We start from the raw sequence: 144,179 nt of genomic DNA on the forward strand, positions 1-144,179 counted from the left end.
CAGGTGACACGAGTATGCTTCCAAGTCCATAAATGCCCAAAATACATCCAAACCTTTCACTAAATATTTCTCACACTTATCTTACCACAAATCCTTGATTCACACAGCCTCTTCTTCTCTTAAGCCCACACTGACCTGCCACATCACTCCCTCTTGTCCATGCACAACCTTCAATCTCAGCAGTGTGGCAGATAGTAATGTCCCTTTTCCTGAGGTGGTAGGATATGGTTCTGATGTGTATCAAGTGGGCATGTATTTTGACTGGTACACCCTGTGTCTGATACTCATTCTTTGTTATGTTAGATTTTTTCTTGTTGATTTTCACTGTCAGGGCTTTGATGCATAGGGTGAAAGTCAAGCATCATAAACAAGTTCTCTTCCTCCTCCAATTGAGGGGTTTGGCTATTCAGCTTTACTAGGGGATGTTTTGTTGATTCATGGCTGTCTGGAGTAGCCCAAAAAAATAATAATAATAAAATATAAATACATTCATATACCAAGGCTTTTTCCCCCTTACAAGGGAAGTAGCCAAAAAGGAAAAGGCATAAAATCATTTCCACCCATTCCATCCTTGAATACACTCCACACCCCTCCACCCTCCCTCTTACCTTAGCACCTCCTGGATGATGGGTCATCCCTGCACCTTGTCCACTGCCCTGGGTCAGAAGCAGTGTTGCAAGACACAGCACATCCACAGCAAGGCCGCTTCATTAAATCGGTGACCCCCCCCTCTCCATCACCCCATTGCATAAAAGGAGAAGACGGGGAGAAATCCCTTCGGGCTGCATCAAATTTTGCTCACACATACTACCTCACCCCCCATCACCCCGCCCATTCCACCTCATGCAATCACAACATCATCCATATACAACCATACTCCATTCACCTGTCTTCTGTCCTCTCCCGTCCTTCCTCAACAGACATTCCCCTCTTCCCCAAAGCCCCCTTCACCACATCCATCCACCTCATCCTAGGACGTCCCCTCATGTTCACTCTCCACATCTGCCTTCCATACCTCTTTTACTAGTCTTTCTTCACTCATTCTTTCCATTTGTCCAAACCATCCTGATATTCTTTCATCAACCCTATCTCCCAGCTCCTTTTCCAACCCTGTTCTCCTCCTCACCTCCTCATTTCTCACTCTATCTAACCTAGTAACCCCCATCATACTTCTCAGACACCTCATCTCAAACATTCAAACTCCTTCTCTCTTCCTCTCTTATGTTCCATGTTTCTGCCCCATACAGTGCTGTTGGCACAATCACTCCTTCATACAGTCTCCTCTTAGCATCCATTCCCAAATGTCTATTCCTCATTACACTCTTCAATCCAACAAGGCATTTATTTGCTTCTCTCAATCTACATTCTACCTCCACCTTTTCCTGCCACATTTGCACCCAAGTATCTAAAACTATCCACTTCCTCCAGTCGCTCTCCCTTAATGCTCACTTCCAGTCTACTGCCACTTTCACCCCTTGTACATCTCATCACCTTACTTTTACCCACATTTATCTTTAGCTTTCTTCTATCACATACTCTCCCAAACTCTGCCACCAACTTTCTCAATCCCTCCTCCGATCCTGCCACAAGCGCAGTGTCGTCCGCAAACAACAGCTGGCTCACCTCCCACTTTTCTCCATTTTCTTTAACCATCTCCAATCCCTGACCCACTACCCTTGCATTTACCTCTTGCACCACCCCATCCATGTATAAGTTGAACAGCCAGGGCGACATAACGCATCCTTGACGAAGTCCCACCTTTACCTCGAACCACTCACTCTCTCCATTTCATCCTGACACAAGCTCTACTACTCTCATAAAAACTCTTGACAGCTCCCAGAAGCTTTCCTCCTATTCCGTATAGCTGCATAAACTCCGACAGTACCTTTCTGACTACCCTATCATAAGCCTTTTCCAGATCCATAAAAGCCCAAAAAACATCCTTCCCCTTTCCTATAGCTTTCTCACATATCTGTCTTACCACAAAGATCTGATCCACACAACCTCTACCTGTCCTAAATCCACACTGTTCCTCACCAATTACTCCTGTTCCTCTCCTAATCCTCTCAATCAAGATCCTCCCATAAGCCTTCCCAACTACACTTAACAAGCTAATCCCTCTGAAACTACTACATTCACACTTGTCCCCTTTTCCCTTGTAAAGAGGAACTATACAGGCACTCTACCCTCTCTCCAGCAAACATTAAATAACCTCACCAGCCAGTCCACCATCACTGTACCTCCCTTTTTCAGACATTCTGCATAGCATCCATCCAGACCAGGTGCCTTACCTGCTTTCATCATCTTAACAACTACCTTCACTTCATCCTTCCTTATTTCTCCTCACTCATCACTCATTTTCTTCGCATTTCCCACTGCAGCTATCTTTCCTTCCCTATCCTCCTTCACATTTAGCAACTTCCTAAAATATTCTGCCCATCTTCCCCTTACTGCCTTCTCTTCCATTATCATCTCTCCATCTGCACTTTTTACCTTTTCTTCTCTACTTGATTTGCCTCCTCTTCCTCTCTTAATTTCTTTCCAAAACATCTTTTTATTACTTTCAAAATTTTCTGTCATACTCTTACCCCATTTCACATCTGCTCTCCTCTTTGCCTCCTTTACCTTTTGCTTTACTTCTCTTTTCTTTGTACCTCTCATATGACTCCCTCGTCCTATTTTGTAACCAATCTGTGAAAGCTCGCTTCTTCTCTTCTACAACCTTCTTTGTTTCCTCATACCACCATTCACTACCCTTTCTTCTATTTCTCCCTGTCCTTCTTGTTCCACACACCATCCTTGCACACTTTATGACTCCCTCCTTGAACCATAGATAAAAATAATGAATCTCACTACTGACAAGAATCAAACAAACATGCATTCAGTACACTATCCAGCATTAAAACAGTACCCACACAGAATATAATAGGCGTGGATGTAGCCACCACACTGGACATGAAACACTTTGTATGACATTACCCCACACTAACAATCACAAGAAAACAAAACTATCTTGCATGACTTATGGTCCTACCTGGAGGCTGTTGCCAGTTACCTGAAGGCTGCAGGTCTTCTTCAAGAGACCAGAAGCAATGGATTGATTAGGGTGATTAATGTTATATAATTTTTGAGGGAATGTTTCTGTTCTATTATTTCCAATACATTGCACTAGTCTGCCTTTCTAACTTGAGTGTTCTTTGCAGCTATTTTGTAGTACCTATGCTAGGTTATCATCAAGTTATCAGTGTAGGGAAAAAGGCTCAGGGAGGAGCCAAGATGAGAGAGAGGGGGAGTGGAGTGGGTGGGGATGAAAGGTGTGGGAATGGACTCATATCTTTTGACTTCGGCTACTTCCCCTGTAAGGGGGAAAAATCCCTTGGAGGTGCCATGATAGGAGGGTGGAGGGGAGTGGAATATATGGGAAATGAAATGGGTGGGAGTGATTTCTATGCCTTTTTCTTTTTTGGCTACCCCCCGTGTAAGGGGGAAAAAGCCTTTGGTACATGTATGTATTATTAGCTTTTGCCTTGCAACACGGGGGGGGGTAGCCAAAAAGAAAAGGCATAGAAACCGCTCCCACCCATTTAATTTCCCATATATTCCACTCCCCTCCACCCTCCTATCTTGGCACCTCCTGGATGACGGGTCATCCCTGCATTCTGTCCACTGCCCTGGGTCAGAAGCAGTGTCGCAAGACACAGCAAGGCCACTTCATAAATTCGGCGATCCCCCCCCTCTCTGTCCCCTCATGCAGGAAAGGAGAAGACGGGGAAAAATCCCTTCGGGCTGCATCAAATTTTTTTCTCATACATACTTCCTCACCCACTCCCCCTCATGCATCACAGCCTCATCTATACACAACCCTTCTCCATTCACCCCTATCTTCTGTCCTCTCCTGTCCTTCCTTTACAGACATTTCTCTCTTTTGTAAAGCCCCTTTCACCCCATCCATCCATCTCATCCTAGGACACCCCCTCATATTCACTCCTTCCACACTTCTTTTACTAATCTTTCTTCACTCATTCTTTCCATGTGTCCAAACCATCCTAATACTCTTTCATCAACCCTATCTCCCAGCTCCCTTTCCACCCCTGTTCTCCTCCTCATTTCTCACTCTATCTAGCCTAGTAACCCCCATCATACTTCTCAGACATTTCATCTCAAACACATTCAAACTCCTTCTCTCTTCCTCTCTCATGTTCCATGTTTCTGCCCCGTACATTGCTGTTGGCACAATCACTCCTTCATATAACCTCCTCTTAGCATCCATTCCCAGATGTCTATTTCTCATTACACTTTTTAATCCACCAAGGCATTTACTCGCTTCTCTCAATCTACATTCTACCTCCACTCCTCCCTTTCCTGTCACATTTGCACCCAAGTATCTGAAACTATCCACTTCCTCCAGTTTCTCACCCTTAATGCTCACTTCCAGCCTACTGTCACTCTCTCCCCTTGTACATCTCATCACCTTACTTTTGCCTACATTTTATTCTTCAGCTTCCTTCTTTCACACACCTTCTCAAACTCTGTCACTAACTTCCTCAATCCCTCCTCTGATCCTGCTACAAGAGCAGTGTCGTCAGCAAACAACAACTGGCTCACCTCCCACTTTTCTCCATTTTCTTTAATAATCTCCAACCCCTGACGCACTACCCTTGCATTCATCTCTTGCACCACCCCATCCATGTAAAGGTTGAACAGCCAAGGCGACATAATGTGTTGATAATACCACCCTGGTTGACTACGACTTGCACAGAGCTGGGCAATATAAACACAGGTGGGTTGGCTCTACTTTATTATATGGTTCACTGTTCGGAGTCTGACTACAGGGGATACGGAAACATGTGGCAAGTACTTACACTGAAGTGGCCTTACACTTGGCGTATGGACTGCTTTGTTATGAACTGGTACTGCGTCGTGACCGCTCCCATAGACCTATGGCGCAGGAATGAGCTGGAGTGCCTCGAGTGCCCGCTCTCAAGCACACCGCGTTCAGATGCCCAGCGGCCAGCTGCCATGCACCGTCCAATCACCTTTTAGGCCTGCCCTCACGTGATCTACGGTGAGGCAGAGTTAACCCGGAACAACAGCGTGGGGCATGAAAGATGCCAGACCAAGCCACGCTGCCCTTGGATACTATACACGCCAAAACCAATTTGGGCGCCAACTATCCTTGGTTACTATACGCGCCAAAACCAACTTGCCACATTCCTCCCCCCGCCAAAAAAAGTCAATGACTACCGAAAAAAAAAAAAAAAAAAAATTACTCTGGCGTGAGGGAAAAATTGATGCGTACACATCAGAAGGTAACACACCAAGCCATGCTGCCCATGCCCCATGGTATAATATGGATAATTTAGCGGCCGAAACAATGGCCATAGCAAATTCATGTTTTGACAGGTGCCAACAGTTCATCGAAGCTGCCACAGTTGAAAGGCACACCAAACGGCCGAGGACACAAAGCAGCTTGCCCTTGGTGACAGAGTTTATGTTACTGCCAAACCTAAACAAGGGGCGAGTAAAAAGCTCCAACCATTGTTCCAAGGCCCATATAGGATCACAAAAAAGGGTGAGTGATGTAATATACACCATAAAAAACATCAAGTCAGGACGTGAGTTCTGTGTCCATACAGATAGAATTAGGCAGGAAGGTAATCTGTGTGCGAGAATAAGAACATAAGGAGAGCGTTGCCCACACACGAGAAGGAACCCCTGGACCTCCAGGAGGATAATGGCGGCTCACATTAGCACGCCGATTCAAAGGTCATATAACTGCTCCGTGTGTCACATAACACGAAAGATGCCAGACCAAGCCAAGCTGCCCTTGGTTATTATACGTGCCAAAACCAATTTGCTCGCCAACTATCCTTGGTTACTATACGCACCAAAACAAACTTGCCACAATAACACATCCCTGACGAAGTCCCACCTTCACCTCAAACCACTCACTCTCTCCATTTCTAATCCTAACGCAAGCTCTACTACTCTCATAAAAACTCTTGACTGCTCTTAACAGCTTTCCTCCTATCCCATATATCTGCAGTACCTCCCATAGTGCCTTCCTGTCTACCCTGTCGTAAGCCTTTTCCAGATCCATAAAAGCCCAAAAAACATCCTTACCTTTTCCTATAGCTTTCTCACATATCTGTCTTACCACAAAAATCTGATCTACACATCCCCTACCTGTCCCAAAACCACACCGTTCCTCACCAATTACTCCCTCTGTTCCTCTCCTAATCCTCTCAATCAAGACCCTCCCATAAGCCTTCCCAACTACACTCAACAAGCTGATCCCTCTGTAACTACTACACTCACACTTGTCCCCCTTTCCTTTGTAAAGCAGAACTATACAGGCACTCCTCCAGTCCTCTGGCTACCCCCTGTGTAAGGGGGAAAAAGCCTTTGGTATATGTATGTATATATGTATGCCTTGCAACACTGCCTCTGACCCAGGGCAGTGGACAGGGTGCAGGGATGACCCATCATCCAGGAGGTGCTAAGATGGGAGGGAGGGTGGAGTGTATTTAGGGATGGAATGGGTAGGAATGATTTTATGCCTTTTTCTTTTTGGCTACCTCCCATGTAAGGGGGAAAAAGCCTTGGTGTATGTATGTATGTGCATGTATTTATCAGTGTAGATGAGTGTTTTGGTGTTACATTCTGGATATAGTGTTAGGAGTTGGATGGCTTGTGAAGAGTATACATCCTACAAACTATACAAAATTAAGTAATGAGAATTTTAGGATTAATCAAAACCACCCGATAGAACATATGCATGAACTAGACTCCTACCCGTAGAACATCACATGAAAAGGATTAGTACAATTGTACGCAAAATCCATTAACCCTATTCTCCCAGCTTATTACATCATGTGCACAACCAAATGGGAAGAAAAAAAACAAACAAAAAAAAAACAATATTAAATAATACATACATACATATAACAAGGATTTTTTCCCCTTACGAGGGAGGTAGCCAAAAAGGAAAAGGCATAAAATCTTTCCCACCCATTCCATCCCTGAATGCATTCCACACCCCTCCACCCTCCCTCTTATAATATATTAAATAGGTAAAATAATTAGCAGCATACTACTCAAAAATCTACAACCTACCACCTGCTCCACAAAGACATCCATACAAAAACACATTCAGTTTACTGCTGGCTAAGCAAGTTAGGGCATCATTACTTGCGGAGAAGGTCGATGGGGTGGCGGTTCGAACCCTGCCACCAGCGAAGTTGGACCAAGGGCATAGTTCATTTTATTCTACATTACAAAGTCCTCTGTAATGGAAAGAATGAGTGAAGAAAGACTAGTAAAAGAGGTATGGAAGGCAGATGTGGAGGGAGTGAACATGAGGGGACGTCCTAGGATGAGGTGGATGGATGGGGTGAAGGGGGCTTTGGGGAAGAGGGGAATGTCTGTTGAGGAAGGAAGGGAGAGGACGGAAGACAGAGGTGAGTGGAGAATGGTTGTATATGGATGATGTTGTGACTGCATGGGGAGAAATGGGCGGGGGGGGGTAGTGTGTGTGAGTGAGTTTTGACGCAGCCCGAAGAGATTTCTCCCCGTCCTCTCCTTATATGCAAGGGGGGACGGAGAGGGGGGGTCGCCGATTAAATGAAGTGGCCTTGCTGTGGATGTGCTGTGTCCTGCGACACTGCTTCTGACCCAGGGCGGTGGGCAGGGTGCAGGAATGACCCGTCATCCAGGAGGTGCTCAGATGAGAGGAAGGGTGGGAGGGGTGTGGAGTGTATTTAGGGATGAAATGGGTGGGAGTGTTTTTATGCCTTTCCCTTTTTGGCTACCTCCCTTGGAAGGGGGAAAAAGCCTTGGTATATGTATGTATGTACAAAGTCCTCTGTGAGGGGCACCGTCCCAGCCTTCCGATAGGGGGGAGTTTATGACATTAAACCATATCATCATCATCATATCACCACTGAACTCCCAAGCCCATCACCACCATCAGGGAAAAACCGCTACCAAAAGAAGCAAAAATCACATTTGCATAACTACATTCAGGTCACCACCTTACACTAAGATGATGACAAAAAAGGAATAATAGCACTGGCCATGGAAACAAACTGTCCCTAATTCAACCATCATTCATAACACTTTGAACACCTCAATTTACACCACTCCACCATAATACAATGAGGTGACCTCTGTTATGATTGCATCTGGGGCAGCTTGCTTATGTGGCCAGGCTTTTTCTGTGTTAGCAATGTTTTAAGGCTGGACAGTGGTCAGTGCACAATCATGTTAGTAGGATTCTAACTTGTCGTGGAAGGAATTTCTCTGTTGTGCTGATGTCGGGCATCATGATGAATTACGGAGTTCCCTGCATGCAAGAAAAAATTAGGGCAATTTCTCTATTGAATAAAATGTCAATTCTTTAATTTCAGTTTTATTTTGCAGTTTTAAAGCAACTATTAATCAATTCATTTCCTATATCAACTGTATATATATAATCCTATGGACTCATTTCTTGAATTTTGGGTTCAACCAATCAAAAACTCTTTCTTTTTCTTTTAATACAGACCAATTTGGTGAAGCTTCATTTTCATTTAACCATTTGAAATCCTCAATTTTATCCCAATAATTGACAGACTGATTAAGGCCACTCAAAGCGAAGTGCTCCGACAGCAAATCATAATTAAGCGTATATGGAGCAAACCGAACCTTACTACAATTTTCTATAATGGCAGCACCTGTGACATGAAGATAAAAATTGCTGTTTTTGGTATCATGAATGCGGACTTGTTGACATGCAAGTACAAAAGTGCAGTTGTGACATTCTTTGATAAATGCTGAACGAGAGGCCGGACCCAGGATAACTGTACAGTCCACCAAGGAGGCGATCTGAAGAGAGGCTGGGTTTCCTAATGCTTCCACACGACAATCGCGTAAATTAACCAGATTCAACTGTCGGTTGTTGACCTCCTCGGCAGACTTCGTCAGGTGCTTTCCAACTTCATTATTAAATCCAAAGAATTGGCGTTCCAAAATCTTATCAAGAGCACTCTTATTGCTGTCCTTACCATCGACTTCTTCTTTTGGCAACCGTTTCTTAATTTCCGCTGCCCCTTTCTCAGTGTTTTTCTTACTACGGAACCCAAATCGTTTCTTTGGCTGAATCTCTTCCATCTTACTCTGAACAATTTTGTTGAGATCTGTCACATCCTCTTGAGCTTTTTTGATTTTGAAGGCGGCCAAAAACATGGAGGACTCGTTCAGGAACCGTTGCACTGCATGGATATCTTTTATCAGATCGTCAAAGTAATCCCGTAGATTCTGCTTTTCTATCTCGTCAATTCTTTGGATCTTTTTTTCAACATGTTCCTTCATCTCTGAAAACGCACAATGAAAATACTCTGCATTCTCGTTCTCTGCCGCACTAATGTCCCGCTGTATCTTCCGCTCTTCAGCTTTGGCGGCCAGGTCTTCTGTTCTCTGCTTCATTCGCTCTAGCAACTGCGTCTTGTGCAAGTCTGTGTTGGAATCCATGTTGCCAAACTGATAAATGAACTACAAAATCAACTGTGCAATGAAAGTGAGAATAACCTTAACCTTAAGAATATTTACAAGAATCTGTACAAATATAATCTTCTTCAGTTTAACAAGAAATAGTAAGTGAGGTGCAGTTACTCGTTGCTGGCATCTTTTGAGGCTTCCTTCATTGCTTCTGCTGCTCTCCTCTTCTTTGCTTTTTCATTTTCTTTCTTGGCCGCTTCTACTGGGTCCTGGCCCTCTGACACACTCCGCAAAACATTCATGAACATTTGATTTCGTTCCAGTGCAGCCTTGTGATAGTTCCCTTCTGCACTCTCAGGAAGTTCCTGTGAGAGGAGGGGAGGGGAGAGGAAAGAGAATAAATATCTAGTAAACTTAAATACAAGCAACTTTTAAGGTCATGCAACACTGCAAACATAAGTGAGATACCTGCAAGTGAGGGTCCAAACAAGGGAGAATTGTCTCCCTGTCGCACCTCTTCAAAACCTTTACCTCCATGGGGAGATTCTGTCCACTCTAGATCCACAATCTATATCAACTTAGGAGAAATAACACAACCTGTGACTACTGTCCTCCTCCTCGTCCTACAAGTTGGTGACAAAATCATTCCCATATTACCACTACTACTACTATTAGTACTATTACTAATTGTTGCCTTGAATTTCAATAAGCAGAAAACTCACACCCCCACAACACCTGCCTATGGTCCTCAGGCTCTCCAACGTATTTCTCTCTTTGAAGAAACTTTGTACTGTTGTCTTGTATTGTAATAGTGTGGGGCTGTTTCTATGTCACTGGCTGACGGTGGTAGGAGGAAGCAATCAGTTGCTGCTTGTCAGCTCCCCATGTGTGAAAAGACGTTAGAAAGACAGTTAAAGTTTACAGAGATCTTGGACCCAGTCTGATAATCAAGTGTAAGTCCCTCAGAGCTGCATCTCCTGATGGAGGCGAGTGGGTTTAAAGGTTTTGAAAATGGGTAGCTCTGCTGTCTTTGCAGGATCACCACAAGCAGGTACCCATCACTGGTCCCTCCACTGACAAATAACCAAAACAATTGTTGACTTTACTTTTGATACTATATATCCCTTAGCCCACCCATCAAAAGCCTAACAATGAAAATTAACGTGAAAATAAACATACTAAGATCAGTAACAAGCAGACAATCATGAAAATGGACAGACACCCAACTAAATATACAAAATAAAACATCAAAAACAATAACATAAATACATACATACATATGTATGAGAAAGCTTTAAGAAAGGATAAGGATGTTTTTTTGGGCTTTTATGTATTTGGAAAAGGCTTATGATAGGGTAGACAGGAAGATACTGGGAGGTACTGCAGATATATGGGTTAAGAGGAAAGCTGTTAAGAGCAGTCATGAGTTTTTACGATAGTAGTAGAGCCTGTGTTAGAATTAGAAATGGAGAGAGTGAGTGGTTTGAGGTAAAGGCGGGACTTCACCAGAAAAACGGATACAACAGTGGAATAAAACGCTCTGGCTACAGTCAGAATAAAGGGTTACATAATCACTCGTTACAGAAGAGATAAGTACAATGTGTTGTTATGGTTGTCATTCCCTTGACTGTTTGTCTGAGCAGTCCCATCTCCCTGAGGAACACCCCAGATAGAACCGGATTTTCCCATAACACCCTTATAGTGTATATTGTGTTGCTGGTGTGCATGATTGTGTACAATGTAGTCTTCCATAATGTGTTTAAAACAGATTGGAGCATTGAGAGGTACCTGCTTATGGTGACCCTGCATAATGGATATCAGAAACTCATCCCCTCCCCCCTCATTATCTCCATCAGGAGAGCCCTAAGAACCTGAAACTCAGTCTCCAGACTGAGCCCAAGATCTCTCCCAACTGCAGCTGTATTTCTAACACCCTTTCACACATGGAAAACGGACAACCAGCTTCTGCTTCCTTTCCTGAGACAGGATTGCTCAGCCAGACAGCCTAGGGAATGTCATCATAGCAATCATTCCTTTTATTACTTTCAGCTGGTGACAGAAATAGTCTCACACCGAGACAAGTTGCTTCTCAAAGAGATCTGTGAGAGGGCCTGAGGACCATTGCTAGCCACTGTGGGGCTGCGGGTTTTCTACAACAAAACTCGAGGCATCAATTGTTATCATAACCAAATAAGTACCAAGTAAATTAATAAAACACTTTGGCAGGAGCCAAAATAAAAGAGTAAAGTACCTCCTCATAAGGAAAGAGGTCGACAGTGTGGGCTATTCTTCATTAATCCCTTATGAACCATGGTGCTTTTAATTTCAGTGTGCTGAGTGATTTTATTCATCTATGTGATATCTATGCTAAACAGTGACACTCATTTCATTCTAATTCCATAAAACTTTATTCAGTGTCCACTTGGTACCAAAGGGATCAACTCAGTCATGAACAACAAACAAACTATAAATCTAAAACCTTAAATTATCATCTTTAGACTATCTACTTGATGACTTTTGAATGCTAGATAATTAATGCATTGGAAGATTACTAGACCCTGGAGTCAACCTAGCCATGTAAACTTCCATCACATTAGTTTTCTGAAGTCTAGATATAAAATACTACTATCACCACTTAATATGGCCAAGTGGAAAAAACACTGGGGCTGGACAATTAATTAGCCAACCTTGCGGATAGATTCAGGGTCCCTCTCAACGAGCTTCATGAGAAAATAACCACCCAAGGAGAAGCCAGCGACATAGTACAGGGACTTGAGCACATCCATGGCTCGCAACCTAAGTCTGCAATTAAGCCATGGCAAGCACATCTAGATTAAGCAGAGTAGTTTATTAATGATTGAAAGAAATACAAAAATATGCAAATTAAATTTATTTACAAAGTTGCAAGTATTGCACTGAAGCACAAACAGGCCTGAATGTGCATTCTGAATGCAACAAATAATTATAATCAAAAGTCATGAATGCTTTCAAACACACTGTCCAGCCCCTTCATTTTGCAATAGCTTTGGTGCTGTGCAAAAAGCACAAAGTAATCAAAAGAATAGTTGGTGTGGCTGTGAGGAAATACAAATACAGTCGATGACTAACACTGCTATATAGATGTGATGTACTTACCTAAATTATGAGTATCTGTCCTACTTAGTCTTCCTTGCCACTGCAGCAGGGATACAAATTTGACCACACTGCTTCGTCCAGCTGACGAGTGTGGTCGTTGCGGTTGAAAAACTCCCCAGTTGTGTAAAAAGCTGCAGAGAGTTTGTTCAGTTTTATAAATTATTTTAGTATTAATAAATTCCATTTGTTTTAATTAGTAAGGTGCTTAAGAATATAATTTCTAATGATGACCAGTCCTCTTCATCAATGAGTTACAATATAGGAGCAACAAATGAATCCAATCACCCCTATGTTTTTCTGCCCCAGGTCCTCCACTTCTGATACAAATATGCCTGATAGGCATGAAGTGAGTGTGTCCTATGCTTTGGCTTGGCAAAATCCCTTAGAGCAGTGGTTCTCAATCTTTTCCACCTATCGGAACCCTTTCACATTTGTTGGTACTCGGCGGAACCCCAACGACCCTTCGGCGGAACCCCCAACAACCCTCTCACCAAATAAAGATGGACCCACCCCCATATAGATGGAACTCTCCCCAACACACACACACACACACACAAACACAAAATGGAAAATAAAAAAGAAGGAAGAATCAATGAACCAATGAAAAGAGGACTAGACGAATCCAGGAATGAGTCCCCGTTGGGGGTAATACGCAGGGAAAAAACATGACTGAATGACACTCCCAAAGCAACCAGCAGGTACATAAATGATGAATATTTCTCGGGATTTAGGAGGCAAGGGGAAACATTGGAGAAAACCTTGGACACTGAGAGAGATTTCAGGATTAGCAGAGCAATACGAAACAGAGAACGATTTAAGATTAGACTACAAAGCTTTGCAACTAGAAGTAACCAGCCTACGAACAACGAATGAGGTAATACTAAGGGAATTAAACAAACTAAAAGGTGAACTACGTGTGATAAAAAGAGAAAATGAAAGAAAGGAAAACAAAGTTAAGACTGCAAATGATGAACTGAAAAAAGAGGTAAAAGAACAATTGAAAGCAGTACCGGAAAAAATGGAAGAATCAAAGACTGACTTAAATGAAATAAAAAACCAGTGGGAAAAGGAATGCCAAAGTAAAAAACTACCATTCACAGAAATAGTATAGCAGCAGGTAGAAGAGAATGAAAGGAAACAGTGATCAAGGTGATTAAAGAGAAGGAAAATTGGGTGAGAGACACAGTAGACAAAAAGAAATGTATTGTGGTTTATGGTATAAATGAAAAACACAATGTACACAAATACCACAGGGAAAAGGAAGAGAAAGAAATTGCGAAGGAGATTCTAAAAGTGGTCCAAAAAGGATAAAGTTTAGATACAGAAATTGACAATGTACACAGAATGGGTACATACTCAAAAGAAAAGAATCACAGACCAATGAAAATCAAACTAAGAACACAAATGATGGCAGAAGTACAATACTATCAAAAGTGGCAAAATTAGCACAGTGAAAATACAAAAATATTTGGATAAAAAAAGGAAATGAATCCTGAGGAATTGGAGAAAGATAGGGAACTGAGAAGTGAGGCTAAGGAAAAAAATGAGAAAAGAAAGGAGACAAAAAAAAAAAAGTTTTTTTTTGGAGAGTGCTAGATCTGAGACTGAGAAAATAGTACATCAGAAAAATGGAAACTTAAAACAAAAAAGAGAAGAGAAAAAAATAATCAAAAATGGCATATACAAATATAGACAGTATGATATCAAGATTAAATGAATTGAATGACTAGAGAAACCTGACATAATGGGAATTGCAGAGACAAAACTGAAAGGTCCAATACAATCAAGTATGGTGGGACAAGGAATATACAACATTTGGTAAAATAATAGGACAGACAAAAAGGGGGGAGGAGTCATGATATTGACTAGAAAGAACCTAAATGTAATAAAGGCAACAGAAGGAAAAGATAATGTGGAATTAATCACAGTTAAGGTCAAAAACAGCAGTATGAAAAGTAGAAGGTTTATAGTAGTTTATGTGCCACCAAAAACTAAGACCTGGACTGACAGTGAACACTCAAAATTACCAGAAGATACAAAGAATGAATTAACCGAGACACTGAAATAAGGAGAAAATATAGTAATTATGGGTGACTTTAACGCAAAGGAAATAAATTGGGAAGAATTGACTATGGGAGGTGGAGACAAAGTCTGGGAAAATGTCCTACTGAATATGACCATAGATTACACATTGATGCAATGGGTTAAAGAAAATACTAGAGTTTGACAAAACTAAGACCCATCAAGACTAGATTTGATATTCACCTCTGAACCAGAAATAAAGGAAGAAATAAATTACAAAACACCTATTGGGAAGAGTGACCACATACTATCAGAGATCGAACTTAGGGAACAAAATGTGGTAAGAAGGAATGAGAAACATAGAGAAGGAAGACTGATGTACAACAAAACTGATTTTGTAAAACTTAGAAAAAAAATTCCAAAATGCCTGTTGGGAAAAGTTTGCAAATGATGAAACAAGACTGAAGAGAAATGGACAATTTTCAAAGAAATATATAAAGAGGGAACAGGCAAATATGTGCCTAAGCAGAAACAGAAAAGGGAATACATAAAGTGCTGGTATAATAAAAAGTGTAGCGATGCTAAAAACAGAAGAGACAAAGCTTGGAAAAGGGACAAAAAAGAGACTAAATGGCAAACATACATTAAACTGAGAAATGAATACATAAGAAGAGAGGAAAAAAGAAACTACGAAAAAGACATAATAGCAAAATGCAAAGATCAACCTAAACTGTTCTACAGATACGTAAACGACAAACTAAAAGACAAACACGAAATAATAAGACTGTGTGAAGGAAATCAAGAATACACATATGTAGAAATGGCAGAAGTGATGACCAGACGCTTTAAGTCTGTTTTTACAATTGAAAGCTCATAATTGAGGGATGAGTCACCAGGAAGGATCCCCCTAAAATGGAAGAAATAATGGTGACACAGAAAGAAATAAGAGACCAAATAAAGAAACTTGATGTCAGAAAGTCACATGGGCCAGAAGGAATAGCGAACTGGATATTAAAAGAATGCATACACAAACTCACAGACAAAATACACAAGATAATTGACTTCTCATTCAAAGAAGGAAAAGTACCACAAGACTGGAAGAATACTAATATTGTACCAATATAGAACATACATACATATACCAAGGTTTTTTTCCCCCTTACAAGGGAGGTAGCCAAAAAGGGAAAGGCATAAAATCATTCCCACCCATTCCATCCCTAAATACACTCCACTCCCCTCCACCCTCCCTCCCATCATAGCACCTCCTGGATGACGGGTCATCCCTGCACCTTGTCCACTGCCCTGGGTCAGAAGCAGTGTCGCAAGTCACAGCACATCCACAGCAAGGCTGCTTCATTAAATCGGCGAAGACATAAAGGAGAAGACAGGGAGAAATCCCTTCGGGCTGGGTCAAATTTTGCTCACACATACTACCTCACCCCCCATCCCCCCACCCATTCCACCTCATGTATCACAGCATCATCCATATACAGTAAACTCGCGCTTATCCGAACGCATTTTAACCGAATAATCGCACTAACCGAACATTTTCTCAATACGGTAGTCATCGCTTTAACCGAACGTATTTGGATCTCAACCGAACATTCAAACACCCTGCCTCCTCTTCCGCCACCCGCAAGCTTCACCAAGTGCTCACACGGTGGCACCACACTCCATGTTTACACCTGATCGGCTGTTTGGCGGTACATACATTCGTGAGCCCTCTCGGTGACGATACAGTATCATAAGCTCTCCTTAAACATTTTCTCTTTATACTCTATAGAATATGTTTATGAACTATTATAAGCATTTCCATGTGTATGTTAAGTTTACAGGTATGAATATTGCAGCTGACATTACCGCATAAAACTCTACGGGAACGAAACATACAAAGTTGGATTAACCGAACATTTCGGTTAATCAGACATTTCTAATCCCCCTTGGAGTTCAGATAAGTGGAAGTTTACTGTACAACCATTCTCCATTCACCTGTCTTCTGTCCTCTCCCGACCTTCCTCAACAGACATTCCCCTCTTCCCCTTCACCCCATCCATCCATCTTATCCTAGGACGTCCCCTCATATTCACTCCCTCCACATCTGCCTTCCATACCTCTTTTACCAGTCTTTCTTCACTCATTCTTTCCATGTGTCCAAACCATCCTAATACTCCTTCATCAACCCTACCTCCCAACTCCCTTTCCACCTGTTCTCCTCCTCACCTCCTCATTTCTCACTCTATCTAGCCTAGTATCCCCCATCATATTTCTCAGACACCTCATCTCAAACACATTCAAGCTCCTTCTCTCTTATGTTCCATGTTTCTGCTCCATACAGTGCTGTTGGTACAATCACTCCTTCATACAGTCTCCTCTTAGCATCCATTCCCAAATGTCTATTCCTCATTACACTCTTTAATCCACCAAGGCATTTACTCGCTTCTCTCAATCTACAATATAGAAGGGAGGAAATAAAGAAAATCCAACAAATTATAAACAAGTATCCCTTACAAGCACAATTGCAAAAACATGCTGAAGTTATTAAAAACAAATGGACTAAACACTTGGAAAAGAACAAAATATTAAACCCAAACCAATTTTGATTTTGAAGTGGAAGATCATGTACTACAAATTTAATATGCTTTTACTCAAGATTGCTACACATAACACAAGAAAGAGATGGATGGGCAGATTGTGCCTTCCTGGACCTACAAAAGGCTTTCAACAAAGTACCACACAAAAAACTACAAAGAAAAATTGAACTAATAGGTGGAATACAAGGAAAATTATTGGAATGGATGGGAGACTTCTTGAAAGGAAGAAAAATGAAAGTGATACTTAGAGAAAAGAACTCAAAATGGGTAGACATGATAAGTGGAGTGCCCCAAGGCTCTGTATTTGCTCCGATAATGTTTGCTATTTATATAAATGACATGGATGAAGGAATTAAATTCTACATAAATTTCTTTGCAGATGATGCAAAACTATTGAAGAGAGTAACGAAGACTGTAAATCTTTTCAGGGAGATCTAGACAAAGTCTGGAACTGGATTTAAAAGAATGAAGTGAATTTCAACATTAAAAAATGTAGTATAATGGAATTTGGAAAAAAGCAAAAATAGAATATCTGGTAAATATAAAATTGGAACAAAAGAAGTTACAAAAGTAAATTCAGAAAGAGACCTAGGAGTGATCATTTCAAGTGAAATGGCACCAGACAAACATGTAAACAATAGTTGGAGAAATCTACAACAATAAGATCAATGAAAGTGGCCTCTGACTACATGGACGAGGAGATGGTGAAGAAAATCCTAGTTACACTGATAACACCAAAATTAGAGTATGCAGCTGCACTATGGACACCCAGTACAAAAAAAAACATAAAGAAACTAGAAAGAATTCAAAGAGCACTAACAAAGATGGCACCAACACTCAGTATGCTGACATATGAACAAAGATTGGACAAACTAAAATTATTAACTCTGAAGCAAAGAAGAGAAAGAGGCGATTTGATATCCATATATAGAATTATGAAAGGGATGGAAATCCTTGACAGGGATGATCTACTTAAATGGGACAATAGAAATACAAGGGGACACAAGAAACTTAAGGACAGTTACAGAAGAGATCTGAAAAAGAATAGCTTTCCACATAGAGTGATAGATACATGGAATAAATTGAAAGAGAAAACAGTGAGTGCTAAAACTATACACAACTTTAAGAAAGAACTGGATGCGGAAAGATACAACTGCGGGTCCCTACAAGCATAGCTCTTCTCCCGCAAAATACAACTAGGTAAATACACACAGGACAATATAAAATTGAAACCAAGGAGGTAAAGAAAGAGAGATCCGAAAAAGATTTGGTTGTAATTATCTCAAACTTGTCCTATGATAAACTGATCAACAAAATTGTCGGAGAATCCTACAACTTGCTAAGGTCAATAAAAGTGGCATTTACATATTTGGACAAAGAAATTATTTAAATTTATTGGTCACACTGATAAGGCCTAGACTAGAATATGCGGTGACATTGTGGTCACCCAGTACCAAAAAAGAATATAAAGAAAATAGAAAGAATCCAGAGAGCAGCCACACAAATGGCACCTGCACTTGCAAACTTGTCATATAAGGAGAGATTGGCTAAACTGGAGTTACCAGTTCTGGAGCAAAGAAGAGAGGTGACCTACTGACCATCTACAGAATCATGAAGGGCACAGAAATACTCGATAGAGAGGACTTGTTAAACTGGGACAAGAGAAACACATGAGGATATGGAAAGAAAATAAAAAAAACATAGATACAGAAGAGATCTGAAGAAAAACAGTTTTCCACATAGAGTGGTGGACACTTGGAACAAACTGGATAATGAAATAGTATGCGCAAAAACCATTCATGAGTTTAAGAGCAAACTAGACACTGCGAGATACAAAGGCGGGACACCACGAGCGTAGCTCCCCTTCCCACAAAATACAACTAGGTAAATACACACACACAAGACTAAATAAAAGTGCAAAGTTTAGTACAGTACTCAGCATCACAATTCTGATCTATTCTAACAGATTTTTTTGACAGACTTAAAAAGATTTAAGACTAACTGTCACCAACACCCAAAGTATATAGTCATACACAGTCACTCTCTGTCTCTCTCCTAAAATGCAAAAGATTTCATCACTTTCATACTCTATCTTATTCATTCCTGTTCAAATAAATGAATAATTATAATTTTTTGCCACAGAACCCACTTTGAGAACCACTACCTTAGAGTAATACATGCACACACACATACACACACACTTCCCATTTCTGACTCCAGTATGGAACTGGAGTCAGAAATACGAAGTGGACTTTAATACTAAGATGTGTGGCATAATGGAGTTTGGAAAAAGCAAAAACAGAATATCAGGAAAATATACAATTGGAACCAAGGAGGTAAAGAAGGCAGGATCTGAAAAAGATTTGGGGGTAATTATCACAAACGACTTGTCCTATGATAAACAGATTAACAAAATTGTCTGGGAGGTTTACAACTTGCTAAGATCAATAAGTCATATTTGCATACTTGGACAAAGACATGATAAAAAAAATATTGGTTACAATGATAAGGCCTAGACTAGAATATGCGGCAACATTGTGGTCACCCAGTACCAAAAAGAATATAAAGAAAATAGAAAGAATCCAGAGAGCAGCAACAAAAATGGCACCTGCACTTGCAAACCTATCATATGAGGAGAGATTGGCTAAATTGGAGTTACCGACACTGGAGCAAAGAAGAGAGGTGACCTACTGACCATCTACAGAATCATGAAAGGCACAGAGATACTCGATAGAGAAGACTTACTAAACTGGGACAAGAGAAACACAAGAGGATATGGAAAGAAAATAAAAAAAACATAGCTACAGAAGAGAACTGAAGAAAAACAGTTTTCCACATAGAGTAGTGGACACTTAGAACAAACTGGATAATGAAATAGTATGTGCAAAAACCATTCATGAGTTTAAAAGCAAACTAGACACTGCGAGATACAAAGGCAGGACACCACGACCATAGCTCCCCTTCCTGCAAAATACAACTAGGTAAATACACACACACATGAATTGCTCCTATTGTGGTACCACAGTAGACTGCTTGCTTAACAGTCCAAAGTACGAGTCTCTACCCAATGGTGAAAAGCATTATAACACTGGAAGCTGGCACTCTAGGTCTGGTGGGCAAAGAGTTAGGTGTAAGTGTGTATGAATGGACATAAATTCACTAGAATCAGTACAGAGAAGAATGACCAAAATGACACATGGACTCGGAAATTTGCCTTATGAAAAAAGGCTTAGGCACCTAAACTTACACTCTCTGGAAAGACGCAGAGTGCAGGGTGATCTAATAGAAGTGTTCAAATGGATCAAAGGCTATAACAAGGGTGATGCAAACAAGGTCATCATAATAAAACAACAGGCAGGACTTGCAGTAATGGGTATAAACTGGACAAATTTAGATTTAAGAAGGAATTAGGCAAGAATTAGTTTACTAATAGGGTGGTCGATGAATGGAACAAACTTAGTAACCATGTAGTAAGCGCTGAAACTATCAGTTGTTTTAAAAAACGATGACAACTTTATGGATGGGGATGACAGGTGGTGATGGATACAGAGCTGCCTAGTGTAGGCCTTGTGGTCTCTTGCAGTCTCATTTGTTCTTATGTGCTTACGTGTAAGGTCACAGCATTATCTGTAGATTGGACTACATATGAGCCTTGAGCTCTCATCTGGGAAGGTAATAGCTGTCAATCACCAGTCCAGCATGTGATGCAAGACCACAATGAATGAATCACAATCACACACACTAATGCATATACCAAAAGACCTTTTCCCCTTTATAAGGGGAGAAGCCTAATCAAAGCATACACCCACCTTCCATCCATCCCACACATGAACAAACGTAAATGTCCATAATTATTAGATAATCCAGGCCACAGCCACGCCACCTACCACCCGCAACATGCAAAGTTATTTCAGTGGTAAAATAGTAGACAGCAAGAAGTGTCAAATTTCATTAACTTTTTCCCTTGCATGCAATAATTCCAGCTAATAGAACATACTGGATGACAGAAATCTGGATATGAGGCTTTCTATTGTAGAAGCTTTGTCATTCACAATAACAAACTTTCTACAACTGCTAATCAAACTTAAGATGCTATTTTTTATTCTAGATGATACAAGTTCAATTGATACATACATACACATACCAAGGCTTTTTCCCCATAACAAGGGAGATAGCCAAAAAGAATAAGGCATAAAACCATTCCCACCCATTCCATCCCAAAATACACTCCACCCTCCCTCATATCTTAGCACCTCCTGGATGACGAGTCATCCCTGCACCTTGTCCACCGCCCTGAGTCAGAGGCAGTGTCGCAAGACACAGCACATCCACAGCAAGGCCGCTTCATTAAATCGGCGATCCCCCCCCCCTCTCCATCCCCCCATACAGAAAAAGAGAAGACAGGGAGAAATCCCTTTGGGCTGCATCAAATTTTTCTCACACATACTACCTCACCCTCCATCCCCTCAACCATTCCACCTTATGTATCACAGCATCATCCATATACAACCATTCTCCATTCACCCCTGTCTTCTGTCCTCTCCTGTCCTTCCTCAACAGACATTCTCCTCTTCCCCAAAGCCCTCTTCACCCCATCCATCCACCTCATCCTAGGACGCCCCCTCATGTTCACTCCCTCCACATCTGCCTTCCATACCTCTTTTACTAGTCTTTCTTCACTCATTCTTTCCATGTGTCCAATCCATCCTAATACTCTTTCATCAACCCTACCTCCCAACTCCCTTTCCACCCCTGTTCTCCTCCTCACCTCCTCATTTCTCACTCTATCTAGCCTAGTAACCCCTATCATACTTCTCAGACATTTCATCTCAAACACATTCCAACTCCTCTCTTCCTCTCTTATGTTCCATGTTTCTGCCCCATACAGTGCTGTAGGCACAATCACTCCTTCATACAGTCTCCTCTTTAGCATCCATTCCCAAATGTCTAATCTTCATCACACTTTCCAATCCACCAAGGCACCCACTCTCCTCTCTCAATCAACATTCCACCTCCACCTCCACTCCACCCTTTCCTGCCACATTTGCACCCAAGTATCTGAAACTATCCACCTCCTCCAGTCGCTCTCCCCTATGTTCACTTCCAGCCCGCTGCCACTTTCACCCCTCGCACATCTCATCACCTTACTTTTACCCACATTTATCTTCAATTTTCTTCTTTCACACACTCTCCCAAACTCTGTCACCAACTTCCTCAAATTCAATTGATAGCCTCTCATAAAGAAAAGTATCAAGCTTTTTTTCATACTCTAGATATACCAAATCTAATATTCCCAAAAAAGCAAAAATAACAAGAAAAACTAATGCTACAAGAGAAGCAAATAAGGATTATGAGATTTACTTACACTCTAGAATATATGGAAACTTCGTGTGCATAAGATACCTAAAATCTGTAAAGAAGAATTTCAGTGATATGAATAACATTTGCAGTTTCTTTTATTCAAAAAGAACTATATTCCATATTAGCCTTTTATATAAAATGGTACTAGTTGTAATAGTAGTAGTAGTACAAAATGTTGACTTTGAGCAATTTTTTCCTTGTACCTACCCCTGTCAGTATTCATACGACGATAGACATAATAACATCCAGCAAATGCACCAACTTCTGCTGCAACCACTAGTGCAACTCCTTTACCAAATAGACTTTTCCATTGTGACTTTGGCACCTTCCGCATTATCTGTCACACAGTGAACCTGTGGAGAAACTTTAAGCTTACCCAATTTTTTTAATGCTTTCCCTAGATTTACTTTTTGTAAATAAATCATACTAAAAAAAATATATACCATCAGGAACTAACAATTCTATTGATTTTTAAATAAGTTCAGCACATCACTCATCTGAAGACACCATGTTTTTTGTAATAATTTTTACCAAATTGCTTTGCTTTTATTTTCCATTCTGATTTTATCGTTTTAAGGTCAAAGCACTGTCAAACATGCATTAATTTTCCATACGTAGAATTTCTTTTTTCCATGACCAAGAAGCTCACAATTAATGAAATGAGTATCTAATTTTTAAAAATTAATCAGAATTAAGTTGCTGGATTTTTCAACATTTTCGTAATGTACAGTAGATGTGTTTATGCTTAGTTGACCTGATATGATTGTAAAAATCCTTTTGTTTTAATGCTGTTAGGTTATATTCACAATATGCAGTGATTATGTCACAGTACATTTATGTTTGTTTACATTTTGATTCCTATTTATAAATCATGTTATTTCATTTAGGTTGCTATAAATCTAACAACCAAATTCTATAAGATCAACCATAAGTTTTTAGACGTGCATAGCTGTGATATAACAATAGAAAATTAAATAATAATTTTGTAAATTATAATACATCAACATAATACACATTATTCTTGGTGGAAATCAGTAACAAAAAAAGTTGCTAAAAGCTATACACAAACAACCAAAGCAGCTTCAGCTGCTTGTGACGCCATCTTTGTTTTGGCAGATAGAGGTCAAAGAAATTAAAGTATGTTAAATTCATCTATTTTAACCTAATCTAAGCTAGCTACCTACCTAACCTGCATTTAGTAATGTGGTACCTATAATTCTAGAGGTCATTAGGATTGTTGTCATCATCTTCAACCTCCAAATTTATCAAAACAAAGATGGCATCTAAAGGAATCAACATGACTACGTTCATTTGTGCATAGCTTTTAGCAATGTCTTATGTTATTGATTTGTCAAGAAAAATATTTATTACATTGATGTACCATATTTACAAAATTAATATTTTTCTAATGGTAAATCGCATTGATATGCACTTTAAAAAATACAAACTTTTAAGCTACTGGATGCTACTAAACACTACTGGACATTGTTAATTAGGACCTGTCATCAAGTGGCATCCCCATTTAAAGACAACACTTAGCAGTCAAGTTAGAACAAAAGTATCATTGATAGATTAAAGCTTACTAGTACATCATATACTAACAAACCTTATTATCATATTTATTTGCTACAGGACACTGTTTAGTCCAACCCTCATGCCTTGCTACAAGAAATAGATGACAGCTCCCACACCATCCTATAACAACACATTGCCCCACTACAACAAGCTCGTACATCATATGCCACTTCATTGGAGGCAACACAGCCAGGGAAGAAACATCGGCAGTTCGTATAGCTGAAGCGTATTCACTGGTATCTTCATAAAGTATTGTCAGGTTATGTGGATTTTGTCAATTAAGCCATTTGAAGTGAGGAAATAATGGTGATTCTATCATTTCAATTTAGTTACCATAATCTTTTATAAGCAACAAACAAATCAATATTTACATAAATATATAAATATTAAAATTCTTGCATAAGAAAGTTAAACAATTGTGGACCATGTTATGCTCCAGTTCAGGAAAAACTGAAAAACTACATGGTACTAGCCATAATAATAATTACATACTTAAAAGTATGTAACACTATGCTAATTTATCAAATTCCAGTAAAAACTGGATGATCATGATCACGCTAAAGCATAAGGATTGGAATGCAGGAGAAAAAAAAAACATGACTAACTACCAATGACTACTTCACAAAAAAATATGAGTTTTAAATTGCAACTTCTAAACAAAAAAATTACATATTCTTCTTGTTAAATCCTCAACATCTATATAGGGCAAGGTATCACCACCCTTTTACCTTTAAGTTTATATGTAACATGTAAGGTTGAATCACATTCCATTTGTACCTTCATTATCTAACAATCAATATAACAGTGCAAATCTAACGTTCGGTGTTATTACGCAAATTTGATAGTTTACCTTTTTATGTCCTGATTTCATGAATTCTGTAACATTCCTTTGCTGGCACCAACTGCGCTCTAACGCTCCAGCTCACATTGGTTGTCATGTAAACAAGTTTCGACTATCGGCCAACCTTCCAGAAAATTCCACGAAACTAAATAAACATGACATTCTTTTTAGAAAAATATATATAAAGGTTTATTTGATTATTTTCACTTGTTTCCACATTAGTCGAAATAAAAGGGGACCCACCCCATCTTTTCCTTTTTCTCTAATTGTCGCCAGACGATTTCATTTGGGAGGAAAATCGTGAACCATCTATCATACTCAATTTACCTGTTTTGAGTAGTGTCGTCTTTTACTTTTATTTTTGCTACCACTACCCACTTTCATTCAACTGAAGGGAATCTCATTTATACAATAATACAGGTCTACTCAAACTTGATGAAAGCCCGTAGGCCAGACTTTTTTATTCATTGGGTTACGAGCACCATGGATCCTTCTCCTTAGGTCGGAGGGCGAAAAAAAAAAGTCTAAAGTTTTTAGGTGGCCATGTTGTCAGGCCGAAGGAATAAAATAGTTTTGTTTCATTTATACTTTCTCAGAATTATGAAAGGGATGGAAGTTCTCGATAGAGATGACCTATTAAAATGGGACAAGAGAAAAACAAGAGGACACGAAAAGAAACTAAAGAAAGACAGTTACAGAAGAGACCTGGAAAAGAATAGTTTCCCATACAGAGTGATCGATGTCTGGAACAAACCGAACAGTGAATGCCAGAACTATACACGATTTCAAGAATAGACTGGACGTGGAGAGATACGAAAACGGGTCACAACGAGCATAGCTCCCGTCCCGTAAAATACAACTAGATAAATACTGGCCAGGGTGATGAGCACACAAGCTACAGTATGTTTTGTACAAACAGTAGATCCAGTAAGCAGTGCGGCGGAAATAAAACAAGGATGCATTTCACCTGTTTTTTTTCGGGTTTTCCAAAGACCGCGGGCCCGCAACACAATTATTCAATCATCTGGTCTTAAACGACTACAGCACTTGATTTTTTCAGCCACTTGCATTTCATTTAGCTTAATTCAGGTATGGTATCGACATGTATGAACCAAACATGTATTGGAAAATTTGTCGCATTTGGGCGACCACCACCAGCCACCTAGCGGTGACAGTCACAGGCAACGACAGCAAGGGCGGCGACCTGTATTCTTTAAACATACAAATCAATAGGAGAACAGTGCTTTTCTGTGGTCCTTGTAATTATTGGTAAAATTAGATAAACAAATAAAAAACAAATCATTGCAAAAATATTTTCTCAGAAGGTGCATTGCTTTATATTAGAATACCAACAGTTCACAATTGCTTCTATCCTTATGGGCATTATCATGCCAGTGCTGATAAACAGTTTTGGTTCATGTTAGCAAATTATCTAACATGGTGTGACTATAAAAGGGGGTATAGTACTCCTAAGCCATAGGAATGTTGATGGGTCAATCTGTTGCCCCTGGTCTCACTAACCTGCTTGCAGAAGACCCACAGTCTAAAGGAAACTGGCAACTCCTCTGGGCAGGTCCACAAGGAAGACATATTTTGTTGTTTTCTTGGGATTGTTAATATGGGGGTATTCTGTGTCTTCAATGCATCTAGAATAGTTTGAATCTGTGGCCAGGCTTATTCAGTGTTGGTACTGTTTCAGTGTGCTGGTGTGGTTCTTATTCAATGTGGGAGGGATTTTCTGTGAAGCTCATATCTGGTGGATGTTGGTGGAGTATTGGGGTTTATGATCTACCTTAGAGGGGGGGGGGCTTGTTTTGTGATCTGTGAATGTTTTTGTGTTGATGTTTTGTGTGGTGCAGGTGCTGCAACACCCAGCTGTCAAACAGCTGCACTAAGTGTCAAGACAGCTAAGAGATGGAGGCACTACCCTGAGAAGATGGAATACAATTATCCAAGCTCTGCTGGGGACACCAAATGGACACAACCCCACCATCCCCAGAAGACATGGACTGAGAGGCCAGCACCTGGTCTCTGGATTGGGTCAGAGTTCCTGTTAACAAGTCACACCAGATAGTGTGCATGATACGGAATTACCATAGTTAGAAAGAAGACCCATCTCTTGTGGAGAAGTCAAGAGAAAAGAGGGGTACTAGTGTTGACCCTCCTACTGTGAGGTACGAGTTAGGTACCTAACTGTAACATACAGGAAAGAAGCCGTTACTGTGGGATCCTGTATCTTACTCTTGTTGTGCATCAGGCAGCTGATGCTGTCCATGAGAATTTGACTCGTACTAAAGAGGTTAAAGCCTATCTAAGGTGATGCTGCCACAGAGGACACACAATCTACAAGCATTACCACAACACTTGCAACAACACCATGCACCAACCTCTTGCACTAAGTCCACATCACATTCCCAATCTCCACCTGGTGGTGTAGTCCAATTTCATATAAAGAGGTCTGTACTTTGGTACCTGCCCTTCCACACCTAGCCAGCAACATCAAAACCAACTTAGGTTCCAACACATGTCCAATATGCACAAAACCCACAAATGACACACACACATATCAATCCAATGCCACACATGTAACTCCTGGGTCCATCTTACATACACCATACTTAGAGACAACCAACCAATCACTCAATCAATCAATCCATTGCCCTTTGTCTCTCTTCCAGAAGACCCCCAGCCCCCAGGAAACTGGCAACAGCCCCCAAGAGTGACCTCAAGTCACAGGCATAAATCAGGACACAAGGAATTAGATTTGCAGCCAATACACATCTATACCTACATCCCAAAACACCCCAACATAAATTAAGTATACAAAGACACCATGCACAAAACAGAGCATTAAGAATTATTGCTGGATGTACTAAAACCATCCAAAGTACTTACATACAACAACTAAAATCCTCCCCATTGAACAGCACATGAAAATGATAGCCACACAGATCTATGCAAGAACTCTCAATATTATCATATAACACAAGCACAACCAACAATACAACAAAAATACATCATGGGCACAATACTACTCAAACATCTACAACTTAGCACATACAGCTCACAACACATCCATACAAAATTGTATACACAGATAAAAAACAACTCCAAAATTCATACTTCACCTAACTTCCCCCAGACATCAACCCAACAGTCCTTTCCCAAAAGCAAGAACTACACTGGCATGGTTGCATTCAGCTCTAAAACGGATTCAACAAAGAATAGGTCTGGTCACAGGTGATGCAGAGAACTGGGTTGGAGAGAGCCCAAAGGGTTTTTCCACAGGTTATACAGATGAATGGATGAGGAGGTAGAGTGGCTGTATTGTGAAGTAGTCAGGTGTAATCTAGCTCAAGTTGTTGTGTTCAACAATGGAGGAGTTATGTCTTGCTGCATTGTTTGATCCATGCAGTGTGGCAGGGTAACAGAGTGACTATTTATCCCTGAGGCGCTAATATGAGAAGGATGGATGAAATTGTTTTGGTATGACTCAGCCAGCCCCCTTGTACATACATATACCAAGGCCTTTCTCAACCCTCACAAGGGAGGTAGCTGAATTCAAAAGGAATAACTCCACTCCCATTCACCACCCTTCCTTCCCTCTCACTTTAGACCCCTTGTAAGAGGGAAAAAGCTCTATTGTGTATGTATGTATGTATGTATATATATATACATATATATATATATATTACACACACACACCAAAGGCTTCCCCCCCCCCCCTTATAAGTGAGGTAGGAAAAAAAGAAAGGCATAAAAACCACTCCCATCCATTCCATCCCCATCACACTCAGCTCCCCTCCCTCTGATCTTGGCACCTCCTAGGAGTTTTTCTATTGTGTATATACAATATGAAATGTAGATCTTTACACCACATGTATACCTTTGATTATATACTGAAATTGCATAATCTTTATTACATAACTGAAGGACAGCAAACCAAGGAGCATTCTTCATATCTTTATTCAAAATAACTAAAATCTTCTTTTATAAGTAACAATCTTACTTCAGAAATACAAAAAGTCATATTGATAATGCAAGTCAACTTAAAATTCTGAGCCATTTTTAACTGTCACATAACACAACAAACTGTAAAAATCAGTTTAAGGTAGTCTTTCTAAAAAGTACGGAGGAACAGTTTATTTTGCTTGCTCTGCGAGTTCCTTTTCGTTTGATCTTGAAGGCAGGTACACACTTGTACATTACTGCAGAAATGATTATGGACAATGGAATATATCAGGAAAGCTGACTATGAGATGTTCTGGCCCATAATAAAGCCAGTCTGGTGCAATGATACATTAATTACAATTTGTCAACATGTACAATTGAAAACAATGCACTTTGAACCCTGTCAACACATTCTAGCACCAAGCAATATGAATTTTTGCAAAAAGATAGTGAAGGGAGGATGGATTTCTCACCAAACAAACCAAGCCTCCTTTGTCAGGTGCGGCGATGGTCATGTCCAGCAAGGGGATTCCTGCAACAAAGCCTAATCCTACTCCTCTGCCTGCCACTATACTAAATCCTCCTTGAGTTACAAAGCCCATTATGAGTCTGGAAGCTCTTTGGAAAGGCTTCTCATTCTCATCAATCAACCAAAGGGATTCCATAAACTGTGAATATGACTGGAACTTGCTGACGACTTCCTGTAAAATCAGATATATTACATTTGAGACACATTTGAGTATATAAAATATGAAACCCAGCAATAATAGTATCTAAAAGTTGGATGGGTGAGGGGTGGGTGGAAGGTGGATGCATATTTTGGGTGGCTACCTTCTTTATAGGGGAAGAGACCATTTGGTATATAGGTATATACATGCACATACCAAGGGCTTTTTCCCCTTTACAAGGAAGGTAGCCAAACTTAAAAGGCATATAGATAGATGAAATTACCAAATCTGCTCTGAATAGCTTTACTAGTTATACATATCTATATAGTTTATGCATATGAATGAAAGTATTACAAGAATGGATAGAGTGAGAAATGTGGAGGTGAGACAGAGAATAGGATCAGAAAGAGAGCTATCAAATAGGGTCAATCAAGAGTATTGAGGTGGTTTGGCCATACAGAAAAAATGTAGAAGGAAAAACTTGTACATAAAGTGTGGAAAGCAGAAGCAGATGAAGTGAACTTCAGGCAGAACCATGTCAGCACTTTTTGACCTACCCTCATGAATAAGCTCCCTACCTACCTTTGCTTTCTACATCACTACTCCATCCCTCCTTGTGACTTTTTAAACACTTCATCTCAAATATATGTAAGCTATTCCTTTCTGCCTCCTTCAAATTCCAAATGTCTGTTCCTTACAGTGTCATGGGCACTTTCTGCCTCCTTCAAATTCCAAGTGTCTGTTCCTTATAGTGCCATGGGCACAATCAGTTCCTCATACAACCTTCTATTTGCATTCATCCCTGAATACCTATTTCTCATAACTTTCAGGTACTTGGGGATCAACATAGAGGAGTGATTGTGCCCATGGCATTGTATGTAGCAAAGACAGAATTTGTGGGAGGCAAAAAGGAAAAATCTAAACACATTTGAGAAGTGTAGTAGAGGTCATGAGGATACATGCGAAAAAAAAAAGAAAAAAAAAAAAAAAAAAAAAAAAAAAAAAAAAAAAAAAAAAAAAAAAAAAAAAAAAAAAAAAAAAAAAAAAAAAAAAGAAAATAGCTATATCTTGATAAGTACTCACTTTATTTTTTTCCTTGATATTCTTGTATGCTTCTTCCACTGTCAAAGGCTCTCCATTTTCTTCAGCATCCGAATCTTCTTTCCTTTTATTCACTTCCTTAATAGCTTTCTGACGCATCTTTTTTATCACATTCTAAAATAATATAAAATAAATAAAAATAAAAAAGACGCAAGAAAACCATCAAAGGCAATAATAAAGAACTGATTTTATCTCACTAGCCACTAATCACAAAACATGGTGGCTAGGCATTAATCATACACAAATTCTACAGACAGCTACAAGTGTTACAAGAATGGACAGAGTGAGAAATGAAGTGGGGCAGAAAACAGGGATGGACAGAAAGCTGTTGGGCAGAGCAGAACAGTGCTGAGATGGCCAACATGAAGAAAAAATGAACGAGGAGGGACTGATGATAGGTTGTTGTTGTTCCCTAGACTGTCTGGCCGAGCAGTCCCGTCTCCCTGAGGATGGGTACCTGCGAATGGTGGTCTTGACATTAGAGAGAATCATCTCCCTGCAACTTCAACACCCATAACACGTTCACCTTCACCGGCAGGAGCAGCCCTGAGGAGCACTCAGTGTCTGGACTAGACCCAAGATCTTTCTTTACCAATTTGAACTACATTTCCTCCTGCTTTTCACTCAAGGAAAGATGACAATTGGCGATGGCTCCTAGCTTACTAATATAATAAGCTATGGGCATAGATACCATACCACAATGATACATATATATCTGTCCCCACCCACCAGAAAGATCTATAGGAGGTCCAAGGATTGTTGTTGGCCAGTGTGGGGCTATGATTTTCCAGCCAGTAAAATTTGAGGTAATAACAATGAATGAGGAAAAACTATCACAGAGAATGTCAACCAACCAATCCCTTCCCACAGGTCACTCTTTCAGAAAACCTATAACTATCTCCCCTGCCCCCAGGTAATAGGCAACAGCCTACAGTTTAGTCCACAAGTCATTTCAGAAAGATATAGTGTGCTGCCGTCTGGATAGAGTGAAAACAGAGCAGTAAAGGATGAAGAGTTCAGTGTCCTCTGTGTGGCAACTGCATCAGGGTCAATTTGAATCTATGATCAGGCCCATAGCCAAGGGGGGGTAGGGTGTTTGTGTGCGTGTGTCAGCCTCCCCCCACCCCAATTAAATTTCATTAGTCCTCCCAAACTCTCAAGCTCATACATTTGTATTTTTCAGTCATTTTTCATGTAACTTGTCAGAATGAGACTGCAAGTTAATTTGCAGTTTGGTGCAAACTAATGGGTTTTGAGAATATTCTTTGCTGCAAACATATGTCCTTAATTTGTCATCTTGTAACTTGGCGCCATCTGCACACGCTTGGACTGGATGACCTGTACATGATGTCCATTGCAATATTGGCCCTGACTGAGATTATAGTCAGTTTGTGTTTGATGGAGGAGGGGTGGAGGGGTGTGGAGTGTATTCAGGGATGGAATGGGTGGGAATGATTTTATGCCTTTTCCTTTTTGGCTACCTCCCTTGTAAGGGGGAAAAAGCCTTGGTATATGTATATGTATGTATGTGTTTGATGGAATGGGTGGGAATGATTTTATGCCTTTTCCTTTTTGGCTACCTCCCTTGTAAGGGGGAAAAAGCCTTGGTACATGTATATGTATGTATGTGTTTGATGGTTCAGCAGAGGTGTCACAACACTGCTGTTTTTGTAAGTGCTATACAAGATTAGACATTTTTATTACACTCAGCTCCTCCAAATATGTAGGAAGCCCCCCAAAGTCATAAGTTCCGGTTACAGGCCTGTCTGTGGTCATGCCAATTCTGTGTCAGCACTGTTTCAGTGCTGGGTGGTAGCCTAAATGCAGTCATACTGTGAGTATAGAAAGACGAAGTAGATAAAATGAGCGTGTGAGCTGGCCCAAAGTCACATCCCAAGTTGAATTGAACATAAAAGAAGACATTCACCATGTGAAAGGAAAAAGACAACTTGAGAGTTATAGGTTAAAAATGGTCCACCAAAATTAATTGGTTCAGTGGCCGAAAAACAAGGTCACATGGACCTCTGAATCCTTTGATCATTAAGTTCCTGTTAGTGAGGCAAGGGATCAGTCACTGGGTGAGGAAAGGGGAGGGGGGAGAGGAGGAAATGTAAATGCAATTCAATTAAAAGTTCTTCCCATTCCACATCTTACTTTTATTTTCTTGTGCTCCCCCTTAGCACTTTTTCTTCTTTCCTCCTTCTTATCTTCAAAAGGCAATTCCACTGGTCCCATTTGTTTCAAACTGGGCTTCCTCCTCAGTAAATCACTTATTTCACTAGTATATTCCATGTCCTCTGGTTCTGGCACTTGCTTCAAGCAGGGCTTCTTCGGTAAGTCACTTCCTTCATCAGTGCATTTCTGTTTCTTTAGTTTTATAATTTCTTCCAAACTGGACTTCCTCTTCAGTGAGTCATTTGTGTATTTCCAATCCTCTGGCTTTGGTACACAAATCATGGCACATGGTTCCAATGTTCCTTTTCCCATTAATACAATCTTTACAGGTACAAGAATACTCATGGCTATTTCCTTTAACCGAAGGGATGGCTTTCCTTGAGATAAACAAATTTCTGGTTGACTTTCAACACCATCTTCCACAGGTATTCTATCCGATTCATCACCATTACCATCAACATCAGCTCCTTTGTTAGTTTCCTTGCCTGACTGGTCAGACTCATCCAATTTCCTTTTCACACTTCTGTTCGATAACACCTCTGTGTCATCTGGCTCCTTGTCCTTTCTGCTTTTCTTCAAAATCATGCAACTTTCCTTACCGCATTTCCTTGCAAAATAAGCTAACAATTCTGGATCCCGGACCACATAAAAGTCCTTTACTGCTAAATGCCAAGCCTCCATCAACTTTTGCCAGGGACAAAAGAAAGGATATTGAGCTCCAAGTTTCAGGAAATTAAGTCTGTTGGAGGGAGGTCTCGCAAAGTGGTACCGGCGTCTTTCTTCTGCCAGAAGCAGCGAGTGTCTCTCACCAGCTTGCGTGTCTGGGAACAGGTGGGACGGGTAAGGAGACATAACCTCCAAGTGTAAATTGTTTTCCTCCACTTCCCCACAGACAACAGCCCCTGAGTAAATAAGTGAAATCCACAGTGCCATACTCCATCCTGCAGGGAAGATAATGTCCCAGCCACTTCCTGAAACAGAGAGAAAAATGAAGTAAATAATAAACAAAATAAAGGGACACATCTAGGGGAAAAAAAAAAAAAGCATGAAAGATGCAATTAGATGGTATAACATTGAGGGGAAGACTAAAATGTGATGAATGGATGGTGTGAAAGGGGAGTTGGATGCATAACGAATGTCTGTTGAGCAGGGAAGGAGGAGGGCAAGAGATCAGTGTGAATGGAGAGTGATTGAGAATGGATGAGGAAATGACATGGCCCAGAGGGATTATTTCTTCTTCTTCTTTTTTATTTTATTTTTATTTATTTATTTATTTTATTTATTATTATTATTTTTTGTAATTTCTTGAGTGAATGAAGTGAGTGGGTTCTTGGGGCCTGTTTGGTTGTCTGTGAGGCTTGGACATGAGAGGAAGGTGAGGACACCATGAGGCACTGAGCTATGGCCAAAGCCATAACCTTTGCCCTATGTGCTTGCACAGTTAGGACAGGTAACAGTCACGGCTGGGAATCAGACAGAAATGCAGGATTCAAACTCACAACTAAGCAAATGCAAGATCAACATACTTCTGATTATGCCACAAGTGCACCACATGGGAGAGATTAATGTATATCAGTGGTTCCCAACCGGTGTGCCGCGGCACCAAAGAGTGCCGTGAGATCAACTGAGGGTGCCGCCAAAATTCAGGGCAAAAATAATTTTTGTATTACCGACTATCTCTCTTCAGTAACCATTTTTGTTCATTAAAGCAGCATCAGTGTAAAGATGAGTATTTTCATATTATCCAGGGACAAAATTTTGTTACAATGATGTTGAATCAACAAAATACTGAGAAACTAGAATTTAGATTTTCTAATAAGGGTGCCGGGGACTTCTGAAAGGCTTGGCAAGGGTGCCTCAGGCCAGAAAAGGTTGGGAACGATTGCTGTATATGTTTACTCATGTGTATGGAAGTCTGCAGTGTGGACATGTGTTGTTTATTGGGTTTTCTAACTTGACTTGGTATGTTATAAGTGATGTATGATGGCTGCAGCAATCTCTACTTAGGTGGACTCTTTTCTTTTTAACTTGTTTTCTGACCTGCATACTGGTAATGGCAGGCAGAAAAATACAAAGGATTACAAAGTCGGAGCATGCCGACAGGAGACCTTTTGATCCATATCTAGGTCGGATGAAAAAACAAAAACAAAAAAAAACATATATATATATATATATATACATATACACATATATATATATCATATTAATAATAAATTAAAACTATAATAATGTAAAAATAACAAATAAAATACATAAATAAATGCATAGGTATAGTTGAATAACAAACGAACAGGTAAATAGTAAATGATTATAAATTGACATATAACTAATAATAAATGAAAATCAGACAGACAAATTATAACAAAACAAAAACAAATAATATAACATAAATTATAATCATTACAGCATCTTACTTAGGTATTTATCTAAATGATTCTTAAAGCTTTGAACTGAACTACATTGCACTACCTGTGCAGTTAGTTTATTCCATTCATTAACTACACGGTTACATATACATACATATACATACATATACCAAGGCTTTTTCCCCCTTACAAAGGAGGTAGCCAAAAAGGAAAAGGCATAAAATCATTCCCACCCATTCCATCCCTGAATACACTCCACACCCCTCTACCCTCCCTCTTATCTTAGCACCACCCTAGATGACGGGTCATCCCTGCACCTTGTCCACTGCCCTGGGTCAGAAGCAGTGTTGCAAGACACAGCACATCCACAGCAAGGCCGCTTCATTAAATCGGCGACCCCCCCTCTCCGCTCCCCCCATGCATAAAAGGAGAAGACAGGGAGAAATCCCTTCAGGCTGCGTCAAATTTTGCTCACACATACTACCTCACCCCCCATCCCCCCGCCCATTCCACCTCATGCATCACAACATCATCCATATACAACCATTCTCCATTCACCCCTGTCTTCTGTCCTCTTCCGTCCTTCCTCAACAGACATTCCCCTCTTCCCCAAAGCCCCCTTCACCCCATCCATCAAAATGGTTGCAGAAATATCAATAAGAAAATTATGACAGATCTTACCTAAGCCTCGTGGATGCCCAGAACTTTTAGCTAAAAGTAAAACAGCAACCCGACACTCATCCGGTGACTCACTGATCGAACCTCCAGGTACTAGATTTTCAGACCTTTGTGCATTCAGTTCCTGGTCTGATTTCTTGGTAAGTGTCATGATGTCCCGCAACTTTGGGTTCCAAATAGGACTCTTGGTCTCCCAATCACATTTAGGTAAAAATTCTTCCATATCTGTAAATATATGTATGAATTAAACACTACAGTATGTCCAGCAGTTAGATGCAGACTTGTGTTAAAGAAAAAATAATATAAATCTCTCTATCTACATACCAGGAAGGTACATACATATACCAAGGGCTTTTCCCCCCTTACAAGGGAGGTAACCAAAGTCAAAGGCATAATCTACTTATACACTTATTTCATCTCCACATACTCCACTCCCATTCACCACCCCTCCCTCCCTCTTTTCTTAGCTCTTTCTGGATGGCGGATCATCCCTGCTTCTTGCCCATTGCCTTGGGTCAGAAGCCATGTAACAAGACACAGCACATCCACAGCATGGCCACTTCATTTAACTGGAGAGCCCCCCTCTCCATCCCCTCATGTAGAAAAAGAAAAGACAGGAAGAAATCCCTTCAGGCTGCATCAAAATATCATGAACTGCTTTGCAGATGACGCATATTAATTAAAGAGAATAAACACGGAAATAGACTGTGACTCATTGCAGAGGGATCTGAACAAAGTCTCAGAGTGGAGCAAGAGATGGGAGGTTGAATTCAACATCAAGAAGTGCAGTATAATTGAATTTGGAAAAAGCAGGGCGGTGGGCAAGGTGCAGGGATGACCCGTCATCCAGGAGGTGCTCAGATGAGAGGGAGGGTGGGAGGGGTGTGGAGTGTATTTAGGGATGAAATGGGTGGGAGTGTTTTTATGCCTTTCCCTTTTTGGCTACCTCCCTTGAAAGGGGGAAAAAGCCTTGGTATATGTATGTATGTATGTAAAAAATTGATGGAAAAGAAGTAAAGAAAGTAAATTCTGAAAGGGACCTAGGAGTAATCATCACCAAAGACATCGCCAGATAAACATATAAATAAAATAGTCAGAGAAACATACAATTTGTTGAGATCAATAAAGGTGGCTTTTAAATACCTGGATATGGAAATGATCAAGAAAACATTACAAACACTGATAAGGCCAAAATTTTAATATGCATCGCAGATATGGTCACCCAGTACAAAAAAGAATATAAGAAAGTTAGGAGGTGCCAAGATAGGAGGAAGGGAGGAGGGTGGTGGGGAGTGGAATATATTGGAAATGAAATGGGTGGGAGTATTTTCTATGACTTTTTCTTTTTGGCTACCCCCCGTGTAAGGGGGAAAAAGCTTTTGGTATATGTATGTATGTAGAAAGAATACAAAGAGCAACGACAAAGCTGGTCCCAACACTTGCAAACCTGACATATGAACAAAGGCTGGTTGAACTAGAATTGCCAACCCTGAAACAAAGAAGAGAATGAGGGGACCTACTAACCATCTACAGAATTATGAAAGGAAAACAATGCCTTGATAGAGAGGACTTATTAAAGTGGGACAGAGGAAAAACAAGAGGACATGCAATGAAACTCAAGAAGGATAACTACAGAAGCAACCTGAAAAAGAACAGCTTCCCACACAGAGTGATGGATATATGGAACAAATTGGATGAAGAAATAGTGTGTGCAAACACATTACAAGAATTTAAGAACAAACTTGATCTTGTGAGATACAAAAATGGGTCACCACAAGCATAGCTCCCCTTCCCGAATAATACAACTAGGTATATACATAGTCCCTTGCCCCCACCTATTCCACCTCATGCATCACAGCATCATCCATACACAACCACTCTCTCCTATCTCCTGTCTTCTCCCTTCCTTCCTCAACAGACATTCCCCTCTTTCCCAATGCCCCTTTTACTCCATCCATCCATCCATCTCATCCTTGGTTGCCCCTTCATGTTCACTCCCACCACCTGTCTTCCACACCTCTTTTACTAATCTTTCTTCACTCATTCTTTCTATGTGTCCAAACCATCCCAATACTCTTTCATCAACCCTATCTCCCAACTCACTTTTCAGCCCCACTCTCCTCCTCACCTCCTTGTTTCTTACTCTATCCAGCCTAGTAACCCCTACCATATTTCTCAGGCATTTCATCTCAAACACATTTAAACTCTTCCTCTCTTATGTTCCACGTTTCTGCCCCATATAGTGCTAGCCAAGTCAAAAGGCACATACTCACTCCCACCCATTCCTCCCTCTCATCTTAGCTCCTCATGGATGATGGGTCATCCCTGCATCCCGCCCACTGCCCTGGGTCAGAAGCAATGTAGCAAGGCACAGCACATCCTATTATATAATGTAATAATAATAATAATATAATAATCTCATAATACATATACCAAGAGCTTTTTACCCCTTACAAGGGAGGCAGCTAAAGTCAAAAAGCATAATTACACTCCTACCCATTTCATCCCCACCCATTCCACTCCCGTTCACCATCCCTCCCTCTTTTCTTGGCTTCTCCTGGATGATGGGTCATCCCTGTAACTTACTCATCATCCTGGGTCAGAAGCAATGCATTAAGACACAGCAAACACACACAATACTCCATTTGGGGTACTGGCTGCATGTTATTGTGAGGTAAATATCTGCTCAGCAGCATACAGCTGATACTTTAGGATCTATATGGGGTGCCCCTACAGACCAGATCTACACATAATTTTGTCTGTGTTAAAGGAAATATCTGCTCATAGAGAAATGATGCTACTTTGCTGTACTATGATTGTTCCTCCATTATGTTGTCCCTCCCTCCCACTCTTAATACTACCCTCTACAACTTCTCTGAATATTTATATATATTTCCATTTTCACCTATACCTGTGGCAAGGGAGAAAGAATACTGCCACAGTGTATTCCCACTTGGGTTGTAAAAGGCAACTATAATGGGACAGAGGATAGGTCCAGGCATCCTACTCTCTGTAGCCCTGAAGGGTCAATTCTTTAAAGAAGTCAAGTCAATCACATACATACATATACCAAAGACCTTTTTTCTGCATTACAAGGGAGGTAGCCAAAAAACAAAGGCATAAAAACCACTCTCACCCATTCCATCCCTATCACACTCCACTCCCCTCCACCCTCTTCCCTTCCTCTTATCTTAGCAGCTCCTAGATGACGGGTCATTCCTGCATCCTGTCCAATGCCCTGGGTCAGAAGCAGTGTCACAAGACATAGCACATCCACAGCAAGGCCACTTCATTAAATTGGCGACACCCCCCTCTCTGTCCCCTCAAACACATAATGAAAATTAATAAATAAAGAAATAAAATTAATAAATAGAATAAAAAAAATTGTGTGTGTGGGGGAGGAAGGCAAAAAGGTAAAGATTCCATCCACCCTGTACCCTTTCCAATACCCAATGATAATAATAAGCATAAGTCTGTTTCATATGTACCATAAGTTCCAGAAGTCTCCTTCAAAAGAGAACTAGGACAATGAATTCACTGACAGATTGGTTGATCCATGAGTGCTTATTTTACGACTACAAATTCCTATGGAAATAACCTCTTTTCACAAGAAAATAATACTTTTTAACTTTACATACTTGGAAGTGGTAAGTCTTGGGGAGGCCCCTTCTTCTTCGCCAAAGTAAGTCGTGGGTCCCTCAGCGTAAGGGGGAGGATAACTTTAGGAGGAGGTGGACAGGAAACAAACTTCTTCCATGCTGCCTCTTGGGATCTGTAAGCTTGACATGCATCTTCATGTGCATAATAATTTTGCCACCAGTTGTAAGGAACATCTTCCAGATCACCACCCTTCATAAATTCCAGAGTAGCTAGTCTAAATGCAGATGACATCACTGAGTAAGAACCAGGTCCTGTCAAGGAGAACCTGTTCAGGGTATCCTTCAGCAGACGGATTTTCACAATAGATTCCTTATCAGAATAACACCTGATTCTTTCACTGGGAATATCCTTCAAAGCTAATTTTATTCTTGTTAAATCTCCTTTGCCACTGTCCTTACTTACACTTGTCCCTGAGTTGCCTTCACTCTTTTCATGGCCTTCAAAGTCCTCAGTGACAGCTGCTGCTTCACAACTTTCTCTGACTTCTTTGGTTATATTTTCAGTCTCTTCTTCTTGCTCTGAGGAACTCCTCTCCATCTGGAAGAGTTCCATGAGGAAATTCTTGATGTCATTATAGGCAGAAGGGTGGGACCAAAGCCATAAGGTTCTTGCTCCATCTGCACAGACTGGAGCCCAAATGACATCCACACATCCTAATGCACCGTAGGGATGCCTGGAATAAGATCAAGAAGGAGAATATTTACTATATAAAATAAATATAATTTCTATGACAATGACTCCTCTTATCAAAAGAGGGAAAGGGCATTTTTGGTACATGTATAACAACCATAGCACAAATGTGAAGTACCTACTGTCCTACATTGTATAATGTTAATTTAACCCAATGCTTCCCAGATTTGACATCTGGACATATGAGAGCAGCAAGATCATGTGGCGATACAACTTTGGAAAAGTGCTCTACAAGAACACCCTCTGGACCCTCAACCTCTACACAACAGCTGTATGATATATCCTGAAATGTTAAAAAAGAAAGAAGAAGAGTGGAAGTGGAATTATGCATTTGACACTGGCTACCTCCCTTGTAAGGGGGGAAAAACCCTTGGTATACATATGTATTGGGAGGATTTTTGTTCCTGAATATAGATATCTTACTGATGTGGTTTTGGTGCATCCTGTATATATAAATGTTTTTATATAATATTCACTCTGAATGTTAAAACTAAAAAGAAATAAAAACAAAAGTTAAGAATTAACATCACAATTGTAGCACCAACCTGAAGAAGACATCGTTTGGTTGCTGCCCTGATTGCTGCCCTATGTCCTTTATTGGTCGATGACTGGGGAACTTTATATCCCCACTTCTCTTTTATATGGAATCGCTTGGCATGCCAGATATGGGTTTCCAACCAGACATGTTTATGTTGCCGTCTGTTATACTCTTGCAGCAGATTTGATGGCCGCCTTCTGTGTTTACGGCTGGGGCGTTTCCATTTCTTAATATTACTTCCAATCTATTGATACAAGAATAATCAATATAAAGATAAAATTATTTCTTTTGGTCTCATCTACCAATTTATATATCAATTGGCTTCTTCCCCCTACCTACTCCCATCCATTACCCATTTTCCTTTTATGTTAGTTCCTTGTGGATGAAGAGTCACTTTTGTCCCCTGCCCAGGTCAGAAGCAGTGGCAACAAGACACACCACATCCACAGTAGTGCCAGTCATTTAATTTACACAGCAGTTCTTCCTCCCCCATCCCCTCATCCGAAAAAAGGGGGGGGGGATGAGGAGGATAAATACACTTGGGTTGCATCAATTTATGTTCCATTCACAACCATTCTCCACTCACACCTATCTCTTGTCTTCTCCCTTCCCTGCTCAACAGACACTCCCCTTTTACTCAAAGCCCCCTTCACCCCATCCATCCATCTGATTTTTGGTTGTTCACTCAAGTTCACTCCATCCACCTCTGCTTTCCACACTCTTTTTGCTAATCTTTCTTCATTCATTCTGTCCATGTACCCTAACCATCCATAGTAAAAAACCAAAATATGCAATTGTATAAGGAGCTTATAATTTTATAAGAAAAATAGGGGCAGTTATCACCTTAAAACAGCTGGAAATGACTATCTGTTTAGTCTGCCTGATTGTAAACATAAAATTGGCCAAACATGAAGTAGTATTTGAGTATCATTATGAAGAAATCATGTGAGAGTTTACACTGATGCATCCTATAACAGAGATCTATACAATATTTTCATTGAAAAATGTAATTAAATGCCTACTATCATGTAATTGAAATCCAATTAAAAACAGACTAGTTATAGACTTGTTTAATTTAGTGAAATAATATCCTAGACGATGGCTGTGCAGTTACAATCAAGAGCTACTGAAACTTGCACAAGGAACCTTGCCCCCACTTTCTGTGACCTTGTATACATTTCCTTCCCTTTCCTCACCTCTCTTTTATGTTTCTCTCTTAAGTAAACTGGCAGTCGATTTGGATTGGAGGACACTGCTCTTCTCTGCATGTGTCGTGGAAGATTTTGATATGCTCGGGCACCATGCTCACATTCAGCTGCATACAAAGTAAGTTTTGATTAAAAACAAAGCACCACAAAATCCTTAATTTAGTACTCACAGTTACAAGAGGGTGAGCAGGTTACAGTAATCTCTTGTTCCAAGACCCTCACCTAAGAGCAACATGGAGACAGCTTGTGTTGTGAGACATTATATAATATGTGGGCCTCCAAGTACTGACGCTTCATCAAAAATAAATAAATAAATCTATATACCAAGAGTATTTTCCCCCTTGTAAGGGAGGTAGCTAAGTTAATGGCACGTACCTACTCCCACCCATTCCACCACCCTTCCCCCCCCTTCCCATCTTAGCTCCTCATGGATGACAGGTCATCCCTGCATCTTGCCCATTGCCCTGGGTCAGAAGCAATGTAGCAAGACAGTACATCCACAGCAAAGCCACTTCACTTAATTAGTGACCCCCCTCTCCATTCCATCATGAAGAATAAGAGAATATGGGGGGTGGGGTGGGGGGAATCCCTTTATGCTACATCAAAATATCATTCACACATATACACCCTCTACTCCCCCCAGCCTCCCCTTCCTTGCATTACAGTATCATCTATACACAGCCACTCTCCACTCATCTCTATCTCCTACCTTCTCACTTCCTTGCTCAACAGACATTCCCCACTTAACACCCACTTCAGCCCATCCATCCATCCATCCATCCCAAAAGTAAATGAATAAACAAATAAAATAGAATAAAATAAATCAACTTTTCAATACAAATGTTGGCAAACTGCAGCTAAGATGGTAAAAATGAAGGTGATTAAGAAGAAACGGTTCCAAATAACAAGAAAATACCTACATATGACTATGACTCTACGATGAATATAACAGAAAACATTCTATATTGATATCAAGAACTAACAAAAAACTAAAATCTTGATAATCCCCTTTAGAAAGAGGCTGAATAATAAATAACACAAACAAAAAAATTTAGGTAAATGATCACCCTGTTAAAAGTAAATGTAGCTCCCTAAATACTATAGGAATAAAGGTATCAACTAGTATATGAAAGATATGCTACATGAAAAAGAAAAAAAATATTACTCTGCATTACTAATTCATAAATTCTCTGATCAAAACTCACATAACCAGCCCTTTGACTGTCACTAAAGAAGTGTCTACCTTCATCAGAGAACGTACCTAGTTTTCTGGTAAGGGCCTGAATTTCTTGAATTCTTGCAGCACCAAAATTCAAGTAACTGCATTGCTGTGGGAGTTCATCTGCCACACTTGATACTCCACTCACTGCCATTCTTCAAAAAGAGCAAATTTCATTGAATTCTTATTTCTGTTACCTGAAATAAAGTTGACACCTGACAATATATATCATCTAGCTGGGAGAAATTTCCAATCCCAAAATCAAATTATTATGCTAATTATGAACATGACTTTACAACTTCAAAAAAACTATACATATTTTTTCAGATAAAGTTTCTAATGAAAATAATATACTTGAAGGAAAAAGAGGAAAACAACAGCAACAGATGAATAAATAAAAAGTCCTGAAATCAAATATTCAATGGTGCATGAATTTGATTATTCTAGAAATTCAAAAATACTATTACTATCCATTTCCAATTATCTATTACTAAAAAATAAATAAATACATAAATAAAAATGTGCTAATTACTATCAGATAACTTATAACTATCGGATAACTTATAACATCGAACCCACTCCCACCAACACAAACAAGGGTAGATAACGAGGACTCACTGACCCAAAAGGACACCACAACATCCCAACAACCACGGCACACCACACAACAACACATATCAACTGACCAAACCCCAAACCACCCCACAGGGACTAGGCCCAAGACTACAGAGAAAGGGCAAATAACTAGTAACTCTGATCACACCAACTCAGTTAAAGAGCCTCACCTCACAGGGACAATTCCCAAGGCTAAGGCCCTTGACCCCACAGACACAGTGGGGGTCGCCATTGAGACAGGGGAGACTCATAACCCTGTCCAAAACAAAGCAACGAAAGTACCTCACCCTACTGGGACAATTCCCAAGGCTAAGGTTTCGGATGCCAAGACAAAACAAGCCTCTGCCCCCACCCAAACCCACCTATAAGTCTAAGCCCAGCCAACCCCCCTCAGAACGGGGCTAGGCTCAAGGACCAGGGCAAGGAAACCCCCATCTGCAGGTACTATAAGAAGGGCCGATGCAGACATGGCAACTCGGGCAAGGAATGCAACTATAGACACCCCAAACCATGCCACAAGCTTTTGATGCATGGTACTTGGGATGATCGTGGTTGCAAATTAGGAAGGGATAAATGCCCTCAGTTCCACCCACTCATGTGTAAGAATTCTGTAAGGCACAGCATATGCAGAGTCAAGTCTTGCAAATTCATGCATGTCAAAAGACGTGGAAACCAAATGACGCCAAAACCCAGGTCGCACAATCAAACATCAACAACAACAAAAAACCTGGTAACCTAGGGAGCAAACCAGGAAATACCAGACACAAGGCAGCACCAGGGACACCCACAGGCTCCCCATCGAACACACACACAAACGTTAGCTCACCTTTTTTAGAGATAGTGACAGGTCTACAGACCACCATGAACACACTGACCAAAGCTGTGGAGTCCCAGGGCTTAATACTATCCTCCCTGATGCAAGGAAGTCACAGGAACTGGCCACCACTTCAGGTCCATCAGGCATTCCCCTGGGCACCCATTGTTCACATCAACTAGAGTCCATCCTAATGGGTAACATACAGGGCCTCTACCCTAAAAGCAACAGAAGCAAAGTCTCCTTCCATAAGGAACTAATGCTAGAAGAGGACCCAATGTTCATTGCCCTAACAGAGACTCACCTGGCTACCGACATAAAAGACTCTAAGATAGGAATAACCAACTACACCCCATTTAGAGCTGACAGAGAAGGAAGAAGCCATGGTGGTGCAATGGTCTACCTCAGGCATGATCTAGCCGCCCACACCAAGACACTATTATCCCACTCAAACGGGGTGATAGAACTCTTAGCCTTACACATCACTAACATAAATCTAATCACTGTAAACTGCTACCACCCACCTCAGTGTAATCTTGAAAGCTTCTCGAAAGCTTTGGAAAAACTGAATAAAGTGCTGGAGACCACCCCACATGCCATGACAGATATCATCATGTGTGGTGACTTCAACTTCCCCTTTATATACTGGCCCGATGGCAGAACCTGTGGGGGCACTCTAGAAGACCAAGCCCAAGCCAAACTCCTTCTAGAGACCGCTGACAAACTGTTCCTAAACCAGCATATAATGGAGCTGACTAAAAGGAACAACATACTGGACCTCTTTTTTTACCAATAATGAAGAGTCGGTTAGTAATTGCAGGTCAGAGAGAACAATCTTCTCTGACCACAATATAATCCATATCAACACAACTTACATCAAGAGTAAGACACCGCAGGAATCCCTGACTCCTCCGGACATGACATCCTTCGCTAGCTTCAACTTCTTCAGTCAAAAGGTAGGCTGGGAACAGTTACAACAGGACCTCAGGAAGATTGACTGGAAGCTGGCACTGCAGGAAACTGACCCCAACACCACTCTCAACACACTATTGAGGATTTTGCTGGAGGTGTGTACTGCCTATGTGCCATGAAAAAGCAACAAAAAGGATCACAGGTACTCCATCCAGCATGACAGGAAAATCCTCAAGCAAAAGCGTTCCAACCTCAACCTAAAACTCATTAAAAGTAGTGATGAGACCTAAAGGCTCTCAATCTACTCAAAAATAGAGGACATAGAGCAGAAAATCAAACACTCACACGAGGAGCAGAGAAGAACGGAGGAATACCAAGCTATAGAAAACATAAGGCATAATCCGAAATTCTTCTACAGCTACTGTAAGAAATTCCTCAAAACCAAGTCACAGACTGGGCTCCTAGTGACAGAACAAGGAACCATAACAGATGACCCACAGGAAACCTGCCAGATGCTGGCACACCAATACAACAGTGTGTTCAGCATACCAAAGACACAGATGGAAATCCTCAATCCCACAACCTCTTTCAACCAGGTGACTACGAACCTGAACCAGCTTACAGACATTCAAGTGACAGTAGGGGACATCAAAAAGGCAATAAAGGAGCTCAAGATTAACTCGGCCGTTGGACCAGACGGCGTTCTGGCAATCCTACTCCTAAAATGCAGCAAGGTCTTGGCAGTCCCAATCCATATGTTGTGGCTAGCCTCCCTAGACAAAGGAGAGATCCGGCACTACTAAAACAAGCCATCATAAGCCCAATATACAAAGGAGGAGATTGGACCTTGCCAAAGAACTATCGACCTGTTGCCCTCACGTCCCACATTGTCAATGTAATTGAGAAATGCGTAAGGGACAAGCTGTTCACACACCTTGAAGTGAATAAACTCATTAAAGAGAATCAACATGGCTACTACGGAACCTGCCGGAGGGGAGAAATGTTGACATAGTATTCCTAGACTTTGCCAAAGCCTTCGACAAGGTGGACCACGGTGTCCTCCTCCACAAGGCTAGGGATCTAGGAATCTCAGGGAAACTATGAGTCTGGCTTCACAACTTTCTGACAGACCGTACACAAACAGACGCAGTTGATGGTGTGAAGTCCATCGAATCCAAGGTAATAAGCAGAGTAGCACAAGGATCTGTACTCGGCCCCCTCCTATTCTTAATCCATATGACATAAATAGGAGTGTGGACTCAACCCTCCCGTCTTTTGCTGATGATAACCACATCAGCCGTGCAGTGCGGGAAAGTGGGGACGTGCAACATCTACAAGACGATCTCAACTCAGTTTATGCATGGACCAACAACAGCAACATGCAATTCAACAAAGAGAAGTTTGAGGTCTTGAGATATGGCACAAACCAAGGCATTAAAGAAAACACTGAACTGCACACTGAAAGAGGTATGAAAATCACACCCAAAGCCCATGTAAAAAGCCTGGGCATTTACTTAAGTGATGATGCCACTTTCCAGCACCACATCATGCAGTCAGTGAAAAGAGCACAAGGGATGGTCAGCTGGGTCCTAAGGACTTGCTCCTCAAGAGAGGTTCAAGTGATGCTTACCCTCTGGAAGGTGCTTATTCAACCGATCCTGGACTATTGTAGCCAACTCTGGTCGCCACACAAACGCGGAGACATCCAGATGCTTGAAGCTGTCCGAAGGAACAACACCGGGCATATCAAAGGGATGCAAGATCTCAACTATTGGGATCGCCTGGGAGCACTAGGTCTATACTCTCAACAAAGGAGGAGAGAAAGATACAGGGCCATTTACACATGGAAAATCCTAGAGGGACTTGTTCCAGACCCCACACCCTCAACAATCAAGCCATACCACAGTGTAAGGCATGGGGATAAGTGTGAGAGACAAACTCTCCCATCAAGAGCCTCGGAAAGGTTTAAGACCCTACTGGCAACCAGCCTAAGCCATGAGGGTCCAAAAATCTTCAACGCCCTCCCAAAAGAGGTGAGAGAGAAAACCAAATGCTCAGTGGACAGCTTCAAACATGCACTGGACAGGTTTCTGCGGAAGGTGCCAGACGAGCCTCCAGTGCCAGGCTACACCGCCATCAGTAGGTTTTCTCCAAACTCAATACCAGACCAACTGACCTTCACGGGGAGGGACAACAGGACTGGCAGCAGCGGTAGTCCACTATGGCTGTGAGGATCGACCTCAGAACTTCACTTAGTAAACTAAGTAAATATCCATCCCACTTTACACTACTCCTTGGCATATTAAACCAGGTTTAGTTAACTTTGGCTAAATTAACTTGGAGGTGAAGAAAATGAGGAGCCTACACCAGGAGGCACATAGCTGTGGCTGAAGCAGTTACCTTTGCCCTATGTGCTTGGACTGTTGGGAAAGGTAACAGTCACTGATTGGAATCTGAGAAAAATGCAGGATTCCAACCTAACCTAACTTAAATATGAGACCAGCATGCTTCCTATTACATCACCAGTATTGGTAATTAATGGGTTTTTTTGTTGTATTAGTGTGGGACAGTTTTCATGCCACTGAATGAAAGTAGTAGTAGTAGGAGGAGGAGGAGGGAAACAGCTTCTGGTTGTCATCTCTCCATATGTAAAATGTATAATTTCAGTTGAGATAACAAGCCCACTCTAAGAAATTGTCATTATTTCAGGACTGCATCTGTATGAAACTGGCTGTTGCCAACATGTCTATCAAGTTAAACACCATGGCATTTATTTTGGCAGGGCTGCATCTCTTGATGGAGATGAGGGGGGGGGGGGGATTGACATATTTTGAAAATTAACATCTCTTCTGTCCATCTTACAGGACCACCAACTAGGCATCCATCATTGGTCCTTGGGGAAGGAAGGGTACCCTAAGTTAACCTCACTATGATTGACTTATGAGTATGTGGTGAATTGGTTCTTTGTAGGAATGCTTTACTTAACCTACACTATTACTTGTTTTTTTAAATCATCCATCATGACATAGGCTCCTAACCCTTCTTCACCATCAAAGAGAGCTTGGTCATGTGGAGATGCTTCTTTTGAATGAAACAATTATATCTGAATATTCACTGTCACTCCATTTCAGTCAATCATTTTTGTAATTTGACATAAATCAAAGGCACATTTCCAATAATACATTAGAATAGCTATATTGCGTAGGTATGCACTTCTAATGATTTAACCCTATATATTTCATATGCATGAAAAACGTGAACGAAAGGAGAACCTACTAAATTTATCACTTTATTCTGTCAACTTGTTTAAGCCTATATATCTCCCTGGTCTTATGCTGACAGTGGTCACAGATGCAAGATATATTCAACTATGAATAGTTTTTTCATGCTATACCTTCATTTTATCTTAAGACAAATTATGAAAAAAATAAATACATACATGTACCAAAGGTTTTTTCCCCTTACACAGGGGGTAGCCAAAAAAGAAAAAGGCATAGAAATCACTCCCACCCATTTCATTTCCCATATATTCCACTCCCCTCCACCCTCCTTCCTATCTTAGCACCTCCTGGATGACGGGCCATCCCTGCATCCCGTCCACTGCCCTGGGTCAGAAGCAATGTCGCAAAAAATAAAAAATAAAAAATAAAAAATATGTTGATGCTAGTATGTATCTGAGAGTATACATTGGGCTGATGCTGTTATTGTTGTTGTTGTTGTCGTTCCCTAGACTGTCTGTCCGAGCAGTCCCGTCTCCCCAAGGAAGGCCACAGCCGAAACTGGGTTTTCCCACAAATCCTTTATAGAGTGTATGTTGTGTTGTTTGCTGATGCTGTAGGATGCAACAGTTAGACTGTGTACACAGTCTCCTCGTTAAGAGGATAAAGTATCATTTATAATGTTCCCCCTCAACAAATTAAAAGTTAATTAAATTATTAAGTAACCCCTTTCCCCCATGATTGGTTTGGTTTGTTAAGTTGATGGTATTATATTATGATTTTATCTTATTTTTTATCTATTTATTTATCTATTTTTTGTACAGGGTGAATCTCTAATAAAACATCAAATTAATGTAAATAAAAGACAATGGAGATCATTTGGTGGTGATTTCCATGCTATCCATTATGACCAAAATAGTGTCACCATGGAGTTACAATGTATGGATTGTCTAAAATCACAGTACAATGAAAATAACATCGTTTGTAGTAAAACGTGTAACTTCATATTGATATTGATGTTCACTTGCGTTGAAGGCAAAATCTTTGGTTTCCACTGGTGAATGGTGCCTCCACCCCAGATCATGTATTAAAAAATACAAAAAACCAAGAGCCACAATCTACATCGCTTAATGAACCAACACTAAAACATTAGATTTGGAAAGTAACGACTTGTTTCGTCTTGAATAATTACTGAAACCAATACATCTACAGGGTATATATTTATATTCATGCAACACCCCACAACACGGAATCTGCACATCAGCTGGCAATTGCACTGATAAAAAGTGCTTTAAACAATTATAAAACACTCACATCTGAACGACACATTGCAATTAATCTATCCCACCAAAGCCACTAAATTTCAACTATGTACCTACTTCTTACTTTAAGATTTATATATACATCCTTCGCACACAAATTCGAATGTTTAACACATGTGGCTTCCAATGTTTACATTCGTCAAGTCAAGAGCAATGGACAACATTACCGGGGAATTTGAAAACACGTATTTACGATCAAGTTACTTAAGTCTAAATGTTTGCATGTGAACCACTGTTAAGCGTACAATGTCATGGAAATGTTGTCGTCTAATATTGCACATCAATGCATCGGGGTGAAGTCATAAATGGATCTACATATCTGCAACTCTACCGTGATTTATCATGGCATCAGCACTGTAAACGGAGAATAAAAGTAAAATAGATTAGGGTTTAATTAATCATCTTGTTGTGGGCTAATGACCTTTCTCATCGGTATCGGCGAAGAACATTGTATTTACCCAATTATCCACGATAAGTGCAACGCTCGTAGGATCCCATTTCTCAATAAAGCTGATTTACCCGGCGGTTCTTTTGACGGTAGACACTAGCTTCTTAAATTTTGTCGCCAACTTATCGCCTTCCCAGAGCGAACTCCAAGATGATAACATGGCTCTTAAGACTATCCTTCAGAGAGAAAGCTGCATCACCTTGATCACACTGGAATTTGTATGGGTCCTCACATGCTTTTTGAGACGATCCTTCCTTGAGAAGGCTGCATCACATTGCTCACACTGGAAAGGCTTCTCCCCTGTGTGGATGCTCACATGCTTTTTGAGGTGATCTTTCCTTGAGAAAGCTACTGCATACATGTCACATTGAAATAGCTTCTTTCCTCTGTGAGTCATCACATGCTGTTTGGGACTACCCTTCTCTGTGAAAGCCGCACCATATAGACAGCAGCGGCGCCAGGAATTTTTAGTTGGGGAGGCTAAGGGGGGCTGAGCAATTTTTTTGGGGGGCTAATAGTAATATGATAATACACATATATTATCCTCATTTCAGAAGGGGAGGGGGTTAATGGTAGGGCTAGCACTGATGGCTGACAAATCTTTAGCCCTGGCAATTAAAAATTCCACTTAATAAAATTATTTCAATGAGTGTTTTAAATTTTAAATTTGCTCATTTCAGTTGGGGGGGCTAAAGCCTCCCCAAGCCCCCCCCCCCTGGCGCCGCCACTGCATATAGACCACACTGGAAAGGTTTCTCTCCTGTGTGGGACATTACATGATTTTAAAGACTATTCTGCACAACGAAAGCTGCATCACATTGGTCACACTGAGAAGGGTTCTCTCCTGTGTGGGTCATAGTGTCTTTGAAAATGCACTTTTTACATTCTCATCTTGACTTCTTCCCTGCCAACCTTGGTGCTGTAAGCGACGAGCATGGTGAACACTTCCACCAGCAGTCTCCATTATGGAAAGTAGACATCAAGGTAATTTTAATCCAAATGTGATGGGAGATTACTGTTGGTTCCTGCAGGAGAGTCCGTAAATATCGCCCCATAGTCTATTTAATTGAATCCCCATTCACCACAGATACACTTACAAGGGGTGACATTCTATTTCTGAAGTGAGGTATGCTATGCTTGGCGTAGTACATTTCCAAACCTCAGACTGTAAAGTTAGCTACGTGAGTGGCATAATAAAAATTAACCCACAGGATATGCAGTGTGGCCGCTAGCTGCCCACTGATGGTCTAGGGATATAATGTATTGAAGTGCAGTGATAAATATATATGTCCAAGTATCTAGTGTATATGTATTTCGTAAAGGAACGGACGACGGGTCGGCTGGAGAGATACCATACGTGCCTCTTCGAAGATATTTGTTTAACTTTGGCCAATTTACGCTACCCTTTCATTTTCTTAGTCAACTAAGGTTAACCAGGTTGATCTCGCAAGAATTATTGTAAGTCTAGAAGTGAATTATCTGTAACATCAACCTTGTATTTAGAAATAATTTATGTTCAAAAGTGTTTTGTGATTTGGTTCGGAGAAGCCAGGGAAATGAAACTCACAATAACACTAAGGCACTCGTTTTTTTTTTTCTTTTTAATGAACTCTTAGATCGTAGGGGAAAGGTCGTGATCTAAGAGTGAAGGGGAACTTGAAGCTTGGAGAGGAGTACTGCTTGGAGAGGTGTGTTGCTTGGAGAGGAGAGCTGCTTGGAGATGTCGTGTCCTGGAGTGAACGCGACTTGCAAGACCACCTGCTTGCGCGGGATCGTTTTTTTTTTTTTTTTTTTTGGGGGGGAGGGAAAGGTCTGTAGCAAAATGAAAAAAATAGTAGTGTATAAAAGAGGGCAATTGCCACCGGGCGATTAAGCGAGCGATTAGGGGCTGTCGGTGGTCGTGGCTCGGGAGAAGTGGACTGGGAACTCGGACGGCGGCGCCGACGCCGGGATTACAATCAGATTACAATCACCAAAAGTTCAGAAAATGGTAGGAGGCGTAGTAGTAAAGGTGAAAAAAATGAAAAATATTTAGTGGGAGGTAAACTGAAATGAGATGTAGTATAAGAGAAAGTTAGATAGGAAGCGAATTTTAGTCGAAGAGAAAGTAAGTGTAGGATGTTTGTGCGTGGGGCGTGGCTATGTTCGTGAGAGGTGCGTGTGTGTATATCTTACGGGAAGTGAGTAGAGTTCACTTCCCGCATGTAGAGCGCGTTCCTGTTTAGCCCCAGGTAAGGCATGAGCTCTCCTGCTTTTCCCCAGGTTGGGTTTGAGTTGTGTATATTGCCTGTCAATTAATGGACTACATGCAATATTATTATTACTATTATTATTATTATCATTATTATTATTATTATTATTGCTATCACCAGTCAAAGCTGGTGAAGGGGTGCATTATTGATAGGTACGTTTATGCACGTCTTATCATGTACACCGCACTTGGGACGGGCGCAGCTGACAGATAGTCTGTACGGTGTGGTCTAGGTGTAATGTGTTGTATCAGTTGTTTGTGTCTGTCATGCATTTTTTCTGGGTGTTTTGTGTGAAGTTTATGTTTGTGTTGGTTGAGTGGACGGATATTGGAAACTCGGTGTAGACCCAGTAGTTCTGAAGTCGCTCCATCGCGAACCAATGATGAACTTGGCAGCGACATTCTGAACCTTCTGATGCTCGTAGTTATTAGTGGGACATGTCAGCTGGCTTAGTCCCGGGGACTGGCACAGAATCGGTCTGACGAGGGCTAGGTACAATCGACGTTTGGTGGTCAGTATTGCAGTTTTGAAGCGTCTTAGCCTTCCCAGCACAGCCCTAGCCTTCGCTCCCTGTTTGCGGAAGTGTGGGATCCAGGTAAGGCCACTATCAAATGTGCTACCCAGCACACAGGTATGGTCTTTCACTGGGATGTTTGTGTTGTTTATTTTAAGAGTGTTTGTGATTGTTCTGTTGGTTCGCTTGCAGCAGAAGTATACAGCATTGCATTTCGACGCGTTGGTCTTAATGCGCCACTGTTGTTCCCACACGTGTGCCCCGTCTAGGATGTTTTGCATTACGTGTAACGCTCCCTGCAGCGTTTTGTGTCTGCTAATGTGGTTAGTGTCGTCCGCATACGAAAGAGTTAGAGCTTGGTTGCGTGGATAAGCTGGCTCTGGCAGGTCATTCGTATATAGATTGTACAGAGTGGGGGCAAGGACTGACCCTTGCGGTACTCCAGCCTTCGACACAAAAGGTTGGGACAGACAGCCCTGCCACTTTATTCTTATTGTCCTGTCGACACAATATCATCCATATACAGCCATTCTCCATTCATCCCTGTCTCCTGTCCTCTCCCATCCTTCCTCAACAGACATTCCCCTCTTCCCCAAAGCCCCTTTCACCCCATCCATCCATCTCATCCTATGTCGCCCCCTCATGTTCACTCCCTCCACATCTGCCTTCCATAACAACAACAACAACAACAATAATAATAATAATAAATCAGATTCTGAGGTTTTACTCTGCTCTTTTTCCACCCAATGACACCATGTTCTCATCATATTTATGTTCTAATCAAGGGGCACATATCAAGTCTGAACAGTCTCAAACAGCACATGAAGAGAACCCACACTGCCAAGCTCGTATAGTTTGAGAGGGTGAAGGCAGGTTCTTTTCGGGGGAAAGCTAGGCTTCGGCTTCCTCGGATTCATGTAGTTGCACTTCGTCAAGGTCGTGGGGAGTCTCTTAGCATCACGGCTACTGCCAGTGGTGTGACGGATTAACAGTAACTTCCGTTATCTTCCCCAATTAACGGAATAATATTGTATTGCATTGTATTATAATATAGGAAAAATAGAGTATCCAGCACTCATAAATACGGGTCCCACAGATAAAAAAAGTGTGAAGGAACAAGTCATATAGGGACTCATGATGCATTTAAGGTAATCACTCAACACAACGATAAGCCACGGTAACATACAAATACAGAAGATGCAGAACTCGGAATGCCCAAATTAGGTGTTTGAATAAATTATAAAATATAACGAAGGTCAGATAAACTAATCAGAAATAAAGTACCATAGATCATGTTATGATAAAGACAATGGTAACAAAGTAGAATGTAAAAAGTCAGTTAGGAAGTAGAAAGAATAGAACATACAGAACTAGGTAACTCAATGGGTCTACTTAATCGTCGGACAGACAGAAAGGGTCTGAGATAGAGTATGGGTGTACAGAAACTTACATATGACTAAATTATATTTCTACAAGAACCTGTCTCAGTATGGCTTACAATTGTGTTATATTGTATTTAATCCGAATTGTTTGAAAAACTTATGTTGGGAATATGAAGAAAAACTAACCCAAATATTTTGTCACGCTACCTTTCCAACAGTAACGATTAACAAACTTAACTTTTTGGTTAAAGGATTAACAATTAACAAAATTAACTTTTTGGTTAACTGTGCCAATCTCAGCTCGTATGTGATCATACTAGATTTCCTGCCTTCCTGCGTGACATGACTTAGGGTTGGACACCCTACTCTCGTTAGTGACTTCCGAGCTGACCAATATTACTGACCTTACTGTCACAACTCAAGGCAGGTTGATCACCACCACTTGGGCAGATATAGAAATGTCTTAAATATTTTCTCAGCTTTTCAAAATTGGCTCTTCTGAAGTTTGGTACTGGGATGTTATTCATACTATTCAATTTTTCCCATTAAACGTTAAACCTTATTTCTTGATTATCACTACAATCTAGTCTATCACCCACTTGTATGTTTATTAAATCATCATTGTTTGTTAAGAGTAATTCCAGGGTATTCTCTCCCCTTGTAAGATTGGTAATCAATTGTTTTAAGTTATTTAAAAAAAAAAAAAAAAAAAAAAAAAAAAATCCCCACCTAATAAATTTACCCAGTCGATGCTTCTATAGTCAGTCTCCCACAATCACATCTTTGTACTGTGACACCCTGCGAATTTGTTGAAACAGCAGTTCATTCAGTTCAATATTAAGGTTAGGTCTGTATATATCTTCTGGGTTGAGATCAAACCAGTCAACACAGAGAAAATATTTAACTTTGTGATTTATTACAAGACCAAGAAATCAAGCCACCACCTACTCAAGAACATCCCACACCAAGACATCAACTTCAGAGGTTACATGTCATCCAGATTCAACTGCACCCAAGGGAACTGTGAAGCCTTCCCCTCCACCTATATTGGCATGACAACAATAAGATTATCCCGCCGCCTGTTATACCACTTTCCATTAGGAGCAACTAAATACCATTTAAGAATTGAACACAGTATAGCCCTGACTAGATATATCCTAAAAGAAAACACAGAGGTTTTGAATATATGTACAGACAATAGAGACTTCCCAATCGTAGAGGGATTATATATTAAAGAGTTGAGCCCAAGCTTAAACATACAAGCATACGACCCCAAGGCCCTTGCAAGCAAGCATGCAACAAACTGCCATAAACTCATTGGGACAAAACTCCACAAACCCCAGTATGGGACAAAACCCTACAAAACCAAGCAAGCGATATTTCATCACGACCTGAAGGCGGAGCCTCTTCCAAGCATACAACAGCACGTCACTACCCTAGCTACCCAGTAACCTCTCCCAATTACCCAGTAACATTTCCCAGTTATCTTTAACCTCGCCCAGTGAAAAGCAAGTATGAATTTTAACATATAAAATATCATCACACCATTGATTGAAACATTCCTCCCTAACCCAGAGAAAGAATACCCCAAGCTACTGAAGATGAGTTTTGTACCCGATATCACTATCTGGCAATAGTGACTACCTACAGTGAAGTCATAAACCTCCTATCAAAGGAGAATAAGTCCAAAGTAAGGCATATGGAAAATACTATTAAGAAAATAATAAGCGTACTAGATATCGCTTTCAATGATGTGTGTAAATATATATATATATATATATAATATATATATATATACATATATATATATATGTATATATATATGACACGCAGGAAACCCGCAGTCGGAAAAAATAAACTTCGAATAAAGAAGAATCCTATATTTCGGCTATCAACTGTAGCCCTCTTCAGGAAAGTACATAAGACAGAGTACAGAGGGGACTTATAAGCTACAGAGAAGAGAAGGGATGCGGACAGATGACCTCACTCAGGCGCGGGGCAAACTAGGGTGGCGGAGGAGGGAGGGGGTGAGGAGAGGGGGGTTGTAAGATCCGTACCAGTTTGCTAACTGCTGCGCGTGAAATGATGTCAGGAGTCCACTGCCCTTTAGAAATATTAATATTAGGGCATTCCTCAATTAATGCTGATTCGACTATTTTCCTCCTGAAACCGCAGTGGGACTTGAACACTAATCTGGCCTTACCCCAGTCGAAAGAATGATTCTTATTTTTGACATGAAGAAATACAGCCGAATTTTCTTGCCCATACCTAATTGACCTTTTATGTTCTGCCAATCTAGTGTTCAAGTCTCTCCCGGTTTGACCCAAGTAAACCAAATCACAATCTTTGCAGGGCAAACAATAAACACCAGGTGACTCAACTTCCTTCGGTTTTTGTTGAACGTTCACAATTTGCTTACGCACGGTGTTAGGATAGTGATAGGCAATAGTGAGACGTTCATGAGGAAACAACTTAGTTGAAGAACTGATGGTATTATTGAATGGAATTTTTAAAATGTCCTTAAAGGAGCGGTGAAAGCTTGAGGGGACGGAAGTTTTAAAATGGTTGGCCCTAGCCTTACTGAGGGCTTGGTCCAGAAAACAAGGTGGATAAGCCAACTTCTCAAGTTGACATTTGATCCCCTCAATCTCATGGTCCAGAAATTGAGGACTGCAAATCCTGAAAGCCCTCAAGAAAAGGCCAGAGGCAACACTTTTCTTAACATTGTCAGGGTGATTGCTAAAAAAGTGAAGGTAACTCCCTGAGTGGGTGGGCTTACGGTACACTGTAAAGAATAAATTATCATCAGTTCTTCTTATCAAAATATCCAAGAAAGGGATTTGGTGTCCTTCTTCCCATTCAACTTTAAATTTAAGATTCGGGGTCAATTGGTTCAATTTATCATGGAACACTTCAAATGGGCCCCAAACCGTCATCCCACGCCGAAAAGATATCGTCTACGTACCTGAGCCAAATAATTTCGGGCGGTTTGATGCTGGGCAAAAGGGTACACTCAAAATACTCCATGTATATATTGGCCAAAACAGGAGACAAATTGGAACCCATACTGCAACCGAATTTTTGACGGAAAAATTGGTCTTGAAAGGAAAAAAAAAATTGAAGAAACACAAAGGCGAACTAAAGCAAGAATTTTGTTGACAGGGAGGGGGGAAATGTCTTGAAACTATTGCAGTTTGGTTTCCAAAATGTAAGTACATCATCAACATTAATATTCATAAATAACGAGGAAACATCAAGACTAAGGAGCCTTAAACCCTGTACTTTCATATTTTTTATCTCTGAAATAAAATCACATGAATTTGTGATATGGGAGTTAGAAAAATTCCCAACGTACGGGGATAAAAGATCCGCCAGCCATTTAGCCAGTTTGCTAGTGCAGGAGCCGCTGTTGGATATGATGGGCCTGAGGGGAATGTCTGTTTTATGAACTTAAGGGAGACCATAAAAATATGGGAGCTTAGGGTTGGTAACTTTCAATTCATTAATGCACTTATCAACTGTGATATTACGGACTTGTCTGTTAAACTCGGCGGCTGCGTTCTTGAGGGTATTTTTGGTGAGTTTTTCATAAGTGGCCGAATCATTAAGTAACTCATGGGCTTTCTTAACATATACAGACTGATCTAAAATAACAATATTGCCACCTTTATCCGCTCTTGTGATGATGATGTTGTCAAGCTTCTTTAGAACAGACAGGGCCTCCTTGTGTCTTTTTGGTAGGCCACTTTCATTTTTAAAACATTCGGAAATACCATTTAATAAAACCCCTTTAAGGCTGGCAAGGTCTTTGTCATAGTTGTTGTTAGCTAAATATTTGTCGAAACCTACCAAATAGTCCAGAACATGGTTTCTCTCTTGGCCTTAATTTCGCCCTCACACCCGACTGGGATAAGGCCAGATTAGTGTTCAAGTCCCACTGCGGTTTCAGGAGGAAAATAGTCGAATCAGCATTAATTGAGGAATGCCCTAATATTAATATTTCTAAAGGGCAGTGGACTCCTGACATCATTTCACGCGCAGCAGTTAGCAAACTGGTACGGATCTTACAACCCCCCTCTCCTCACCCCCTCCCTCCTTCGCCACCCGTTTCCCCGCGCTTGAGTGAGGTCATCTGTCCTCATCCCTTCTCTTCTCTGTAGCTTATAAGTCCCCTCTGTACTCTGTCTTATGTACTTTCCTGAAGAGGGCTACAGTTGATAGCCGAAATATAGGATTCTTTTTTATTCGAAGTTTATTTTCTCCGACTGTGGGTTTCCTGTGTGTCATTTACAAATGTGCTACTACATTTCTGTTTAGAAATATATATATATATAATGTTGTGATGCATGAGGTGAAATGGGCAGGGGGATGGGGGGTGAGATAGTATGTGTGAGCAAAATTTGATGCAGCCCGAAGGGCTTTCTCCCCGTCTTCTCCTTTTATGCATGGGAGGACGGAGAGGGGGGTCGCCGATTTAATGAAGCGGCCTCGCTGTGGATGTGCTGTGTCTTGCAACACTGCATCTGACCCAGGGCAGTGGGCAAGGTGCAAGGATGACCCGTCATCCAAGAGGTGCTAAGATAAGAGGGAGGGTGGAGGGGTGTGGAGTGTATTCAGGGAGGGAATGATTTTATGCCTTTTCCTTTTTGGCTACCTCCCTTGTAAGAGGGAAAAAGCCTTGGTATATGTATGTAGGTATATATATATATATATATATATATATATATATATATATATATATATATATATATATACACACACACACACACACACTTTCAACGAATGGACGGCTTGAAGAACGTTCTGAAGAAAAGTGCAGATTGTGGATCCCAACGCAAAGAGAAGTGCCTTTTTGTATTTGCAGGGTGGGGGGAAATTGCTCGTGGGGTAGTGGGAAAGTAAGGAAAGAGGAGAAGGGGAGGGATTGCTGGGAAAATGGAAGGTAATGAGGAAGTAGAGGACTTGGTCCAAACAGACCGCCGTAAAGTAAACAAACGACCACAAGACGAGCTGGAGGACGACGGAATGTCTAATAAGAATGTAAAGATTAGAAGTATAGATAGGAACAATACAGTAGAAAGTGATGAGAATATTTTCAAGGGATTTAAAGAGAGTGGGGGGGACACAAACCCCCCCCGACTGACAAGACTAGAGAAGAAGGTTGATAAGGTGATCGAGGACTTGGAGAGTAGGTTAGGTCATATGAACACCATTTTACAAAGGGTTGAAAGATTGGAAGAACTGGAAAAGGCGAATAAAAACTTAACTGATGAAATAGAAGACCTAAAAAGACAGTTAAGAGAGGTAAAGGTGGAGAATGAGGAATTGAAGAAGAATAGTAAAGAAAACAGAGAAACGATAGCTAAAGAAAGTAAAAATTGGAAGAAAACCCAAGAAGGAAATAAGGTTTCATTCACTGACATAGTCAAACAGCAATTGAAAGAACATACTGAAGACTCAGTTATTAAAGTGATGAGACAAAAGGAGAATATAGTAAGGGATTTAGCAGACAAGAAGAAATGTGTAATTATATTAGGAATGGAAGAGAAACACAACACAGATAGAACCACAAGAATCAAAGAGGAAAATGAAAAAGTAAGCCAATTACTAGAATCAGTTCAGGAAGATGAACCAGAAATTATGAAACAAATCGAAGAGAAATTTAGACTCGGAAAGTATAGCACAGACAAGACCAGACCAATTAAGATTAAATTCAAGTCACAAACAACGGCAGAGAATATCTTATCCAAAACAGGGAAACTAGCAACAAGTGAACAATACAAAAAGATATGGATAAAAAGAGAAATGAATAAAGAGGAAAGAGAGGAAGAAAAGCAGAAAAGACTGGAAGCTAAGGCAAAAAACGAGAACAGAACGGAGTCAGAGAAAGAGAGATTCTATTGGAGAGTAGTGAACATGAAACTAAGGAAGTTCGACATACAAAAGAAAAACATAAGGGAAACAGAGAACACAATGGAAGTGGCAGAAAACTAAGAGTGTCTTACACAAATATAGATGGATTAATAACAGGATTGAATGAACTGAATGATTATTTGAAAGAAAAAGAACCGGACATAATGGGAATTGTAGAAACAAAATTAAAAGGCCCACTACCACCCAACAGTGTAGGACATGATGCATACAATTATTGGATTAGAAACAGAGAGAAAAAGCAAGGGGGTGGAGTTATGTTCCTGACTAAGAAGGATATAAACGTGAAAGGTGTCATATATGGAAAGAATACAGTAGAGATGATTATGATAGAAGTGGAAGACAGAGATAAGAAGAGCAGAAAATTTGTGATCAATTATGTGCCTCCGAAAACAGCCTCATGGGAGGAGAGTGAATATAAAAGTATGTTAGAGGACACAAAGATAGCATTAACTAAAATAATGGAAGACGGAGGAAGAATAGTTATGATGGGCGACTTTAATTGCAAAGAAATCTGCTGGGAAGAAATGACAGTAAAGAGTGGTGATGACTCATGGGGAAATGCTCTACTTGAGATGATTACTGACCATTCAATGACACAATGGATACAAGAGAACACTAGGTATAGAAATGAAGAAGAACCATCGAGGCTAGACTTAATAATTACATCTGAACCTAGAATAGTGGACAAGATTGAATATAAAACACCAATAGGTAAAAGTGACCACATATTGATTGAACTGGAACTTAATGAAGAAAAATATATGAAAAGAAATGAACAATATAGAAAAGGAAGAATGATGTATGAAAAAACTTTGATAAAATAAGAGAATTCTTCCAACAAGAAAACTGGGAAGAAATATACAAAGAAGAAACATCAGTGGAAGAGAAATGGAATATTTTGACAAAAATTTACAAAAAAGGAGTGGAAAAGTATGTCCCAAGACAAAAACAAGAAAAAGAATATGTAAAATACTGGTACAACAAAAGTTGTAGGGAGTTAAAAGACAAAAGAGACAAAGCCTGGACCAGATGGAAAAAAGACAGAAGACCTGAAAATGGAAAATATATACTGGTTATAGAAATGAATATGTACAAAAGTGCAGAGAGGAAAAAAGAAAATATGAAAAAGATGTTATAGAAAAGTGTAAAGATCAACCAAAACTATTCTACAGATTTGTAAACAATAAACTGAAAAACAAACAAGACTTGGAGAAATTAAGACAAGGAGGAGTTGAATACACTGAGGAAATGGAAATGGCAGAAATTATGAACAAACATTTTAAATCAGTGTTTACAAGGGAAAATATACAACCTGAAGAGATTGAGTGGAAAGAAAAAGTCCCCCCTATGGAAGAAATAGAAGTAACAAAGAATGAAATATTGACACACTTGGGTAATTTTGATGTCAGAAAATCGCATGGGCCAGATGAAATAGCAAACTGGATTCTGAAAGAATGCAGGAATGAACTGGCAGACAAAATACATAGCATAATAAGCAGTTCCTTAAAAGAAGGAAAAGTTCCAGAAGATTGGAAAAAAGCAAATATAGTACCTATATATAAAGGAGGAAATAAAGAAGAACCTACCAACTATAGACCAGTCTCTCTAACAAGTACAATAGCAAAAATTTGTGAAAGAATTATCAAAAGTAGATGGGTAAAATACTTGGAAAAAAACAACGTACTAAATCCAAGGCAATTTGGATTCAGACAAGGACGATCATGCGTCACCAATTTAATATGTTTCTATTCAAGGCTAATAGATATAATACAAGAAAGAGATGGATGGGCTGATTGTGCATTTCTAGACCTAAAAAAAGCTTTTGACAAAGTACCACATAAGAAGTTGCTTAAGAAATTAGAATATGAAGGAGGAATACAAGGTAAATTGCTAAATTGGATGGAAGACTTTTTGCAAGAAAGAAAAATGAGAGTAGTGATAAGAGATCAGCACTCAAAATGGAATGAAGTAATAAGCGGTGTCCCGCAGGGAACAGTTCTGGCCCCAATAATGTTTGCTATATATATTAATGATATGGATGAAGGAATTGAAAGCTATATGAGCTTCTTTGCAGATGATGCAAAACTACTGAAAAGAGTGAAAACTGAAGAAGATTGTGAATCACTACAGAGAGATCTAAATAAAGTACAAGAATGGAGTAGGAAGTGGGAGATGGAGTTCAATACAAAAAAGTGTAGTATAATGGAATTTGGAAAAAGCAAAAACAGAATAACAGGATCATATAATTTGGGAGAAGAAGGAATAAAAAAAGTAGAAAATGAGAAGGACCTGGGAGTCATTGTTATGAATAATATGTCACCTGAGAAACATATAAATAAGATTTTTGGAGAAACTTATAATTTAATAAGAACAATCAAAGTGGCATTTACATACCTGGATGAAGAAATGGTGAGGAAAATCCTAATCACCCTGATAAGACCAAGATTGGAATATGCAGCAACGATATGGTCACCAAGTACAAAAAAAATGTATAAAAAAACTTGAAAGAATACAAAGAGCAATCACAAAACTGGCACCAACACTCTCAAAACTATCATATGAAGAGAGACTACAAAAACTTAAACTACAGACACTAGAGCAAAGAAGAGAGAGAGGAGATTTGATAGCTATTTACAGAATCATGAAAGGCATAGAAATTACTGATAGAGAGAATCTGATAAAATGGGATGACAGAAATACAAGAGGACACGGAAAGAAAATAAAAAAAGACAGCTATAGAAGAGATTTGAAAAAGAACAGCTTTCCTCACAGAGTAATAGACAGTTGGAACAAGTTAGATGAGAAAGTGGTGTGTGCAAAAACAATACATGAATTTAAAAATAGTTTAGATAAAATGAGATATGAAGACGGGACCCCACGAGCATAGCTCCCCTTCCCGTAAAATACAACTAGGTAAATACAACTAGGTAAATACACAATTTCGTCAGATGGACGGCGAGAATTGGAGTTCCGAAGAAAAAGGAAAATCTACGTGGATCTCAACGTCAAGGAAGTACCTTATTGTATTTATGGGGAAGGGGAAAGCTCGTGTAGTGGGAAAGTGATAAAAAAGAAGGGGAGGGATTATTGAGGGAAATGGAAGGAAATGAGGAAGAGGGGGACATGGTCCAGGAGGCCAGGCGTCTTGTAAACAAAAGACGGACCGATGATGACGATGATTTCGGTGATGACAGGATCAACAAAAATGTAAAGATTAGAAATATAGATAAGACACAGTGGAAGGTGATGATAATAGTTTCCAGGGATTTAAAGAGGGTGGTGGGGGATACCAACCTCCCCTGATTAGCAAGACTAGAGGTAAAACTTGATCAAATGACCGAGCATTGGGAAAATAGGTTCGGTAACGTAGCCAAGATTGCGCAGAGAGTTGAAAGATTGGAAGAACTAGAGAAGGCGAACAAAAACTTAACTTTAGAAACAGAAGAATTAAAAAGACAGTTAAAAGAAGTTAAAGAGAATGATGAATTAAAGAGGAATAATAGACAATAAAGAGGCCATAGCAAAGGAAGCACAGGGCTGGAAAAAATACAAGAAAACAGTAAAGTTACATTTACTGACAGAATTAAGCAACAAATGAAAGAACAAACTGAAGACTCAGTTATTAAAGTGGGTGGGAACAATGAAAATACATAGATTTTTTTTTGCCAAAAATCTAATCTAAAGATGGATTTTATTTCATATCAGTGGCACACACTGAACCATAATACTGTAAAATAAATAACAGAGTTCAGGTTCACTTATATATATACATATCTATAAACATATATGTATCCATGTATACTTTTTTGCTATGTAGGGATTTAACACAAGATAACTATCTCCTGAGAAATCTCCACATCACAGTTAACATTGGAAGGGCTTTTCTCATACATGTATCAATGACTGCCTAACTTTTATGCAATCAATATATTGGACATTTGAATGGCATTCCTACAGAAAAGTCACATGGTTTTTTCTTCTTTTTACTTAAATATAAATCTCACTCAACAATAAATGTTGATCACTTTCAGCTTCTTTACCACTTCTACGACTACAACTTCAGAATGATATTACACCCAAGGATATATGAGCTGGTTATGGCTGACAAAATACTCTCATGTATGTTTTGAGATATTCCTTTTGAGAAACACATCACATACATCACAACAGAAAGACTTACTTTATGTGTGTTTCATCATGTGTCTTTTGAGATCACATTTTTGTGAGAAAGCTGCAACACACAGCTCACATTGAAAAGGTTTCTCTTTTGTGTGGGTCATTATGTGCCTTTTGAGATTACCCTTCTCTGAGAAAGTTGCACCACATAGGTCACATTGGAAAGGCTTCTCTCCTGTGTGGGTCATAATGTGTCTTTTCAACGTACCCTTCTCAGGGAAGGTTCTTTCACATATATCACACTGGAAAGGTTTCTCTCCTGTGTGGGTCATCTCATGTTTTTTGAGATGGCCCTTCTGTGAGAATGCTGCATCACATAGGTCACATTGGAAAGGCTTCTCTCCTGTGTGGGTCATCATATGATTTATGAGAAGAAACTTCCTTGAAAAGGCTGCATCACATAGGTTACAATGGAAAGGCTTCTCTCCTGTGTGTATCATCACGTGCCTTTTCAGGCTATTCTTCTTTGAGAAAGCAGTTTTACATACATTACACTGAAAAGGCTTTTCCCCTGTGTGGGTCATCATATGTTCTTTGAGATGGCCCTTCTGTGAGAAAGCTGCATCACATAGATTACACAGGAAAGGCTTTTCCCCTGTGTGGTTCATCATATGTTCTTTGAGATGGCCCTTCTGTGAGAAAGCTGCATCACATAAACTACACAGGAAAGGCTTCTCTCCTGTGTGGGTCATAATGTGTCTTTTCAGTGTACGCTTCTCTGAGAAAGCTCTTTCACATATATCACACTGGAAAGGTTTCTCTCCTGTGTGGGTCATCTTATGTTTTTTGAGATGGCCCTTCTGTGAGAATGTTGCATCACATAGGTCACAATGGAAAGGCTTCTCTCCTGTGTGGGCCCTCACGTGCCTTGTGAGGTCACTCTTGTGTAAGAAGGCTGCATCACATATGCCACATTGGAAAGGCTTCTCTCCTGTGTGGGTCATCATATGCCCTTTGAGATGGCTCTTCCATGAGAATGCTGCATCACATAGGTCACAATGGAAAGGCTTCTCTCCTGTGTGGATCCTCATATGCCTTATGAGAAGAAACTTCCTTGAAAAGGCTGCATGACACAGGTCACAATGGAAAGGCTTCTCTCCTGTGTGGGTCCTCATATGCCTTTTGAGACTGTTCTTCTGTGAGAAAGCTGCATCACATAGGTCACATTGGAAAGGCTTCTCTCTTGTGTGGATCCTCATATGCCTTATGAGATCACACTTCCTTGAAAAGGCTGCATGACATAGGTCACAATGGAAGGGCTTCTCTCCTGTGTGGGTCATCACATGCATTTTCAGGCTACTCTTCTCAAAGAAAGCAGTTTCACATACATTACACTGAAAAGACTTCTCTCCTGTGTGGGTCAGAATGTGTTTTTTCAGCTTACCCTTCTCTGAGAAAGCTCTTTCACATATATCACACTGGAAAGGTTTCTCTCCTGTGTGGGTCATCATATGTCCTTTGAGATGGCTCTTCTGTGAGAATTCTGCATCACATAGGTCACAATGGAAAGGCTTCTCTCCTGTGTGGGTCCTCACATGCTTTATGAGGGTACTCCTCTGTGAGAAGGCTACATCACACAGGTCACATTGGAAAGGTTTCTCTCCTGTGTGGGTCCTCACATGGTCTTTGAGATTACTCTTGTGTGAGAAAGCTGCACCACATAGGTCACATTGTAAAGGCTTCTCTCCTGTGTGGGTCCTCACATGCCTTTTGAGATTGCTCTTGTCTGAGAAAGCTGCATCACATAGGTCACATTGGAAAGGCTTCTCTCCTGTGTGGATCCTCATATGCCTTATGCGAAAAAACTTCCTTGAAAAGGCTGCATCACATAGGTCACAATGGAAAGGCTTCTCTCCTGCATGTATCATCACATGACTTTTCAGGCTACTCTTCTCCGAGAAAGTAGTGTCACATACATTACACTGAAAAGGATTTTCTCCTCTGTGGGTCATCACATGTTGCTTGAAACTACCCTTCTATGAGAAACCTGCATCACATAGGCCACCTTGGAAAGGCTTCTCTTTTGTGTGAGCCATCACATGGCCTCTGAGCCTACCCTTTGATGAGAAAGCTATGTCATATAGGGCACACTGGAAAGGCTTCTCCATCTATGGGTCATCACTTACATTTTCAGATTACCTGTGTGAAAGTTGTACCACACAGGCCACACATATGGGTCATAAAATGATCTTTGAGATTTTTTTTAATGTGAGAAAGGTACACTGCATAAATCATGCTGGAAAGGCTTCTCTCTTGTGTGTGTCATTACTTAGTTTTTAAGACCATTCTGCACAGAGAAAACTGCATCACATTCATCACACTAAAAAGTATTCTCTCTTCTATTAGTCATTATATGGCTTTTCAGACTACACTTTACTGAGAAAACTGCATCACATTAAAAGGGCTTCTGAACTGTGTGGTTCCTCACATGCTTTTGGAAATCGTGCCTGTGTCAAAGTACAAACCTGAATAGCTGAAATGGATTGACATTGAATATTTAAATGCAACAGGGTATTCCTGAAGAAGCATCCCCATATAACAAAATTGTGACTTACCATCAGCATATTTGCGTAATTGGAAGAAGTATGGGTGAATCACTATCATATACACAAGTGCACCTGAGACACTAACCTAATCAATTAAAAATGTAGCAAATCTTCGAATACATAACCCACTTGTGAAATAAAGTGGAATATGGCGATAATGTGTAGCCCATGTACCACCAGAAGCATCACATATTTCTACAGAAACAGACAAACCCTATGCCACAGTATTTTTTCCTCCATTCTAATTATACTTAATTTTAAAGAATGGTATGTGTTCCCATGTATGATTTGCTACTTTTATAATTAAAAAATCAAACTGATCTTTAAAAGCAAACTGCCAAACAACTATGTCCTATTTTTTTTTTTTCCTAGCATTTTTTGTTTCATTCAAATTTCACACACAATTTTTGCTTCCCCACCCAAATACCCTGCTTTCCCATTGCCTCTCAATTTTTGTGTGGGTGATGTGATAAGGGCAAATCTATAAGACTGTGCATCTTGGAAAAATAACTTAGTTGTGCAATTCTTAAAATTTACCCAAACAAAAGATTATGGTAAATTTTTAGAACTGCAAACCTTTGCAATACAGTAATACAAAATTAAATAATCTTGTAAATTATACATCAATGTAAAACACATTATTCTTGGTGGAAATCAGTAGTAGAAACAGTTGCTAAAAGCTATTAACAAGCAAACATGGCTGCTTTGACTATTTGGAACGCCATGTTTGTTTTCATACAGGCGGAGGTAAAAAAAATTAAAGTATGCTAAATTTGTATATTATAACCCAACCTAACTTAACCAAATCTACCTACCTAACCTTATCGGTATTTAGCAATGTGGTACCTGTAATTTTAGAGGTCATCAGCCCATCGTTGTCATCTCCAAATTTATCTAAACAAAAATGACGTCTAAAGGAGTCTATGCAACTTTGTTCATAGCTTTTAGCAACTGTTTATTTATTTCTGCCAAGAATAAGACATATCATGATGTATTACAATTTACAAAAAATATTTAATTTTCTATCACTATATCACATAGATGTGCACTTAAAAAAAATATTGGGTTCATCCATGTCTAGAGAAAGGAAACAGTGGAACGTTGGTAAAATATATATAAATATATATATATATACATACACCAAAGGCTTTTTCCCCCTTACACGGGAGGTAGCCAAAAAGAAAAAGGGCATAGAAATCACTCCCACCCACTTCACCTCCCGTACATTCCACTCCCCTCCAATCTTGGCACCTCCTGGATAACGGGTCATCCCTGCATCCTCTCCACTGCCCTGGGTCAGAAGCAGCAAGTCCGCTTCATAAATTCAGCGACCTCCCCTCTCCGTCCCCTCATGCAGAAAAGAAGACGGGGAGAAATCCCTTCGGGCTGCGTCAAATTTTTTCATACATACTTCCTCACCCTCCCACTCCCCCTCATGCATCACAGCCTCATCCATACATAACCCTTCTCCATTCACCCCTATCTTCTGTCTTCTCCTGTCCTTCCTCCACAGACATTCCTCTCTTTTGTAAAGCCCCTTTCACCCCATCCATCTCATCCTAGGATGCCCCCTCATATTCACTCCTTCCACCTCCGCCTTCTACACTTCTTTTACTAATCTTTCTTCACTCATTCTTTCCATGTGTCCAAACCATCCTAATACTCTTTCATCAACCCTATCTCCCAGTTCCCTTTCCACCCCTGTTCTCCTCCTCACCTCATTTCTCACTCTATCTAGCCTAGTAACCCCTATCATACTTCTCAGACATTTCATCTCGAACACATTCAAACTCCTTCTCTCTTCCTCTCTCATGTTCCATGTTTTTGCCCTGTACATTGCTGTTGGCACAATCACTCCTTCATATAACCTCCTCTTAGCATCCATTCCCAGATGTCTATTTCTCATTACACTTTTTAATCCACCAAGGCATTTACTCGCTTCTCTCAATCTACATTCTACCTCCACCCCCACTCCTCCCTTTCCTGTCACATTCGCACCCAAGTATCTAAAACTATCCACTTCCTCCTTATATATATATATATGTATTGAGACATTGTGAAATGTTTGAGGAATCCCACACTCACGTCTCTGCCCACCAACCGTCCCTTGCCCAGTTGGTGGGATTGTGGTGTCGCAGTACTATGTATACTGTCAGTGTCATGCAGGATCAACGTTCCTCTGAGGAAGCTGTAAGCAAAACTGGTCAGGAATAAACTCGGCCTTAGACCCGTGTCTTTCTCTTCCTCCTTCCATATATATAAATATAAATATATATATATACTGTATATATATTTTACAATGTACAACTCACTATAACTTCATTTGGTAACCCCCTTCCCCCATGATTGGGTTTAAGTTGATCGTATTATGATTATTATTATTTTTTTTTTTGTACAGAAAGGATCTCTAATAAAACACCACTAAGTACATACATACATATACCAAGGCTACCTCTTACAAGGGAGGTAGCCAAAAAGGAAAAGGCATAAAATCATTCCCACCCATTCCATTCCTGAATACACTCCACACCCCTCCACCCTCCCTATTATCTTAGCACCTCCTGGATGACGGGTCATCCCTGCACCTTGTCCACTGCTCTGGGTCAGAAGCAGTGTCACAACACACATCACATCCTCAGCAAGGCCACTTCATTATATCAGCGACCCCCCTCTCTGTCCACCCATGCATAAAAGGAGAAGACGAGGAGAAATCCCTTTGGGCTGCGTCAAATTTTGCTCACACATACTACTTCAGACCCCATCCCCACCCATTCCATCTCATGCATTACAACATCATCCATATATACCGTAACCATTCTCTATTCTCCACTGTCTTCTGTCCTCTTCCGTCCTTCCTCAACAGACATTCCTCTCTTCCCCAAAGCCCTTTTCACCCCATCCATCCACCTCATCCTAGGACGTCCCCTCATGTTCACTCCCTCCACATCTGCCTTCCATACCTCTTTTACTAGTCTTTCTTCACTCATTCTTTCCATGTGTCCAAACCATCCTAATACTCTTTCATCAACCCTATCTCCCAACTCCCTTTCCACCCCTGTTCTCCTCCTCAACTCCTCATTTCTCACTCTATCTAGTTTAGTAACACCCATCATACTTCTCAGACACCTCATCTCAAACACATTCAAACGCCTTCTTTCTTCCTCTCTTATGTTCCATGTTTCTGCCCCATACAGTGCTCGGCACAATCACTCCTTCATGCGACTCGATGGTGCAGTTGGTAGAGCACTGGACTGGGAAGTACGGTAGTGCTTGCAGTACCCAGTTCGAATCCTGGCCAGAGCCGAAATTATTTCGGTATCGCTGTGCTTCGGATCGTTACTCTGACTCTCGTGGGCAGGGAGTTAGGGGTGGGTGGGTGTGAAAGGTCATAGCATTACCCATAGATCGGTCATATAAGCTCTGAGCTCTCTTCCGGGAGGGAAACAGCTGTCGATCACGAGTCCAACACGTGATCCAAAGACCAAGGTGAAGGTGAATACAGTCTCCTCTTAGCATCCATTCCCAAATGTCTATTCCTCATTACACTTTTTAATCCACCAAGGCATTTGCTTGCTTCTCTCAATCTACATTCTACCTCCACTTTCACCTTTTCCTGCCACATTTGCACCCAAGTATCTAAAACTATCCAATTCCTCCAGTCGTTCTCCCTTAATGCTCACTTCCAGTCTGCTGCCACTTTCACCCCTTGAACATCTCATCACCTTACTTTTACCCACATTTATCTTCAGCTTTCTTCTATCACACACTCTCCCAAATTCTGTCACTAACTTCCTCAGTCCCTCCTCTGATCCTGCCACAAGCGCAGTGTTGTCCGCAAACAACAGCTGGCTCACCCCCTACTTTTCTCCATTTTCTTTAACCATCTCCAATCCCTGACCCACCACCCCTGCATTTACCTCTCGCACTACCCCATCCATGTACAAGTTGAACAGCGAGGGCAACATAACGCATCCCTGACAAAGTCCCACCTTTACCTCAAACCACTCGCTCTCTCCATTTCTAATCCTGACACAAGCTCTACTACTCTCATAAAAACTCTTGACAGCTCCTAGAAGCTTTCCTCCTATCCTGTATATCTGCATAACCTCCCACAGTGCCTTTCTGTTTATCCTGTTGTAAGCCTTTTCCAGATCCATAAAAGCCCAAAAAACATCCTTTCCCTTTCCTATAGCTTTCTCACATATTTGTCTTACTACAAAAATCTGATCTACATAACCTCTACCCGTCCTAAATCCACACTGTTCCTCGCCAATTACTCCCTCTGTTCTCTTCTAATCCTCTCAATCAAGATCCTCCCATAAGCCTTCCCAACTACACTTAACAAGCTAATCCCATTGAAACTACTACATTCACACTTGTCCCCTTTTCCCTTGTAAAGTGGAACTATACAGGAACTCCTCCAGTCCTCCAGCACTCTACACTCTCTCCAGCAAACATTAAATAACCTCACCAGCTAGTCCACCATCACTGTACCTCCTTTTTTTTAGATATTCTCCATGGCATCCATCCAGACCAGGTGCCTTACCTACTATCATCTTAACAACTGCCTTCACTTTATCCTTCCTTATTTCTCCTCACTCATCACAGTCATTTTCTTAGCATTTCCCACTGCAGCTATCTTTCCTTCCCTATCCTCCTTCACATTTAGCAACTCCCTAAAATATTCTGCCCATCTTCCCCTTACTGCCTTCTCTTCCATTATCATCTCTCCATCTGCACCTTTTACCTTTTCTTCTCTACTTGATTCGCCTCTTCTTCCTCTCTTAATTTCTTTCCAAAACATCTTTTTATTACTTACAAAATTTTCTGCCATACTCTTACCCCATTTCACATCTGCTCTCCTCTTTGCCTCCTTTACCTTTTGCTTTACTTCTCTTTTCTTTTCTTTGTACCTCTCATATGACTCCCTTGTCCTATTTTGTAACCAATCTGTGAAAGCTCGCTTCTTCTCTTCTACAACCTTCTTTGTTTCCTCATCCCACCATTCACTACCCTTCCTTCTATTTCCTCCTGTCCTTCTTGTTCCACACACCATCTTTGCACACTTTGTGACTCCCTCCCTGAACCATCCCCATTCCTCCTCCACTCCTAGCTCTACTCTATCCTTCACTCCTCCCTCAGCTTCTTCTTGTACTCCATCTCCTTTTCATTTAAAGAGTTCACTCTAAGCACCCCCCTACCTTTTGTCCTTTTCCTCTTTCTCCATCTATCGTCCACTCTCAACTTACCTTCCACCAAAAAATGATCTGATATTCCCCCACTCTCTCCCCTTAGCACATGTACATCCTTAACTCTTCCTATCATCCTCCTATCTACCACTACATAATCCATTAGCACATTATCTACCACCCATCCATCTACCACCCTCTCCCATGTGTACTTATGCTTGACTTCTTCCGAAGCACTGTATTCGCTATCATCAATTCTCTTTCTAGACACATCTCAACCATCAACTCTCCAGTACGATTCTTTCCTGGAACTCCACATTTCCCAACCACTCCATCAATTGGATCATTTCCTACCCTAGCATTAAGGTCTCCCAGTACTATTACATTGACATTTCTCCCTAATCCCTCTATGCACTCATTTAAATCTATCCAAAAAGCCTCCCTTTCTTCTACACTCTTCTCACTGCCAGGCCCATATGCACTTACAAAAACCCACATCTTTCCCAGTTTCACCTTCATCCACATTATCCTTGAGGAAACCTCCTTCCACTCCACTACACGTTTACTTATATCTTCACTTACTAGTATAGCCACCCCTTCTCTCCCTCACCCTCTCTTCACTCCTGATAACCTCGCACATACACTCCCAAACTTACACTTGCCCTTCCCTTTCAGCTTAGTTTCACTCAAAGCCAACACATCCATCTTCTCACAAACATACTACCTATCTCTTCCCTTTTGCTCTCATCTGTACCACATCCACGCTCATTAAAAGACCCAAACCTTAGAGTGCTGGTCAGAAAACTCCTAGACCCTCTTATGCCTTTACTTTTTTTTAGGAATGTCCCCTGTGGGGCTACAGGGAGAAGGATGCCTGGTCCCATTCCCCGTCCCTTTTTTCTTGCCTCTTACGATCCAAGTGGAAGTACTTGGTGGCAGTATTCTTTTCCCCCACCACAGGGTAGGTAGGCGAAAAAGGAAATAAATATTCAGAGAAATTGTATAAGACAGTAACAATGGGTTGGGGGACAGCATAACGGAGGGACAGTTGTAGTATAAAAGTGTCATAATTTCTCTATGAACAGAGTTTTCCTCTATCACAAAGTGATGCGTGGCTCTGGTCCATAGGGGCACCCCATATAGACCCTAAAGTATCAACTGCATGCTACTTTGCCACAATAACATGCAGCCAATATACACACACATATATACAGAGAGAAAGCTTGGGCCCTGTTAAGGAGATGTTGTTGCATCTTAACATAATAGACTCTATAATTCATCACATAATCACCAAAGCCTTGACAAAAGGTTAAAAATTATTAATAATGTCACAACACTTTGGGGTATTGATGTCAACAAGTAGCACCACAATGCTCTACTGGTGTAGCTCAAATGACCAGGACTGCATTACCATATCTACGTTGAGATGATATTAATAATGATATAAGAAATATACATGTGTATCCATTTATGTAATTTTAAATGAAAATAATATTTTATTTTATTTATTCAAGACATTAGAAGTACCATAAATAAAAAGATAAAAAAACAGTAGGTATATGAATATAATTTACTAGCCTGATGTGGTAGCTACAAATCAGATAATTGACTAATTTTGTCAGTGTTGTACACCTGATTGAATGATTAATTTTCAGACTTTATTAGTCTATGCAGCTTATTTTGAAACTCAACACTTTCAGGGGATGCATCCAAGGCTTTACTATATATCCTCTTATTAGAGAGACCACATCCAATCTTAAGCCTGATCTCCCATCCTTTGGAAGCCTTCAAATTAGTAATGTTTGGTGAACTGGTCTAATTTAGCTTCTAACTCCACTGTCTTTACAAACATGCAGCATTTCCCTCCTAACTGCCCCAGCCATTTCAGGCAAGGTCCAGGTCTGCATAGCAAGATTTAGCCATAATATTTCTGCTGTGGTGATATGAGGTAACAATAGTCAGCCTTGATTTCTTGTGTGGTTGTCTGGGGGAGGTCATAGTGCTCACAGCAATGGAAAATGGTCCAGCTTCCATCAAACTTCTTTATTTTTAGCTTTTTCTCCAGGGTCAGGACTCTCTTTACTCTCTGAGGGGCTGCTCGGGTCATAGAAACAATCTACAGGACCAAGTAAAGCACTCCCACTACCTACAAGGGTAGGGGCACAACCAAAATGACAATTGTTTTCAGATGTTACATACATACATACATATACCAAGGCTTTTTCCCCCTTACAAGGGAGGTAGCCAAAAAGGAAAAGGCATAAAATCATTCCCACCCATTCCATCCCTGAATACACTCCACACCCCTCCACCCTCCCTCTTATCTTAGCACCTCCTGGATGACGGGTCATCCCTGCACCTTGTCCACTGCCCTGGGTCAGAAGCAGTGTCGCAACACACAGCACATCCACAGCAAGGCTGTTTCATTAAATCGGTAACCCCCCATTGCATAAAAAGGAGAGGACGGGGAGAAATCCCTTCGGGCTGCGTCAAATTTTGCTCACACATACTACCTCACCCCCCATCCCCCCGTCCATTCCACCTCATGCAATCACATCATCCATATACAACCATTCTCCATTCACCTCTGTCTTCCGTCCTCCCTAAACAGACATTCCCCTCTTCACCCCATCCATCCACCTTATCCTAGGACGTCCCTTCATGTTCACTCCCTCCACATCTGCCTTCCATACCTCTTTTACTAGTCTTTCTTCACTCATTCTTTCCATGTGTCCAAACCATCCTAATATTCTTTAATCAACCCAAACTCCCAGCTCCTTTTCCACCCCTGTTCTCCTCCTCACCTCCTCATTTCTCACTCTATCTAGCCTAGTAACCCCCATCATACTTCTCAGACACCTCATCTCAAACACATTCAAACTCCTTCTCTCTTCTTCTCTTATGTTCCATGTTTCTGCCCCATACAGTGCTGTTGGCACAATCACTCCTTCATACAGTCTCCTCTTAGCATCCATTCCCAAATGTCTATTCCTCATTACACTCTTTAATCCATCAAGGCATTTACTTGCTTCTCTCAATCTACATTCTACCTCCACCTTTTCCTGCCACATTTGCACCCAAGTATCTAAAACTATCTACTTCCTCCAGTCGCTCTCCCTTAATGCTCACTTCCAGTCTACTGCCACTTTCACCCCTTGTACATCTCATCACCTTACTTTTACCCACATTTATCTTTAGCTTTCTTCTATCACATACTCTCCCAAACTCTGCCACCAACTTCCTCAATCCCTCCTCTGATCCTGCCACAAGCACAGTGTCGTCCGCAAACAACAGCTGGCTCACCTCCCACTTTTCTCCATTTTCTTTAACCATTTCCAATCCCTGACCCACTACCCTTGCATTTACCTCTCGCACCACCCCATCCATGTATAAGTTGAACAGCCAGGGCGACATAACGCATCCTTGACAAAGTCCCACCTTTACCTCGAACCACTCACTCTCTCCATTTCCAATCCTGACACAAGCTCTACTACTCTCATAAAAACTCTTGACAGCTCCCAGAAGCTTTCCTCCTATCCCATATATCTGCATAACCTCAGATGTTAAGAAGCATAAAGTCCTGCATGTAGATGGAAAGGAGCAATGCTGAATTGCCTAGAGGTGCAGCCCATCCCTGGATCACATAATGTCATATGTTCTCATAACTTGTTGTGCTTACCAGAATCTGCCTCACAGCCTGTTTGCTGGTGGAACAATGAAAATGCATAGATCTTTAGTGCCAAAAATTTAATATAAAGATGGATTTTATTTCATATGAATAGCACACACAGAACCATAATACTGTAAAATAACAGAGTTCATTTATATATATACATATTTATACTTCTTTACTATGTAAGGATTTAACACAAGATAACTATCTCCTGAGAAATCTCCACATCACAGTTAACATTGGAAGGGTTTTTCTCATCCATGTATCAATGACTGCCTAACTTTTATGCAATCAATATATTGGGCATTTGAATGGTATTCCTACAGAAAAGTCACATGGCTTTTTTTTTCCTCTGTTTCCAATTAAATACAGATCTCACTCAACAATAAATGTTGATCACTTTCAGCTTCTTTACCACTTCTATGACTACAACTTCAGAATGATATTACACCCAAGAATACATGAGCTGGTTATGGCTGACAAAATACTCTCATGTATGGGTCATGTGAATTTTGATATATTCCTTTTGAGAAACACGTCACAACAGAAAGGCTTATCATTGTGTCTTTTGAGATCACACTTTTGTGAGAAAGCTGCAACACACAGCTCACATTAAAAAAGTTTCTCTTTTGTATGGGTCACCATGTGCCTTTTGAGATTACCCTTCTCTGAGAAAGCTGCATCACATAGGTCACATGGAAAGGCTTCTCTCCTGTGTGGGTCATAATGTGTTTTTTCAGTGTATCCTTCTCTGAGAAAGCTCTTTCACAAATATCACACTAGAAAGGTTTCTCTCCTGTGTGGGTCATCATATGTCCTTTGAGATGGCCCTTCCGTGAGAATGCTGCATCACATAGGTCACAATGGAAAGGCTTCTCTCCTGTGTGGGTCATCATATGTTCTTTGAGATGGCCCTTCCGTGAGAATGCTGCATTGCATAGGTCACATTGGAAAGGCTTCTCTCCTGTGTGGGTCCTCATATGCCCTTTGAGATTACCCTTCTGTGAGAAAGCTGCATCACATAGGTCACATTGGAAAGGCTTCTCTCCTGTGTGGATCCTCATATGGCTTATGAGAAGAAACTTCATTGAAAAGGCTGCATCACATAGATCACAATGGAAAGGCTTCTCTCCTGTGTGGGTCATCACATGCCTTTTCAGGTTACTCTTCTCCGAGAAAGCAGTTTCACATATATTACACTGAAAAGGCTTCTCTCCTCTGTGGGTCATCACATGTTGCTTGAGACTACCCTTCCGTGAGAATGCTGCATCACATAGGTCACAATTAAAAGGCTTCTCTCCTGTGTGGGTCACAATGTGTTGTTTCAGCTTACTCTTATCTGAGAAAGCTCTTTCACATATATCACACTGGAAAGGTTTCTCTCCTGTGTGTGCCATCATATGTACTTTGAGCTGGCGCTTTTGTGAGAATGCTGCATCACATAGGTCACAATGGAAAGGCTTCTCTCCTGTGTGGGTCCTCACATGCTTTGTGAGGGTACTCCTGTGTGAGAAGGCTACATTACACAGGTCACATTGGAAAGGCTTCTCTCCTGTGTGGGTCCTCACATGAGCTTTAAGACTACCCTTCCGTAAGAAAGTTGCATCACAAAAGTCACATTGGAAAGGTTTCTCTCCTGTGTGGGTCCTCCCATGGGTTTTAAGACCACCCTTCTGTGAGAATGATGCATCACATAGGTCACAATGGAAAGGCTTCTCTCCTCTGTGGGTCATAATATGTTTTTTAAGCTTACTCTTCTCTGAGAAAGCTCTTTCACATATATCACACTGGAAAGGTTTCTCTCCTGTGTGGGTCATCATATGTCCTTTGAGATTTCCCTTCAGTGAGAAAGCTGCATCACATAGGTCACACTGGAAAGGCTTCTCTCCTGTGTGGGTCCTCACATGGGTTTTAAGACCACCCTTCTGTGAGAATGATGCATCACATAGGTCACAATGGAAAGGCTTCTCTCCTGTGTGGGTCATAATATGTTTTTTCAGCTTACTCTTCTCTGAGAAAGCTCTTTCACATATATCACACTGGAAAGGTTTCTCTCCTGTGTGGGTCATCATATGTCCTTTGAGATGGCCCTTCTGTGAGAATGCTGCATCACATTGGTCACAATGGAAAGGCTTCTCTCCTGTGTGGATCTTCATATGCTTTATGATATAATCCTTCCTTGGAAAGGCTGCATCACATAGGTCACAATGGAAAGGCTTCTCTCCTGTGTGGGTCATCACATGCCTTTTCAGGTTACTCTTCTCCGAGAAAGCGGTTTCACATACCTTACATTGAAATAGCTTCTTTCCTCTGTGGGTCATCACATGTTGCTTGAGATTACCCTTCTCTGTGAAAGCTGCATCATGTAGGCCACAATGGAAAGGTTTCTCTTTTGTGTGAGCCATCACATGGCCTCTGAGCCTACCCTTTGGTGAGAAAGCTATATCATATAGGGCACACTGGAAAGGCTCCCTCTATGGGTCATCACGTTTTCAGATTACTAGTCTCTTTTATGGGTCATATATTTTTTCAGACTACACTGAGAAAGCTGCATCACACTATAAGGGCTTCTGATCTACTGTATGTGGTTCCTCAAATATTTTTTCAAATTGTGCCTATGTCAGATTATAACCCTGAATAGCTGAAATGAAGTGACAATGAATATTCAAATGCAACAGGGTATTCCTTAAGAAGCATACCCATATATCAAAATATGGGAAGAATTATGGGAAAATCACTATCATATACACAAGTGCACCTGAGACATTAACCTAACCAATTAAAAATGTCATAAATCTTCAAACTTAGAACCCATTTGAGAAATGAAATGGAATAAGGCAATAATGTGTAGCCCATGTACCACCATAAGCATCAGTTGGCATATTTCTACAGAAAGACAAATCATCCTCTATTGTATTATTCCCTCCATTCTAATTGTACCTAATTTTAAAGAATGCTATGTTTTCCATTGTATGATGTGCTACTTTTATCATAAAAAAATCAAACTGATCTTTCAAAAGCCACAATTGTCCAACTTCAGGGAAATTATCATACATTAACCTGATAAATACCATTCAGGAAAGGATATAGGGTATGGTGGAAAAAAGAAAAAAGCTAATCTTAAACCTGGTAATACAATTTTTATAATTTGATAACATGATGGCACCTGGGATGGGAAAGTAGATCAAAGTTCTAAACCATAGAAAACAATAATACACTTTCTTTCAGTGGGAAAAGGCCAAAGTAATTGTGGACATAGAAACACTTGACTTGTATTTATATGACATGGAATTCTGCATCTACAGGAAGTCCTGAAATTTTTTACCATAATCACTGTGCTATCTGACCAAATTGATCATTCCTGGGCATGTTACCACCGGACAGGTAGTACTGTACATTACTGAAAAATCTGGGGTGCATTTCCGTCAATGCATTATAAATATATATATATATATATATATATATATATGCTTAAGTAACCACTAGGAAAAGTAAACTAACGAAGCAGAGCGCTTTCGTATAATTACATCTTCAGTGCAGATACAAAGAAGGAATTATAAAATTATAATTCCTTCTTTGTATCTGCACTGAAGATGTAATTATACGAAAGCGCTCTGCTTCGTTGATTTACTTTTCCTAGTGGTTACTTACGCATTTGTGAACACATGCTCCTAGTGTTTTTTTTTATTGCATATATATATATATATATATATATATATATATATATATATATATACACACAATGGATATATGTAAGCATATATATAGATCTTTTGGTAATGCACCACCTGTCCAGCAGTAATGCGCTCAGCTCTGCTAATATCCTGACTAGTCTTATTTTGACCAGAGTTCTTATAGCTCAAACAAGATAGTGTACATGCTGTACCTTGTTTTTACAAATTTCTACATACATACATACATATACCAAGGCTTTTTCCCCCTTACAAGGGATGTAGTCAAAAAGGAAAAGGCATAAAATCATTCCCACCCATTCCATCCCTGAATACACTCCACACCCCTCCACCTTCCCTCTCATCTTAGCACCTCCTGGGGTATTGGCTGCATGTTATTGTGGCAAAGTGGAATGCAGTTGATACTTTAGGGTCTATATGGGGCGCCCCTACAGACCAGAGCCACACATCATTTTGGCTGTGATAGAGGAAAACTCTGTTCATAGAGAAATGATGACACTTTTATACTACAACTGTCCCTCCGTTATGCTGTCCCCCAACCCCTTGTTACTGCCCTCTACAATTTCTCTGAATATTCATTTCCGATTTCGCCTACCTTCCCTGTGGTGAGGGAACAGAATACTGCCACCAAGTATTTCCACTAGGATCGTAAGAGGCGAGAAGAAAGGGACAGGGATTGGGACTAGGCATCCTTCTCCTTGTAGTCCCACTGGGGACATTTCTTAAAAAAAAAAAAAAAAAAAAAAAAAAAAAAAAAAAAGCAAAGGCATTGCAAATTTCTAATGTAAAAATTGAGTTTGCACCATACATGTGAGATACACAAAGAGCATAGTAAAATAAAATCATGTGGACAAAAACTGTAATGATTTTTTTTAATAAGGCTGAGAAGGGGCGGCCAAGGGGGCCATGCCCCCCCCCCCCCGATATTTCTTTCCTTGTATGAAATGAAATACACTAACCATTCATTGTCTGGTGTTTGCTTGTTGAATTGTTTTTTTGTCTCCTTGTATTTTTACACAGCGGTAAGTACATTAATATATCTATGTCACTCTGATATATATAGTCATATATGAGAGACTGGGTGGAGGAAGAATAAGCGAAGATGGGCTGGAACTTTTTTATTGCTTATACGTTTCGACCAACTCGGTCTTCTTCAGTAAGCTGTCTACAAACAGTTGGACCACATATTTAGACAGCTTACTGAAGAAGACAGAGTCAGTCGAAACGTATAAGCAATAAAAAAGTTCCAGCCCATCTTCGCTTATTCTTCCTCCACCCAGTCTCTCATCTGTCTAAACCATTCATCAAATAGTCATATATATAAGTGGTCCTGGGCATGACATGAAACTGCATCCAATGATGGGGCCGTAGAATGGGAGATATACAGTTTTGGAGAGAGTGGAGCTGCTCCTTAGCCTCTGTAAAAGATCAACTAGCCCTTCTGGTAAGATACATAGACATGAAGGGAAATATCCATGAGGATTTTCTAGGATTTGAGGAGGCCACTGATGAAAATGGCAATGCAATAGCAGAGCTAATTGTTTCCAAACTCAGGAATATGGTTTGGATCTCAGCCTTCTGAGAGGTCAGGAATATGATAGATGTGCAGCAATGAAGGGAGATACAAACAAAGCTCCAGCACACAATAGGCAGATTTACAAAAAGGCAATTTTCACTCACTGTAGCAGTTGTGTCGTCAGACTGGTATTGTCTCAAGCTGCAAAGGTACAAGATATCAATAACTTTGTGGGACCAGTTAAGGAAATCACAAACTTCATGCGCACCAGTGCCAAGAGGATGAGAGAATTTGACACCAAAGTGTTTGAACAGAAGCAGTCTCCTGCATATGGGTAATCTCACAAGACGTTTTGTCTCTGTGAAACCAGATGATCTGAACACCATGACAGTATTATTCATTTCAAGGAATTCTACCAATTAATTGTGAACACTTTGGAAGAAACATGTTACTGGAAAGATCACACAGCATCATCAAAGGCTTCACAAATGCTAGCTGCAATGACAGTACATTGGTTTGTAGTGGCTCTCTGTGTATGAGAGCACTTTGCTAAGCTACTACTGCTAATATCAGTATAGTTCCAAAATCCCAAACTCGACATACTCCAATGTGCCAAAGAAGTGAATAACCTCCTGGAGACACATCCATCTGAGCCAGTGCTGAGGAGGACTTTCATATAATTTTCGTGGAAGCTCAAAATCTGTTGGGTGAACAAATACAAGTGTACAAAGCAAACCAACGTATCCCAACATTTACCTTCAATTTTCTCATATATATATATATATATATATATATATATATATATATATATATATATATATATATATATATATATATATATATATATATATATATACACACAAAAATCCCAAACTCGACATACTCCAATGTAGGAACACAATCCCTGGTAACAGCCAGTCTGAGACTAGGAGAAACAAGACAGACGACACAAGCATGCCTTAAGTACCAGCCAGATCCCCAGAAGCCAACATTCCGATCTCTCCCACCATGAAGACAAGATCCACTTCCATGCCATTGAAGAAGAGTCAATGTGACTTGAAATCATGGTATGGCAGCCCAGATGACCTCCTACGGAGAAATCATCTCACATCTTGCAAGAGAGAACAAGTCTAAGGAGAATATCCTAAAGAAAATTCAATATGCTGAATTGTCTATCACTTTTAATGAAACATGTTTGAGAGAAGACCTCCTGCCCATATATACCCTTAACATATGTGTGTGTGTGTACTTGGGGTCACATGAAGCAGGAAAGGGAGGAGTGGAGGCAGAGGTAGATTGTAGATTGTCAAAAAGAAGCAAGTGCCTTGGGGGATTAAAAAATGTAATGAGAAATAGACATTTGGGAATGGATGCTTAAAGGAGATTGTATGAAGGGATGATGTGCTGACAGCACTGTATGAGGCAGAGACATGGAACATATGAAAGGAAGAGAGGAAGAGTTTAAATGTATTTAAGATGAAATGTGAAAAGTATGGTAGGGGTTACAAGGTTCAATAGAAAGAAATGAGTAAGTTAGGAGAGCAGGGGTGGAGAAGGAGATGGGAGATAGGACTGATGAAAGAGTATTGGGATGCTTTGGACACATGGAAAAAAATGTGTGAAGAAAGATTAGTAAAAGAGGTGTGGAAGGCAGAGGTGGATAGAATGATGGAATGAACATAAGGGGGTGACCAACAATGAGATTGGATGGGGTGAAAGATGTGCTTAGCAAGGAAGTTACAAGGCAAGAGATAGGGGTGAGTGGAGTGATACTGCGATGCAAGGGAGGGGGTGGGGGATGGGGTTATGATTTAGGGAGTGGTTATGCATGAATGATATTTTGATGCTCCATGAAGGGATTTTTCGCCATCTTCTATTTTTTCTGCATGAGGGGACAAAACGGGGGGGATCGCCAATTAAGTGAAGCAGCTTTGTTCGTCACTCAGGTCAGCTCAATCGTTGAGCAGCAGTCGTCACTCAGGTCAGGTCAACTGGGTAGCTGCTTCAATTAGTGATATGGTGAGTGGTTGTGTTACCGTGTTCAGTGCCGATGAGGTACAACCCCTACTTAGTCGAATTGAAGCCTTGGAAGATGCTGTAAGGGCCTTAAAGAGGAGAATCGAGTTTTCTGCTCGAAGGCCTAAAATACGGAGGACAAAACAAATGTGGCCCAGACCTTAAAACCAGGAAACAGTGCAGTAGTGCCAGGAATAAAGCTAACAGAGTATTAGGTTTCATTGCTCGGACTGTAACGAATAGAAGTGTAAAGGTAATTATCAAACTCTATCTAGCGATAGTTAGACCCATCCTTGACTATGCGGTACAGTTTTGGTCTCCGTCCTACAGAATGGACATCAATTCACTAGAATCAGTACACAGTAGAATGACCAAAATGATACATGGACTCAGAAATTTGCCCTACAAAGAGAGGCTTAGGCACCTTAACTTACACTCTCTGGAAAGACGTAGAGTGCGGGGTGATCTAATAGAGGTGTTCAAGTGGATCAAAGGCTTTAACAAGGGTGATGCAAACAAGGTCATCATATTAAAACAACAGAGCAGGACTCACAGTAATGGTTATAAACTGGACAAATGTAGATTTAAGAAGGAAATAGGCAAGAATTGGTTTACTAATAGGGTGATTGATGAATGTAATAAACTTAGTAACCATGTAGTAAGCGCTGAAAACTATCAGTTGTTTTAAGAAACGATTAGACAACTTTATGGATGGGGATGTCAGGTGGTGATGGATACGGAGCTGCCTAGTGTAAGCCTTATGGCCTCTTGCAGTCTCCTTCATTCTTATGTTCTTATGTGCTGTCTTGCTGCATTGCCTCTGACCCAGAGCAGTGTGCGAGATACAGGGATGATCCATCATCTATGAGAAGATAAAATGAGAAGGAAGAAAGGGTGATGGATGGGAGTGGAATAGGTGGGAATAAAATGGGTGGGAGTAGGTATATGCCTTTTGACTTTAGCCCCCTTCCTGGTAAGGGGGAAATGACCTTGGCATATAGACAGACATTCAAATTTCAACACTTTACTTCATTTAAATCTTAACTCTCAACTTATTGTGATGTAGACATGACACTTTTCTTGAGGTGATTTTTATTTCTAAGGCTAGCGTCAAAGATATCTATACATATTATAATGAAATGCTAATAGACTGCATACATTTTTATACATGTAAATACAAATATGTGCATTTAAATATTTAGAATTAAATTATATTATAAAATGTTAATAGAGTAAAATATCTTTATCAAATGGCATGATTGTATGCACTCTTCAATGCCTGATAAATAATGGATTCCTTATCCATCAGGTACCTAAACATTAAGTATTTAATTACAAATTGGGTACATGATCTATAATCTCTTGCTAGTATATTTCTACAGAAACAGATAAACCCTATTTTTCTTTTTCCTGCCATTATAATTTCATTTCATTTTCTAATAATGTTATGAATTTCCATGTATGATGTGCTGGTACTTTTCCATAAAATAATAATATTGATAAATAAATCAAACTGATCTTTCAAAACCAAAATGTAGAACCAAGTTTCTGTATACTTGAGTAACTTTTCCAATTTTTATTTTTTGGATCAGCAGGGATGACCTATCATCCAGGAAGTGCTGGGATGAGAGGGAGGGAAGAGGGTGGAGGGGAGTGGAATGTGATAGGGATAGAATGGGTGGGAGTGGTTTTTATGGCTTTGTGTTTTGGAAAAAAAAAAAAACAAAAAACTTTGGTATATATACAAGGTCCATTCAAAAAGTATCCAACCTTGGTCCATAAAGAAAAGATCTGTGTACATTTCAAAACTTTTATTCAATCACCTTCAAAGTACTCCCCTTGGGAGTGCACACACTTCTCCCAGCAGTGCTGCCACTGCTGGTAACATCTCTGGCAGGCCGAAATTGGGAAGACTTATGAAAGAATCTTGATTGAGAGGATTAGTAGAGGAACAGAGGGAGTAATTGGTGAGGAACAGTGTGGATTTAGATCGGGTAGAGGTTGTGTGGATCAGATTTTTGTGGTAAGACAGATATGTGAGAAAGCTACAGTAAAGGGGAAGGATGTTTTTTTGGCTTTTATGGATCTGGAAAAGGCTTAAGACAGGGCAGGGAGGTTTTGCGGATATAAAGGATAGGAGGAAAGCTTCTAGGAGCTGTCAAGAGTTTTTATGAGAGTAGTAGAGCTTGTGTCGGGATTAGGAATGAAAAGAGTGAGTGATTCGAGGTAAAGGTGGGACTTCGTCAAGGATGCATTATGTCACCCTGGCTGTTCAACTTATACATGGATGGGGTAGTGTGAGAGGTAAATGTAAGGGTAGTGGGTCAGGGATTGGAGATGGTTAAAGAAAATGGAGAAAACTGGGAGGTGAGCCAGCTGTTGTTTGCGGACGACACTGCGCTTGCGGCAGGATCGGAGGAGGGATTGAGGAAGTTGGTGACAGAGTTTGGGAGAGTGTGTGATAGAAGAAAGCTGAAGATAAATGTGGGTAAAAGTAAAGTGATGAGATGTACAAGGGGTGAAAGTGGCAGTAGTCTGGAAGTGAGCATTGAGGGAGAGCGACTGGAGGAAGTGGATAGTTTTAGATACTTGGGTGCAAATGTGGCAGGAAAAGGTGGAGTGAAGGTGGAGGTAGAATGTAGATTGAGAGAAGCGAGTAAATGCCTTAGTGGATTGTAAAGTGTAATGAGGAATAGACATTTGGGAATGGAGGCTAAGAGGAGACTGTATGAAGGAGTGATTGTGCCAATAGCACTGTATGGGGCAGAAACATGGAACATAAGAGAGGAAGAGAGGAGTTTGAATGTGTTTGAGATGAGGTGTCTGAGAAGTATGATGGGGGTTACTAGGCTGGATAGAGTGAGAAATAAGGTGAGGAGGAGAACAAGGGTGGAAAGGGGGTTGGGAGATAGGGTTGATGAAAGAGTATTAGGATGGTTTGGACACATGGAAAGAATGAGTGAAGAAAGACTAGTAAAAGAGGTATGGAAGGCAGATGTGGAGGGAGTGAACATGAGGGGACGTCCTAGGATGAGGTGAAGGGGGCTTTGAGGAAGAGGGGAATGTCTGTGGAGGAACGACGGGAGAGGACATAAGACAAGGGTGAATGGAGAATGGTTGTATATGGATGATGTTGTGATGCATGAGGTGGAATGGGCGGGGATGGGGGTGAGGTAGTATGTGTGAGCAAATTTCGATGCAGCCCAAAATGATTTCTCTCCGTCTTCTCTTTTATGCATGGGGGGACAAAGAGGGGGGGGTCGCCAATTTGATGAAGCGGCCTTGCTGTGGATGTGCTGTGTCTTGCGACACTGCTTTTGACCCAGGGCAGTGGACAAGGTGCAGGGATGGCCCGTCATCCAGGAGGTGCTAAGATGAGAGGGAGGGTGGAGGGGTATGTTGTGTATTCAGGGATGGAATTGGTGGGAATGATTTTATGCCATTTCCTTTTTGGCTACCTCCCTTGTAAGGGGGAAAAGGCCTTGGTATGTATGTATGTATGTATGTATGTACAAATAAAGATATCATGTTAGAAGTAAACAACTAAGCAATATATTAATAGAAAATTAATAATTTTCTAAATCAAAATTAATCAATGTAATGCCAATTTTTCTAGTTGGAAATCAATAATAATACAAAAAAAAAAAAAAAGAAATACAGTCTTCTTGACAAGTACAGTAGCACTTAAAAGATCAATAATACTTATTACAATGGGGCATGGGGGGGCTTCACCCTCCCCCAGGTTAGTTAATGTATATTCCATGGGAGGTAAAGTTTGGTTAGGTTAGGTTATTTTCCATAAAGCTTTTGTTTTTTTCCTAGCGTTTTTTGTTTCATTCAAATTTCCCCTAATCTTCCCCACCCAAAAATCCTATTTTCCCATTGCCACTCCATTATTATGTGGGTGATGGGATAAAGGCAAATCTATAAGACTGTGAATTTTGGAAAAATATTACTAGTGCAGTTCTTAAAATTTACCTAAACAAAAAGATTATGGTAAATTTTTAGAACTGCACACCAACGCAATATGGTAATAGAAAATTAAATAATACTCTTGTGGGTCTCACTAAACGCCGACCAAAGTCAACCAACACCGACCAAAACCACACAGTGATGGTTTTTGATCAAATGCATAATTTACATATAAAAAATAGCGTATGGTTGCATTATTTGACCTATTTTCTTTAAAATGTGTGATTTCCACATTTTAAAGAAAATAGGTCAAATAATGCAACCATATGCTATTTTTTACATATAAATTATACATTTGGGCAAAAACTGTCATTGTGTGGTTTTGGTCGGCGGTTGGTAATTTTGCAGAGGATAAAAACGTAACTTCTCTTTGATGATTTTACATGGAAATCACACATTTTAAAGAAAATAGGTCAAATAATGCAACCCTATGCTAATTTTTATTTAAAATTATATATTTGCGCAAAAGCCGTCATTGTTTGGGTTTGGTCGGCGTTGGTTGCCGGTTGGTAATTTTGCAGAGGATAAGAATGTAACTTCTCTTTGATGATTTTACATGAAAATCACACATTTTAAAGAAAATAGGTAAAATATTGCAACAATATGCTATTTTTATATATAAATTATGCATTTGAGCAAAAACCGTCATTGTGTGGTTTTGGTCGGCTTTGGTCGGCGTTTAGTGAGACCGTACTCATATAAATTATAATACATAAATGTAATACACATCATTCTTTGTGGAAATCAGTAGTAGAAACAGTTGCTAAAAGCTATTAATAAGCAAACATGGCTGCTTTGACTACTTGGGACCACATGTTTGTTTTGGTACAGGCGGAGGTCGAAAAAAATTTAAGTATGCTAAATTTGCATATTCTAACCTAACCTACCCAAATCTGCCTACCTAACCTAATGATCTAATCTGCTTACTCCTAGAAGTGTGAAGGAATGGAAATGATAATTATAGTGACCTTAATGTTTTGATAAACAGCAAAATACTTATAAGGAAACCTTATGAATAAACATTATACTCTAAACCATAATTTTTGGTTAATTACGTGATGACGTTCTAGTTGCAATGTAATATATACTTAAAAGGGGAAAATTATATATATACATAAAAAAGTAAGGCAAATCCAAGTCTGCGACCGACTCAACGAGCTTTCAACACTAGCTCAGTAAGGTATTGCGTAGCTAGCTAGGTCAATATGAAAATGGAATTCCTGATATTTGAGCTGAAGTAGTTCTCATGGGATGGAAAAAGTTGCTATGAGTATAATGCAATTTGATTTATCCATCTAGCTGTCCAAGTTCTCGAGATATTGCATTTTGAATGGAATTAAATCGGGCCTATTTTGTCCGAGGAAATCGGGCCGAAACGTGCGGTCTGACTGATCGCCGATCAAACGTAAACAATGACGGTTTTTACTGACAGGCACAATTTTATATAAAAGATTAGCATATGGTTGCATTATTTGACCTATTTTCTATAAGATGTGATTTCCATGTAATTTGATCATATAATTACGTTATTATCCTCTGCAAAATTACCCACCACAGCTACGAAAACCGTAAAATTACATGAAAATCACACATTTTAAAGAAAATAATTGGAATAATTCACTGATATGCAAGGTATTACGCTAATAACCCAATAGTAACAAACTTAATAGTGTAGTTTGATCCATACCACCAGTGATCATAGATAACGGGCAGGACGAATCGTAGCTGTGGTCCGTAATATTACGGAGGATGAAAACGTAACTTCTCTTCGATCAAATTACATGAAAATCACACATTTTAAAGGAAATATTTAAAATAATTCAACTATAAGTCTATTACACTAATAACATAATAGTAAGAAACTTAATAGAGTGAAGTTTGGTCCATATCACCAGTGATAGATAAGATGGCTGGATGGATGTTGATGTTGTTATCCGATAATCCGACCCGATAGAAAAAAAAAACTAATTTAAACAACCAATTTCTCAGCTCTACCGTAACATACTGACTTTATTTTGGTATTAGAATAATCCACGATACTAGTAGTTTTGGTTAATTATGGTCAGTTGCCCGCACAATAAATTTGTTAGCTCATTTTTTACGTTGAAACATATACCAATTTTTGATATACTGCTGAATGCAGGCCGCCATGTTTATCTAATGTTTTTATTGACCGACATGTAACTGATGATGTGAATGTTTGAAATTTATTACGATCGTAGTAAATACACTCACGCAACATTTTTATTAATTAAATTTCCCGCGGTATGTAAATTTGGCCGTTTGAACGGCGTGCGCATAAAATGACGCGCTATTGTGCTCGTCATCGACGGTGGCGCCTCTGGTGGTGTTTGACCTACCTAGCGTAGCACTGTGTGTGGAGCTTTTTCACTATTAGCCATATGCACAAAATTGTATATGGTCATACACCCCTTCACCACAATTTAGTCCACGTACATTCTGTAGAGCAGTCAGGGCAAGGTCCTTCCAACTCTTTATCTGGTGCATCATGTTAATCACTGGGTCAGTGGGTGTTTCCTTACGGGGGGCCTAGCTACCTATTTGACTATTTATCGTGTTATTATCAGGTGTATGATGCATTATATACTCTTATTATTGTTTCTGATTGATACGTGTATTTTTTTTTTTTATAAAAAAAAAGAAGCATATTTAGATGTAAACATAATTGTGATCGATTACCTTAGCTCCCTGGTACTCCAGACCGCAATCGATCACAATTTTTTTTACTACATATTCATAATTTTTTAGAAAGTTGACACTTATTCAACAATGAGAAACAACAATAAAAATATATGAGCCATAATATATTTGATAGCAACATAATGAATAGGTACATCGGGTCCCCAAGGAAACAATAGATGTACCTACAATGTACTAAGGTAAAGGTTTTCGCAGTTTTGAAGTAGGCAATCGATTACAATTATATTTACTACATATTCACAACTTTATCTTTTTATAAAGTAAATACATAATTTATTAATCGGAAGCAACAATAAGAGTATATGAGGCCCAATGGCTCAAAAAGGCGGAATTAGTGGCTAAATTAACCAAGGTAACGGACATAGCTAACCTAGAGAACGACGCGATGGCCATCTACCTGAAAATAGCACTTGGTGATCAAAGTGGATCCGGGGAAGGTAAAGAAATTTTTACAATAGGCTTTCGGCGAGAGTACGTTCGAATCGTTTAATCGGCTGCAAAGAATGCGATGGGCTGGCGAACAGGTTGATGTTTTCGCCAACGAAATCAGAAGATTGGCTGGCCCAAGATCTAAGAATATAAGGTCTAACCACTTCCGACCGAATTTCGAGGGAGTTGGCGCAGCGGGCCCGTGAACGTCACCTGGCTGTTCAAAGTGGGGTTAGCGGGTCCTATAGCTGTCAGTTGAAGCTGGTGCGTCGTCCGAGAATGTCGTTCCCTTCGCTCGCACCGCTCCACGCAATTAGTTATATTCTGACAAATATTATATATAAAATATTATAGTTCCTGTCTATATATATGATATAATACATATATATATATATCTATATATAAAATATAGTTCCTGTCTTCCTTGGCGTTTCACAGTTTTCTTCAGTGTTTCACAAAGAGAAAACGGACCCAGCCTAATGACGTCAGAAGCTGCGCACAATAATTCAAACGGTCTGACCTGTATATCTAGACCTTGGGCTGGCCCAAGGTCTAAATATACAGGTCAGACCGTTTAAATTATTGTGCGCAGCTTCTGACGTCATTAGGCTGGGTCCGTTTTCTCTTTGTGAAACACTGAAGAAAACTGTGAAACGCCAAGGAAGACAGGAACTATATTTTATATATAAATATATATATATATATTATATCATATATATTCATATATATAGACAGGAACTATAATATTTTATATATATTTATATATAATATTTGTCAGAATATAACTAATTGCGTGGAGCGGTGCGAGCGAAGACAACGACATTCTCGGACGACACACCAGCTTCAACTGACAGCTATAGGACCCGCTAACCCCACTTTGAACAGCCAGGTGACGTTCACGGGCCCGCTGCGCCAACTCCCTCGAAATTCGGTCGGAAATGGTTAGACCTTATATTCTTAGATCTTGGGCTGGCCTATCTACGTTCGCGGGCGAAGGCTCGGAGAAACTCATTAAGATGGTGTTTGTGACTAGCTTTCCAGTTCGCATATCTGCCGGACTACAGGAAATAAATAATGCGGTGACGGCAAGTATGGACGAATTGATAGCTCGCGCTAGGCTTCTTACGAGGACAAAGAAGGATGGGCCTTTGGCGGTTGCGGCGACAAAGCACCCGCCACCGGCCCTTGGGTCGAGATGCCATAAGAACATAAGAATAAAGGAGACTGCAAGAGACCATAAGGCCTACACTAGGCAGCTCCATATCCATCACCACCTGTCGTCCCCATCCATAAAGTTGTCTAATCGTTTTTTAAAACAACTGATAGTTTCAGCGCTCATTACATGGTTACTAAGTTTATTCCATTCATCAACCACCCTATTAGTAAACCAATTCTTGCCTATTTCCTTAAATCTAAATTTGTCCAGTTTATACCCATTACTGCGAGTCCAGCCCTGTTTTTATGATACCTTGTTTGCATCACCCGTTATAGCCTTTGATCCACTTGAACACTTCTATCAGATCACCCCGCACTCTGCGTCTTTCCAGAGAGTGTAAGTTAAGGTGCCTAAGCCTCTCTTCGTAAGGCAAATTTCCGAGTCCATGTATCATTTTGGTCATTCTTCTCTGTACTGATTCTAATGAATTTATGTCCATTCTGTAGGACGGAGACCAAAACTGTACCTCATAGTCAAGGATGGGTCTAACTATCGCCAGATAGAGTTTAATAATGACCTCACTTCTATTCGTTACCGTCCTAGCAATGAAACCTAAATGCCCTGTTAGCTTTATTTCTGGCACTAATGCACTGCTTCCTGGTTTTAAGGTCCGGACTCACTAGAACTCGCAAGTCCCTCTCGCACTCAGATTTTTCTAAAAACGTGTTATCTAAGCTGCATCCATTTTTGGGGTTGTGTAACCCCACGTTTAACACGCTACACTTAGAGATATTGAAGTTCATTTGCCATTTCACCGACCATGTTAACAATTTATTAAGATCATCCTGCAGAATCTCTGCGTCGTCTTCTGACCTAATTAGGCGTCCTATTTCATTGTCGTCCGCAAATTCACTAACACCACTATTTATCCCATCGTCTAAGTCGTTTATGTACGTAATGAACAACAAGGGATCCAAAACCGAACCCTGGGGGACCCCGCTAGTAACATAGCCCCTAGATTTTATTCCATTTATGGTGACCCGCTGTTTTCTGTTACTAACCCAAGCTCTAATCCATTCTTACACTTTTCCTCCTATGCCATGGGCTTTGATTTTATGTAGTCTCTGGTGTGGCACCTTATCGAACGCTTTGCTAAAGTCAAGGTAAATAACATCGTAATTATCATTGTTACCTGACACCTTATATACTTTAGTGTAAAAGGATAGAAGATTAGTCACATATGACTTACCTTTAGAGAAACCATGCTGTGAATCATGAACTAAATTAGGCCTTTCGATGTGTTCTCCGAGTCTATTTACTATTATTAATTCAAGCATTTTTCCTATAACCGATGTCAAACTGATTGGCCTGTACTTACATATAGACGATCTATCTCCCTTCTTAAAAACAGGAACAACGTTTGCCTACCTCCAAGCAGTTGGCACAAAACCAGTGTCAACCGATTTATTGAATATTTCAGTTAACTGGTCACAATTTCAAATTTACACTCCTTAGGCATTCTTGGACAATTTTCGTCTGGACCCGAAGATTTTGTAGCTTTAAGTCTTTCAATCTGCTTGACTACTTCTTCTTTACTAATGCTGATATTAGACTACTTTCTTCATCCCCTCTGTAAATCGGATCGCAGTCAGGTACTTAATGTAACCTCTCATTAGTAAAGACCGATAGAAAATAATTGTTAAACTCATTCATTTTTTCCTCCGATTCTATCATGACATTTTCATCGTTTTTAATTGGTCCTATTCTTTCTTTATTTTTTGTTCTATAGAGGTGAAAGAAACCCTTTGGGTTGGATTTTGCTTGACTGGCAACCTTGATTTCATAATTACGTTTCGCTGTGCGTGTATTCCTTTTAACCAGTTTTGCCATTTCGTTATATCTTGATCTAAGGTGTGATTCACAGTTTTTTATTTTTACGTAAAGTCCTCTTTTCATTCCGATCTCATGTTTCAATCTGTCCGTCATCCATTTGGGAGTATTACTATTTTTTCGTATTGACTTTAGGGGGATAAATATGTTTTGTGCATTAACAATTAGATCAGTTAGATTGCTATACATTTCTTCCAAATCGCTGACCTGACTGTTGGGCCCTCGCCCCCAAATGACCTGACCCAAGGTATGCATATTACCCTTCGTGACCCGACCCGGAATCCTGACCTGACCCCCAGCCTTGCACCGAGACCTGTCAGTGTTCAAATCGTCCGCGTGACATTTCGTATTCAATTTCAAATAGATTTTTATATTGTCAAAATTTGCTTTCCTGAAGTCTGGTACTTGAACGTTATTCGTACTTTTTATTTTTTCCCAAATAACATTAAATCTTATTTTTTGATCGCTAGAGCCTAGACTATCTCCCACAATTACACTGCTAATTTGGTGCTCATTATTTGTTAAAATTAAGTCCAGGGTATTTTGTCCCTTTGTAGGATTGATAATCACTTGTTTTAGGAAATTATCCTGCACCACATCTAGGAATTTCTTTGCTTCATGATCTATTAACTTCTCCAGTCAATGTTTCTATAATCAAAATCTCTCATTATCACAACGTTTTTGTACTGGGACGCTCTGTGAATTTCATGAATCAGGGGATCAGTCTGCTCAATGCTGAGGTTAGGTGGTCTATACAAGACACCAATAATAACTTTCTTATTCTTGCCTATAATCTCTACCCAAATAGATTCCGTACAGTCCTCTTTCTTAGTCAAATTGTTGATTATACAGTTTCATGTATTTTTAACGGAAAGTGCTCCACCTCCCCCATTCCTGCCAACCCTATCATTGTGAAAAATATATCCTTCTATTTAGATTTCCGGAAGGAAATGCTTATCAGCCATGTTGATCCAGGATTCAGTAATAGCTATAATATCGAAATTTTCTACGCATGCTTTACCTCGCAGCAAATCAATTTTGTTAATTATGCTCCTGCTATTTGTATAGTAAACTTGATCTTCCCTCCACCTGCTTTGGTGATTCTTTTCACAGTCCCTCTCTAAGTTGCTTCTATTGCCTAAACTATATTCCGATACTCCCCCCCCCTACTCCCACGTAATCTACCTGAAAAAAACCTGTAGGATGCCTACTTCTCGCTCAAGGGATTCAGCAAGGAGCTGAAATCCTCTGGGCGACAAGTGCACCCCGTCTCTTGTGTACAGGTGATTCTTACCATAAAAGCAGTCCCAGTTGTCGACAAATGCCCATCCATTGGCCTTACAATGTTTTGCCAGCCTGCAATTCATTGCAATAGCCCTGGAATGCCACATGCCTCCAACTCTTTGCCTCGGAAGGATTCCACATACAACAGGAACACCTCCCCTATTTCTAATCTTGTCTAGCACATCCCGGAACCGCGCAAACAATTCCTCACTCCCTAACTTACCTATATCATTTCCCCCGGCACTTAAGCAAACTACTGTATCAAAAGCTGTTCTGTTTTCAAATTTCCATGAGATTTGTCTGAATATGTAATACACAAAAAATTCTTACCATCTACTGTTTATTTTCCCCCAGTGGTTTTTCTTGCATATATATATATATATATATAATATATATGTTTATATATATATATATATATATATATATATATATATATATATTATATATATATATATATATATATATATATATATATTATATATATATATATATATAATATATATATATATATATAATATATATATAATATATATATATATATATATATTACCAATATATAAAGGAGGAAAAAAGGAAAATCCAACTACCTACAGACTTATCTCGCTAACAAGCTCAGTAGCTAAAATATGTGGAAAAGTGCTCAAAAGTAGATGGGTTAAACACCTGGAAGAAAAATCTATACTAAACCCAAGCAAATTTGGATTTAGACAAAAAAGATCATGTACAACAAAACTAATCTGCTTCTACTTGAGACTAATAGATATAATAGATGAGAGGGATGGATGGGCAGATTGCGCCTATCTATAGACCTACAAAAGGCATTTGACAAAGTACCACACATGAAATTAATAAGAAATTTAGAAGCATTAGGTGGCATCACAGGTAAATTATTAGAGTGAATGGAAGATTTCATGACTGGGAGAAAAATGATAGTAATTACAGACAAATACTCAAAATGGGAAGAATGATAAATGGTGTTCCACAAGGATCAGTGCTTGCTCCAATCATGTTTGCCATATACATAAACGACATGTATGAAGGAGTTGAATGTTATATGAATTTCTTCGCAGATGACGGAAAAATATTAAAGAAAGTAATAACAGAAGAGGACTGTGATTCATGACACTGGATAAACATATAAACAAAATAGTCAGTGAAACCTACAACCTATTAAGGTCAATCAAAGTGGCATTTGGCTACTTGGATGAAGAAATGATTAAAAAAATATTAGTTACATTGATTAGACCAAAGTTGGAATATGCAGCAACACTATGGACACCCAGTACTAAAAAGAATATAAGGAAACTAGAAAGAATACAGAGAGCAACAACAAAGTTGGCACCAGCTCTTTCCAATTTAACATACTAACAAAGATTATTGAAATTGGAACTATCAACACTAGAGCAGAGAAGAGAAAGAGGTGATCTACTGACTATATTTAGAATCATGAAAGGAATGGAAATCCTTGACAGGAATGATTTAATAAATAGAGACAATGGAAAAACAAGAGGTCATGAAAAGAAACTAAAAAAGGATAACTATAGAAGAGATCAGAAAAAGAATAGCTTCCCACACAGAGCTGGATATATGGAACAACTTAGATAAAGGAACAGTATGTGCAAATACTATTCAAGATTTTAAGAAAAAATTGATGCCGAGATACAAAGATGGGTCACTATGAGCATAGCTCCCTTCCCGTGTAATACAACTAGGTAAATATAGGGGGTCACTGCAATGCGACCGTTCACAATTTGAATTATCGCAAATTCGACAGTAGCTAATTTATACCCAACCCTCAAGGTTCGACAGCCAGACTCGACAATTCAACATTCAAATCTCGCATCTCGCGCACCACCCACCCAGTCGAATTTGCCGCCACTCTATCTCACTCTCGCCCCAGCCATCATTGTGGCAAGCCACGCTCCGCTGTTCCACCTCCACCATGCTGCACAAATCCACCTTCGGCCCCATCCCTAAGAAACACACTTTCCCGCCTTTCAAAGATAAGCTTGAGCTTATAAGAAAGTGTGAGGCAGGTATGGCTCATTCTGCTGTTGCAGCGGAAATGGGTGTCCCGAGATCAACAGTATCAACAATTTGGGGGAGGACGAGGAGGAGGTGGAGGAGCTAGGTTTGTAAGTCCAGTAAAATGCTCTTTTTTTACATATATTTTGCTAAGTGTTTGTACTATGTGTGTGTGGGAGATGGTTTTATCTTTAAATAAAAGTTGGTTTTTTATTGCAAGTGTTTTTATTTCCAAAAATGTACTGTACAGCAGCTTAATGTGTTTAATAAACAAAATTAGATATAAATGAGGCCTTTAATATTACTGATTTAGTGTAAGTTAGTGTTTTTTAGAGGTCATAGTGATATTTTTTGGGGGGGGGGTCTGGGCTGGAGGTTGGTCCCTATCCCCCCTAATTACAATGTACTGTATTCCTATGGGAAAAACTGCATCATGATTTGACAAAACCCAGGTTCGATCGATGATAGACCGCCCCATCCCTGTCGAATTGAGGTGACCCCCTGTACCTAACAAAGGTGCTCATGCTTCCTACCCAGGTAGAATATTGCTGTACTGTAGATCTGGAATACTAGTCTGTATGAAATATTAATCTACTAGTCCATGACATAAGGGTTTCACCTAAAACTGGGAGACAACACAGGTGAAAATCTCTGTAGTCTGGATGTGAAAAAAAAACAAAGTTTTCTTCATATATTTATAGAGCATATGGGATTACAATGCTTCTATTATACATTTGATTCTGACTTGCATATTAGTATCTTAAAATCAGTATAGTCAACTATATAATAGTCCTTAAAAATATCTTTCAAGAATTTCCATTATAAATGCTAAAACATTGTCATATCTACTATGATACCCCATAAGCATTGTGTATAAATAAACAAATCTCCACCTCTAATTTTGTGAAAGCACCATGATTCTGAAGTCATATTCCATCCACTACTTAATCTTAAGTAATTCACATCTAAGCAGATTAATGAACCAAGAAGTGAAAATTACATATTACAATGGAGATATTTAATCTTTTTCACTCTTAAGAACTGTGTAATAACAATAACAATTGCTCAAAAGTAGGAGTAATTTCCTATTAACCCCTTCCCTGGTAACAGCAAGTATACTTGTTTTCTCATATCTTCTCGTTCAGAGTTGGATAGGTATACTCATCCAAATGTCAATTTACTTTCTGGAACTCACATGTATACTCATCAATATCTAAATTCTGTTAGCCTTTCTTCATTCAAGATGAGTCATCTTGTATGTCTGGCAACACAACATGGCTGTGTAGTGCTGCTTGCTTAATTATTCAGTTGCTTCAAGATATTTGAAGAGTGTATATGCTTAGCTTTTCACCCTTCACCTAACTACATTTTTCTTTTAATTCTAGCATACTATCAGACTACAATAAACACAAATAGTGATTCAAGTGATGATGACATGTCATATAGAAGCCTGGAGGAGCTTGACAGTTTAATGGCATCACATTAGATGAAGACTTCAACAGTAATCACAACTAATTGACTTAAGTCAATGTTGCCATTTACGACTGTCAGAAGAAAGCCTCAACCTTTCACTAGAGCCAGGTATTTCACATAAAATTAATGCAGATATGAAATCTGATTTTTTGTATTTATTTCTATAAGATAATTGACATTATTTTTACTGATATGGCTTTTTTATAACAAGATAACAGAAAAACAAATAATTCTCTATTGAAAAATATAAAAATAGTATCGAAAAAAAAAAAAAAAATCTGACTTTGGAACTCTTTTGGCAAAAAAGGTTACTGGGAAAGGGGTTGAAGGATTTAATTTTCACACATGGGGCACAACACCCCCACTGGAAATGATGTTATCTGACCAAGTGAAATCATATATATGACATATGCTTTCTGATAGCAGTCTCTCCACTGAAAGGTTTCTCATATGTATTGGTTCATCACATGCTTTGTATGGTCACTCTCACATGAGAAAGCGGAAGAACATGAATCATCCTGAGAAGGATTCTCTACTATGTGATGTCTTAAAGTGACAGCACTGTCTCCTGAGAAAATGCCATCCCACAGGTCACTGGAATGTTTTCCTCTGTATGTCATCATGCACAGTTTAACACCACTCTTTTTGAGAAAACTACATACATATACCAAGGCTTTTTCCCCCTTCCAAGGGAGGTAGCCAAAAAGGGAAAGGCATAAAAACACTCCCACCCATTTCATCCCCAAATACACTCCACACCCCTCCCACCCTTCCTCTCATCTGAGCACCTCCTGGATGACGGGTCATCCCTGCACCCCGCCCACCGCCCTGGGTCAGAAGCAGTGTCGCAAGACACAGTACATCCACAGCAAGGCCGCTTCATTTAATCGGCGACCCCCCCCTCTCCGTCCCCCTTTGCATATAAGGAGAGGACGGGGAGAAATCCCTTCGGGCTGCATCAAAATTTACTCACACATACTACCCCACCCCCCACCCCCCCGCCCATTCCTCCTCATGCAGTCACAACTTCATCCATATACAACCATTCTCCACTCACCTCTGTCTTCCGTCCTTTCCCTTCCTTCCTCAACAGACATTCCCCTCTTCCCCAAAGCCCCCTTCACCCCATCCATCCACCTCATCCTAGGACGTCCCCTCATGTTCACTCCCTCCACATCTGCCTTCCATACCTCTTTTACTAGTCTTTCTTCACTCATTCTTTCCATGTGTCCAAACCATCCTAATATTCTTTCATCAACCCTCTCTCCCAAATCCTTTTTCACCCCTGTTCTCCTCCTCACCTCCTCATTTCTCACTCTATCTAGCCTAGTAACCCCCGCCATACTTCTCAGACACCTCATCTCAAACACATTCAAACTCCTTCTCTCTTCTTCTCTTATGTTCCACGTTTCTGCCCCATACAGTGCTGTTGGCACAATCACTCCTTCATACAGTCTCCTCTTCGCATCCATTCCCAAATGTCTATTTCTCATTACACTCTTTAAACCACCAAGGCATTTACTCGCTTCTCTCAATCTACATTCTACCTCCACCTTCACTCCACCTTTTCCTGCTACACTTGCACCCAAGTATCTAAAACTATCCACTTCCTCCAGTCGCTCTCCCTTAATGTTCACTTCCAGTCTACTGCCAATTTCACCCCTTGTACATCTCATCACCTTACTTTTACCCACATTTATCTTTAGCTTTCTTCTATCACATACTCTCCCAAACTCTGCCACCAGCTTCCTCAATCCCTCCTCTGACCCTGCCACAAGCGCAGTGTCGTCTGCAAACAACAGCTGGCTCACCTCCCACTTTTCTCCATTTTCTTTAACCATCTCCAATCCCTGACTCACTACCCTAGCATTCACCTCTCGCACCACCCCATCCATGTATAAGTTGAACAGCCAGGGCGACATAACGCATCCTTGACGAAGTCCCACCTTTACTTCAAACCACTCACTCTCTCCATTTCCAATCCTAACACATGCTCTACTACTCACATAAATAAACTACAGCACAAATATAAAATTGGAGAGGCTTCTCTCATATGTAGGTAATGACAAGCCTTTTGAGAGTCATCATTCTTGAGAAGGATATTCTGTCCAAGGAACAACGAGTTTCTGCATGTGAAGGTCCTGTGAAATGGATTTCAGGGAATGTCATCATCCTGCATTCATCTTCTAAACCTCGAGGAATCTATGAAAGGATATGAGGATGGTTGCCAGCCACTGTAGAATTATGGATCTCCATTAATAAAATTTTATACCAAATCTCACTCCAACATAAAAATCATATTAAAAAACTTCTATCCTGTGTGGATTTTCTTATGGTTATAGAGATTACCCTTTTGTGAGAAAGATGCACAGCATAGATCACACTGGAAAGGCTTCTCCCCTGTGTGGGTCATCATATGGCGTTGGAGAGTAGACTTTTTTGAGAAAGCTGCATCACATAGGTCACACTGGAAAGGTTTCTCCCCCGTGTGGGTCCTCATGTGCATTGTGATATCACCTTTCCTTGAGAAAGCTGCACTGCATATGTCACACTGGAAAGGCTTCTCCCCTGTGTGGGTCATCATATGGCGTTGGAGAGTAGACTTGTGTGAGAAAGCTGCATCACAAAGGTCACACTGGAAAGGTTTCTCCCCCGTGTGGGTCCTCATGTGCATTGTGATATCACCTTTCCTTGAGAAAGCTGCACTGCATATGTCACACTGGAAAGGCTTCTCTCCAGTGTGAGTCATCATATGAGCTTTGAGAGTAGACTTGTCTGAGAAAGCTGCATCACAAAGGTCACACTGGAAAGGTTTCTCCCCTGTGTGGGTCCTCATATGCCTTTTGAGTATATACTTCACTGAGAATGCTGCACTGCATTTGTCACAGTGGAAAGGCTTCTCTCCAGTGTGGGTCATAACATGCCTATCAAGGCTTCTCTTCAACGAAAAAGCTGTATCACATAGGTCACAGTGGAAAGGTTTCTCCCCTGTGTGGGTTCTCATATGCCTTTTGAGAGTACTCTTCTGTGAGAAAGCTGCACTGCATATGTCACAGTGGAAAGGCTTCTCTCCAGTGTGGGTCATCACATGCTCCTTGAGAGTTTCCTTCCGTGAGAAAGCTGCATCGCATAGGTCACAGTGGAAAGGCTTCTCTCCACTGTGAGTGATCATATGGGCTTTGAGAATAGTCTTTCGTGAGAAAGCTGCATCACATAGGTCACACTGGAATTGTTTCTCCCCTGAGTGGGTCCTCATATGCCTTTTGAGTCTACCCTTCAGTGAGAATGCTGCACTGCATATTTCACAGTGGAAAGGCTTCTCTCCAGTGTGGGTCATCACATGCTCATTGAGAGTTTCCTTCCGTGAGAAAGCTGCATCACATAGGTCACACTGGAATTGTTTCTCCCCTGAGTGGGTCCTCATATGCCTTTTGAGTCTACCCTTCAGTGAGAATGCTGCACTGCATATTTCACAGTGGAAAGGCTTCTCTCCAGTGTGGGTCATCACATGCTCATTGAGAGTTTCCTTCCGTGAGAAAGCTGCATCGCATAGGTCACACTGGAAAGGCTTCTCTCCAGTGTGGGTCATCTTATGGGTTTTGAGAGAACCCTTCTGTGAGAAAGCTGCACTGCATATGTCACAGTGGAAAGGTTTCTCCCCTGTGTGGGTCCTCATGTGTATTGTGATATCACCTTTCCTTGTGAAAGCTGCACTGCATATGTCACAGTGGAAAGGCTTCTCTCCAGTGTGAACCATCATATGGGTTTTGAGAGTACCCTTCCGTGAGAAATTTGCATTACATAGGTCACAGTGAAACGGCTTCTCTCCAGTGTGGGTCATCACATGCCTATTGAGGTTTCTCTTCCTCGAAAAAGCTGCATCACAAAGGTCACACTGGAAAGGTTTCTCCCCCGTGTGGGTCCTCATGTGCATTGTGATATCACCTTTCCTTGAGAAAGCTGCACTGCATATGTCACAGTGGAAAGGCTTCTCTCCAGTGTGAGTCATCATATGGACTTTGAGAGTAGACTTGAGTGAGAAAGCTGCATCACATAGGTCACAGTGGAAAGGTTTCTCCCCTGTGTGGGTCCTCATATGCCTTTTGACATTAGCCTTTAGTGAGAAAGCTGCACTGCATATGTTACAGTGGAAAGGCTTCTCTCCAATGTGAGTCATCATTTGGCATTTGAGAGTAAACTTTTTTGAGAAAGCTGTATCATAAAAGTCACACTGGAAAGGTTTCTCCCCTGTGTGGGTCATTCTATGATTTTTGAGATCAGATATCATATGGGTTTTGGGAACAATGCTCGGTGAGAAACATGCATTGCATAGGTCACACTGTATAGACTTCTTCCTTTTATTGATTGTCACATGTTTTTTAAATTATACTTATGTCAGAAAGCTCCATCACATTCAAAAGTTTTCTCTCCTGTGTGGGTCATCACATCTTTGGAGAGTGCCTTTCCGTGATAATGGTGTATCGCATAGGTCACACTTAACCTGTTTCTCTTCTATGTGGGTATATAGCTTTTAAAATTACACTTTCTGGTGAATGATACACAGCAGAGGTCACACTGGAAAGGTTCTCTTGTATGTGGGTTACCATACAGTTACTGAGATTATCATTCTAGGAAAAAGCTGTCACAATGGTCACACAGACATGGCCTCTCCACTGTGTGGGTCATCAAATGTTCTTTGAGATGATCCTTTCCTAGGAAAACTCCATGGCATAGGTTATTCTAGGAAAGTTTCTCCCCTGTAGGTCATGACATACTTTTTTGAGAGTATCCTTTTATGAGGAAGCTTGCATCACAAAAGTCACACTAGATCAGCTTCTCTCCTGTTTCATCACATACACTTTGAAATGTTTCTTTTATGAATAAATTCATTGCACTAATCACATTGGAAAGTCTGCTGTCTTGTGTGGGTCATCACCTAATTTGAGACTGCTTTCACGGGAAAAAAAAGTTTTGCAGATTACATTGGGAAAGTTTCTGTCCTATGTGGGTCATCACATGTCTATTGATAAAGCTAAACCACAAAGGTCACATTGGTAGGTCCCTCTCTTGTGTAAGTCATCCCATTTTCCTTTAATGAAATGCTGCATTGCAAATGTCACATTAGAAATGCTTATTCTATGTATTTCATTATATATATTTTGAGATGACCCTTTTGTGAGAATGATGCATCAGATCACATTGGAAAGGATTCTTCCTTTGTATTTCATGGCATGTATTTGAATGTTCAGGAAGACAAGATGAGCTGAAGATCCCTATGGTTCTGATATGGGGAATATTCCAAACCACACTTATATGATTCAAAATTACATTTCTGGAAAAAAAAAATAATAATAATAATAATAACAACTTAAAATCCTCCTAATCAATCTAGTCCAAAATGGCTTGATATAGATAACAGGATTACAAGATCTAAGAGAGTTCTAAATTGCCTAACAAGTTATGAAATGCCAAGGGACACAGAAAAGACACCAAAGAAGTCTACATTCATGAGGAAACTCAATCCTAACTTACCCATCCCACATGTTGGTGGAAACTTCTTTTTTTCTGTAAAGATCATCAAAGAGAATAGAGAAATGTTATTTCCTAATGAATAGCAGACATGGTTCCAAACATAAATGCTTTTGCAAGACTTATCTTTTACAAATGTACAATACAGTTACCTCAAAACATGGCAAGAGCAAAGAAAAAGGTAACACTAAAAGTTACAACTGGAAAAAGGTTATTAGTTGTTTTTAAGGGTTCTGTTATTAGATTACTTGCCATCTTCTGTTTGTGGAAAATATCAACAATACAAACCATGGACTGAAATCCATCATACCCAAACTTTCTGGTAACACATTTTTGATCAATACATCTCCACTGGTTGCCAAAAAAGACAAGAATCATTTGCAAAATATATCTTCTCACCTATAAAATAATACAATCCAGAAGGGACCAATGACGGGTAACTCCTTGATATGGTCCCGATGGATAACAGAGAATTGTCTCCCCTGAATGCCTATCTTCAGAAGACACACCCCCTACCTCCATTTGAAGGCGGAACTCCACTGAACTGTCACTCCATCCCCAGACAAATTCCAAATATAGTCCTTTACCATTACACATAAATAAGTTGGCAACTGCTGACTACACCCCTCCTATTGTTTTCACCCATTGAGGTGATTCAGGTTTTCAGTCAGTGAAATTCATGGCAGCATTATCATCAGAATCCACCAAACTTATATATTGGAAAGATAAACTAATTCTAACTTTTTGACAAACATCATAGCTACTAATGCATCAACTAACCATCAAATGTTTGAGAACTTTTCCCCAATACTCTTGTATTTGACATGCTTCCAGCTAACTCAAGACACATCAAAAACTAAAAATATCAAAAAGACTAAAGAATCATTCTTTCTTGAGAGGTGCTATCAAGAACCAAAAACTGTGCTGATAAAGCTCTTTTAGGAGGGTGGTAACAAAAACACAAGAGCAAAAGCATAGTGATCTGAGCTTTATTAACTAGTAGCACTTGTTAACCTAATTAAAAATGGGTATCTTTTCTTACATTATTTTCTGTTTTGCTTTCAGACTGTGGTGATACTTTTGGTTGAATAAAGCCTAAAGTAAGCTTCTGAATATTCTTTGAAAATACCTCAGTTTATTCAACCAAATACTTGTGTTTGATCTGAAGATGGACAAGTTCCTGAGACCCAATACCCTGGATATATCTCCCAACTTGCCTATTGCTGCACAAGAATGGAATCATTGGAATTGTACTTTCTCTATATTCCTGAAATCCATTGCAAGCCTTAATCCTAACAAGCTGGATACATTGATCAATTTTGTCTCTTCAACTGTATATGGTTACATTGCAGTGTTCTACCTATGATTCAGTCATAAATCTTTTCAAAGTCCTCTATATCAAGCCCAAAAATAAAGTGTTCACAAGACATCTATTGGCTACTCATAGGCAGCATGAATGGGAGTGAATAGATGATTATCTTCAAGAGCTTCAGCTGCTCAGCAAGGACTATTACTTTAAGACTTACTGCTTCACAGAATCAGAATGACTACATACAGGATTCTTTCATCAATAGTTTGCTCTCTCATACAATCAGGCAACGACTGCTTGAAAACAAAACTTTGGACTTTTTGATCAAGATAGGGCACTCAATGTTGATCAGAAGACCTCGGAGTCTTGTTCTTGTTTTACTGGCTCTGGTGTTAGTGCTGCTATGACATCCGAGCCTGTTCGAACCAATGATGTGATCTGTGCTGCTGTAACATATGAAACTACTTATTTTGCTGAAAGGACCTATGCTACTGCCAATTCAAAGTCCTGATGCTATTTCTGTAGGGGTCCCCATCATAATTGTGGACAGTGTCCTGCAAGAAACATCACTTGTCCTAAGTGTAACAAATGAGAACATTTTGCTAAAGTGTGCCAGTCTACTACAATTTCTACTTCTGCATCTAATCTTCTACACTAGCAGTCATCTTTGCTTCTTCCCTGGAACTACTATAGCGACCAACTGTGTATGTTTTGATAGGTAATAATTAACCAACTGCTCTTATCGACACAGGGAGCTCTGAATCTTTCATCTCCCACTGATCTGCCAAGAACCACAAGTTGAAGGTTGTCCCGATGACTATGGCTTCTTCATCACACACATCTCCTGTGAAGGGATGCTGCACAGTTGACATCAATTTGAAAAGCGAGTGCTACTACAAGGCTTTCTGTACTGTCAGACTTGTGATGTCATTCTTGGGTCAAGACTTCATCAGCCAGCACTCTAGTGTTACTATGGACTTTATGGGATCCAAGAAGGATTTAAATATCTCTAACCCTGCCACTTGTAGTATACTGTCTGCTTTGGTGAATACACCTTTCTCTTCAAGTCTTGGTCCTTATTGCAAACTCATTGCAACTAAATCTTGGAGATTTGGGGATGATGATAAGAAGTTCATAAGGTCTGAAATTAACAAGATGCTACATGATGGTGTAATTGAGAAAAGCACATCTTCATGGAAGGCGCAAGTCCTTGTTGTGTCCAAAGAGCGCCACCAAAACACAAGGGTTGTTGACAATGGATTAACCATCGATAAATTCACTCATTTGGATATGTATCCTTTTCCAAAAATAGATGGCCTTGTTACAGAATTGTCTCATTACAAGTACTATAGTTCATTGGATGTGAAAAGTGCTTATCACCAGATGCCTATGCAGGAAGAAGACAAGCCTGCCTTTGAAGAGAAAGGTAACCTATATCAGTTCAGCAGAGTACCATTCTGAGTTATGAACAGCATTGCTTGCTTCCAAAGAATTAATGACATCATCATCAAGCAACATGATCTGCATAGAACCTATGCTTATATGGACAACATTGTCATAGCAGGGTTGACGCAGCTGGAACATGATGAAAACTTGGTGGAGTTTCAAGAAGCTGCCCGGTTCCACAACCTTACCTTCAACAAGACTAAATCTATCATTTCCAAAAAATCTATACATTTTCCTGGTTACACAATAACACACAGTTTTCTCAAACCAGATCCTGAATGTTTATGTCTATTAAAGGAATTACCACTCCCTAAGGACCATACTTCCTTAAAAGACTGTACTTCATTATAAGACCCAACGATAGGGTTCTGGTTGAAAAACTCCTCCAAGACCCTCTTATGTGTCCGCCTCTTTTTTTTTTTTTTTTTTATGACTGTCTCCTTTAGGAGCTACATAGAGTAGGATAATGATAATATGCAATGACATATTTTCATAATTACATTAGTTTATGGTATGTTTCTGAAAGATTTATACTATTTTCTTTCTTTAAAATACAGAATCCCACCAGGGAAAAAAAAGGACAATAATAAATGACATTCACCTTCCTAGTCTCTCTGCTCCCACTGTTTACAGCCTCCACTATCCTCTATGTTCCTCTCCCTTCCAAGGCAGGGAGATAACGCATACATGATTGTGTGGTTTCTCAATGTGGAACTGCGCATGATGTTTTCTTTACATTTGGCTGGGCATTTCAAAATATAACATTCTCATATTTTTCTGATTGTGCCAGTTCATTTTAAGATGCATTTCAACTTGTGGTTGTGGAAAGAATGAGTGACAAATTATCCAAATATAGAGTGGAAAGTAGAGGTGGATGGAGTGAAGTTGAGGGGGAGACAATGTGAAATGGATGGGGTGAAAAAGGGTTTTGAGAAAGAAATGTCTGCTGAGTAGAGAAGGATGGGGTTAGGTGGGACTGGAGAACAGTTGTGGATGGATGATAATTTGATGCTCGCCAAAGGGATTTCTCATTGTCTTCTATTTTTCGCATTAAGAGACAAGGAGGGAGGGTCGAGTTTTGATGAAGCAACTGCCCTTACTCTGTATTTGCTGTCTTGCTTCTGACATGGGTAGTGGGCAGGAGCAAGGAATAACCCTTCATCTGTGAGGAGTTTAGATGAGAAACAAATTTTGGTGGTTGAGGGTGGGTGCATACAAAATTTTCAATTTCTTCTCTTTTGCATTTGAAATCTCCACTTTTTTTATGGAATGGTTATTTACCCAGTTGTATTATATGGGAAGGGAGCTATGCTTGTGGTGACCTGTCTTTGTATCTTTCAGCATCAAGTTTTTTCTTAAAATCTTGAATAGTATTTGCACACACTGTTTCTTTATCTAAGTTATTCCAGGTATCCAGCACTCTGTGTGGGAAGCTATTCTTTTTCTGATCTCTTCTATTATTATCCTTTTTGAGTTTCTTTTCATGACCTCTTGTTTTTTCATTGTCATTTTTTAGTAAGTCATTCCTATCAAGGATGTTAGAGTAGGTTTGGTTAGGTGCTATTGGACAATTCAAGTTTCACGTTAGATATCTGTACTTGCATGATTCTGGAATCTTACTACTTTGGCCGGTTAATTACTTACAATGTACTGGTTAGAGGTCCAGCAGCCATACTATGAATTTTTATGGCTAGGGTTACAGCACACTTTTGCACATGATTCAACAGAGTTCCACTTCCATTCTTCCTCCCACTTCAAGTTGGAAATTCAAAATGGCTGAAGCTGATGAGCTGCTCCAGTTGACATTTTAAGTTAATTCCAAATCTATTTTGTTTAAAGAGTTGCAAGATACAGTTCAAACCTATGAACAAGAACATTATTGTAAGCTGTATGGTAGGTTTGGTTACGTAAACAGGCAGTCATAATAGCAAATACACCACAAATGATACAATGCTGGGTAAAATTTTAGTTGTGCACACCTATGTGATATAGCAATAGAAAATTAACGATTTTGTCAATTATAATAGATCAATGTAATATGCAATTTTCTTGGCAGAACTTGATAACAAAAATGTTGCTAAATCCTATTTTCTAATGAACAAGGTTGCGGTGGCTGAATGATACGCCATGTTTGTTTTGATGGGTGCCAAGGTCGAAGAATTATAAAGATGATAAATTAGTCTATTCTAACCTAATCTACCTAACTTAACATAACCTATGTAATGTAACCAATATTTAGTAATTCAGTACCTCAAATTCTAAAGATCATCTGGGTTATCGTCGTTGTCATGGATGCTGACAGCCTGATTATTATTGTACCTCGGGCAATTAACAGACAACGGCAAAACCCCGCGTTCTCTCATAAAGTCTAAGGAAGCCCTATTGTCTTTGTAACAGTGCTTTTCAATATCACCTGGAGTTGGAGAACACCTGGTCCACAAAGTGAAAGACGTCGTCTGATAGTGACATGACTGGCATGGTGTCCATAACATATCCTAGTGGCTTAGTAAATTTGCTGGTGGTATGTTTTTTTGTGTTTTATTTCTACCAAGAAAATACCATATTACATTCATGTATTATGATTTACAAAATTGGATATCTTTATCATTTCTGGTTGAACATTTCATACATTTTCCTTAGATTTGGAGTTTACAATTGCTCCATCGTGCTAACTCGTAAGCCTCCTAGAAGTGTTAAGGAATGGAAATGATAATTATAGTGACTTTAATGTTTTGATAAACAGCAAAATAATTATAAGGAAACCTTATGAATAAACATTATACTTTAAACCATAATTTTTGGTTGATTACGTGATGACGTTCTAGTTGCAATATACTTAAAAGGGGAAATTTATATACATAAAAAAGTAAGGCAAAACTAAGTCTGCGGACATGCTTTCAACACTAGTTCAGTAAGGTATTACGTAGCACTGTGGGTGGAGCTTTTTCACTAGTAGTCATATGTACAAAATTGTACATGGTCATACACCTTAATTAGTTAATACCTTAACCTTCATCACAATTAATCCACGTACATTCTGTAAAGCAGTCAGGGTAAAGTCCCTTCAACACTTCATCTGGTACATCATGTTAAACACAGGGTGAGTGATGTTTCCTTACCTATTTATCATATTATTATCAGGTGTATGATGCCTTATATACTCTTATTATTGTTTCTGATTGATACATGTGTATTCTTTTTTATAAAAAAAGAAAAAAAAAACAACATTCTATAATGTAAACATAATTGTGATCGATTACAGACTTAGATCCCTGGTCCTCCGGACTGCAATCGATCACAATTTTGTTTCCTACATATTCATGATTTTTAGAAAGTTGATACTTATTCAACAATGAGAAACAGCAATAAAAGTACATGAGCCACAATATATTTGATACTAACATAATGAATAGGTACATCGGGTCCCCAAGGAAACACTAGATGTACCCACAATGTACCAAGGTAAAGGTTTTCGCAGTTTCGAAGTAGGCAATCGATTACAATTATATTTACTACATATTCAAAACTTTATTTTTCATAAAGTAAATACATAATGTATTAATAGGAAGCAACAACAAGAGTATATAATGCCCAATGGCTCAAAAAGGCGGAATTAGTGGCTAAATTAACCGAGGTAACGGACATAGCTAACCATATACCTGGAAATAGCACTTGTGATCAAGTGGATGCGGGGAAGGTAAAGAAAATACTACAATAGGCTTTCAGCGAGAGTACGTTCGAGTCGTTTAATCGGCTGCAAAGAATGCGACAGTCTGGCGAACAGGTTGATGTTTTCGCTAACGAAATCAGAAAATTGGCTGGCCTGTCTACGTTCGTGGGTGAAGGCTTGGAGAAACTCGTGAAGATGGTGTTTGTGAATAGCTTTCCAGTTCGCATATCTGCCGGACTACAGGAAATAAATAATGTGGTGACGGCGAGTATGGACGAATTGATAGCTCGCGCTAGGCTTCTCACGAGGACAAAGAAGGATGGGCCTTTGGCGGCTGCGGCGACAAAGCAGCCGCCACCGGCCCTTGGGTCGAGATGCCATAAGAACATAAGAATAAAGGAGACTGCAAGAGACCATAAGGCCTACACTAGGCAGCTCCGTATCCATCACCACCTGTCGTCCCCATCCATAAAGTTGTCTAATAGTTTTTTAAAACAACTGATAGTTTCAGCGCTTACTACATGGTTACTAAGTTCATTTCATTTATCGACCAACCTATTGGTAAACTAATTCTTGCCTATTTCCTTCTTAAATCTAAATTTGTCCAGTTTATAACCATTACTGCGAGTCCTGCCCTGTTGTTTTATTATGATGACCTTGTTTGCATCACCCTTGTTATAACCTTTGACCCACTTGAACACTTCTATTAGATCACCCCGCACTCTGCGTCTTTCCAGAGTGTAAGTTTAAGTGTCTAAGCCTTTCTACGTAAGGCAAATTCCTAAGTCCATGTATCATTTTGGTCATTCTTCTCTGTACTGATTCTATTGAATCGATGTCCATTCTGTAGGACGGAGACCAAAACTGTACCGCATAGTCAAGGATGGGTGTAACTATCGCTAGAGTTTAATAATTACCTCTGCACTTCTATTCGTTACCGTCCTGGCAATGACACCTAATGCTCTGTTAGCTTTATTTCTGGCGCTAATGCACTGCTTCCTGGTTTTAAGGTCCGGACTCACCAGAACTCCCAAGTCCCTCTCGCATTCAGATTTGCCTAAAAACGTGTTATCTAAGCTGTATCTATTTTCGGGGTTGTGTAGTCCTACGTTTAACACGCTACACTTAAGAGATATAAACCCTATGACAATAGAGAATGGAAAACGGGGGAGTCCAGGGGTGAGCACAGCGGATGACGGGGGTCATCTAGGGTTCATTGCTATGTGTGTCGGAGACTAGGTCACTTCGCGAGGAACTGTAGAGAGGTGGAGCTCATCTGTTACTAATGCAATCAGCTCGGGACATATGGCTCAACACTGCAAGCAGGGAAATGGGCGAAGGGCGGCCGCTGCGCAAACAGCCGCCGAGGAAATGTAAGGACGCCGTCCAGCCATATGACGATTGTGGATGTCTGGTTGAGAGACACTTCTTTCGGGCTGCTTACCGGACGGGCGGAAATGGAATAGTAGAGCGACACCATCGCACGATTAAGTCCATTGCCGAGAGGCAGACTTCTGGTAAAACATGTCCCTTAGGTCAGCCCAAGACGAAGGCTCGGTTCCTCAAAGAGCCTTATTTGAAAATGATTGCCGACATCCCCGGGTAGGGCCGGGGCTACCAATCAATACTGAAGATGGTCCCGCCTCAGTACAGATGGGGGAGGAGGTACGGGTATAGATGAAAAAAAAAAAAAAAAAAAAAAAAAAAAAAAAAAAAAAAAAAATCGCGTTTTTTATTATAAAAAACTTTTTATGTTTTCTTTTTTTAATCTCGTCCAGATTTGTTCAGATATTAAATATCTAGTATATAAAAACAGGTGCAAGTATGTTATTCATCCCTCCACATATGTGCATCTGTTTTATTCAAAGAGGCATTCGACAGAGTATAAAAATAAACAAGCAATTGACCATTTTAGTCACTGTCAGATGCTGCAGGCCTGCAACAAGTGTAGATGCTGTATATGGCCCAGTATGGCTATTGGCTGGCTACCTTACAAAATTTACCTTTTATCTTAGCATACTCTTCAAAGATTAAACATTCCAATTTTCCATAGTGACCCTGGACGTTGCCTAAACACAGATCCGCCACTTGGACAATGGGAAAGGGGTTAACATAGTAATGGGGGGAAACTGTTGTACTCCCCGCCACCCATCAAGGCTCAGAGCTTACTTTCTACCTGACTTTTTGCTCGCTATCCCTTAACTTTAACCTACAATTTTGTAAGGTAGCCAGCCAATAGCCATACTGGCCCATATACAGTATCTACACTTGTTGCAGGCTTGCAGCACCTGACTGACTAAAATGGTAAATTACTTGTTTATTCTTATACTCTGTCTATTACCTCTTTGAATAGGATAGATCATATGTGGAGGGATGAATAACATACTTCCACCTGTTTTTATATACTAAATATTTAATATCTGAACAAATTTGGACGAGATTTAAAAAAAACAACAACAATAAAACAAGTTTTTTATAAAAAAAAAACGCGATTTTTTTTCATCACAATTAACAAAACATAATTGGACCACAAGCCCTCTGCTGAATAAATAAATGAAAATAATTAATTTAATAATAGGGTTGTAAGGTGGCAGGCAGACGAATTCCTTCCGCCCACGGACGGTTTCTTTCAAGGACAACGGGCCTCCTTACCCAAGAGAAGCCCCTATGAGGCCCATCGAATAGAACGACTCTTTCATCGCGGGACCACAGCTGCGCGGACCACCACGGATCAGAAGGTCACCTAGTGACCTCCTTCTCCATACATCTTTCAAGATCACCAAACAACATGAGAACTCGCTCAGCCAGGGTCAGAGTTCGCTTCTACGGCTCTCACGACCCCAAGATCTTCTATTGGCTGCCCTTCTTATGGGTACGCCCATTTTTGATAACGATTAATACATAATTGGCTGCCTTCTTGTGGGCACGCCCATTTTTGTAATTAGCTAGGAAAACCTGGCATCTCCGAAGTCGTCTTCGGACCTGCCAGCCATGTTTTGTATTAGAACTAGGCAGACCTCAATAAAGAAGAAAACTCACCAACGTGTTTGGAAGTATCAAACCAACCTTCCAACAGTGTTATAACATAACTTATACGTATACAAGTTAGTTTTGGTTAGTTTGTACTACTCAACACTAAGCTTGAAGTTGATTGTTAGTCTACCATTGACCACTACATGAACGGATTCCTGCATTCTCTCTCCTCTGCAACGTATATTAATTGTATGACTTGTCAAATAAGAGTGATAGATGTCATTAGTAAGTCAAGAAAAATGTGTCGTCTGCTACACCATTTTGAGTATTTCGCTGTTTGTCACATTTTTAAGGTAGTTACTATTTAACAAAGAAAAAAGAAAAGAAAAAGAAAAAAAAAACATGTAAATGAACAGACACGAAAATGTAATAAAAAAGAATACCGGGCGAGTTGCTATTCTTGTCCGAAACATTTTTAAAACTGTGCAAAAAACTAAGTGGGGCAACTATACATTGTAAAATTAATAAATCATATCAAAACATGAAACCACAGAAAATGGAAGTGCCCTAACACCATAGAAAACCTTAAGTGAGGGGTATACTGATTTATTTGATATTCTAACATAGAAAAATTATTGTAATATGGTTATTTTCCTTGCTGAGTTATTTTAAAACAAAATATATAAAAGAAAAACGAAAATATCCTTTTTTTCTAAACAGCACGGTTTTTTTTTTAGTTGCATTTCTAGGTACGGGTAAGGCCAAAGGATGGTAATTGCACGTCACAATGGACGAGAAGGATCGTAACTGAGGTCAATTCACGGAACATCTCTGTCGAGGATCTTCGTCGTGTGGTGACAAAGAAAACGAGGTAGAGAGTCACAACGTGGTAGTGAACGAGGGAGCGGCACCCCGGAGACCCCAGCGCGACAGACATCCTCCAAAATGGCTACAGGGCTACCAAATAGGAAATGGAGTAGACGAAGAATAGGTGAATCTCGAAGTCAAGGAGGGGAAGGGGTGAATGTAGCACAGACGCGGGTGCGCAGTTGGCACCCTTGGGGCTGGATCAAAAGGTGAGAGTGAGGCGGGGGTGCCCGCTGGGACGCCGGGCGTCGGTGCGGGCAGGGCCCCGACCGGGGAGGCACGTTTTTGCGGGGCGGCACTTTTGGTGAAAAGAAGGTAAAGCAAGTTCCCCCTAATGTACTTTTAATGCATCATTTCTTTATCATGAGTTATGTGTATGAATGATGTGTGTATAAACGTTGTTTTGTGGATGAATGTTACATGTGAATTGTGCTAATGACTATCAGATATGGAAAGTGGTGGTGGTTGTGGCATGTGGTGGGGGGGCGGCACTTACCCATGTCGGGACCCTATGACGGATTAATAGATAGCAGTAACTTCCGTTACATTCTTCTTAACCCATTCAACTCCGATGACAAGATGTCTTGTCATTTGGTCAAATAAAACAAAAAATCATAAAACACCAAAATGTTTGATCAAACACCAGAAAAATATGACGTCAGTCCTCGCTTCGCTCGCAGCGAAGCGAGGACTGACGTCATATTTTTCTGGTGTTTGATCAAACATTTTGGTGTTTTATGATTTTTTGTTTTATTTGACCAAATGACAAGACATCTTGTCATCGGAGTTGAATGGGTTAAGTTAACAAAGTAACAATTAATGAAGTAAACTTTTTGGTTAATGGATTGGCGATTAACGAAGTTAACTTTTTGGAGCGGTGCCCACCATTGGTAAATAGGTAGAGTCCCCCTAAGGAAACACCCAGTGTTCCACCTGATGTACCAAGTAAAGAGGACCTTCACCCAGATCCCAGATACAAAAAATGGAATACAATGAGAAATCCTTTCAGGCAGTGTCAAATGATCGTCCATACACAACTATTCTCCACTTGCACCTATCCCCAGCCTTCTCCTTTCCCTACTCAACATTCTCCTCTTCCTCATAGCGCCTCTTCACCCTATCCACCCATCTTTCGGTTTTCCCCTCAAGTTCACTCCATCCACCTCTACTTTCCACACTATTTTTTCTAATCTCTCCTCATTCATTCTTTCCACCACCACAAGTTAAAATGGATCTTGAAAACAAATGTTCACATTCAGATCAAATGGTGCCAGCAACCCAATCTCAGTAATAGATGTAATGTGAATTTATCATAAGTGCCTTGTTCCTTGGTCATGTTACCTAATTCATCATGGAATAAATCAATCGGACTGATTTCTGAGTATCTTGTGCCCACTGGGATACATGTACTCATATATATCTGTATTATGATAGGTTAAGTGTATATATACATACATATATATATATATATACATATATATATATATACATATATTATACATATACACATTTATATACACACACACACACACACACTTTCAACGAACGGACGGCTTGACGAACGCTCTGAAGAAAAGTGAAGATTGTGGATACCAACGCAAAGAGAAGTGCCTTTTTGTATTTGCAGGGGGGGGGGAATTGCTCGTGAGGTAGAGGGAAAGTAAGGAAAGAGGAGAGGGGGAGGGATTACTGGGGAAATGGAAGGTAATGAGGAGGTGGAGGAAATGGCCCTGACGGGCCGCCGGGTAGACAAAAGACCCCAAGACGAGTTGGATGATGACATGTCTAATAGGAATGTGAAGATTAGAGGTATAGATAGGAGCAATATAGCAGAAAGTGATGAGAATATTTTCAAGGGATTTAAAGAGAGTGGGGGGGACTCAAACCCCCCCCGACTGACAAGACTAGAGATGAAGGTTGATAAGGTGATCGAAGACTTGGAGAGTAGGTTAGGTCATATGAACACCATTTTAAAAAGGGTTGAAAGATTGGAAGAACTGGAAAAGGCGAATAAAAACTTAACTGATGAAATAGAAGAACTAAAAAGACAGTTAAGAGAGGTAAAGGGGGAGAATGAGGAATTGAAGAAGAATAGTAAAGAAAACAGAGAAACAATAGCTAAAGAAAGTAAAAATTGGAAGCAAACCCAAGAAGGAAATAAGATTTCATTCACTGACATAGTCAAACAGCAATTGAAAGAACATACTGAAGACTCAGTTATTAAAGTGATGAGACAAAAGGAGAATATAGTAAGGGATTTAGCAGACAAGAAGAAATGTATAATTATATTAGGAATGGAAGAGAAACACAACACAGATAGAACCACAAGAATCAAAGAGGAAAATGAAAAAGTAAGCCAATTACTAGAATCAGTTCAGGAAGAGGAACCAGGAATTATGAAACAAATCGAAGAGAAATTTAGACTCGGAAAGTATAGCACAGACAAGACCAGACCAATTAAGATTAAATTCAAGTCACAAACAACGGCAGAGAATATCTTATCCAAAACAGGGAAACTAGCAACAAGTGAACAACACAAAAAGATATGGATAAAAAGAGAAATGAATAAAGAGGAAAGAGAGGAAGAAAAGCAGAAAAGACTGGAAGCTAAGACAAAAAACGAGAACAGAACGGAGTCAGAGAAAGAGAGATTCTATTGGAGAGTAGTGAACATGAAACTAAGGAAGTTCGACATACAAAAGAAAAACATAAGGGAAACAGAGAACACAATGGAAGTGGCAGAAAACTAAGAGTGTCTTACACAAATATAGATGGATTAATAACAGGATTGAATGAGCTGAATGATTATTTGAAAGAAAAAGAACCGGACATAATGGGAATTGTAGAAACAAAATTAAAAGGCCCACTACCACCCAACAGTGTAGGACATGATGTATACAATTATTGGATTAGAAACAGAGAGAAAAAGCAAGGGGGTGGAGTTATGTTCCTGACTAAGAAGGATATAAACGTGAAAGGTGTCATATATGGAAAGAATACAGTAGAGATGATTATGATAGAAGTGGAAGACAGAGATAAGAAGAGCAGAAAATTTGTGATCAATTATGTGCCTCCGAAAACAGCCTCATGGGAGGAGAGTGAATATAAAAGTATGTTAGAGGACACAAAGATAGCATTAACTAAAATAATGGAAGACGGAGGAAGAATAGTTATGATGGGCGACTTTAATTGCAAAGAAATCTGCTGGGAAGAAATGACAGCAAAGAGTGGTGATGACTCATGGGGAAATGCTCTACTTGAGATGATTACTGACCATTCAATGACACAATGGATACAAGAGAACACTAGGTATAGAAATGAAGAAGAACCATCGAGGCTAGACTTAATAATTACATCTGAACCTAGAATAGTGGACAAGATTGAATATAAAACACCAATAGGTAAAAGTGACCACATATTGATTGAACTGGAACTTAATGAAGAAAAATATATGAAAAGAAATGAACAATATAGAAAAGGAAGAATGATGTATGAAAAAACAAAATTTGATAAAATAAGAGAATTCTTCCAACAAGAAAACTGGGAAGAAATATACAAAGAAGAAACATCAGTGGAAGAGAAATGGAATATTTTGACAAAAATTTACAAAAAAGGAGTGGAAAAGTATGTCCCAAGACAAAAACAAGAAAAAGAATATGTAAAATGCTGGTACAACAAAAGTTGTAGGGAGTTAAAAGACAAAAGAGACAAAGCCTGGACCAGATGGAAAAAAGACAGAAGACCTGAAAAATGGAAAATATATACTGGTTATAGAAATGAATATGTACAAAAGTGCAGAGAGAAAAAAAGAAAATATGAAAAAGATGTTATAGAAAAGTGTAAAGATCAACCAAAACTATTCTACAGATTTGTAAACAATAAACTGAAAAACAAACAAGACTTGGAGAAATTGAGACAAGGAGGAGTTGAATACACTGAGGAAATGGAAATGGCAGAAATTATGAACAAACATTTTAAATCAGTGTTTACAAGGGAAAATATACAACCTGAAGAGATTGAGTGGAAAGAAAAAGTCCCCCCTATGGAAGAAATAGAAGTAACAAAGAATGAAATATTGACACACTTGGGTAATTTTGATGTCAGAAAATCGCATGGGCCAGATGAAATAGCAAACTGGATTCTGAAAGAATGCAGGAATGAACTGGCAGACAAAATACATAGCATAATAAGCAGTTCCTTAAAAGAAGGAAAAGTTCCAGAAGATTGGAAAAAAGCAAATATAGTACCTATATATAAAGGAGGAAATAAAGAAGAACCTACCAATTATAGACCAGTCTCTCTAACAAGTACAATAGCAAAAATTTGTGAAAGAATTATCAAAAGTAGATGGGTAAAATACTTGGAAAAAAACAACGTACTAAATCCAAGGCAATTTGGATTCAGACAAGGTCGGTCATGCGTCACCAATTTAATATGTTTCTATTCAAGGCTAATAGATATAATACAAGAAAGAGATGGATGGGCTGATTGTGCATTTCTGGACCTAAAAAAAGCTTTTGACAAAGTACCACATAAGAAGTTGCTTAAGAAATTAGAATATGAAGGAGGAATACAAGGTAAATTGCTAAATTGGATGGAAGACTTTTTGCAAGAAAGAAAAATGAGAGTAGTGATAAGAGATCAGCACTCAAAATGGAATGAAGTAATAAGCGGTGTCCCGCAGGGAACAGTTCTGGCCCCAATAATGTTTGCTATATATATTAATGATATGGATGAAGGAATTGAAAGCTATATGAGCTTCTTTGCAGATGATGCAAAACTACTGAAAAGAGTGAAAACTGAAGAAGATTGTGAATCACTACAGAGGGATCTAAATAAAGTACAAGAATGGAGTAGGAAGTGGGAGATGGAGTTCAATACAAAAAAGTGTAGTATAATGGAATTTGGAAAAAGCAAAAACAGAATAGCAGGATCATATAATTTGGGAGAAGAAGGAATAAAAAAAGTAGAAAATGAGAAGGACCTGGGAGTCATTGTTATGAATAATATGTCACCTGAGAAACATATAAATAAGATTTTTGGAGAAACTTATAATTTAATAAGAACAATCAAAGTGGCATTTACATACCTGGATGAAGAAATGGTGAGGAAAATCCTAATCACCCTGATAAGACCAAGATTGGAATATGCAGCAACGATATGGTCACCAAGTACAAAAAAATGTATAAAAAAACTTGAAAGGATACAAAGAGCAATTACAAAAACTGGCACCAACACTCTCAAAACTATCATATGAAGAGAGACTACAAAAACTTAAACTACAGACACTAGAGCAAAGAAGAGAGAGAGGAGATTTGATAGCTATTTACAGAATCATGAAAGGCATAGAAATTACTGATAGAGAGAATCTGATAAAATGGGATGACAGAAATACAAGAGGACACGGAAAGAAAATAAAAAAAGACAGCTATAGAAGAGATTTTAAAAAGAACAGCTTTCCTCACAGAGCAATAGACAGTTGGAACAAGTTAGATGAGAAAGTGGTGTGTGCAAAAACAATACATGAATTTAAAAATAGTTTAGATAAAATGAGATATGAAGACGGGACCCCACGAGCATAGCTCCCCTTCCCGTAAAATACAACTAGGTAAATACAACTAGGTAAATACACACAATAAAAATAAATTTAAAATTTCAATAAAGATTTCAAAACTAAAGTAAATTAAAATACTCATTATATTCCATTTTATTTTTTCCCAAAAATATACTACTATAACACAAGGCCAATCACAAGCATCACATGCACTGGGAGGGTTCCAAGAATTAAGTAAAAAGTGGACTTTTTTTCAAAGAATATAATTTGATTGTGCCTAATCTCTGGTACATATGACAAAAATATGAACTTGAGCTCATTTTTAATGAGACAAATTGCAGACAGTCTTATTCACGAGACAATTTCCCCTAGACTGATTGTTGAAGTGGGACAATAGGTGAAGTTGTTGACCATATGGGTTCCAAATCCCCATGGCCCTTCACTTCACTTGTTGTAGTGTATCAAAAGCTGTTCTGTTTTTAAATTTCCATACAATTTGTCTGAAGACGTAATACACAAAAGATCTCACCATCTATCATTTATTTCCCCCAATGGTTTTTCTTGCATATATATATATATATACATATACATACATCATTATATACCTAACAAAGGTGCTCATGCTTCCTACCCAAATAGAATACTGTTGTAGATCTGGAATACTAGTCTGTATGAAATATTATTTTACTAGTCCATGACATAAGGGTTTCACCTAAGACTGGGAGAAAACATAGGTTCTCTATGGTCTGGATGTGAAGCAAAACAAAATTTATTTTCTTCATATATTTACAGAGCACATGGGATTACCCTGCTTCTATTATACATTGGATTCTGACTTGCATATTACTATCTTAAAATTAGTATAGTCAACTATGTAACAATCCTTAAAAATCTCTTTCAAGAATTTCCATTATAAATGCTAAAACAATGTCATATTTATCATACTCCATAAACATTGTGTAGAAATAATAAATCTCCATCCCTAATTTTGTGAAAGCACCATGATTTTGAAGTGCATTCCATCCACTATTTAATCTTCTTAAGGTATTCACATCTAAGGAGATTAATGAACCAAGAAGTGAAAATTACATATTACAATGGATATATATATATTTTTTTCACTCTTAAGAATTGTGTAATAACAATAACAATTGCTCAAATATTAACCCCTTCCCTATATACTTGTTTTCTCAACTCTTCTTTTTCAGAGTTGGATGGGTATACTCGTCCAAATGCCGATTTACTTTCCAGAGCTTACATGTGTACTTATCAATATCTAAATTCTGTTAGCCTTACTTCGTTCAAGATGAGTCATCTTGTATGTCTGGCAACACGACACAGTTGTCTGTGTAGTGCTGCTTGCTCAATTCTTCAGTTGCTTCAAGACATTTGAGGAGCATATATGCTTGGCTTTTCACACTTCACCTAACATTTTGCTTTTATTTCTAGCATAATATTAGACTGCAATGAACACAAATAGTGATTCAAGTGATGATGACATGTCATATAGAAGCCTGGAGGAGTTTGACAGTTTAATGGCATCACATTAGGTGAAGACTGCAATAGTAAGTCAGAACTGATTGACTATGTCAATGTTGCCACTTACAGCTGCCATAAGTAACCTCACACAGCACCCTTCTGTGAGAAAGTCTTTCCTGCATGAGTCATCATATAAAATTTGAGATAAGTCTTCTGTATGAAACCTGCATCACATAGGTCAAACTTGAAAGGCTTCTCAACTGCATAGGTCCTCGTATGGTTTTTCAGAACACTCTTCTCTGAGAAAGTTGTACCACGCAGGCCATCCTAGATAGGCCCTTCCCTGTATGGGTATACATGTACCTTTTCACATCTCTTCTGTGAGAAAGCTGCACCACATATGTCAGTGGAAAGGTTTCTTTCCTGTGTGGGTCATCCTGTGCCTTTTGAGATTTCCCTTCTGTGTGAAAGCTGCATCACATAGGTCACACTGGAAAGGCTTCTCCCCCTGTGTGGGTAAGCACATGATTTTTCAGGGCAGTCTTATTTAAGAAAGCTGCACCACATGTGTCACAGTGGAAAGGCTTCTCTCCAGTGTGGGTCATCTTATGGGTTTTGAGAGAACCCTTCTGTGAGAAAGCTGTATCACATAGGTCACATTGGAAAGGTTTCTCCCCTGTGTGGGTCCTCATATGGCTTTTGAGATGACTCCTCTGTGCGAAAGCTATTTTGCAAAGGTCACAATTGAATGGTTTCTCTCCTGTGTGAATCATCTCATGGCTTTTCAGAATGCTCTTCTCTAAGAAAGCTGCATCACACAGGTCACACTGGAAAGGCCTTTCCCCTGTGTGGGTAAACATATGCTTCTTCAGAACACTCTTTCGTGAGAAAGCTGCATCACATATGCCACAATGGAAAGGTGTCTCTCCAGTGTGGGTCATCATATGGCCTTTGAGCGCACCCTTCTGTGAGAAAACTGCATCACATAGGTCACACTGGAAAGGTTTCTCCCCTGTGTGGGTCCTCATATGAGTTTGGAGAGGACTCTTCCGTGAGAAAGCTGTATCACACACATCACACTGGAAAGGCTTCTCTCCTGTGTGGGTCCTCATATGGATTTTCAGAACACTCTTCTCTACAAAATTTGCATCACACAGGTCACACTGGAAAGGTCTCTCTCCTGTGTGGGTGAACACATGCCTTTTCAGAACACTCTTCCGTGAGAAAGCTGCATCACATATGTCACAGTGGAAAGGCTTCTCTCCAGTGTGGGTCATCATATGGTGTTTGATATCAGTCTTCAGCAAGAAAGCTGCATTACATAGGTTGCACTGGAAAGGTTTCTCCCCTGTGTGGGTCCTCATATGGGTTTTAAGATTACCCTTCTGTGAGAAAGCTGTATTGCATACATCACATTGGAAAGGCCTCTCTCCTGTATGGGTCCTCATATGGCTTTTAAGAACACTTTTCTGTGAGAAACATGCATTGCATAAGTCACACTGTATAGGCTTTTTCCTTGTATTGGTAGTCACATGTTTTTTTAGATTATCCTTATGTGAAAAAGCTGCATCATATTCACATTTAAAAGGTGTCTCTCCTGTATGGGTCATCACATGACTTTGGACAGCCCTCTTCTCTGATAATGGTATATTGCATAGGTCATACTTGAACTGCTTCTCTCCTGTGTGGGTCACCATATGGCTTTTGAGATTACACTTATTGGTGAGTGATATATTGCAAAGGTGACACTGGAAAGTCTTCTCTACTTTATGGGTCATCATACAGTTTCTGGGACATTCTGGGAGAAAGCTGTGTGACAATGATCACATAGAAAATGCCTCTCCACTCTGTAGGTAATCAAACATTCTGAGATGATCCTTTCCTAAAAAAACTTTACTGCATAGGTTATACTATGAAAGTTTATCTCCTCTGTAGGTCGTGGCATACTCTTTTGAGATTATTCCTTTTCGAGGAAGCTTGCATCACAAAAGTCACACTAGAGAGGTTTCTTTCCTGTTTTATCACATCCACTTTGAAGTGTTTCACACTAGTCACACTGGAAAATTTGCTGTCTTGCATAGGTCACCACATAATTTGAGACTGCATTCAGGAGAGAAAACTGCTTTGTGGATTGCATTGGAAAAGTTTCTCTATGTGGATCATCACATGGATTTTGATCAAGCTAAACCACAAAGGTCACCTTGATAGGTCTCTCTTCTGTGTAGGCTATCCCCCTTTCATGATATGCTGCATTGCAAATGCTACACTAGAAATGTTTATCCCATGAATTTCATCATATATATTTCAAGTTGACCCTCTTGTAAGAAAGATGCAGCAAATTACACTAGACTTTTTCCTGTGAATCTTATTGCATGTATTTGAAATATTAGTTTACTAGTCCACAACACAAGAGCCTTGGCTGGGACAGGGAGGCAACATGAGGTGAAGGTCCCTATGGTTCTGATGTGGGGAATATTCCAAACCACACTTCGAGGTATGATTCAAAATTCCATTTCTGGAAAAAAAAGAAAAATATCCTAATCAATTTCTTCCAAAAAGACTTGACATTGATGAAAGGATGACAAGAATTAAAAGTGTTCTGAATTCCCTAATGATTTATCAAAGTTATGTGAAATCAAGAGGCACACAGCAGATACCCAAGAAGTCTACAGTGGCCCAACAGTGTCTGTCACTGATCAACCTGAACATTCATGTGATTTGTAATGTGGGAGATAGATTTGCATTCATGAGAAAATTCAGTCCTTAGTCATACCATATGCTGGTGGAAACTTTTTTTTTTTCCTATAAAGATGATCAAAGAGAATAGAGAAATGTTACTTCCTAATGAATAGCAGACAAAATGGTTCCAAATATATGAGTATATGCTTTTGAAAGACTTATTTAATACAAATGTACAATAATTATCTCAAATCATGGCAAGAGGAAAGAGAAAAGAGGGAGCGCTAAAAGTTCTAGCTGGAAAAAGATTATGAGTTGTTTTTCAGGGTTCTGTTTTTAGGTTACTTGCTGTCTTCTGTTCACGGAAAATATCAACAACACAAACCATGGACTGAAATCCATCATACCCAAACTTTCTGGTAACACCTCTTAAAGTAATATATCTCCACTGTTTGCCAATAAAGACAAGAATCATTTATAGAATATAATTTCTCACCTATAAAATTATTCAATCCAGAAGGGACCAATGATAACTCAATGGTAACTCTTAGTTATAGTTATGGTACTGATGGATAGCAGAGAGAACTGTCTCCCCCAGATGCCTATCTTCAAAAGCCACACCCCCTACCTCCATCTGGAGATGCAAACCCACTGTACTCGCACTCAGTCTCCAGAACTGGCTCAAGATCTCTTACAAATTTCAAATAGTCCTCCACCTTTACACGTAAAAGAGCTGACAACTGGTGACTACACCCTTCCTATTGTTTTCACCAACAACTAAAAGTTCCCCACCAATACAACAGACTGCAGTCCAAGGATTCTGCCCAGAGAGGTCTATGGGAGAGTCCAAGGACTGGTGTTAGCCACTGTGGAGCTGCAGGTTTCCAGTCAGTGAAACTCAAGGCAACATTATAATCAGTTTTCATTAAAATCCAGCAAACTTGTGTATTGGAAAGATAAACTAATCTAAACTTTTGAAAAACATCATAGAAATGCATCAAATAACCATCTATGCTCAAGAACGTTTCTCCAATACATATTGAACATGTTCCTAGCTGACTTAAGACACTTCAGAATTTGAAAATATCAAAAAGACTAAAGAATCATTCCTTCCCAAAATGTGCTATCAAGAACCAAAAACTGTGCTGACAAAGTTCTGGAAGTAGGGTGGCTACACAAATCCAAGAGGAAAAGTAAATTAAACAGTTACTGTATATTATCTACCTGTTTGGGTGTTTGCCATCAAGGTGAATAAGCCTAGCAGTATTCAGACTAAAATGACACTCCCAATTTCCCGTGCAATGTCATCACTGGCATTCATAGTGGGAAGTCATATATACATACATACATCAAAAAGCTTAAAGTAAGCTTAGGTGTTTTCAGCAACTATTTTGAAGTTATGCTATTTCATCATGTCATCTGTAGAGGTAAACCCTTTTGTGTTATGTTCTAGTTCTAGTGTGGGGAGATCACTTGTGAAGAGGTTGAATAATAGAGATGAGAGTATTGCTCCTTGGGAAGTTCTACCTCAGTCTATGGTTATTTGATTGTTTACGGACATCACCTGAGGAATTATCACCCCAGAACATTCACCTGAAGAATCATCACCCCAGGATAGTCCATCTCACAAACTGTTACCTCAACATAACCTTGAAGAATTGTCATGATAGACCACAGTGAATGGAAGATAAGGATGTGATGTAACCTATCCTAACCTGAATACTTGTTGTCATCAACTTACAACTGAAGAATCATCACCACAGGATGGCCCACATGAAAATTTTTTACCATGTCGAAGTCTGGGGTGACAATTCTTCTAGTGATCCATTATGAGTTACTCTGTTCTGTCTGTCAGCTAAGAAGTTTGTTAGCCATTTCTATTTTTGCATATCAAAGATCTATTTTTCCTATGGAATGGTTACATTAGGTAAGATTCTGTTAAATTTACCTAGTTATATTTTGCGGGAAGGGAAGCTACGCTCGTGGTGTCCCGCCTTTGTATCTCACAGTGTCTAGTTTGCTCTTAAATTCATGAATGGTTTTTGCACACACTACTTTTTCGTCCAGTTTGTTCCAAGTGTCCACCACTCTGTGGAAAACTGTTCTTCTTCAGATTTCTTCTATAACTATGTTTTTTTAGTTTCTTTCCATGTCCTTTTGTTTCTCTTGTCCCAGTTTAACAAGTCCTCTCTATCGAGTATTTCTGTGCCCTTCATGATTCTATAGATGGTCAGTAGGTTGCCTCTCTCTCTTCTTTGCTCCAGTCACATTGTATTTTGTTTACAAAAGTCACAGTAGGTTCAGTTTCTCATTTCTTAAATTCCTCCTCAATGTACTGGATACTACTAAACTTATATGGGATGTCTTTATCATTTCTGGTTGAGCAGTTCATACATTTTCCATAGATTCGGAGTTTAAAATTGTGACTTTTCACCAAGCTAACTCATGAGGCTCCAAGAAGTGTAAAAGAATGGAAATTATAATTAGGGACCTTCATGTTTTTATAAAAAGAACAAAATGGTTACAAGGAATCTTTATGATTAAATATTATACCTTAAACTATTATTGTAGGTAATATAAAAGTTCGTTGTGTGCAAATAGATGCTCTAAGAACAGCATACTTATGGGAAATATAAAGGTAAAGCAAAAATTTAAGGCTACGAACACTATTTCAACACTAGTTCATTAGTGTATTATGTGGCACTGTGGCTGGAACTTTTTTACTACTTGTCATATGTACACAATTGTACATGGTCATGCACCTTAATACCAATACAATCTAGTCCACATACATTCTGCAGTTCAGTCAGGGTAAAGGCCCTCTACTTTGTATACTGCGTTGTAACCGTGGTACACTGGTTGCTTCCTTTGGAGGACCCTATTTACCTATATATCATGTTATTATCGGGTTATGATGCCTTATATACTCTTATAGTTGTTTCTGATTGATACATATGTATTTATATATAAAAAATAAAAAAAAATCAACTTGTAAATATATAGTAAACATAATTGTGATCGATTGCCTACTTTGCAACCAGGTGCACAGGACCAGAATTGATTACAATTTTGTAAACTACATATTCATAAGTTGATATATTTAGAAGGTTAACACATATTCAGCATTCCGAAACAATGGTAAAAGTATATGAGCCGTAATATATTTTATACTAACATAATAAGTAAATGGCCCCCCCCCCAACGAAACACCAGATATACAAGGGTTTTTGCATAGTTACGAAGTAGGCAATCGATTATATTGTATTTACTACATATTTACAAGTTGACTTTTTACAAAAATAAATGTTGTGGCGGGGCAACGTATGATTTACTTTACCTTCGTTTTTTCCTCTTCTTCGTAGCTCAACCCAATGACAAAGTCTTAGACTTAGTCTCTCTTTCACTAGTAACGCCTATCAGTCCTACCTTAGCTTATTATTCTCTGTATTTACTCGCACCATATTCATACCATAGTAAAGACATAACGTATCAATTATGAACAACAATAAGAATATATAAAGCATTATGCATCTGTTAATAACCTGATAGATGGCAGAGTTGGGCACCAGTCTGTTAACCCATTAATATAAGCATTATGCATCTGTTAATAACCTGATAGATGGCAGAGTTGGGCACCAGTCTGTTAACCCATTAATATAAGCATTATGCATCTATTAATAACCTGATAGATGGCAGAGTTGGGCACCAGTCTGTTAACCCGTTAATTAACAAAGCTAAAATTTTATCAACGGATTAAATCTTAAGTAGTTTAAAAATCATTAACGGACTAATTAGCTGTTAAATTGGCTATTTCTATTACTATAGTCCGTTAACTTTATACATAAAATTTCCCTTATTTTCAGATTTTCAGGGCTGATTCTTATGAAAATGTGACAATATAATTGAATAAGTCATTGTAACGATTCCCATCCAAATAAGTATCATTTTAGTGGGGGGGGGGGGGGGAATCTGCTTCACGGAAAACGAAGAGTATATATATCTGTCAGAGCCCATAATACATTTCCTTTTTGCTGACATAAGCTCACCAACAGTATATACAGTAGGTCTGACGTACGGTAACTAGGGTAATAGGGGGATGGTGGGAGTTTTGCCCGACTGCATACTTGTTTTATTGCGGTTTGCGTTTTTGCAAATATATGCATGAGATGACCCATCTATGTATAAAATCTCCTGTTATGTTTGAGTTGTTAGCTTTGTGATCAAGATCTTGCTGGTCGAAACATGTAAGCATTAAAATTCTCCCATTACTCCTCTTCTGCTTCCTCCACCTTCAGTCTTATATATACATATATCCAGTATGAAGGAGTGATTGTGTCGACAGCACTGTATGGGTCAGAAACATGGAACACAATGAGGGGAAGAGTTTAAATGTGTTTCAGATGAAATGCCTGAGCACAGAAAGGGTTACTAGGCTGGATAGTGAGAAACAAGGAGGTGAGGAGGAGAGTGGGGGTGGAAAGCATCATTGCTATGGATGTGCTGTGCCTTGCTACATTGCTTCTGACCCAGGGCAGTGGGTCAGATGCAGGGATGACCTGTCATCCAGGACAAGACCCAAGAAGAGGGAGGGAGGGAGGGGTGATGAATGGAAGTGGAGTATGTGGGGGTGAAATGGGTGGGAGTGGATTTATGCCTTTGACTTTGGCTACCTCCCTTGTAGGAGAGAAAGGGCTGTTGGTATATGTATTACACACCTGACAAATAAAGGTGCTCATGTTTCCTATCCAAGTAGAATATGGCTGGCTGTAGATCTGGAATACTATTCTATATGAAATCTTTCACTGGTCCATGACATAAGGGTTTCACCTAAGACTGGGAGACAACATTAGGTGAAAATCTCTGTGGTCTGGATGTGGAGCAAAACAAAATTTATTTTCTTCATATATTTACTGAGCACATGGGATTACCCTGCTTCTATTATACAATGGATTCTCACTTGCATATTAGTATCTCAAAATTAGTATTCATAATCAATAACAATCCTTAAAAATATCTTTCAAAATTTTCCATTATAAATACTAAAACAATGTCATATCTACTATCATACCCCATGAGCAATGTGTAGAAATAAACAAATCTCCATCTCTAATTGTTTTGTAAAAGCAAGATGAGTTTGAAGTCCATTTCATCCACTGTTTAACCTTAAGGTAATCACATCTTAGCAGATTAATGTAATGAACTAAGAAGTGAAAATTACATATTACAATGGAAATATATTTACTTTCACTCTTTAGAATTGTGTAATAACAAAGGATTACAAAGATTACAAAAGGCGGAGTATGCCGACAGGAGACCTTTTGGTCCATATCGAAGTCAGATGTGAAAAAATCATAATAATCATAATAACAATAACAATTACTCAAATGTAGGAGTAATTTCATATCAACCCCTTCCCCAGCAACAAGTATACTCATTTTCTCACCTCAGTTCTTTTTCAGAGTTGGATGGTTATACTCATCCAAATGCTGGAGCTCACATGTTTACTCATCAATATTTAAATTATGTAAGCTTTTCTTCATTCAAGATGAGTCATCTTGTATGCCTGGCAGCACAACACAGCTGCCTGTGTAGTGCTGCTTGGTGTTTATTTCTCCAGTTGCTTCAAGGCATTTGAAGAGAGTACATGCTTGGCCTTTCAACCTTCACCTTACTACATTTTGCTTTTATTTCTAGCATACTATTAGACTACAATGAACATGAATAATGATCCAAATGATGATGATGATGATGATGATGATGGAGTGTTAGGCCATAAAATTTTGTGTTAAATTTGAGAAAAGCAAACAAGAAGCTTGTGGAATGTTAGAGGAGGCCTATGGGGATGAACTGTTGAGTAAAGCATACTATTAGACTACAATGAACACAAATAGTGATCCAAGTGATGATGATGATGATGTGTCATATTAGGTATGTTCAATAAGTAATGAGATGATTTCAGGAGAGACATTAAATAGCATTTGACAAAAAAACTACTTCACTGTGAAATACTCATATTGTCTATAAAATGCCTAATTGGCCCGTACGTATTTAGGTCTGAGTGCAGCAGTGTACATTGTGGAACCAGTTTGATCCAGTTTTTTGGTATGTCAACGCTTGACAAGATGCAGGGAAACATGGAGCAACATTAGGCCATCAAATTTTGTGTTAAATTGGAGAAAAGCAAACAAGAAGCTTATGGAATGTGAAAAACCTGTATTGCATAGATCACAGTGAAAAGGCTTCTCTCCTGTGTGGGTCATCACATGGCTTTTGAGAGTTCCCTTCTGTGAGAAAGCTGTACCACATATGTCAGAGGAAAGGTTTCTCTTCTGTGTGGGTCATCACTTGCTTTTGAGATTTCCCTTCTGTGAGAAAGCTGCATCACACTGGAGAGGCCTCTACCCTGTATGAATAAACACATGCCTTTTCAGAGCACTCTTTTGTGAGAAAGCTGCACAACATACATCACAGTGGAAAGGCTTCTCTCCAGTGTGGGTCATCATATGGTTTTTGAGTGAAGCCTTCTGTGAGAAAGCTGTATCACATAGGTCACAATGGAAAGGTTTCTCCCCTGTGTGGGTCCTCATATGGGTTTTGAGATGACTCTTCTGTGAGAATGCTATATTGCATAGGTCACACTGGAAAGGCTTCTCTCCTGTGTGAGTCATCTCATGTCTTTTCAGAATGCTCTTCACTAAGAAGGCTGCATCACACAAGCCACACTGGAAAGGTCTCTCTCCGGTGTGGGTAAACATATGCTTCTTCAGAACACTCTTTTGTGAGAAAGCTGCACCACATATGTCACAGTGGAAAGGCTTCTCTCCAGTGTGGGTCATCATATGGCCTTTGAGAGCACCCTTCTGTGAGAAAGCTGCATCACATAGATCACACTGGAAAGGTTTCTCCCCTGTGTGGGTCCTCATATGGATTTGGAGAAGACCCTTCCGTGAGAAAGCTGTATCACACACATCACACTGGAAAGGCTTCTCTCCTGTGTGGGTCCTCATATGGATTTTCAGAACACACTTTTCTACAAAATTTGCATCACACAGGTCACACTGGAAAGGTCTCTCTCCTGTGTGGGTAAACTTATGCCTTTTCAGAACACTCTTCCGTGAGAAAGCTGCATCACATATGTCACAGTGGAAAGGCTTCTCTCCAGTGTGGGTCATCATATGATGTTTGATTTCAGTCTTCAGTGAGAAAGCTGCATCACATAGATCACACTGGAAAGGTTTCTCCCCTGTGTGGGTCCTCATATGAGTTTGGAGAGAACCCTTCTGTGAGAAAACTGTATCACACACATCACACTGGAAAGGCTTCTCTCCTGTGTGGGTCCTCATATGGATTTTCAGAACACTCTTCTCTACAAAATTTGCATCACACAGGTCACACTGGAAAGGTCTCTCTCCTGTGTGGGTAAACAGATGCCTTTTCAGAACACTCTTTCGTGAGAAAGCTGCATCACATATGTCACAGTGGAAAGGCTTCTCTCCAGTGTGGGACATCATATGGTGTTTGATATCAGTCTTCAGTGAGAAAGCTGCATCACATAGGTCACACTGAAAAGGTTTCTCCCCTGTGTGGGTCCTCATATGGGTTTTGAGATGACCCTTCTGCGAGAAAGGTGTACTGCATACCTCACATTGGAAAGGCTTCTCTCCTGTATGGGTCATAATATGGCTTTTGAGAACACTTTTCTTTGAGAAACATGCACTGCATATGTCACACTGTATAGGCTTTTTCCTTGCATTGGTAGTCACATGTCTTTTTAGATTATACTTATGTGAAAAAGCTGCATCGCATTCACTTTCAAAAGGTGTCTCTCCGGTATGGGTTATCACATGACTTTGGACAGCACCCTTCTCTGATAACAGTGCATTGCATAGGTCATACTTGCACTGCTTCTCTCCTGTGTGGGTCACAATATGGCTTTTGAGATTACACTTATTGGTGAACAATACACTGCAGAGGTCACACTGGAAAGGTTTCTCTCCTGTATGGGTCATCATTCAGTTTCCGAGTTTATCATACCAGGAGAAAGCTGTGTCATAATGACCACACAGAAAAGGCCTCTCCACTGTGTGGGTCATCAAATGCTCTTTGAGATAATCCTTCCTATGAAAACTGCATTGCACAGGTCATACTAGGAAGGTTTTTCTCCTCTAGGTCATGGCATACTCTTTTGAGATTATCCCTTTTTGAGGAAGCTTGCATCACAAAGTCATGATAATAAGGCTTCCCTCCTGATTCATCACAAGCACTTTGAAATGTTTCTTTTATTAAAAAAATTATTGCACTAGTCACACTGGAAAATTAGCTGTCCTGTGTGGGTCATCACATAATTTGAGACTGCTTTTGTGAGAGAAAACTATTTTGTGGATTACAGTGGAAAATTTTCTCCTATGTGGATCATCACATGGCTTTTGATAAAGCTAAACCACAGAAGTCACACTGGTAGGTCTCTTCTGTGTAAGTCATCCTATTGTGGCAAAATTGCATGTATGAATGTTGCATAGTGTGCCTGGATGGTTGGTATGCGTGTAAGTGATGCGTGATGTCGGAGAGTCGAAGCATAAGCAAGGGGGTATGTAGCGGGGGTGTGTGTGGGGGGATGCCGGGGGTGGTCCCGGCATCGCCTGCCATACCCTCGCATAGAGAGAGTAAGCCTAGTATTGGTGTTGAACACACGTGTAAAATCCTCATGTTCGCTAAGCAGAATAAACAAGAGAAGACTGAACTCCTGCCTTTCCCTGATCCGGACAATTGTAGGCGTGAACTTGTCTTTAACTCGTGATTCCATGATCACGGCCCACGAGAAAGAGAAAAAAGGTGAGTTAATGTACATGCGGGTACGTAACAAATGGTGTCAGGAGTGGGATCAAGTTGAAGTGATAAGTGATTTGATATTGAAGTGATAAGTGACTCAAGTGATCATGGATGTCACCGGTGATAATAAAGACATAGAAATTGTGGGTAAAGACATAGAAATTGAGGGAAAGCAGGAGTCGAGTGTCATGGCGTCGATTGAATGTGAGGACACGGTGTTGCACCGAGAGGCTACAGAACAGGTATCTCCTCAGTCAGTGTTGCTCTTGGCACAACGCTCAGTGGCCGAGATGTTGAAATTGCAACAACAGGTCATGGCAGATATGCTTGCAATCCAAATGGATCAACAAAAACAGGTCATGACTGAAGTGAAAGAGGAACGGAGGGCTATAATGGGGGAGAACATGGGATCGTTAGAAACACGTGCTAACCAGTATACTGACGACGTGTATCACCGTGTGAAGGAGGAGATTAAGGAAGAGGTAGTGGCAATGAAGGAAGAGGTTAAGGAGGAAGTGGTGGCAGTGAAAGAAGAGGTTAAAGAGGAGATGAAAGCAATAGAAGGGAGGTACCGTGAGCACATGCAGACGTGTCTTGACAGGGTGTCGACACTGGAGGCGGTTTTGGTGAGACAGGAGATTGCAGCAAATCTCGATACCGTGACGTGGGGCAATGTTGGAGAGCGTCGCGTAGTGAGCTCAATCACCCCACCACCTTCACCTCCACCCTCACCTCCTCGTAGCCTCTCGCCGCCACCGGCGTCTGTACGGCAGAGGAACGACTCTTGCCACGTGAACCCAGGGGACGACCTCACAGGGAGACGTCTGGGGAGTCGTTCAGTTGAACTGCAACCCCGGGGGGCCTGTGGAGGTGAAGTCACGCGGTACAAGAAAGAGAGGAAGGTGATTGAATATGACGGGAAGGTGTCTTGGGACGCGTACCAGGCACAGTACGATGTGGTTGCAGCTCGTCATAGGTGGTCACAGGAAGAGAAGGCCTTTCAGTTGGTGAGTGTGCTGAAAGGGCAGGCGTTGGAAGTACTGGAGCACTTAATCACCGCTCAACTGCGATGTTACGACAGTGTGGCTGGGGCTCTCCGGCGTCGTTTCGGCAGGAGGCGGCAACCGGAGGTGTTCCGGGCTCAACTGAAGACGAGGAGGCGAGGGAAGGACGAGGCCCTTCCCATACTAGCGCAGGACGTGGAAGCGTTAGTGAGGGGCGCTTACCCCATGGCCACGGAGGACACCGTGGATATGTTGGCCAAGGACTGCTTCGTGGACGCTCTTCACGATAGGCAGTTACAAATCCACGTTAAGCAGGCTGCGCCCAAGAACGTGAGGGAGGCTTTGGCAAGGGCAGCGGAGTTTGAAGCCTTTATCATGAGCGTCAGCCCTGCTGCTCCCCCTCCCAGCGACGCGTGGAAGCGTCGTCCGAGCCGTGCTTGGGCCAGGCGGGCGCAGGCAAGTAGCAAAACATCTCAACTTGGTGGGAAGGTGAGCTCCAAGCCTTTCAAAGGGTCGTGCTTTAACTGTGGTCAGGTAGGTCACAAAAAGCACGACTGCAAGAGGAGGGAACGGTCGCTAGAGGACGGAATGCGACCGGTGTTCGAGCCCTGCTGCTGGAATTGTGGAATACGAGGACACAGTTCCCCTGAGTGCCGCCAGCCCAAGGGGGTGACGCCGTCGGCGGGAAACTTGAAGCAGCTGGGGACCGGGGCACCTTCCCAGCAGAGCACTCGGGCGCCCCAAGTCAACTAAGGTGTCGCCAGGTGGCGGCGTCCGACGCCATCAAGGTGACAGGGAATATCAATGGACGCCAAGTGGAGATGGTAGTGGATACGGGGGCAGAGAGGACCTTCGTACGAGAGGGAGTCCTACCAGAACGTGGTGTGAAGTGCGTGGGTCAGCAACTGTGCGGTGTTACAGGAGACTGTGTACCGGTGAAGGGACCGGTGTGGGTGAATCTGGCTGTAGGCAGGGTGACTGAACGCCTGCCTGTGCTTGTGGCGGAGATGGAAGATGAATGCCTGTTGGGGTTGGATTTCCTTAATCGCGTGGGGGCGTGTGTTGATCTCCAGGAGGGTAGGATGTCAGTGAGAGGCTATGAAGTGCCTTTGAATCCTAATGGAGAGCTCGCCACGAAGGATGAGGTAAGGGAACCCAGAGGGCAGAGATCTCCGGCCGTCAAGTCACCCAGCCAAGGTAAAGCACGGAAAGGAAGAGTGGCCCGCACCTTTGCTACTACGACCTTGCACCGCCCCGCATCCACCAATATCGCCACCGCTAATAGCAAGATGGAGTCACCGAAGGAGGAGAAGAAACAAAAGGACCTACCAGAGGGCCTGCCTGAGTATTTGGAAGACTTGGCGGAGAGGAGTATCACGCAGCTGACGGCTGAGCAGACGAGTAGAGTGAAGGCATTCCTTGCACAGTACCGTGACGTGTTCAGCAGTGGAGACATGGACTTGGGTCGCACGTCATTGGTTCAGCACAGCATCTATACCAGAGATAGTCCTCCCATCAAGCAGGCGCCTCGTCGGGTACCACCAGCAAAGAGAGAAGAAATGGAGAAGCTTGTCCGAGAGTTGGCAGCAACGGGAGTGATTGAGCGGTCAGACAGCCCGTGGTGCTCGCCGGTAGTCCTAGTGACGAAGAAGGACGGAAGCCGGAGATTCTGCGTAGATTACCGGGGCTTATCCTCTCCCCCGCATCGACGAGACGTTAGACGCTCTCAGTGGGGTCCAGTGGTTCTCCACGCTGGACTTGAAGTCAGGCTATCATCAAGTCGAGATGGCGCCTGAGGATAAAAAAAGACAGCATTCTCGATTGGGCAAGGCCTGTGGCACTGGAATGTGATGCCCTTTGGCCTCATGAACGCCCCTGGAGTCTTCGAGCGTCTCATGGAACGTGTACTCGACGGTATGCAATGGAAGGCGGCAGTCGTCTACCTAGACGACGTGCTGGTGTTTGGAAATAGCTTCGAGGAGGCTAGGCTCACAGAAGTGTTCAGCCGCATGAGGAAGGCTGACCTGAAGCTGAATCCAAAGAAGTGCACTCTATTCAAGTCAGAAGTGCCGTTCTTGGGACATGTCGTCGGAAGGGAAGGTGTGAAGACGGACTCACTCAAGGTCACCGCTGTGGAAGGATGGCCAGTCCCTCAGAATGTCTCGGAGCTGCGCAGTTTCCTGGGCTTGTGCACGTACTACCGGAGATTTGTGGCAGGGTTCGCCACTATTGCCGCCCCACTGCACCATCTGACGAGGAAGGAAGCAGTTTTCGAGTGGAGCGAGGAGTGCCAGCAAGCTTTCGTGGCACTGAAGCGAGCGTTGGTGGAAGCGCCAGTGCTTCCCTACCCACAAATGGGCTTGCCGTACATTGTGGACACGGACGCGAGCCAAGAGGGTGTGGGAGCCGTGCTGTCACAGCTTCGTGATGGAAAGGAGTATGTGGTGAGTTACTACAGTGCTAAGTTTAACAAGGCGGAAAGGAACTACTGCGTCACACGGAAGGAGTTGGCAGCGGTGATGAAAGCACTCGCTCACTTCCATCACTACCTGTATGGTACGCGCCTCACCATTCGAACGGATCATGCCGCCTTGAGATGGTTGAAGACGATGAAGGAACCGGAAGGACAGCTGGCCAGGTGGATTGGAAAACTGGAGCAGTACAACTATGAGATCGAGCACCGACCTGGCCGGGTGCATAACAACGCCGACAGCTTAAGTCGCCGTCCCTGCCCACCCGAGTGTGTGCATTGCTCACGGCGAGAGTCTGAGGTGGCTGTGCGGAAATTAACCGTCGCTCACAGCACCACCGAGGCAGACGAGAAGTGGAAGAGGGACCAACGAGAGGACTCTGACCTGTCTCTGGTGATTGGGTGGTTGGAGGCCAGCAGCGAAAGAGACAGTGTCCTGCTACCAAGTGCCTTGTTGACCAGTGGGAGGTACTGAGTCTGCGAGGAGGAATCCTACACCGGCGTTGGACGCACGCACGAACAGGAGAGGTAAGCTGGCTGGTAGTAGTGCCATGCTCTCGGCGACAGGAGCTGCTGAAAGAGATGCACGAGGGTAATACCAGCGGCCACCTGGGAGTGAAACGCACTCTCGAAAAGTTGAGGCAGCGAGTGTACTGGGTGGGCATGCGACTGGACGTGCAGGAGTGGTGCAAGACTTGTCGTGTGTGCGCCGCAAAGAGAGGCCCCGCCCACAAGACTCGTGCCTCCCTGCAGTTATACCACACCGGGGCGCCGATGGAACGCCTGGCTGTGGATATAGCCGGCCCTTTTCCGTGCACAGAGAGAGGAAACAAGTACTTGTGCGTGGTAATGGACTACTTCACGAAGTGGCCGGAAGTCTGTGCTCTACCTAACCACGAGGCAGAGACTGTAGCTCAGTTCCTTGTGGAGGAGGTGTTCGTGCGCTATGGAGTCCCAGGGGAACTGCACTCAGACCAAGGACGAGAGTTTGAGTCGCAGGTCTTTAAGGAATGCTGCAGTCTGCTTGGCATCAATAAGACTCGTACTTCTCCCCTGAGGCCCCAGAGTGATGGTATGGTGGAGAGGTTTAACGCGACGATTGTCCAGCAGCTGGCCAAGTACTGTCAGGAGGACCAGCGCGACTGGGATTTGTGGGTTCCGTACGTACTTATGGCCTATCGTTCAGCTGAGCATGAGGCCACGGGATTCACGCCAGCCAAGTTAATGTTTGGCAGGGAAATTCGTCTGCCAGTCGACCTCTCTACCGGTCGACCACCAGGAGCAGAACTTCCACATACGTACAGTGATTACGTGAGGACGATGCAGCGGCGCCTGGAGGAGGCTTCCCGCTGGGCGAGGCAGCATCTGCGAGTGTCAGGTCAGGCTATGTGGAGGCAGTACCAAGGTCGCGCCAGAAATGCAGAGCATCAGTCCGGCGATATGGTCTGGCTGCATAATCCACAGAGAAAGCCTGGCAAGTCACCGAAACTCCAGTCTGACTGGGAAGGACCATATAAAGTGACGGAAGTGATATCCGCAGTGAATTACCGACTAGAAATGCCTGGCAGAAAACGGGCGAGTAAAGTAGTGCATGTCGATCGGTTATGGAAACACCCAGGCGAGGGAGAATTTACCTGGGGTGAACGTGATGTAGGTTCGAGAGACAGTGACAGTGGTAGTAGTAGTTGTGATGATGGTGATCATAGTCCTGGTGTTGAAAGTGAATGTGAAAGTGATAGTGACACTGAAAGTGACGAAGGTGTAACACATGAAGACTTGGGGAAAGAAAGTGAAGATGGAGTAGAGAGAGACCAGAGACCTGGTCGACTTACCAGAAATAGGAAGCTACCAGCGTGGTTAACGGACTATGTGATTGACATTTGATGTTATTAATGTGTTAGGATATGCCATTTGATGTTATTTGATATTTGGATATGTCATTGTATGTGATTAAGTGTTCTTAGTATATGTAATGTTTTCCAAATGTAGAAGTGATGTTTTATTTCTTTTATACAGAATGTTTTGTTTTGTTCTTTTGTAAGTTTGTAGGTGAAAGCTGACGGGTCGTCAAACTTTGTAGAGGGGGATAATGTGGCGAAATTGCATGTATGAATGTTGCATAGTGTGCCTGGATGGTTGGTATGTGTGTAAGTGATGCGTGATGTCGGAGAGTCGAAGCATAAGCAAGGGGGTATGTAGCGGGGGTGTGTGTGGGGGGATGCCGGGGGTGGTCCCGGCATCGCCTGCCATACCCTCGCATAGAGAGAGTAAGCCTAGTATTGGTGTTGAACACACGTGTAAAATCCTCATGTTCGCTAAGCAGAATAAACAAGAGAAGACTGATCCGGACAATTGTAGGCATGAACTTGTCTTTAACTCGTGATTCCATGATCACTACCCACAAGAAAGAGAAAAAGGTGAGTTAATGTACATGCGAGTACGTAACACTATTATCATTTCATGAGATGCTGCACTGCAAATATCACACTGGGAATGCTTATCCTATGTATTTCATCATATATATTTTGAGGCGACTCTCTTGTGAGAAAGATGCTTCAAACAAATAACACTGGAAATGCTTATCCCATACATTTCATCATATGTTTGGATATGACCCTTTTGTAAGATACATCAAATTACACTGGAAAGGCTTTTTCCTGTATATTTTATTACACGTGTCTGAAAGCTCAGTTTACTAACCCACAACACAAGAGCCTTGGTTAAGACAGGGAGACAAGATGAGGTGAAGATCTCTATGGTTCTGTGGGGAATATTCCAAACTACACTTCCAGGTATGATTCAAAATTCCATTTCTGGAAAAAAGGAAAGAAAAATGAACCTAATCAATTTCTTCCAAAATGGCTTGATATAGATGAGAGGCTTACAAGAACTAGAAGTGTTCCAAATTCTTTAATGATTGATCAAAATTATGCAAAATCAAGGGACACACAGCAAAATAAATGGCTTTCTATTTGAAAACAAAAGAATTTCCTTTTTCCTACTTTCTCTAAGTAGAAAAATATTCACCCACACGAAGTCCAACATTTCATGCTTTACATTCCTTTGAAACTTTTTTCTTACAAAGGCGGCATTTCCTTTGTTTCCCTCCTTTAATTTGATCAAGAATGTGTCCTGTAGGAGAAAACCTAATTTCTGGTATCGCTTTTACAGAAAATACCTTTGGTCTTCAAAGATTTTTGGGAGCAGAATTTGAGGATAGTTGCAAAAAAGCTCTTGTAACTGACCTCTTGAAAGCTAATAATGTCAAACTATTTCCAGTTAATAAACAATGTATGATCTAAGATTAACAATTGCAATATCGACCAAATTTTTTAATAAAGGGAAGTCCACTCCTCCCATATATTAATTATAATTGGTAATAACAAATGGCTGGAGAACAAGTATTTCCTTTTTCTGTGTGGTTGACCATCTTTTAGCACTTTCAACTGGAGTTACATGGTGATTATTGCTTCCAATTGTGAAAATACTGTTGCCACTTAAAAAAAATCAAAACAAATAAATAAAATCTGTAGTCATAAGAACCATGACCTTCCTTTTTCATGACTATCATCTTTCAGAGGACATTTGGATGTTCTGTTCGAATGTATTGTACCTGTGATACTGGTTCCTAAAAGACTTCATTTGGACAAGCTGGTTGAAACTTGAAAAGAAATTGTCAACATAGATTTCATGACCATTTGGGTTCTCTAGATGACTGATCACAGAAAAAAAAACTTTTGTACCTAGGCTCTCATTATTCTTGGTAATTGAAGTGGACTTTATTTGCTTTCCTTGATATAGGTCTGCCTAAAAACAATGTCCACTAGTCACACAATACAGCATCCACTCTTTGAAACCAAATTTTATTGGCTTTCCTCTTATGAACAGCTTCAGAGGATTTCTTACGTAGTATCTTATGATTTGCTCTTCTAATGATAGTTCCTTTACAAATACCCGAAATTGTTTGAATGTCTCATACAAAGCTTCAGCTAGTGATACTCGCCACAACACAGCATCCATTGTTTGAAACCAAATCTTATTGCGTTGCCTCTTATGAACTGTTTCAGAGGATTTCTTCCATAGTATCTTATGATCTGCGTCTCTATTGATAGTTCCTTTGCAAATAGCCCAAACTGTTTGAATTTGTCATTGAAAGCATCAGCTAGTGTACGATACTCACCTTCCTACTCTTTCCACTACCTATCCTGTATATTCAGTAATGTGTCTGTTCTCTATGTGGAACTGCGCATATGCATATGCTTTAATGATCCAAATTTGGCCGGGAATTTCAAAATATTACATTCTTATACTTTTAGATCTGATTGTGCTCATTCATTTTTAAAATCCATTTCAGCTCAAAGGAATTTCTCATTGTCTTCCCTATTTTTCATATTAGGGGATGTGGTGGGAGGGTTGCCATTTAACTGAAACTGCTGCCCTTGCTTTAGATGTGCTATGTCTTGCTGCATTGCTTCTGACCCTGTCAACAGGCAAGAGCTAAGTTGAGAGAGAAACAAATGGGAGCGGAAAGGTGGGGTAAAAAAAATTTCACTTCATTGATTTTACACTTGCTACCCATTTTTTCTATGGGATGGTATTGTTAAATTAGGTTAGGTTAAAAGCTATTGGACAAAGTGTTTCTAATTAGATATTTGTGCTTGCTTGACTCTCGAATTTTACCACTTTGGCTGGTTACTTGCCTATACTATAAAAAGGAAAGAGGATCTTAGTATGTGTATATATTTATTTATATATATATTGCAACATATTACATTGTTTTCAATGTAATTCCTATCCCCTTCTACTCATTTTTTTCTTTATATTTAAATGTTATTTCTATTTTTTTTTTTTATTCTAGTCAGTTTAGGTGGGGTGAGTTTGTCAGGCTGTTTAAAGTATGGAAAATACAGGTAATACAAGGTTACTGTTAGGTTATGTCAGGTTTGGTGAGATTCTGTAGGTTTGGTTAAATTGTTAGATGAATGTAATACCTGCTTTGTGCAGCAATATTCAAGTCTATAATGAAAATTCTATGTCCACCTCACAGAACTATCACCGACAGATATCCTCCACTGCATCCTCCCGTTTCCAACCCATTAGATACTGATCAGGTCAAGTTTTATTTTGTTTTAGAGGATACAATTTCATTCCGTTTCCAATTTCTTAAATGCCTCCTGTACTGGATGCTACTAACCTTTTATTGGATGTCTTTATTATTATTTCTGTTTGAGCAGTTCATACATTTTTCTTAATTTCAGAGTTTACAATTGTGACTTTCCACCAGGCCATGTCCATGAGCCTCCAAAAAGTGTTAAGAAATAGAAATGTATTTATAGTGATTTTAATGTTTTGATAAACGGAATAAAATGTTTACAAGCAAACTATATGAATAAATATTATACTTTAAACTATCATTCTTAGTAATATAACACTTAGTTCATTACGTGTCAACATACATAAACTTAAAAGGGAAAAAATAACTCGATGGACATGCTTTTAATACTAGTTCATTACTGTATTATGTAGCACTGTGGCTGGAACTTTTTAACTACTTGTCATATGCACAAAGTTGTACATGGTTATGCACTTAAATACCTTTAACATAATCTAGTTCACGTACGCCCTGTTGAATGGGGTTTGAAAAGTCCTTTTTATCTGGTACATCGTGTGGTAAGCTGAAACAATGTACTTATTTGTCATATTACTATCATATGTATTATGCTTTATATACTCTTATTGTTGTTTCTGGTTGATATATATGTATTTACTTGGTAAAAATAAACTTATTATTAGGTATAATGTAGTAAACATAGGCTTGTTTCAGTGCTGAATATGTATTGACTTCCTAAACATTTCAAATTATATGTAGTAAACAAAATTGTGATCGATTGTGGCCTGTGGCTGGCTGCAAAGTAGGCAATCGATCAAAATTGTGTTTACTTCATATCTATAACAAAACACTCCCAGGTAGAAAAAAAAAAAAAAAAACGGACGAAACACCACCTGGGCAAAAGACTCCCCGGACGAAACACCCTCTAATCAGTTTGGTTACCTGTTACGTCAATGGACGTAAAATTATATCATTACTTTTCTTAGGAAAAATAAGAAGTGGAAAAAATAATTTGTGCGTTGTAAGTCCGTCAAAAGGTCACGGTACGATTAGTTATACCACTTCCCCCTCCCCGTCCCCGGCATCGACCTCTTTTATACGCTATCTTTTCATTTTCTTACAGACATTTTTCCCCTTCCACAAAAACCGATCCCGCGCAAGCGGGTGGTCTTTCCTAGGAATTCAGAATTCAGAATTCAGTATGTGTATGAGAGGCAATGATAAAGTCGTCTTCTCTCTAACTGGCATTGGTCAAAGAGTCACCCAATAGTGGGTTATACGCAGTTAGAGGGAGGGACAAGTCACGTACTGTGCCACCAAATCATCACTTGACCATAGTCATGCCAAATAAGTAAACGGACACAGAGACCAAAAGAGACGCACGAGTGTGTATGCCAATAATTGATTTGTTATTGTCGTATTTCTATATACGAAATTGTGAGATATGATTGTATACCTGATGTCAAATATGTGATGTGGGAGTTACGACTCAACGTATTTGTTGGTATTTATGTATATTTGTAGTTTGTACAAGTCTATTACAATAAAAGCATTCTTTTTAGAATGACCTGCAACCAGCGTCAACTCAGATCCTCGTTTCAGTCCCTGCGTACCCTAAGGAACACTACATTACTAATGAAACTGTATCACAGATATAGAAAATAACACGTACCTAACAGTTACCACTCGGTTCTCAAGCTTATCTAGTAGCCCGCAGTTCTTGGTTCAAATCCTGCCCAGGGCCGAAATTATTTCGGTACCGCTGCGCTTCGGGTCGTTACTCTGACTCGTGGGCGGGGAGTTGGGTGTGTGTGTGTGTGCAAGGTCATAGCCACTTCCGACCGAATTACGAGGGAGTTGGCGCATCGGGCCCGTGAACGTCACCTGGATGTACAAAGTGGGGTTAGCGGGTCCTATAGCTGTCAGTTGAAGCAGGTCCGTCGTTGTAAAATGACGATGCCTTCGCTCGCACCGCTCCTCGCAATTAGTTATATTCTGACAAATATTATATAAAATATATATATAAATATATATAAAATATTATAGTTCCTGTCTATATATATGAATATATAATATATATGATAATATATATATATATAATATATAAAATATTATAGTTCCTGTCTTCCTTGGCGTTTCACAGTTTTCTTCAGTGTATCACAAAGAGAAAATGGACTCAGCCAAATGACGTCAGAAGCTGCGCAGAAGAATTCTAACGGTCTGACCTGTATATTTAGACCTTGGTCAAAGCATTCCCCATAGATCGGACCTACGAGCTCTGAGCTCTCTTCCAGGAGGGAAATAGCTGTCGATCACGAGTCCAACACGTGATCCAAAGACCAAGTGAATACTTGCACATCACCGGTACATCATCACCATAACCATCACATCACCATAACGGCATAACCATAAGCATCACCACCAAATTACTACCATCACCACATCACTAACACCATGACATCACCACCCCGACTAAATTAAATCGGATATGAAAATGTGGTTAAGAATATCAAGTCGCGGTCCAGAGAGAGCAATCGAAAGTTGACCAAACACGCGCCAGTGGTATGTGGGAGGTGTCATATCAACAGGGGCGATCCAACCAACAGGTCACCCAGTGATTAACCGGCCATCTAAGGGAGATAGCCCACTGAGGCGTCTAATAAAAAGTCACACACGTTAATTAATATGAACAACGAGGGGAGTGAGCGTAGTGTAGCCAACGTTGCTTTGGCGGCGCCGTTTGACTCACTCAGTGACTCATCCCTGACACTGCGTGGGTGTAGATTTGCTGCGACACTGCGCGGGTTAACTTACATGGACGAATTTCTGGAAGAG

At 40.3% G+C, this 144,179-nt stretch overlaps 4 protein-coding genes across 16 annotated transcripts; all 4 read right to left on the reverse strand.

Moving 5' to 3' along the window:
• Positions 1–8,394: 8,394 nt before the first annotated feature.
• LOC143038400 (tubulin-specific chaperone C-like) lies at positions 8,395–25,144 on the reverse strand. Of its 6 annotated transcripts, XM_076207533.1 has the most exons (7): positions 25,012–25,144; positions 22,794–22,939; positions 22,591–22,635; positions 12,613–12,743; positions 12,165–12,279; positions 9,946–10,054; positions 8,395–9,842 (listed from the first exon to the last, which is right to left on the reverse strand). In XM_076207533.1, exon 7 carries the CDS (start codon positions 9,508–9,510, stop codon positions 8,485–8,487), a length of 1,026 nt encoding a protein of 341 aa, XP_076063648.1. In that variant the 5' UTR covers positions 9,511–9,842; positions 9,946–10,054; positions 12,165–12,279; positions 12,613–12,743; positions 22,591–22,635; positions 22,794–22,939; positions 25,012–25,144; the 3' UTR covers positions 8,395–8,484. The 6 variants fall into 6 exon arrangements, with proteins under 6 accessions (XP_076063648.1, XP_076063646.1, XP_076063649.1 ...); XM_076207531.1 differs by lacking the exon at positions 9,946–10,054; XM_076207534.1 differs by lacking the exons at positions 9,946–10,054; positions 12,165–12,279.
• Positions 25,145–28,952: 3,808 nt separating this feature from the next.
• On the reverse strand, positions 28,953–81,639 carry Pop1 (POP1 ribonuclease P/MRP subunit). 5 transcript variants are annotated; one of them, XM_076207540.1, is made up of 10 exons: positions 81,624–81,639; positions 43,299–43,453; positions 42,026–42,144; positions 40,837–41,073; positions 40,414–40,574; positions 39,580–40,274; positions 35,945–36,166; positions 32,877–33,868; positions 30,705–30,836; positions 28,953–29,654 (listed from the first exon to the last, which is right to left on the reverse strand). In XM_076207540.1, exons 2-10 carry the CDS (start codon positions 43,408–43,410, stop codon positions 29,367–29,369), a joined length of 2,958 nt encoding a protein of 985 aa, XP_076063655.1. In that variant the 5' UTR covers positions 43,411–43,453; positions 81,624–81,639; the 3' UTR covers positions 28,953–29,366. The 5 variants fall into 5 exon arrangements, with proteins under 5 accessions (XP_076063655.1, XP_076063654.1, XP_076063656.1 ...); XM_076207539.1 differs by lacking the exon at positions 81,624–81,639 and adding an exon at positions 50,202–50,323; XM_076207541.1 differs by lacking the exon at positions 81,624–81,639 and adding an exon at positions 50,195–50,319 and having other exon boundaries at positions 43,299–43,411.
• On the reverse strand, positions 67,178–104,969 carry LOC143038264 (uncharacterized). Its single transcript, XM_076207282.1, has 6 exons — positions 103,958–104,969; positions 100,739–103,757; positions 82,063–82,159; positions 81,624–81,783; positions 76,258–78,725; positions 67,178–67,316 (listed from the first exon to the last, which is right to left on the reverse strand). The coding sequence occupies exons 2-5, from the start codon at positions 102,711–102,713 to the stop codon at positions 77,031–77,033; spliced, it is 3,927 nt and encodes a 1,308-aa protein (XP_076063397.1). The 5' UTR covers positions 102,714–103,757; positions 103,958–104,969; the 3' UTR covers positions 67,178–67,316; positions 76,258–77,030.
• A 15,000-nt stretch (positions 104,970–119,969) lies between these two features.
• On the reverse strand, positions 119,970–141,987 carry LOC143038402 (uncharacterized). Of its 4 annotated transcripts, none has more exons than XM_076207545.1 (3): positions 141,830–141,987; positions 138,935–139,047; positions 119,970–123,767 (listed from the first exon to the last, which is right to left on the reverse strand). In XM_076207545.1, exon 3 carries the CDS (start codon positions 123,031–123,033, stop codon positions 121,738–121,740), a length of 1,296 nt encoding a protein of 431 aa, XP_076063660.1. In that variant the 5' UTR covers positions 123,034–123,767; positions 138,935–139,047; positions 141,830–141,987; the 3' UTR covers positions 119,970–121,737. The 4 variants fall into 4 exon arrangements, with proteins under 4 accessions (XP_076063660.1, XP_076063659.1, XP_076063661.1 ...); XM_076207544.1 differs by lacking the exon at positions 141,830–141,987 and adding an exon at positions 141,429–141,526; XM_076207546.1 differs by lacking the exons at positions 119,970–123,767; positions 141,830–141,987 and adding exons at positions 128,821–131,594; positions 141,429–141,526.
• Between the last annotated feature and the right edge of the window lie 2,192 nt (positions 141,988–144,179).

Source organism: Oratosquilla oratoria, chromosome 24 (genome assembly GCF_046742065.1).
Source record: "Oratosquilla oratoria isolate Oo_2021 chromosome 24, ASM4674206v1, whole genome shotgun sequence".
NCBI classification, from domain to species: Eukaryota; Metazoa; Arthropoda; class Malacostraca; order Stomatopoda; family Squillidae; genus Oratosquilla; species Oratosquilla oratoria.

Excerpts from the sequence above, each read along its gene's own strand:
- LOC143038264 (XM_076207282.1), bottom strand. The coding sequence starts at position 102,713 with ATGATATCTGATCTCAAAAATCATAGAATGACCCACACAGGGGAGAAA. Across the intron at positions 82,160-100,738 it reads TAAGAAAATCCACACAGGAT|ATTTTGAGCTTCCACGAAAA; the intron begins AGAAGTTTTTTA and ends TTCACCCAACAG. Across the intron at positions 81,784-82,062 it reads CACTTCTTTGGCACATTGGA|GAGACTGCTTCTGTTCAAAC; the intron begins GTATGTCGAGTT and ends ACCCATATGCAG.
- LOC143038402 (XM_076207543.1), bottom strand. The coding sequence starts at position 131,943 with ATGATGACCCATACAGGAGAGAAACCTTTCCAGTGTGACCTCTGCAGT.
- Pop1 (XM_076207540.1), bottom strand. The coding sequence starts at position 43,410 with ATGGCAGTGAGTGGAGTATCAAGTGTGGCAGATGAACTCCCACAGCAA. Across the intron at positions 36,167-39,579 it reads CCAAGACTTACCACTTCCAA|ATATGGAAGAATTTTTACCT; the intron begins GTATGTAAAGTT and ends ATATATTTACAG. Across the intron at positions 33,869-35,944 it reads TGGGCATCCACGAGGCTTAG|GAAGTGGCTGGGACATTATC; the intron begins GTAAGATCTGTC and ends TCTCTGTTTCAG.
- LOC143038400 (XM_076207534.1), bottom strand. The coding sequence starts at position 9,510 with ATGGATTCCAACACAGACTTGCACAAGACGCAGTTGCTAGAGCGAATG.